The sequence below is a fragment of the Lampetra planeri genome, chromosome 1 (genome assembly GCF_965212315.1).
Source record: "Lampetra planeri chromosome 1, kcLamPlan1.2.h2, whole genome shotgun sequence".
Lineage (NCBI taxonomy): Eukaryota > Metazoa > Chordata > Hyperoartia > Petromyzontiformes > Petromyzontidae > Lampetra > Lampetra planeri.
Window position 1 is genome coordinate 3,616,889 of NC_136107.1, and position 120,408 is coordinate 3,737,296.

At 47.7% G+C, this 120,408-nt stretch overlaps 6 protein-coding genes and 1 long non-coding RNA gene across 16 annotated transcripts; 4 read left to right on the plus strand and 3 right to left on the minus strand.

The window, feature by feature from the left end:
* Window positions 1-12,037: 12,037 nt before the first annotated feature.
* On the minus strand, window positions 12,038-21,293 carry LOC144738794 (uncharacterized). The gene is made up of 5 exons (XM_078592448.1): window positions 20,598-21,293; window positions 18,367-18,529; window positions 15,170-15,291; window positions 14,159-14,318; window positions 12,038-12,311 (listed from the first exon to the last, which is right to left on the minus strand). Exons 1-5 carry the CDS (start codon window positions 20,950-20,952, stop codon window positions 12,071-12,073), a joined length of 1,041 nt encoding a protein of 346 aa, XP_078448574.1. The 5' UTR covers window positions 20,953-21,293; the 3' UTR covers window positions 12,038-12,070.
* A 4,288-nt stretch (window positions 21,294-25,581) lies between these two features.
* LOC144728975 (dynein regulatory complex protein 11-like) lies at window positions 25,582-43,920 on the minus strand. 2 transcript variants are annotated; one of them, XM_078608821.1, is made up of 19 exons: window positions 42,256-43,919; window positions 40,516-40,843; window positions 39,469-39,588; window positions 38,554-38,751; window positions 38,262-38,333; window positions 37,599-37,804; window positions 37,105-37,189; window positions 36,754-36,903; window positions 36,122-36,197; window positions 35,745-35,851; window positions 35,134-35,229; window positions 33,914-33,972; window positions 32,840-32,922; window positions 31,656-31,763; window positions 29,804-30,003; window positions 29,211-29,297; window positions 28,905-29,082; window positions 27,937-28,175; window positions 25,582-26,359 (listed from the first exon to the last, which is right to left on the minus strand). In XM_078608821.1, the coding sequence occupies exons 1-19, from the start codon at window positions 42,360-42,362 to the stop codon at window positions 26,207-26,209; spliced, it is 2,652 nt and encodes an 883-aa protein (XP_078464947.1). In that variant the 5' UTR covers window positions 42,363-43,919; the 3' UTR covers window positions 25,582-26,206. The 2 variants fall into 2 exon arrangements, with proteins under 2 accessions (XP_078464947.1, XP_078465018.1); XM_078608892.1 differs by having other exon boundaries at window positions 26,269-26,359; window positions 29,222-29,297; window positions 42,256-43,920.
* LOC144729087 (atypical chemokine receptor 3-like) lies at window positions 29,120-54,396 on the plus strand. 4 transcript variants are annotated; one of them, XM_078609109.1, is made up of 3 exons: window positions 29,124-29,350; window positions 47,302-47,364; window positions 52,669-54,396. In XM_078609109.1, the coding sequence occupies exon 3, from the start codon at window positions 52,697-52,699 to the stop codon at window positions 53,825-53,827; it is 1,131 nt and encodes a 376-aa protein (XP_078465235.1). In that variant the 5' UTR covers window positions 29,124-29,350; window positions 47,302-47,364; window positions 52,669-52,696; the 3' UTR covers window positions 53,828-54,396. The 4 variants fall into 4 exon arrangements, 3 of the variants coding, with proteins under 3 accessions (XP_078465235.1, XP_078465330.1, XP_078465152.1); XR_013587653.1 differs by lacking the exons at window positions 47,302-47,364; window positions 52,669-54,396 and adding an exon at window positions 30,115-31,089 and having other exon boundaries at window positions 29,120-29,350; XM_078609204.1 differs by lacking the exon at window positions 47,302-47,364 and having other exon boundaries at window positions 29,201-29,350.
* Window positions 54,397-55,035: 639 nt separating this feature from the next.
* On the plus strand, window positions 55,036-57,388 carry LOC144729233 (atypical chemokine receptor 3-like). 2 transcript variants are annotated; one of them, XM_078609449.1, is made up of 2 exons: window positions 55,036-55,178; window positions 55,540-57,388. In XM_078609449.1, exon 2 carries the CDS (start codon window positions 55,578-55,580, stop codon window positions 56,556-56,558), a length of 981 nt encoding a protein of 326 aa, XP_078465575.1. In that variant the 5' UTR covers window positions 55,036-55,178; window positions 55,540-55,577; the 3' UTR covers window positions 56,559-57,388. The 2 variants fall into 2 exon arrangements, with proteins under 2 accessions (XP_078465575.1, XP_078465492.1); XM_078609366.1 differs by having other exon boundaries at window positions 55,044-55,151.
* A 624-nt stretch (window positions 57,389-58,012) lies between these two features.
* On the minus strand, window positions 58,013-90,333 carry ACAD11 (acyl-CoA dehydrogenase family member 11). 2 transcript variants are annotated; one of them, XM_078609665.1, is made up of 20 exons: window positions 90,051-90,333; window positions 88,311-88,413; window positions 87,209-87,334; window positions 85,140-85,301; window positions 84,142-84,306; window positions 83,402-83,549; window positions 81,103-81,227; window positions 80,466-80,572; window positions 80,021-80,144; window positions 78,136-78,213; window positions 76,368-76,506; window positions 70,806-70,913; window positions 68,461-68,559; window positions 66,316-66,382; window positions 65,644-65,729; window positions 65,416-65,487; window positions 63,975-64,129; window positions 60,938-61,054; window positions 59,463-59,572; window positions 58,013-58,893 (listed from the first exon to the last, which is right to left on the minus strand). In XM_078609665.1, the coding sequence occupies exons 1-20, from the start codon at window positions 90,317-90,319 to the stop codon at window positions 58,788-58,790; spliced, it is 2,466 nt and encodes an 821-aa protein (XP_078465791.1). In that variant the 5' UTR covers window positions 90,320-90,333; the 3' UTR covers window positions 58,013-58,787. The 2 variants fall into 2 exon arrangements, with proteins under 2 accessions (XP_078465791.1, XP_078465702.1); XM_078609576.1 differs by having other exon boundaries at window positions 80,021-80,147; window positions 90,051-90,332.
* On the plus strand, window positions 61,135-93,319 carry LOC144729540 (uncharacterized). Of its 4 annotated transcripts, none has more exons than XR_013587737.1 (4): window positions 61,135-61,410; window positions 72,800-72,925; window positions 78,128-78,268; window positions 90,262-93,319. It is a non-coding gene; the product is annotated as an uncharacterized LOC144729540 (long non-coding RNA). The 4 variants fall into 4 exon arrangements; XR_013587734.1 differs by lacking the exon at window positions 90,262-93,319 and adding an exon at window positions 81,440-82,227; XR_013587725.1 differs by lacking the exon at window positions 90,262-93,319 and having other exon boundaries at window positions 78,128-78,842.
* A 2,759-nt stretch (window positions 93,320-96,078) lies between these two features.
* On the plus strand, window positions 96,079-98,686 carry LOC144729452 (neurexophilin-1-like). Its single transcript, XM_078609794.1, has one exon. It carries the CDS (start codon window positions 97,263-97,265, stop codon window positions 98,010-98,012), a length of 750 nt encoding a protein of 249 aa, XP_078465920.1. The 5' UTR covers window positions 96,079-97,262; the 3' UTR covers window positions 98,013-98,686.
* The last annotated feature ends 21,722 nt before the right edge of the window (window positions 98,687-120,408 follow it).

Below are 120,408 nucleotides of genomic sequence, written 5' to 3' on the forward strand. Positions count from 1 at the left end.
TGAATTGGCACAGAGTTGTGCATCAATCAACCCCGGCTTAGGGAATGGGTCGTGGAAGGCAACAACACCAAATAGATCGCTTCTAAAAGCCCCTTCCTAAAAACCTCTTAACCACAACGGAGTGCTCGTAATTTCCCCACATGTCCAGTTGTAGTAGCGTTTAAAATATAACATCCCTGATTATTGTTGTTTTTTTTTGTTGGTATTCTCAGAGCAGGAATTTTGTCCCAATAAAATACAAATATAATTTAACGAGATGGGGATTTTGTGTGTCTGTGTTTGAAGTTACTAGTGGGTAGCGGTCGTGTAGCGGTTGGCACGCTGCGCTACGAACCCGGCGACCCGAGTTCGATTCCCGCTCACGGTCAAGAACGGTGACGATTAACTTGAACTGGTCCTCAGCCTGCCCTAGGTCCACCCAGCCTCAAATTAGTACCTGGTGTGGTGAGTAAAAACATCGCCACTGGGGAGACAAAGGCGGTCGGGCGTGGTGTTGGCCACCCACCCGCTCGTGTACAGTGCCGGCCTGCGTAGGTGCTCGCTAACAACACTTGCCCCAAAAGTCTGTTAAGGCTATACTCGGGGATCTTTGTGACTGAAAAGAGACCATGAACTCATGCCTACACTTGAGAACCCAGTTTAATCGCAGTGGAGCTGATATCTGGATTTGAACCCCGGATTTTAGTGATGCTGGCTCAGTGCGCTGATCCCATTAATCACCCGGATTGCTCAACAAGATAGTTTAAACAATGGTTGTACTCAGGACGTTCTCGTCTCCACCACGAGAATGCAACATTTTCCACTGCCAACTCGGGACCACCAAGAGAGCTGAGCACTTTCAAAGACTTGTTTAAGTGTGATGGATAATTACTGTTTTATCATCACCATCAAATATTTCCTTCGACGTCAGGTTTAACGCGGTTGCAGGAGTTTGCAATTCACGTAAAGAATTGCCTTAAACTACCTTCGTCAAGTTTCTCATCCGGCGGGAGTCTTGGAACCTGTGTTATACGACCAACATGTGCCTTTTTCACGCGTTGCGCCTGCAACAGGAACATACTGAGCAGAAATGTAACGCGATCTGAGTTTTCCTGCCATTTGGAGACGTGGCCAGGCACAGCCGGTAGCCATCTGCGAAGTTCGGTGCCTCCAGCCGCCAACCATGAAGCCGCGCGCAATGGAAAAAGTCAGCAAAGCGATCGGAAATAATTGCGCGTGAAAAAACGCGAGGTGAGTACTCCATCTGAACAAACTGCAGTAATTACGGTTTTTTTTGTTGTTGCTGTGGTTTTCCTATCTCGAGATGCGCCTCAGTGTGTTTATTTTTGTCGCTTTATTATATTGCTTGAAGAAGAAGAAGAAGAAAATTAATAATGATTACGATTTGAATGAGTGAATATGATACTGTGATCAGTTGTGGCCTGTGGATATATTGAGCTCTTTATTACAAAGAAGGTCTATTGCCCTTGTTTGCTTGAAATGTCACCGATCTATCTATATAAAAGTCAAAAATTATTTGTGTGTGGTTTTGTGGCGAGGTTTGTGGGTTTGTTTGTGTGTGTTCACGCGCTTGCGAAGGATTTGGCTCTCCAACGGTGGGGTTTAAGAGAAATAACAAATTGCCAAGTACCACGCCGTAAGCCCCGCCGTGAGCAAGCGCTATTCCTTTTTCACATCCGTCAACTTTAAATTAGTTTAATTAGCGATTTTGTGCGATTATGTGCGCTTCCTTTTTATTTATTTACTTATTGATGACGCGTACACGACCATACCAACTCACGCGCCTTTGGTGGCGGGGACGGCCCATGCCAAGTCGCACGCCTTCGGTGGGAGTGAGGGGGACATTTTCTTTCGCGTTAAAAATGCTATAAAAAAAATACACTAAACGTTCAGGTAAATTCTTCACTGTGTGGTGTCCCCTCCACCCCGATGCGTGCAGTTACTACTATACAGTCGTATAGGCCGTAGATATTACTGCAGAGCAGCTGGGGAGATCGTGGCTGGGGGGGGGGGGGGTCAGGGGTAGCAGCCCAGCCCCAGCCTGCCAAGGTGCTACCTCGGACGGCTGGACAATCTAGGCGAGGCTGGAGGCTCTGCACGGGACTAGGCCTCACCACGCCACTGTCAGGTGAGTACTTTGTGCTATAGAGTCGATATATACTGCTATAGAGTCAGCATGTACTACTGTAGTGATAGCAGGTACCACCACAGTCGGTTTGCACTGCTGTAATCATAGCAGCAACCACTACAGTCAGTATGCACTGCTGTTATATTTTTAAGAGTAGTTTAAAAAAAAAAAATTGGCCCAGGCAACGCCGAGTATATAAGCTAGTTATATATAAAATACATTTCTTATTTTAGGACAATGTTATTGATGAGTGAGTTTTTTAACGCAATAACACACATGTTATATTCTTGGTTCTGTCAGTAAAGTCACGTAGATAGAAAATAAAATGAAAATGAAAATAAAAAAGGAAATTTCGTTTTATATTTTTATTTTATTTTTATTTTTTATCTACGTGACTTTACCGAAAGAACCAAGAATATGAATTCCTGCAGTCACGAAAGTTTTAAGTCTAAATATTTTATTTATCTTCAGACATTTGCTAATGAATACGGTGCACAGCAAGCTTACAAAGTCGAGGGTGAATGTGATTAAACTTGACCTTGGAAGCGCTCACAATGTTTTTTCGTAGAATAACCATTGCTCTAGTTCCACTCCAAACTGGTTCCTTTTTAACTACGGCTCTCTTGTAGAAAATGATGTGTTGCTGAAGCGTCGCCGGGCGGATGCACGACACCCAAGGGGGTGTAACTTTTTAATGTTAAAGTAACACCGCAAACGATTGTAATGGATCTACATCATGGGACCTCCTTTGCCAGTACCAAAATATGAGAATAAGTTTTTCCTCTTTTTTCTGGCAATAAAACCGGTGTTAAGTTGTTAAAGCACCAAACTGAAACCTTTTACAAGGAATCATGTCTGCATTAACCACAATCCTTGTGGTCAAAATGCAAACAAAATACATACTCTGCTAATATATGCATTGTCTTTGAAACTGATTGGTCCACACCAGAGACAGCTTTCTTTTGCTCAGACTGGACATCTGAAAACATATTTTATAGCTCGTCGGATTCCTCCAGTATGAAAAAAATATTATGATTCTGATAAACACAAAGCAGCTTTTTGTGCTTTCAATTCTTATTTATATATTTTGTTATTGTTGTCAAGCACAGGCCCCTAAGGCCCAACATGCCAAAACGTTGCTAACAAACAGCACGACTCCAAGTTTGAATATTTGTTCTCATTCACTTTATTATTATGTTTTCTATCTACGTGACTTTACAGAAAGAACCAAAGAATATTGGAATCGAGGAGGAGGAGGAGGAGTTCGTGCGTTTATTGAATTGAGCAAAGTTACGGGAAGTCGCGAGAGACAGACTCCAGCAGCAGAGCAGTGCGTGGGAAGAGCTTGTGTGATCATTACATGTGTTGAGTAGTTCCGACGGACGTACTCGGAGACGGAGGTAAGTTAAGGGCTTTCACCGAGAGTTTATTAAGGCTGTTACAATATTACACAGCAGGGTACACAACTCCCAGGGGCTGGGGGTCCTACTCTGAGTCTGGGTCCCTGCCGGCTGGCTCCGGTCTCTCTCTCTCTCTCTCGTGTCGGATCGTGGACTCTGCCGACTCCACCGAGCGGAGAGAGAAGCACCTCTACGGCTACTACCACCGGCTTCTCCCCAGACTCACCACTCGATCGCTCTCTCTACCCACTGGTTCCCTATTCACCCTGCTTACTCTACCCGTTCCCACAGTGACCCCGCTTACGTCACGGGGTATCCCTTAAGTACCCTAGGAGACGTGACGTCATGTGCACTGTCCAGCGCGCGTGACCCCACGTCCCATGACGTCATCGCACTGGACAGCGCACACGACGCCACTACTCTCCTCTACTCCTCTACACATGTATGTGTCTCTCTCCATGTGTCTCTGTGATATCTGTCTGCTTATATGTCTGTCTATATGTCTCTGGTTCTGTGTTTTATCTCCCTCTCAAATTTAGCATTCTCAGGAAGAAAGTAATCAACCAGGTAGGGTGTTTACACTATGAGATCTCTTTTACCAGTGGCAAAATATAATGGTAGGTTTTTACCCTTTAAACTGGTACAAAACTGACACCTTTATTCAAGGCATCATGTTTGCAATGGCCACAACACAAGTAGTCAATAAAGCAAACAAAAAGAAGCAACTCTGATAAGGATAATAATATGCACTGTCATTGAAGTTGATTGGCCCACACCCGAGACGGCTTTCTTTAGAGCCTAGTCCCCATTGGTGTAGGGCCAGATGACACCAGAAGGCGTACAACTCAAAAACAGTGCAATATCAGAGTATTGAGAGTTCGGGGTAAACATTTACACTATGAGATCTCTTTTACCAGTGGCAAAATATAATGGTAGGTTTTTACCCTTTTAACTGGTACAAAACTGACACCTTTATTCAAGGCATCATGTTTGCAATGGCCACAACACAAGTAGTCAATAAAGCAAACAAATGATTATCCTTATCAGAGTTGCTTCTTTTTGTTTGCTTTATTGACTACTTGTGTTGTGGCCATTGCAAACATGATGCCTTGAATAAAGGTGTCAGTTTTGTACCAGTTAAAAGGGTAAAAACCTACCATTATATTTTGCCACTGGTAAAAGAGATCTCATAGTGTAAATGTTTACCCCGAACTCTCAATACTCTGATATTGCACTGTTTTTGAGTTGTACGCCTTCTGGTGTCATCTGGCCCTACACCAATGGGGACTAGGCTCTAAAGAAAGCCGTCTCGGGTGTGGGCCAATCAACTTCAATGACAGTGCATATTATTATCCTTATCAGAGTTGCTTCTTTTTGTTTGCTTTATTGACTACTTGTGTTGTGGCCATTGCAAACATGATGCCTTGAATAAAGGTGTCAGTTTTGTACCAGTTAAAAGGGTAAAAACCTACCATTAGGTAGGGTGTTGACTGTTATGTTATCCGACTCTCTGTGTTGTATTACATTACATGTCTAAGTATACTAGATTTGTGTTTTTATTTCATTTATACCTGATGATGATTGCTTGTGTTACAATCGAAACGTCGTATGCTAGTATTTAATTTATTATTTTCTCTTTATACGTGACTTTATCGAAAGAACCAAAGAGTAATTCCTGCAGCCACGAAAGCTCCAAATTAAGTGTGATCATTGCATCTCAAGATTGGTAAGCCACTGGGGTCACAGGGAATTTCTCGAGGTCATGGTAGTCCTCTGCTTCACGAGAAGAGCCTCGATGAGGTTAAAGACTTGCAGCAGAATCCCACCACCACCACCACCCCCCCCTGCAATGGGACAATTGTCCCGCTCACAACGCGCGCGTGTGTTGTTGTTGTTATTGTTGTTATTGTTGTTATTGTTCTTTGTTGTTGCACGTGCTATACGTCTGGGACGTTCAGAGGAAAGCGGCTCGCGCCCGCCACAGGGCTTCACGACGCAGAGACATTTCACGCAGATTCCAGGAGTCGTTCGCCTACTTTCTGTGCCGCCGCTGCCGACGCCACCCACAAACAAAGCATACGGACCAACTTTGAAAAAAAAATGTTAAAAAAATATATATGAAAAAAATCCACGTCCTGTTGATACGGTTACAGCATTTATTTATTTTTTCTTCTGGAGAAGCGATTTCTATTTTACGAGCGCGGAACAACGGACAACCGAAGGCGTTCGTTCTTTGCACGTTTCCAGATGGAGCGGCCACCACCCCCCCCCCTCGTTCAAGACGCCAATAAATAATGAAATGCTAATTAACCTTGCAGATGGAAACAATACAAACATTATGCGCTCAAGATGACAAGATGGATTCGTGCTCAGAACACGACCCTTCGTCGGATGTCCGCTGCTGTATACCGCAGGGGGTGCGCCGCGCGTCTGCCATCCGAGTGTGTTTTAATTGCATCTTGAATTGTTGACCCCCCCCCCTCTCTGTCGTGTGCGGTGCCTCGATTCGCCGCGCCTCTCTGTAAGTTCCCCTTCCGTCGACCGCGAGAGATGATGGGGCCGAATGAGATCTTTCCATTTCCCTCTGTCCGAGCACCTTCTGATTAGCACGGTTGGGCTACGTACGGTGTGAAGGAAGTTCAACATGTATGTTGAATATCCTAGTTTCTTGAGTTGTGACCCAGGTAAACTTCTTTCGCACAGGACGTAGGCAATCGTGCTAATTTTATGTATATATGTTGAACTTCTTTCGCAAGTGCATAGCTCCCAGTGGCTTCCGAATATCGGAAGGAAGAGCGTTCCAGACGGCCGCAGAAGCACATCCGACAGCGCGCGATGCAGAGATCTTTGTTCGATAGCCAGCCAAAAAACGCTGCGAGGTTGACCGGTGTTCGTGTGATGGTTTATGTTCCTTGGCGAGATCAGCAAGGTATTGTGGTTCATTCGTGGCAAGTACTTTGTGTGCAATGAGTGTGACCGGAAGCCCATGCAGCTCAACGAGCACTGCACGGACACAGTGAGATCTCGCAGTACTCGTCAAGACCACGTGCCAACTCATTTTGTACGCGCTGCAACTTAAACTTGAAACGAAGAATACATGTTGCACTGCACTCACAGTTCCCTGCCCAATCGACTTGGGGTGGAATGCTCCATACAGTCATTGATTGATGTTGGTTATTCAGCTTGCAATACCGTGTACGCATTGAATCGCGTGCACAAGAACTGATGCTTTTAGATCTGTATACGCGTGTTGTATTTTAAAACTACATTTGATGACTGAATTCATTCATGACCCCGATTGACATTTTTCACGGAGGGATTGCATTTATCTACCCAATATTCCCGATCAAAGTAAAGCACAGCGCTCGTTATATATCTCCTGAATACGATTAGTAGGGTCATTCGAATAGTTAAACTAATACGGTATTACGTCACCACACCAATGTTTCTCCATTTTCAAATAAGCAATGCTACACCGCTCATCTCTGCCCTGAGCCACTGATGTAAATTTACACTTTCCTGTGGATCATCACGTCGTGGTACTCATTTCCGCTTGGCCAGAGTCGATGGCTCGAGTCGATATATCTGACTGGGAGTTGAGCTCACGGCCTTCCGATTGCGAGTTGCGTAAACCGATCGCATCTCCACAGTGCGCGACCGGCCTCTCGCTGATGAATGATTATATAACCACCACTTCCTTTACCCAACAGCAGCCGCCGCCGCTGCTGCTGCTCCTCGGGCGATAACAACAGAACCACGTGTGCACTCACACCACGTGCGGGTTGCACGAGGTGAGAGGCCATTAGCCAGTCGTGCGTAATACCTCGGTGGCCGAGCTATCGAGCGTGCATGCAGTGCACCTGCACCTCGTTAATTTCTTCATCTATAAAAAAAAAAGTTATTGTCGCTGCAAACAATGGCACTGCGTCATACTCGTTGGTTCTTTCGGTAAAGTCACGGAGGTGAAAATAATAAAGTGAAAACAACTAAATTTAACAACTAAATTAAATCTAGAATCATGGCACTGCCGTTCTCGGCTCGCACACGAAGATTTTTCTCCTGCACGGTAGCCATGCCGCAGAACTGCGCGCTGCGCTCGTGGGTGACGTTTGCCGTTCGCGGCGAGAAGGGGATCCTGCCTGAGCGCGACTCACAACTTGGGCGCGCCCTTTCTATGTGCTCCCACCCCCCCCCCTGTTCCACGTGGGGGAGTTTTCCTCCCCGGGCTCTTCAATTCCCTCTCGTCACCAAAATCGGGCGATGTCATTCGGTGACAAAGCCTCGGGCGCTCCGTCGTTCACACGAAACGAGAGCGGTGCGCTGGAAACGTTTTTGGAGCTATTCAATTGACGCAGTAATGTGCGTTCTTCTCCTTTATAATAGATCACAAAAAACAGTCTAAAGATATTCTAGATTTGAAGCTTTCGTGACTGCAAGGATTCATACTCTTAGTTCTTTCGGTAAAGTCACGTAGGTAAAATTAATCAAAATAAAACAATAAAAATCACGACGTTTCGGAGGCAACACAAGCTTCCGTCTTCGAAACGTCGTGATTTTTATTGTTTTATTTTTATTAATTTTACCTACGTGACTTTACCGAAATAACTAAGAGTATAGTCTAAAGATATCTCACTGTTGTTTTCGTTCGTTGGAATTCCACGCTATTTTTTCCACTCAGGAGAGGAAAGGGGCACGTTTAATGCAATGACTCTGCAATAACACGTTTTTCATGGAATACCGGCGACTTATTCCCGGCAGAGCGAGGCGGAGGAAATGAAATAATCACAACGTCAACAAAGCTGATCGGACATCATAACCAGGAATAGAATTCCCCGCGGGATATATGTGTTCGACGATGCACGGAAATCGTTGCTATTTACGCGATGTTGCGTGGGATTGTGGGTAAATAGGTAAATAATAAACACTCCCGGTGGTGAGATGTTGACTGCCTCGCGTGGTATGCAGAGGAGACCGTGGGTTTTTATCCGAGCCCTAACGCCTGTATTGTTGGTACTCTTAGGTTTTTTCGGTAAAGTCACGTAGGTACAAAATAAAATTAATAAAAGTAATAGAAATAAAATTAAATTAAAATTAATAAAAGTAATAGAAATTAAATAATCATTTTATTTCTATTACTTTTATTAATTATTTTATTTATATTATTTTACTTAATATTAATTTTATTTTTTATCAACGTGACTTTACCGAAAAAACCTAAGAGTATGAATCCTTGCAGTCACGAAAGCTTCAAATCTAGAATGTATTGTTGGTGTTTGTGTAGTGGTGATACGCGCTGGCGGTAAGGGATCGTGTGGCAGCGCGTGGTGATTGGTCAACTAGAATGGGTGCTCACATCGCGGTCCGCATAGGCTCCGCCCCCTCGGGAGCGGAGGGCTATATAAGGCGGTGCGCGCGGGCGCTCGGGGAGTTGGTAACCAGTGAAGACGGAAGACGGAGGAGGAAGAGATAGGGCCCTGAGACCCCTAGCCCCGCTGTCCTTGTAAGGGCCGGGACCCTGTGTGGCTCAGAGGCGGCACCTTGGGACCCGCGGCCGGACGTCCCTGTGAGGGCCGGGCTGCGGGACCCAGTGGTCGTGATCCATACCCTGGCTGGGGTGGGTCTGTGAGTTCCCCTGGAAGCTACGGGGCTGGAGAGCCCGTGTGTGTGTAGCCGGGTGGAACGTGTAGCGTGAGCTGTAGTTGACCACACGTGTTATTGTGGCTACGGAAAGTGTTAATAAAGTGTGCTACCCGTCAAGTGGTCTCCCGCCGTAATTTACAATATTACATTTGCATGTTTTCTCTCCCCGTGGTCACATGGATTTTTTTCCGGCTCCTCCGATTGTGTTCCGGCTGCTTTAAGGGGCCGTCCATAAATGACGTCACGCGGTTTTGGACGATTTTTGACCCCCCCCCCCCTCGTCACACGGCGTCACAAAAAGTCAGACCCCCCCTCAAATATGACGTCACAAAGCTCTGCCCCCGCCCCCCCCCATATAAAACATGCTTCAAATCGCTTGAAACTATTGTCATTGTAGTGCGTATTTAATGTGGCGCTGCATTCTGATGTAGGAGAAAACACTTATAAAAAATCTACTTAATTAAGTAGAACGTGTTGTCTATATTTATTTAAATTTGCGCATTTTGATGTGAAGTCACATTTCTCCCCCCCTCCTCATCACACATCGTCACAAATGTCTGACTCCCCCCTAGGTGCGTGACGTCATTGATGAACGGCCACTAAATTCCCACGTGACAAGCCACTTCGTTGAACTGTCATTTGAGGCCAGGTCGCTTCCGAAAAAAGAGCTCTGCAGCTCAGTGGGCCTTAGCTGGTAAAATAGAAATAAAACAAACCCGGGAGGTCGGATAGACACTCGTGCTTTCCAGCAGAATTTCTTTAAGCAGGCGAACTCTAGATCAGTTCCATCCTGCCGTCTCACCAGCAGTCGGGCTTTCAGAATAAATGCAGCCTTTTTCCCTTACGATGCAAATAACACAACTCCACAGCAAATCCACCGCTGGATGAAGGCCTCTCCACGCTGTATCAGTCACGGTGGTCGTTTGACCTCACTTCACCATGGCAGTCAGCGCGAATTGCATGAAGGGAGAGTCCAGGACCGGTTGAGATATCATTCAAGAGCCGAATGGCTCACAGGGCTATACCTAATAAATGAACTTTGAACTTTAAACTTCTCCACCGATGAGCTAAGAAATCACAACTGTAATCGAAGCTCAGTGCACAAACCACTGTGACACTTGCTCCACCCTTTCGAAACCTTACAATGGAGTGAAATGAGATAATGCTTTCCTTTGGCAGGAAGTTTCCACTGAGTCTGATTAATCTGTTTTTTGCTTATCCGATATCTGGTTAGGACAATTGCTCTTTGTGTTTTGTTCCCATTTTGTCGATCCAAGGCTATAACGCAGAGGAAATCACTGCAAAATGCAAAACGTAATAGCAACAGGAATTTATTTGACATTATACAAATGGGTAAATGTTTAAACCTAGCAGTTCAGCAATGCCTTTTAATATTAGTCTTACAACAACATCAATGTTAATTTATATAGCGTTTACATTTAACTGCATTTTAACAATTGTGGACGAATTAGAAACACATACGCACTTCACTCAACTGCTACAAAAGCATTTACAAACTCCTGCGTTAATTTCCACAACGTTACAACTGCACACATAATCTGCCACTGCTGTGACATCGTTCAGCAACAAAAGAAAATATCGCTACGAAGTGGCCCCTAAACCAAGAATCATCAACCCACGTGAATGCGTTACGTGAACATGAAATTTTAAAAAAGTACAAATTTCTCTCGAAATTAACACATATCATGATGATGCACTGCTGCATCGCTTCACCAATATATCACCCAAAGAGCCGGTGAATAACCGGTATAAACTTATCCAAGTTGCGTGGCTAAAGACCACTCAAACCAGCGATCCCTCCCTGCAGAGGTACCCTGGGACAAAATAAACTTCTTGAAGTGTCTGTAGTCCATCCAGGAAAGCCAGGAGACGTGTTTACAATCGCGCCAATTCGAAATGGCACTCCGAAGGATACTGCGCGTGGCGAAATCAGAGAAGGGAAATTGTGCGTGGCTTGTAAAATGTCACAATGTGTCTTTTGTCAGAGGGCCCACACGCACACGCGCACGCAAAGGGAATGAAAGTGGATACGAAATTAAGATTTGTGTTCTGCCGACAGTGTGCCCCAGCGCGCCCGCATCACGACGTGTGTGTCGGTGGGAGAAGCGCTGTTGAGGATTTGCTTTGTGGCGGTTTGCTACGATCGCCGTCCGTTTCAGGGTTTGATCCCTGCCCCTGATGAGCAACACGTGTCGCGTAAACAATAAAAAAAAACTGAACTTGATCTCGGACTCTCTTAGATCAACTCGGCATGACATGCATGCTCCTGTGCAGTGTGTCAACGTCAGCAAAGAAGAGGCGGCGTGAGCTCGTGTGGTGTCAGCCAGCAGTCACCTCTGGACGCCAAACCTGGCTCTAGCCGGTGCCCATTCACTGCGCTTGCTCCCTACGTCCTGTACCTCTGTAGGTAGTATATGTATCTTTCAACGGTACCACGTAACCATCGTAAATATATTCCCTAACGGCGGAAAGCATTACGAACCTGCCTTGGCTCTTGGTGGAAAACGACCAACCCACTCGCTTCAGACATCATCGGCAGCAAGCTTCGGGGAGACAGATTCCTAACGCTGGGTTGGCAGTGGCGTAGCGTGGATGCCATGGGCTTCGTGGCAAGGAATAAAAACGGGGGAGCCCTCCTGTCCAATCCCTCCTTCCCCCTCCCCGACTCACCGCAATACGGCCACGCCGGCTCCTCCGGGCTCGCGGTGCAGTTGCGCCGGCCGCACTCTCGACGGCTTACTCAGCTGCCGGTCACCGCCCAAGCACGTGGTGTCTATGCTACCCAGGTCACGGTGGTCCGGCCGCAGCCCCCCCCCCCCGCCCCGCACCTCCCCCCCCCCCCCGGCCAGAACTGTGGACCGTCGCACGGGGGGGGGGCCCTCTAGTACTGGCAGATGAATGGCAGCATAACACGACAGTCGAGGTCGTTCCAGCGGTGCTTGTATTTCGAGGTGGTGATGTGCACGCAGTCCTCGTTGGGAGTCTCGCCCGCGGGCTCGCCGGCGTAGAAGTTGCGCCAGGCGCCCCGCAGCGGAGAACCGTCGACCCACGCGAAGGCGCCCTCCGCCGCCTTGTCGCTGAGCCCGATCCAGTAGGACGTGTCCTGCGTTTGCTTGATGTACCTGCAGCAGCGAAAGCCATCGGCGTAATTTTGTAATAATCTAAACTCGAAAGTTTTTTTTTATTTTACCAGGTAAGGCCCACTGCGCTAGACAGGAGCGACGTGGCTGTCACTAACGGCAGCTCGACGAAGTGGCTTATCGCGTGGAAATTTACGGCAGCCAAACACTGTGAACGCGCGTTGATTTTAAAAGTGGAGGGTAAACCAGAGGACCCGGAGAAAAATCCACGGGAGAGAGACGCGCAAACTCCAAATATACAGGCGTCAGGGTCGGGATCGAACCCACGACCCCCTGTATACCAGGCGAGGTAGTTAACATATCGCTACCCTGATGCACATCATCATCATCATCGTCAACGCGATTGGCCGTGGTGCGGATCGCAGTCATTGTCATCATCAGCAGCGTCGTCGTTGTCATCGTAATCATCAACAGTCATCGTTATCGCGGGTGGCGATAGAATCAGCATTCACATTGCACTCCTTGAAAGTGCACCCTCTGAAGCCTTGAAAATTGGCGTCCATTTACTTTCAATTCGGAGCCTTAACGACACACGAAACGTGTGAGTGGTGGGTATCTGGTGAGGAGTGTCTGGTGAGTGTTTCAGGTTTAGCAAGTGAGCGTCATCCCGAGGTTCGTAGCGAGTCGAGAAAATCTCAACGTGAATTCCGGCTTGACTGCCAGCGCCCAGCGTGAAGCTAATTATTTAGCGTCACTGCGTTGACAGTGGGCAAACAAAAACTCCACACTGTTGTAACTTTCTGACCCCGTGCTCCTACTGGACATGTGTTAAAAAAAAAAAAGACCTTAAAAATTCGTCGGATTTTTACAGTCGAAATTAACCCGTTCCCGTTCCGATGACGTGTGTGCATGTTATCAGTTTTTTTTTCTTCCGATGTCGTTCCGATTACATCATCGGAACGTAGGCGGTGGAAAAACTAAAATCAAATGACTTTATCGGTGGCGAGGCTCCCACAAGGTCATGCGGGACACCGTGTGGCACAGTTTGGAGCCAGCTGTAGTGGAGTTACAGTCGTGCCGCTACAGTTCTCCGTGGTGAGTAACAATGTCTTTAAAATGGAAATAATAAAATAATAAAAATAAAACATAATAAAAAAAATGACAATTTTTTTATTATGTTTTATTTTTATTATTGTATTATTTCCATTCTACGTGATTTTACCGAAAGAACCAAGAAGATGAATCCCTGCAGTCCCGAAAGCTTTAAATCGAAATTTAATGTCTTTAAAAACCAACGGTGCTGCGCCTCCCTAAACAAAAAATTAACGCCGGACCGCTTGCGCGTTCCGAGATTCAGCGGTGAACGCGACGCCCACCCACACCCGGGCAGCTTGCAGTCGTCTCGGAACGGGAAAGGGGTTAAGATTCTGAATCTGTAATCGGTGAAGTTCTGAGTCGCCGCCCTGTGGGGCCGTCCATAAATGACGTCACGCGATTTTGGACGATTTTTGACCCCCCCCCTCCCTCGTCACACGGCGTCGCAAAAAGTCAGACCCCCCCCCCCCCTCAAATATGACGTCACGAAGCTCTGCCCCCCCCCCCACCATATTTCCATTTTGAAAACAAACCATGATTCAAATCGCTTTAAACTATTGTCATTGTAGTGCGTTTTTAACGCGATGTTGTCGGAGTATTGTTATAACAATTAGTGTTGTTACAACAATTTTATATTTATTTCAAGTTGCGCATTTTGACGTGACGTCACATTTCTCAAACCCCCCCCCCCTGCCCTCGTCACACATCGTCACAAAAACCTGCCCCCCTCCACCCCCCTCCCTAGGTGCGTGACGTCATTTACGGACGGCCCCTGTGCTCGCCCCCCTCCTCACCCGCTCAGGAATCGTTGCGTCGCGGGGTCCTTGACCATGGCAAGGGCGCCGCGCCGGTTGGCGCAGAACTGCGCCGCGTCCGCGAAGCTCCTCCGCTGCTTGAGAAGCTCGAAGCAGTACATGCCGAACTTGCGCCCCCACTGGCAGCGCAGGGGCAGCGCTGGCGGCCGCCACCGGTCACGAAAAAAAAAAGAAAACCAGACACAATTTACGCCAGAGAACACCGCAGATGTTTCGAGTAAATCCTCAGCACGTTACCTCCCGGCGCGCACGAACTGCGCATTCCAGAAATAAAAACAATAATATCATTGTTGTTTGTTTTTATTATCGTACCGCTTGTTTACCCAAGGAAGCCTCACTGAATCTCATGACTCTTTTTCTCAGGAGGGTCCTGCCAAGTTTTTGCTAGGGGGGGTGTGTGTGTGATTAATGCTACGCGCGATCCCAATGGCCTGGACTTGTGCGTAACACCCCGGACCTTCACGGTCAACACAACCCGCAGCATTATCCAGGGCAGCCGCTGATTTCGAACCGTGAATTTCTGCAACAAAGCTGTCAACCACATCGTGGTCTTTGTCATCTCCAAATAGGAGCAATGGTCAAGCCCAGATAATATACATTTACAGCCCTTTGTCAACCCAAAATGAATACTCACTCTTTACCCCATCACAAAGGGGGCCTGCCCACCTACGAACTACCCATTCACACCGCTGAGCGGACAGAAACGTCACGTTGAACTTCTTTCGCACCGTACGCAGCCAACCGTGCTTATCGGAGATGCGGCGGGCGGGGACAGCGGTACCACAAACCGAACACAAAAATCGATTCTAAACAAAATGAGTCTTCAATCGAGATTTTAAAAAGCGCACGGCCCCAGCGGCTTCCTTCTCGCCGTCGTTTTAAAAAAAAAAACTGCCGCGTCGCGCAGATCGAACCGGCGTCGAATCCCCCTGGGCCGCCAGGCCCGGCGGGCCCGCTGATGCGCCGCGCAAGGTAACGGCCCCGTCGCACCTTCGAGTCTGTGCGCAATCGCGGACAGCTGCTGGGCCCCCTCGTCCGGAGTCGAGACGTTCCCTTTGTTTTCTGCGCCCGTCATTGTCTTGAGCCTCAGCTCCAGAGCTTGCATGTGCTTCCTGCAGAACGTGACAGCGATTACTTTTGCCACAGACTTCTTGAGCGTGGGGAGGGAAAAGAAGGGGTGGGGGGGGGACCACAGCAGATGCAAAGCACAGATGTGACACGGCTATAAAATAGCCATTCCATTACGCAGCACATAGCGGAGAGTCTGTGCTCGGCCAAGGTGAGCCGTTTGTTTTGTGCACGCGAGGAGAGACAGCCCAAAACGTCAACAACGCTTGAGTACATTTTGGGCGGCGCTCGCCTCTCTCACGGTCCCCTTGGCAAAGGGCCCACGTTTGGCCGACGGCCGACCATTGTTAACTTGTTTATGCATGCACGTTGAAATTCTTTCGCACCGTACGTAGCCAACCTTGCTGATCGGAGGTGCGGGGAAGTGGGGGAAGGACGACAAACTGAACACAAAAAGCAGTTTAATTTTTTTGGTTGTGATATTCATTTTGTCAGCGCCTAAGGGATAGTGCTCTCAATCTATCGGCCTTTGTCATGCACTGCTGGATGAGAGGCTCCGCATGCCGTGGGGGTGCGTGGGGGTTGTTGGCCAGCGTGGTTTGGTGACGGTGGGGAGCACGTCACTCGAAATCTGCTTAGGACACCAAGGTCTCCAACTGTTACAGCCTAACGTCACGATACACTACACTATACACGACACTACTATACACTGCCCTACGATACACTACACCATACACTCCACTACTATACACACCGCTATACACTACACTATGCACTACTATACACTACACTATACACTTTTACACACTACACTATACACGACACTACTATACACTGCCCTACGATACACTACACCATACACTCCACTACTATACACACCGCTATACACTACACTATGCACTACTATACACTACACTATACACTTTTACACACTACACTATACACGACACTACTATGCACTACACTATACACTACACTACAATACACACCACTATACACTACACTATGCACTACTATACACTACACTATACACTTTTATACACTACACTATACACGACACTACTATGCACTACACTATACACTACACTACTATACACTATACACTACACTACTATACACTACATTATACACTACACTTCTATATACTACACTATACACTACACTACTATACACGACACTATACACGACACTACTATACACGACACTATACACTACACTACTACACACTACACTATACACTACACTACTATACACTACACTATACACTACACTTCTATACACTACACTATACACGACACTACAATTAACTTCACTATACACTACACTACTATACACTACACTATACACTACACTACTATACACTACACTATACACTACACTACTATACACTATACACTACTATACACTACACTACTATACACTACACTACTATACACTACACTATACACTACACTACTATACACTATACACTACTATACACTACACTACTATACACTACACTACTATACACTACACTACTATACACTACACTACTATACACTACACTATACACTACACTACTATACACTACACTATACACTACACTACTATACACTATACACTACTATACACTACACTACTATACACTACACTACTATACACTACACTATACACTACACTACTATACACTATACACTACTATACACTACACTACTATACACTACACTACTATACACTACACTACTATACACTACACTACTATACACTACACTATACACTACACTACTATATACTACACTATGCTGTGACAGCCTCACGTCAGTATCTCTGCTATCGCCCCCCCCCACCACCTCGGTGTGAAATTATCTATCCCTTTGCAAATCCACAACATCAAATGCACTCGTGACTTTCAAGAAACATCGAAGGCCCTCTCTCGATCTGTGTTGGGTCTTCGGACTCTCAAGCAGCCCTGAGCTTGGTTCCGTCCCTCTGAGTTGTTGACTTGTCCGCAAAAATCCGGCGACTTACAAATATCATCATGATCATTGTCATTTTCCAGCAAGGCCTCAGAGGCACTCATTTGAGGCTGAGTCGACCTAGGGGAGGCCCAGGACCGGTTCGGATAATCGCCACCGGTGTCGTTGGCCGCGCGAGCGGCAATCGAACTCGGGTCGCCGGGTTCGTAGCGCACGGTCACAAGCAGTCCTTTGATAAGTGATTTTTTTTACCCTTTTATCTGGAAACAAAACTGACACCTTTTTGTTTGCATTATGACTGCAGGTATTGTGGTCTATGCAAACATGACTCCTTGTAAAAAAAAAAGGTGTCAGTTTTGTTGCCAGATAAAAGGGTAAAAAAAAACAATTATCATATTTTCTACTGGCAAATGAGGTTCCAATGGTGTAAAAGCAGTCCCTTCTTTCCCGTCGGCAGAGCACCGACGGATCGTTCACTCCTCGTGACGAGCACACACACACAGAGACAGAGAGAGCAGACGACGCGTAGCTCCCCGACGATGCAACACAGCCGGAGCCGGCGAGCCAGTCCATCGACGGAGTCGACGGGGCCACGTCACCTGGTCGGTCCGCAATAAAGGTTTTATCAATGTAAATGCGTCGTTAAACCCGCCACCACCCGACACGGACAATTGGCCAATTGGCTGTTGGCCAATTGGCTGTGTCGGGTGGTGGCGGGTTTAACGACTCGTTTATATATTTAAGCGATTTAACCCAAAACAAATCCGTACTACAGCCAATGATTACGGTTTGTCACGTAAACAAAACGTGCCAACAATCAGTGACGACTTCAGCGCACCGCCTGGGTGCTGCAGAGTTAAACCGGCAAACATTTACTAATTTGAGTACCCGTGACGTTTACGCTGGCGATTACCGCCACCTTCGCCGGGCGATCAGCCAGCATTGTGAAGAAGTCCCTTTTGAAAAATGTTATTGTGGGTTTTTTTGCTTTTATTATTAGCAATTAATTATTTATACTTGTTATTTTATTTTTATTATTTTAAATTTATTTTATTATTTGCTTTATTTATTTTTTACCCACGTGACTTTACCGAAAGAACCAAGCTCCTCCTCGTTTCGGCCTCAAATTCGAGGTGACGGCGACGCCGCCACCGCGAGCCTGACCTCGTGTCGGCGATGGTCGCCAGCTGCTTGTCGGAGGCCTCGCGCAGCCGCAGCAGCGCCGCCGTGTTCCTGCGCTGCTCCTGTCCCATTCGCAGGTTCTCCTGGGCCAGAGAAGCCACGAGCACCCGCAGATTTCCCAGCTCCGTCCGCCCGGCCTCCGGACCTAGTTGATTCGCATGGGGTCCGACAGCCGCGTGAGTCGAGGGTTGGCGGGGGTGGTGGAGGTGGGGGGGGTTGCTTTCCAGAGAGGTGACTAGGCAGGGACTAGGTGTGTGTGTGTGTTGAAGTCCTTTCGCACCGCACGTAGCCGGCGGTGCTCATCGGAGGTGCGGAGAGTTTGACGGGAGCCCCGAGGAAGGGTTGCAAGCCGTGCCAGAAAATTGGCACCTCCGACTGAGTGGCAGGAATTGACCTTTTCTGGGATCTGGTGGTACTGCATTGAACTTTCATTACGGTAGAGCGCAGCGCAGTCTGTCAAGGTTCATAAACCATCATCACGCAAAACTCCGGTCACCCTTGCAGCAAGGCCTTTTGGCTAACCATCGCGCGCTCTCAGATGCGCTTCTGCAGCCGTCTGGAAAGTTCTCTCTTTACGATATTAGGAAGCCACTGGAGCTATGCACTTTAAATCTAAATTGAAAATAATTTCTTTAAAACTGCTTTTTGTATTTAGTTTGTTGTCCTTCCCTCGCACCTCCGATTGGCACGGTTGGCTACGTACGGTACGAAAGAAGTTCAACACACATACAGACATACGAATCACCATGACGAAGAAAAATGTCCGGTTTGGTCTGTGGATTAGGTGGCAACCCTGGGGCTGTTATAGTTTTGAGGCCCTTTTCTGGGTATTGAGTTATCTCCCTGACTTTTTACCACCACCAATGCCCGATGCCACAAACTCCATTGTTATTCACCTTGGTTATTTCAGCATCTAGTTTGTATACGATTTATAGTGCCAAATCAAAGTTAAAACCATCCAAAGTATTACATTTGATCTGCACACAACTGTATGAATACACGTAGGGATGCCATGACTTTAAATGGCCAAATCACCCAAAGGATTTTTCAGAGTGTAATAGTATTCCACTTCAAGCGTTACATATGAAAACCCGTGTGTTGATCTAACCCTGTTCCCAGGCAGGGCTTAATTTGAGCTGGCTCGGCCCGGTCTGACATCCAAACACTATCCAGACTCAGCCTTGCTTCGCTTCCAAGATCTGATGAGACCGGCTGCGTTCCAAGAGAATTAGCCGCAGGCTATATTCATCGCGAAGTAGGTGAATTATTATATTAGAAGCGGCATATTTAAATTCCATGGAAGCTCGAACTACAGGAGTGTAAAACAAACACGCTACGTTTTTTTTTTGTTAGATCGCGTAAATATGAATGCTTCGCTAAACACGCCACCACACGACACAGACAATGATTAAGGTCTTGTCACTTAAATATAACCTGCCAATTTGTTACGAGTTCAGCACACCGGTGTGTTGGAGAGTAAACCCACACCATTAACTATGTGGGAGTACTCTCCAATACACCGGTGTGCTGTACTAATAACGAATTGGCATGTTTTGTTTACGTGACAAACCTTACTAATTGGCTGTGTCGGGTGGTGGCGAGTTTAACGACACATTCATATTTACGCGAACTAACCCAAAAAACCCACCTCTGTTATGGATAATATTGGTCGAGACAGCCTACCACGTGTGTAACTGAGAATTCCCGTTATCTCGCTCTCCTCGTGGGCATGAAGGCCGATTAAACACTTTCATCCAGATGCCAGCCCCCTCCCACCCACCCCACCGCCAAAAGGAATAACGCCAAACCCTGCCTCCTGCGAGAAGTCCCAGACGCACAACGTGAACGCAACCGTGTGCAAGTAACAGCAACAAAAACCCCCGTCAAATCTGTCGATGATCTACATTGTCACATGAACTCGTCAAATTTCGATTTAAAGCTTTCGTGACTGCAGGGATTCATCTTCTTGGTTCTTTCGGTACAGTCACGTAGAATTGAAATAATAAAATAATAAAAATAAAACATAATAAAATAATTCTCACCATTATTTTATAATGTTTTATTTTTATTATTTTATTATTTCAATTCTACGTGACTTTACCGAAAGAACCAAGAAAATGAACTCGTCGTTAACGTTATCTGCGCGGGCAGAGCCACCGCTGCCGATTGAATGTTCACGCAGACCCAGCTCCCTCCCTCGCTCCCTCGCCCACCTGCTCCCGCAAGCTCCATCGCCCTCCTCCAGCGCCGTATAGACCCGACACGCAGCTCCTTCGCCTCCCCGCCGCTGCGATCGGCACCTCCACGCAAGGTGCTGCTGCCGATATCGCTGCTGCTGCTGCTGATGCTGGTGCCGATGGTGGTCCTGGTGCCGATGGTGGTGGCGTTCGAGGTGACCGCGTGGCTCACCCTGGAGAGGTGGCTCACAAGAGACTCGTCGTGGCTCAGGCGTTGCTGCTGATCGAGGGACGTCGTCGCCGCACCGTCAGCCGCTCTCCAGCCCGGCTGGGAAGCGCAGCTGCAGAGGCTCGCGATGAAGAAGACCACGGGGCTGTACCGGGACACCATCGCTCTCTGTCTGAACCGTGTGCGCAAAAAAACTCTCCGTGCTGAGGCTCCCTTAGAGCGACCGTATTGTCGGCGTGTTTATTTACTCTCGCGGTGTGCGCTCGTGTGTTCGTGTCCTGGCTTTCGAACTGCACGACACTTGCCTCCAGCAAACCCGAGAAAGCCGACGCGGGGACTATGCCTCTGTCTGGACGAGCGAGCGAGCGAGTGGCGGTCCGCTGCCAACCCACCTCCACTTGTGACGCCGAGATTATTGCTTTTGCTTTTTTGATTCGGTGGGGGGGGGGGGGTGTCTTGAGCGACCCTTGATGTTGCTCCTTAAATACGCCCGCTTGCCTCTGTGTGTCTTGAGTGTGCGGGAGGTGGTAGGGTGGGTGGGTGGTTCGGGAGGGGGGGGGGATCACAGGCGCGGGTCGCAGGGAGGAAAATCCTGGCACGGCGGTGCGAATTAAATCGGCGTTCAGCCCTCGGCAGGCAACACTTTACACGAGCCCGGCACACGCGCGCGTACGATAAGCACACGCGACAGCTCCCTCGCCTCCGTGGCGTGGTATATAGAGATTCGATTGGATGTTCCATGCGCATGTTGGCAGCACTGTGGTGCAGGAGAGCCAGATCAAGGGTCGACAAACCCGCGGCTACAACAGAGAATCGGATAACATAACAGTCAACACCCTACCTGGTTGATTACGTTCTTCCTGAGAATGCTAAATTTGAGAGAGAGATCAAACACAGAGCCAGAGACATATAGACAGACATATAAGCAGATGAACCTGGCGACGCGGGTACGATTCTCGCTCACGGCCAACACCAGTGGCGATTATCTGAACCGGTCCTGGGCCTCCCTTAGGTCGACTCAGCCTGAAATGAGTACCTGGTGCGGTGTGTAAACATCGTCACTGGAGAGACAAAGGCGGTCTGGCGTGGTGCTGGCCACCCACCCACTCGTGTACCGTTTCGGCCTTCATAGGTGCTCGCTAACAGCACTTGCCCCTACAGTTTGTTAAGGCTATATGGGGGATCTTTGTCCTTGTGTCGTCACGTTGCGTTGCGGCTCTTAAAATATTGAGTTTTGTACCCAATTCTACAATGAAACAAAAACGGCCCTTCTTGTTATTTTGGTGGCCGACCTTTGAGCGAGACGCTCATGTCGAGGGCTGCTGGACACGACGAAGAGGGCTTCAGGAGAGAAAAGAGGAGGTCGTGTAAAATAAGAATTGGTTTTACCCTGTTATGGCAATAAAACAGGAGGTTTTATTTTTTTATTTTAAGCTTTTTTTTATTCTTCAAATTTTCTTGCTGAGGATTTCACACCCGATGATGATTGCTTGTGTTGCAGTCGAAACGTCGTGAGAATTTTTATTGTTTTATATTTGTATTATTTTATTATTTCCCTTCTACGTGACTTTACCGAAAGAACCAAGAATATGAAAACAGGAGGTGTTAAGATGTTCAAAAACCATTTTCAAGGGATCAAGTAGTGCATTAACCACACGTACTTGTGGTGAACATGCAAACAAACGTGATCTGATAATATATGATGCTTTGTCTTTGAAACTGATTGGCAGAGGTGGGACAAAGTCATTGTTATGCAAGTCCAAGTCGAGTCGCAAGTCATCAAATTCATGACTCGAGTCTGACTCGAGTCCAAGTCACATGACTCGAGTCCACATCTCATAGGTGGGACAAAGTCATTGTTATGCAAGTCCAAGTCGAGTCGCAAGTCATCAAATTCATGACTCGAGTCTGACTCGAGTCCAAGTCACATGACTCGAGTCCACATCTCATAGGTGGGACAAAGTCATTGTTATGCAAGTCCAAGTCGAGTCGCAAGTCATCAAATTCATGACTCGAGTCTGACTCGAGTCCAAGTCACATGACTCGAGTCCACACCTCTGCTGATTGGCAGCTACATCACGAGAGAGTTCGTGTGTCGTCCCTCCTCCTTCGTTGGGGGTCAGTTTTGTTTTACCATGTTTAGCTTTCTACCAGGTTTAGCTTTCTTTTTTCACACTTTTGTTATGTAGGCCAGGCGTAGTCACAAACCGAACCTCTCCATAATAAAGGCTCAGTCTTTTGTTATGCAATCTATTCATATTCTCAAGCCGCACCTTTAATCATTGGAAAGATGTGATTAACCATGCAAAAAAAGATTTAACTACACTTATTTGGACCATCTTATTTGACAGAAAACTATTGCAGGTTACTGATGGACAGCCAGTTTTGTTTTACCAGGTTTAGCTTTCTACCAGGTTTAGCTTTCTTTTTTCACACGTTTGTTATGTAGGCCAGGCGTAGTCACAACCCGAACCTCTCCATAATAAAGGCTCAGTCTTTTGTTATGCAGTCTATTCATAGTCTCAAGCCGCACCTTACCATAATAATAAAAAGTGGGCCATTCCTGGCACTTCCCCCCCCTCAACCATTATATATACGGAGTGTTATCTCCTGTAATCTCTCATTTACTTGATACAGCTGTCGGGCTGTGACGGTTCCACCTGAAGACGGAAGCTTGTGTTGCCTCCGAAACGTCGTGATTTTTATTTTATTTTACTTTTATTAATTTTAATTTTTTACCTAGTGACTTTACCGAAAAAACCTAAGAATATGAATCCTTGCAGTTACGAAAGCTTCAAATCTAGATATACATTTATAGTTGCACGCGTTTGCTTGTGTAGCGTCGGAAATACAGAGCACATACCGTCCTATCTATACTTACATGTAGTTGCGGGCACGGGTCTGTGGGGGGGTGCCACCCTGAGCTAGAGAAAGAGACGGACCGTTCAGAGGCCCAGTCCCCCCCCACCGACCCCAGATGAGGGGCTGGGGGGTTATTCCAGAGCCCCCTGGAAGGTTCGGTCCGGAGGCCAAACCTCCCCAGGTAGTGCGAGTAAAGGGGCTTTCTGTTATGAGATTCAAATAAACCGTGTTGCCTCTAAAGCTACGTCTCCGGTCTCCGTGGGAACCCACTCCACTTGCAAACGACGAATTCTATAACACACGGCGGCAGCAGCAGCGACGAACGTTCCACGCGTCATTTCACTTTATACCACCGTCTAAAGCGATGCGTTATATATATTTTCCCGGTGGAATAGGTGCTCGCAAATAATAAAACATGCGCGTGCCACTCTTCGTGGACAACATTCAAAATGACCTCGTTTGTGAATTGGCAACCCACCCCGCCTCCGGCTCCCCCCAGCACTCTGCCTGGCGTTGAGCTCCATCTGCCGTCCGTGTGTGCGTGGTGTCGCGATCCACTCGGCTGCGAGGAGGAACGAGGGACTCACGCTGCCACCGCGGTTAGGGCGGCTGCACTGGCTGGGGAATGGTAAGCGCGCCCACAAGGGGGGTCGGGCAACCTTGCTTCTCCGCAGCAGCGTTTCGTGACTTTTTTTTTTTTACGAAGGACCATCACCGTCTGCTATTCACGTCGCATTGCGGGTTCTTGAAATATTGATGTGTTTTTTTTTCTGAATTCGAGAAAAAAGACTGGGTGTTTAAGGTTAGCGATTTGTCGTATTATCTGGCTGTATAGCAAATGGAAAAATACAATTACTTTACAACGCAAGTTAAATTTGCGTTTTATTTTTTTATATTTAGGGCCCCTTTATAACATATGCTACAGGCCCGTACTTAGCTTAATCCGCCACTGCTCAAGAACGATGTTGATTACCCTTTGAATAACCCATCCGGTAAATATGTACCAATTGTCATTTATGTGCAGACATTAACCCCCATCTCTTCCCTCTGGGCCCCAAAGTGAGAGGGCCAGGAGGTATGCAGTCAACAATGCTTGACTCAGGGAGGAGGACGCCCCTGCCATGCATAGTCCCATGGGATGTTGGCTATCAACAACAAGGCAACTCCTATGACTAATTGGGAATGGGACCCAAGCGTAGGATTGATCACCCTGTCGCTGGCCGCCTTTGGGGAGGGTGTATAGTATGAAAGGCCGCCAAATTTCACCAGGCTCACTGTTCATGAACTCTTGGAAGTGCTTGCACAAAGGATAGTAACATCTCATCCTGTGTTCTTTGGAACCTCTGCCTTCTAACCTGATTGGCTCGCAAGTGACGACGTCAAATGTACCCCTCTAAGACCGAAGGAGGATTTCTCCACAACTCTGTCCGTCCGCCTACTGACGCGAGTTATAATTACTGGCGAAACGTCGGACTCGGATTATACATTTTGTTTGGTTTACTCTCCACCACACCGGTGTGCTGAACTAGTAACAAAAACCGGCACGCTTTGTTGACGTGACAAACCTTACCAATTGGCTGTGTCGGGTGGTGGCGGGTTTAACGAAACATTTATATTTACGCGATCTGACTCGAAAACCTCAGTTATGGATCAAGGGCGATGGCACGCCGAACGATCCATCCCGTACTGCTCGGCAAAGAGGGGACGGGATGCGTACGGATGACGCATTTACAGTCAAGAAGATGTCGGGATGCAGAGCAATGCTAGATTTGCGATTACTAAAACCAACTCCGGTGGAAAATAACGTGCGACATTCGAGCCTTGCATAAGAGCCACCGGCTTTGTGTTGTTTGTGCAGCAGCTGCTGCTGCTGCAGGGGACCTTTGGAACGCCTACCCCATGCAAATATAACGACGTGCATTCTGCTCATTTTTTTTATTCAATAGTTTATTGACTCAACAACATAATCAATATGTACGGTGGGGGGCGGAGAGGGAGGGGAACGAAAGGGGAGGTAGGGAGCGGTGACTATGTGGGTGTCCATATATTATCATGCTCGTTGACACAGGAAAGCGGAAAACCTAGCCGAGTCTTCACTCTGTTTCAGAGTCGTGCCAAGTTGCGCAACAGGGGGCGGTGTTGCGACGTTTAAACACGAACGAATACTTTTGCTGATCGGTTTTCACAATTTGGAATGTTTGACCAAATATTGTACAACTTACATTGCATGGGGTTTCTATGTTATGGAAGGAAATCGCAGAACCCGGAGGAACCCCCAAGAAGAATAGTGGCCGAGCATAGCGAACTCCGCACAGAGAGGCACCCAAGTCATGGATTTAATCCAGAAACGTTTTTGCGATGAGGCACAACGGTGACCATTGCACCACCCCTTGGAGGGGGCGTTGGGGACGCAGGTGGAGGGGGTGTTGGAGACGCACGTGGAGGGGGTGTTATGGGAGTGTAGGTAGATCACGTGTTGGGAGTCGAAATGGAGGTGTGAGCTACTCGCGAGAATCTCTGCTTTGCTAATTCATTCCGATACATTCTGCAGATGTTACTTCTTCTTCTTCTCACCCTTTCCCTTTTTGCCTTTTTTCCCCTTGCCCTTCGCCTTGCCCTTCGCCTTGCCCTTACCACCCGCCTCCTCCTCGTCCCCCCTGGCGAGCTTCGCTCTCTTCTTGCCGAGCGGCGTCTTCGCGTACCACGACTGTGGATGACAGGGGCACAACGCGGCAACGTGACGGCGTGTGTATCAGTCAGACGCCACCTTTACTTTCGCTCCAGCGCATGTTGGGCCTTTCGCTCGGAACTGCGGGCAAAAGCGTCCAACTGGCAACTCAGAAGGTCGTGCGCGTCGGTGCGTTCACGTGGGTGCCTCGTGCGACGTGTCAACATCGGCAGTCGGGAAAGAAGAAGTAGAAGACACACGGGGAGACAAAGGTGGCCGAGCATAGTGTTTGGCCACCCACTCCGTCGTGTGCCATAGCCGGGCTTCACACGTGAGCGCAAACAGCGCTTGTCCCAAAAGGATATTTCTCTTTGTACTGGTAGGAACCGCCAGGTTACACCAGCCCACAAGGGATTATTGTGTCGGTCCGTCGTGCAGGGAGGGGCTGGGTGGGGAGGTGCTGGGTGGGGAGGGTGGGGCTGGGTGGGGAGGGGAGGGTGAGGGTGGGGAGGGGCTGGGTGGGGAGGGTGGGGCTGGGTGGGGAGGGGCTGGTCACCCCGTGGTGCCCTTATAAAACTCAACGTTTAACCTACTCACGCCGGCTTGTGCCCGCCCTCACAGTCGGGCATATTTGCGGAATACACCACGCCGCCGTTGACCCTGGCCATTGACCGAGCAACCCAACGTTCCTACCAGCTCCCTCCGCAGGAATGTATATACACACACGTGGGGAGTGGTAGTATCGTGGTTCGCGAGCTGCGCTACGAACCCGGCGACCCATGTTCGATTCTTAATCATGGCCAACGCTGGTGACGATTATCTGAACCGGTCCCGGGCCTCTCCTACGTCGACTCAGCCTCAGATGAGTACCTGGTGCGCCGTGTAAACATCGCCACTGGGGAAAAACAAAGGCGGGCGGGCGTGGTGCTGGAAACCCACCCCCTCGTGTACCGTGCCGGCCTTCATTGGTGCTACTCGCTAACAGCACTTGCCCCTACAGTCTGTTAAGGATAGACCGGGAATCACTTCTTTCAAGGGCATTCCTGCCAATCTGCCACTGCCGAAGCAAGTAGATGATCTACAAATCGTTTTTTTATTTTATTCTGTATATGAGTCCTGTGCTGTTGTAATGTGTGCAATGGCATGGTGATTGTTATGGTTCCTAGTGTTACTTCGAATTTGTTGTTTGCACAGGAAAACTATTTTACCAAAGGCGTTTCTAGTCCTCGTTTTGCAATATTCTATCGAATCTTATTCCTCACTCTAGATGCACTATTTTGCAATATGTTTCTCTAATTTTAATGTTCAGTTTAGTTAAATAAATAAAAAATAAGTAATATATTGTAAAAAAAAATACTTGACTTTTTTATTGCTGTATTTATTCTATTCATCGTTTTAATGCGACCTGTTGCAAACGTGGTGTTTTTAATCTTAAATTTTCTGTTTTGTTGATGAAACCCGATTCAAGATGCTGCTTCTTAGCTCACAGGGCAATTCTAAATAAACGGTTCAACCTCCTCCTCCGTCTCCTAATGCAGGTCGGTAGGGGGGGGAGGGGGTGGGTGGGGGGCAGTGTTGAGTGCAAAGGGGTGGCGGTCAAACGGAGATGTCATCACCTTGAAGGCTTCTTCCTCCTCCAGGAAGACGGGGTCAATGCGCGACAGCGACCCGATGAATTCGCCCGCCGTCAGGGGCCGCTTGGCCAACTGCTGCACGCGCCGTTCGCTCAACACAGCCTGCGCCGCCTGCACCATCTGCCCCTGCGTGTAGCCGTCGGTCACCTTGGCCAGAGAACTGAGGTCGAGGGACGGTGTCACCGCACCCCAGCTCGTCACGAGCAGATGGCGCCAGAGCACTGCGATGCAAACACGCGAGCGGGGCACGAGGCTTATGTGGGGCTGTTGTTATTTTTTTTTTCAACTGCATGATGACAAATGCAGTTTTCCATCTGCTGAGTATGTTGCGTGTGTGCTGGGGGCGCTGCGAAGCCCGGGTTCGATTCCCGCTCACGGCCAACACCGGTCCTGGGCCTCCCCTAGGTCGACTCAGCCTCAGATGAGTACCTGGTGTAGTGTGTAAACATTGGCACTGGGGAGACAAAGGTGGTCGGGTGTGGTGATGGCCACCCACCCTCCCTTGTACCGTACCGCCTTTATTGGTGCTCCGTTTACAGCACTTGCCCCAACAGTCTAAGGCGGCTATACGGGGGATCTTTGTCTTTGTACTCAAATAAAAAAGCCCCTTCCGTTGTGGTGCAGTGCTGATTGGTGTTGGTGGCTCTGAGCCAGTGGTGAAAATTCCGCAGTTCTATGCCTGGGTCCAGTACTTCAAACAATAAATACACTACTAAGCATTACTATATACCGTGAATGTGTTCCGAGTTCGTGTCTTTAAAAAAATAAAACATACAAAGCGACTTCTGTGCATGCATATTTGTTTCAAGCCACGTGATAAAACATTTTCGTTGGCTACACGTTCAAAAAGGGGGCTTCCTACTAAGTTTGGGAATTGTTTTAGGGTTAAACTAATATTATCACCGGGATTATTATTTTATTTTTACGATCATCCAGCTTGCGTTTGATACCGAAGCGAGAGGCGTAATCTGGGCGTGGGATGAGCACGATCTTCTGGTAAAGCTTGCAGAAGGACTTCTGGTCGGCCAGGAAGGGCTGACGGGACGTGCCCACCAGCATCACACGGTCCTCGGCTGTCAAGAGCTTCAGCATCTTGGGCAGATCTTTCTTGAGTCGCTTGGGTTCCAGCTGTCGGACAAAGATGAGAAGCTGTTGCGGTAAACAACAACAACAAAACAGGCACGAAAAACTGCGCAAATGTCGTGAATCTTGAAGCCCCCTTAGGAATCGAAACAGGATAGGGTGGCGACACTCACTTTCTTGTCACCTTTGGGAACTTTCTTGTAGAAAGTCTTCTCGGCATCTTCAATCAACACCACGGACGGTTGAAGCAAGCGTGCTACCTGCAAGAAGAAGAAGAATTGAGTGCGGCGGGGTTGGAAAGGGCACTTGCAAGGTAACCAACCTGAACCGAGGGCATTTGCTCATGCGTGATTGTATATGTTTTAAAATGCACAACCGGTGATAAACAGATCAAATGTATTGTTTAAATGTTCTACTCTCAGGCTAAATTCTAGGAATTCCAGGAATTTAGCCTGAGAGACTTGCATTGAGGGCCACTCAACCACTCATCACCGCTCATCGTTCAGCCAGCAAACTCTAACAGTATCCAATGTGAAACCTATTTACATTCTCAGTTTCTAACAGCACGTTTTGTAATGTATGCATGTTGGACTTCTTTCGCACGGTACGTAAACAACCGTGCTAACTCAGAATACACCAAAGCAACTTGTAACTTGCTGACCCACCCATCCTGGGCATCTGTGGGAAAAAAGAGCTTCATAGCTCATCGGATTCCTCCAGTCGAAATAAATATTCTGATCATGAACTCATCACTATAGGTACGCACCTTTAAGACCATGTGCATCAGCATTTGGAGGCCGCTCTTGCTGGGGTACTTGTCCACAATGGTCTTGGCAGAAAGGTCAAACAAGTTGGCTCCAGTTTCGGTACAAATCGCATTTACCAGCGTGCGTTTGCCAACCCCGTTTGGACCCGTCAAGAGCATTGACTTCACAAGTGGCGCCTTTTCATGGACGGCCTGGGAGCCTGCACACAACAAACCACCAAGCACAAGTTTCAGTACATCAGAATCAGAATATTTATACGGGAGGGGACCGAACGGTCAAAGACAACAGATCTCCCTTATCGCCTTAACAGACTTTTAGGGCAAGTGCTGTAAGCGGAGCACCAATAAAGGCCGGCACGGTACAAGAGAGAGTGGCCGGCCATCACCACACCCGACTGTCTTTGTCTCCCCAGTGGCGATGTTCACACACCGCACCAGGTACTCATCTGAGGCTGAGTCGACCTAGGCGAGGCCCAGGACCGGTTCAGATAATCGCCACCGGCGTTGGCCGTGATTAAGAATCTAACATGGGTTGCCGGGTTCATAGCGCAGCTCATTTGAGGATGAGTTGATGCCCAGGACAGGTCCAGATAATCGCCACCGGCGTTGGCCGTGATTAAGAATCTAACATGGGTTGCCGGGTTCATAGCGCAGCTCATTTGAGGATGAGTTGATGCCCAGGACAGGTCCAGATAATCGCCACCGGCGTTGGCCGTGATTAAGAATCTAACATGGGTTGCCGGGTTCATAGCGCAGCTCATTTGAGGATGAGTTGATGCCCAGGACAGGTCCAGATAATCGTCACCGATGTTGGTCGTGAGTGGAAATGGAACTCAGGTCGCCGGGTTCGTAACGCAGTGCGCTAACCGCTACACCGCCGCTCCCCAAGTGCAGCAGTGGAGCTTCCCGAATGGAAATGTATAGACAGATGAAGATCCCTCACTCAGGCTTATACTGCAGACTGCATTGACACATGGCCGTTAGCACTTGCTAAGACCGGCATGGTGTTTAGCAAATGTCACGGCTGTCTTTGTCTCCTCAGTGGCAATGTATTTTAGAATCTACATCGATCGTTGATCCTGAAGCGATTTGTAACAATGACCAGAAAATGTAAACTACAATGCAGCAGCAGTCAACTTAAATCTTTCTTAATTGTTTTGGCCTTCTCCACCCTGGGAGATGGGAATCAGAATGAAGTCAAAGTTTTTTCATTTGTCCAAGTGTAGGCGTTTTTTTTTTTATCCCAGCCCAGTTTGTGATGTGGAAATAAAAGAGTCCAAGGAAAACATCCTCTACGTTTCATATTTGGGCAGATTTTGAACAAATCCAGCCAAAACTTTAACTCACTTAGTGAAGAATACGTCACATTCGGAAAGTATACGTGCTAAATCTACCAAACTGTAAAAAAACTAAATAATTTAAACTTTAGTATTTGAGCCAATAACTACAACATTTATATATTAACATAAATCATGTTTTTTCCCTACCCATAAACACCTCAGGACCGTTTTCACAGATTTCACGCTAAAATATTAAAATAAAAAAATTTACATGACAAAAGTATGACATGTGATGAAAAGTGAATACGTATAACATTTCATTCTTTCATAAAAAAAATAATCACCATTTTCCACAAAAGCGGCCAAAAAACTCTTTAACTTTTTATGAATAAACATTTTTTATTGACCCTGGAGGGCTGGTGGACTGAAAGATTTAAAGTAATTTATCAATGGATTTAACTCCTTGGCCATAGTGAAAAAAAAGACACATTTTCAGTCAGAAAAAAAAGTGCAATTATAGTTGCTGCTCTGCATCTACATCAGCAATACGAAAGAAGACTAGTTTAGGAAACCTAGCGGCAGGATGGCGTAGAGTGCTACAAGCTGTCGGACGTCAGACAAGGAGGGCATGGGTTCGATGTCCGCCTGCCGCAGAGTGGTTCCCAGGTAGCTGTATTCTCCTGCAGAGAGAGAGAGATCAACAGTCGTGTTAAGCCGAGCTTACCCCGGTGAACTTAGACACGCGGCTATGAGAAACAATTTTAACGCGTAGGCTTTCGGGACGAATGTTAAGTTTCTTAATTGATTTCTGGTTAAGATCGCGTGAGTGCAATTGCCGATGTGTGTCGTATACCCTCATCCACCTGGCACAGCCGAATGAATAAAGTTGTAATTGCCACGAACAAATGTGCCAAGTTTGATTGCGTCAGCACACCGGTGTGTTGAAGAGCAATCGACGACACTGAAACAATTTGGTACGATGTTTCATTGGTGATTACAACCAGCATATATCAGAATTCAATCCCCGTAGAATTGAACACTGCAAGAGTTCAATCCTGTTTGATTCTTTCGGTAAAGTCACGTAAATTTACCGAATGAACCAAAGAGTATGGATTCCTGCAGTCACGAAAGCTTCAAATCAAGATTGAGTTCAATCCTGCTCGTCGTCTGATGATGCTGGTTGTAATTACCAGCGACACGTCGTACCCAATTGTTAAATGTTGTGGATTGCTCTTAAGCATACTGGTGTACTGAAGCCATCAAAATGTGCGTGTTTGTTCACATGACATGTATTGTTGTGTATGATACACATGGGCATTGTACTCATGAGATTTGACCCAAACATCAATTATGAATGTTTAAATATTGCAGATGTTGTTGGTCTCTCAGACAAATCTAATTGTTGCGAGTGAAAATTGAGTTAGATTAGAGTGCGGTTGGGGACTAAGACAACACACTCAACCACATGATAATTTGAGAAGAGAATTACCAAAGCAAATCATGCGACGGAAAGTAAATGTTAAAGACCCTTCATCATCCACAACACAGGTCTTTTGGGTTAGATCACGTCAGTTTGGACATCGTAAGCCAAACAGGATCAAATATCAATCTTGAATTTACTCATACATGAACCAGAAGTGAATATCTCCACATAAATAACGTGGCAGGTATGTTAGAAACATATAGAAAATACCATTGGGCTAGTGCCTGGATTTTCTGGCTTCTTCTTCTTGCGTTCATTGTTAACAGTTCTTACCCAAAAAGTCAGACAGCTGCACTTTGGGTGGGCGGATCAGAATTCCCTGCAAGACCAGCTCCTCAAACAACGACTCTATGGTCCTGCGACACACACACACACAGACGAGATGTTAACACGTGGGTGTTTTGGTTAAAAAGTTAAACAATGGAGACATGTTGTGAACATAAGGGCACGCACAGTCTGCGTGTGTTAGAACAAACATGTGACCTGCAGGAAAAGTGGGCAAATTGATGAGAGTGGCATCCTCTTAATTGCTCGGGCCCACCCAATGCCATGACATTAGCAGAGGCGTTACACTAACCCGGATCACAACACATTCTTTATGCCCAATGAAGGCCCCGGTTGAAAGCGCTCTGAGACGCTCCGATGTATGGAGTGTTGTATGAGAAAAACTAATCATTACTATCGTTATTTATTATTACAGACTTTCCAGCTTGTCAAGTTTCCACATGCATACTGCAGTGGCGCGCGGTGAGGTCAATGGCTGGGGAGGCACTGGCTAGTGTCAGAGCCAGATTCACACACTGAGGGGGCGTGGCCTCACGGAGGGGGGCGTGTTAGACACGTCCCCCTCAGTGAGGCATATGTGATAGCTGCCTCCCCTGGTGCTTTTTCATTGCAGTTTCATGACGAGACCAGCGAGCCTAAATATCTTTATACACATACGTGAAATAAGTTACCTGGAGTATGGAAGGCGAGGACATGAAACGAAGGGGTCTACAAACATTACGTTGGTGACATACTGAGATGGTAACAGGCACGCGCTTATTGCCCGCGCTCCATCCAGTTACTGAGGGGTTGCGCAATCAGAGGGGAGGCTGAGCTCGTCGCTGCCTCACCCCTCGTCTCTCCCTGTATTTGCAGCGGAGCTCCGCAAATTTGGCGATTTTGACTATAAAAATGTTGGAATCGTACAGAAATAACAATTATAACACAGATCAGTGGAAAAATCTTCATATTTATTTTATTTGATTATTCTTTTTTTTACTTTTCGTAACAGCTATTTGAGTATGACAGGTGAGGCTCTGCTTCCCCTGCCTCCCCTGACCGCACGACCCTGGTATACTGCACCTGTCAGGTGTCAGGTCCTTTTCTTTCTTCTTCTTCTTACCGCCCTTTTTATTCTTTTTCTAAAAAAAGAAAAAATATTTATCTAGACGATGATTCCCAAGTCGATATTTACGTGTTTTGTTTCTCTTTTCCAAGAGGCATTTGGTGTCTGAATTTTGAACCTAGCACTTTTGCGATTGACATTCATTAATCCGTGTACACTTAAAAGAAGGGCCATTTGCCCTAAATGTCATAGTATTTATTTGACAAATATGTGAATTTAAGAATAGGGTTTTTCCCCTTTTTTCTGGCAACAAAACTGAAACCTTTTTACAAGGATTCATGTCTGCATTGACCACAATACTTGCAGTCAAAATGCAAACAAAAAACACACTATGATAATATATGCATTGTCCTTGAAACTGATTGGTCCACACCAAGGACGGCTTTCTTTTGAGCCTCGACCCAATTGGTGCTAGACCAAACGACGTCAAAAGGCGTACAGCTCAAAGACAATGCACTATCAGAGCAATGATAAAAATGTGTGAATTGTTTTTATAATATAGGTTTTTGGGTCAGATCGCGTTATTTATAAATGTGTCGTAACCCTCCACCACCCGACACGGCCAAACAGTAAAAAATGTGTCACGTTTGTCAAAGGACAAAATAATTCACTTCTTTAGCCCACCGGTGTGCTGAAGAGAGAATCAACAGCATTTTAAAATTTGAGTAGTACGACGTTTCGCTGATAATTACAATCAGCTTCATCGGACAAGAATGGTGAAGCTCTCCTGTTGCTTCCGGTCTTAAATAGAGCAGCATCAGGGTGACGTCATCAATTAATTCAATTCAATCTGGTGCAGTGATTCGAGGCAAAGAGGGGGAGGGTTTTGTAATTATATAGATTTGACACTTTGGTTGTCTGGCCACATGGTAAAGATGCACTTAATGATTTTCTAAATCATCTCAATGCACAAAACCCGGCTATCCAGTTCACCATGGAAATGGAGGTAAATAACAGACTCCCGTTCCTAGGTATTTTGCCGGGACATGGCCTTAATGGCAAAATAACACACAGCGTTTGGCCGTGTCGGGTGGTGGAGGGTTACGACACATTTATAAATAACGCGATCTGACCCAAAAACCTATATTATGAATAATATTGGTCGCGAAAGCCTGCTACGTGTTACATTGAATTGTTTTTAGTTGCGATAATTGATCCGCTTTGTTTGTAAGGTTACCTTCGTTCCACCTTTCTTCTTCTTTCCTTTTTTGCCACGGTCTTTTTCCACAACGAGTTTCAGGTTCCTGAGTTCTTCTCGCATCAACTCATCCACCTTGGGGACAACAAAAGTAAAAAATCATCATCGCTTGCTGAGAAAGGTGGCTCCAGAAGAGCTTGTCTTACTTCGTACGGCGATAGATGTTTTAAAAACTTGGGGGGGGGGAGGGAGGATATAAATAGGATGCAAAATATTGTTACTGTTGTCATTCTGACCTAAAAAAGGGTCTTGCCATATTATACACATGTTATTTGCAAGAAACCTTACCGTGTAATTAGGATACTGAATTTAACCTTTGATTTTAAGGTAATAATTGGATTCTCAGGTTATATGTCTGATTCCAAATATAGTATATATTTATGAAGGTTAGGAATTTAAAATGCAAATTAGTGGTTAACTCAGCAGGTCATCCCTCCGGGGACAATAAATGTCACTTTGAGCGAAGTTTAACATCAGCTGTCTGATGGAGAGATTAATCACCAAAACCACCACCACTACCACAGAAATGTGGTATATTAACCATTGATTGAGTACCGTCAAGAGTGAAATATCAACAAGAATCTAAGTACCTGTTTTCTGATCTCGTTTTCAACCTTCTTCCTCATTTCCTCCTTTACCAGCTCTGCATTGAATTTTTGGCTGAAATTGTTGGATTCGTCGCGGTTCTGCCAGACATCTGTGAACAAAACACAACTGATCGGACACCCTCCCACAACGCGCGCATTCAAACAACATGTTTGAGTAAAGTCCTGTTGTGATTTAAAGCTCAGTTCCCAGGGAATGCCTCCAGCCTGAAAGGCTGACACAGAGGGCTAGGAAATGTCTTCGCAAACAGTCACGTTGTAGACATATTGCAGGAAGTGCTTCCCTCCCATTTTTTGTCCTGCTAAAAAAAAACACACCCTCGGTGCTTTGCAATTGAAAGCATATGCACGCACGTACTTACCCGTGTAGGTTTTGTGACCTTCAGAAATAGTCGGAAGGAAATTGGAGGGGGCCATTTTCCACCCTTCTTCCTCCTCCTTTATGAAGAAAAGAAAGATTTACGGGCCGTTATGTCTAGCTCAAGCTGTTGTTGTTGTTGTTCAACAAATGGCATGTCAAAGAACAATACGAGGACTGCATGCAGCTGTCGTTGCCACGTGCACACAGAATTGCATACTTCGTAAAACGGCTTTTGTCCAAGGCGATGTATCATTTCTTAAGTAAATGTAATAATGGCAGTTTTTTTTTTTACAAATTTGACGCTGTATGTGATTATAAAATGAAATCTTACTCCTAAATACAATGCTCATTTTACGATGCTCACACCCACGTCCCTGTAATCTTAATCTGATAGTGATAGTCACCGATATTGCAATGCCATCAGTGCTGATAAAATAAGGTACACGAGAAGACATTTACAATCCGACCTACACATTGCAAAAGAGTTAATGATTGTAAAGAAAAAATGGAATCGGTCGTATTACATTTGTACTAAAAACATGCAACTTTCCCCAAACAAAGTGTACATTATTCACTTAATTAACATCTATTGAGAAAATGTAAAAGCGTTAATATATTACTGAAGTATCTTACCTCGTCTCCTGCTTTAGATTTCTTTCCTTTCCCTTTATTCTTCCCTTTTTCCTTTTTCTCATTTTTCCCCTTTTTCCCTTTCTTCCCAGACTTCTTCTTATCCTTTGGATTCTGTTGCTCTGCTTCTTTGGCAGCAAGTTCTGCTGCTACCTGTGAAGCGGATGAAACATGAATAATATGACCGATGTTTTTCTCTTTGCAAGCGTGACAAAGAAGTCTCAATCGGCGCATATATCCCTGTACGGTTGGCTACGTACGGTGCGAAAGAAGTTCAACATTACGTACGCAATTAAATGTTTGTAACATTATGGGAATATAAAGTAAGAAAAACAATTACGATATACACTGTACCTCTTCTGGTGTCTTTTCAGCAAAAATTAATGCAGATCCTCCATCCTCTTCATCGGGATACTCGGGAAACTTTCCAGTTGCATCCCTGCAAACAACGAGTGTAAATGGATTTGAATCCCAAAAACATTGAAGTATTTATGCTGAAAAATCTTTAAAATGCTGCCGACTTACAAGGCTGCTGACTTTAAAGTCTTCTGTAAACGTTCATCCCATATTAATATTTGTATCCGAAATTCACAACCCAGATCTCAATCTACAACCTTCAAAACATGTTTGCAGACATATACTTTGAACACGTGAAAAAAATCATAACAAATCGCATTAATTTAAAACCACTGGGAGTAGTTAAAAACTATTTGAAGAATAATTATAAATTATAGCTATCAAAAGCAGTGCAATGAAATGCAACACTTCCCCTTGCATGTGAGACGTAGAATCATTGACGGCTTGTTGAATTGAAGGCCCTCGGCGTGCCACGCATTGCGTGAACGTACCTACACTCGATGAACCACTGCCGAATCTGCTCCTGCATGGCTTCCTTCATATCGGGCCCCTCCACCTCCAGGAGCTTCTGCTTGATGGACACAATGCCCTGCTGGTATTCCGTCTCGTGTTCATCCTGAGTCAGCCGCCGCAGTGACTCCACTTTCTCGGCATTCACTTGGGCCAGGCTTTTCTTCGGCAGATTTGAAGGGAATGTCTGACGGTCAAAGCACACCGGCGTACTCGTATCATGCCCCACGTCTTTTGCGTACATAATTGCACGGAATGTTGTGGAGCGCACAGGGAGTTTTGAGGGTTAGTTAACTAAAAGAAATTCATGTTCTTGGTTCTTTCGGTAAAGTCACGTAGTAGGGAAGTAATACAATAATAAAAATGAAACATAATAAAACAATTCTCACGACGTGGCCGAAACGTCGTGAGAATTGTTTTATTATGTTTTATTTTTATTATTTTATTACTTCCCTACTACGTGACTTTACCGAAAGAACCAAGAAGATGAATCCCTGCAGTCACGAAAGCTTTAAATCGAAATTTAAAATAAATTCGTTGTGTTAGTTGCCTCATCCTAGATCTCGCATTTTCTATTTGAGTATCGAACGATAATAAATAGATGATTGTCTTAAATTGATATTCATATCAAACGGGGAGCTCACCATTCCAAGAAAAATCAGTTCTTCCTCCCTTTCTCGCTTTGTTCGTCTCCTCTGCATGAAACCTTTCCACATCTGTACAGCAACACAAATCATAAGCATTCATATTTTAATAAAACAATCACCTTTACATGACAACATGTTGATGTAAAGCCATCGTGTCTAAAACTAAAATGAATTTCCAGAAGCTTTACGACTAATGGAAATAAGTAATTTGTGTCGTGGGTGCTCTAAAAAAAAAAACTATGATAATAATAGGTATTCGATAAAAAACCGCAGCAAAAAAAATCCTTACCTTCTGGATGATGACAGCTGCTACAGTGATATCCATGGTAACAGCTCCACGCTCCTTGGCCTTGCGTTCCCGCTCCTCCTCCATCCTGATTTCCTGCATGAACTTGGCACGCAGCCTCCCCTGGCGGGCTCTCTCCGTCACCTGGACAATCCTCACCGCCTCCTCCAGGGACATCGGCTTCTCATCCTTAACTTGCTTCTGTTCACAAAATAAACAATACGGCAAGTCTGGCTCTCTCGTTCGAAGAGTTGACTCACAGATTAAGAAAACTTCTGAGTTGAAATCTATCGGTGGTCGATTCAACTGATCATCGCTGTGTGGTTGATATAATTCAAACCGCTTCGTAGGATGCCAACATTTCTTGCACTGTGGAAAGATTAGTAACTGCGTAAGAATTCTTACAAATATTGCAGTTTATCATTTGACTTGGACGATGATTTTTGTTCATACTCTCACTGTGTAGCAAGGATCTTGACATTGTGCCCAACACGATCAAGATCGTGTTTTATATTTTGCTTGCTGTTATAAATTAGATATAAAAATCAATTTTACAGTACTCTATTTCAATACACAGGTTGTTCCTCAGAGGTCAGGTTGCTACGAAGTATGCTATATTATCCACCTCTGTGTGGCCCTTAAAATTAATAAAAGTTTTTTTCTCGTGACCACGTGATAATGTGAGATGTCTTCGCTAAATTTGCCAAAAGGCTGTTTCAGTAAAGCTCTACATTCCTCACTAAAATGGAAAAAGTATACAGTGCCTTAAAAATATACAATGTACCCAATTGACACAATCAACATGAACACAAACAATGGAATAAACATTTATTGCTATATTTGATATGCGTGAATTAGGGTTTATACTTCAGCTAAAAAAAACTAAGGATATTTATCTGAAGTTGGGACTGGAGGTACCTTTTCTACATCTTCCATTCCCATCTTTTCCAGCACCGTTTCAAGAAGCTTTTCCCGCTCCTTGATGATTTTTAAACGATCATTGATAAAATACTTGGGAACAGGAATCTCCAGGTCTTGCTGCAAAACAAAAATACAAATATTAATGTATTCGATTAAAACTTTCCAAAAGTGTATCTGCAACTAGCTAAGTAAACCTACAAAAGATGTGGCGTTTAATCAGTATGGTAAATTAAGAATGGGGCGTCATTTGGAGTAAGTTGAGTCCACACCGGCCAATGTGGCTACAATCCTTCTGACGGCTACCATTACATTCTTGCATATGGCATAATGTTCAGGAGCTGAGCGCCAATGTCGTGGTTTGTTCAGGTCTGCTAGCCACGAGAGTGCTTCAGGTGAGAGTGTGTGCAGTATTGCCATTCCTCCATCTGGAGAAGACACCCGCAGATGGATTCATAGCACACTATCTATTCCTTCTAGATTTGAAGCTTTCGTGAGTGCAAGGATTCATATTCTTAGGTTTTTTCGGTAAAGTCACGTAGGTAAAAAAATTTAATTAATAAAAGTAAAATAAAATAAAAATCACGACGGACGCTTGTGTTGCCTCCGAAACGTCGTGATTTTTATTTTATTTTACTTTTATGAATTTTAATTTTTTACCTACGTAACTTTACCTAAAAAACCCAATAATACTATCTATTCCGATGGAGCTGTGAACTTTCAAATTTGGATTGAAAACTAATTTCTTCAGAACCGCTTATTGTGTTTTGTGTTGTTCGCCTTCACCCCTCACCTCCCATTAGCACGGTCGGCTACGTACGGCGCGAAAGAAGCTCAACATACATACCCACATACTCATGCACGCCCTTTTACTTTACCGCATCCGCTTGCTCCATAGAATATGTTTCTTTGCACGTGGCCTCATGTCAGCAGTGTGCAAAGAGCACCGAGTCCGATGTCTCCTTCGTGCAACGGGGGCGGCAGGCTTTTGGGTGAACGTGTGCTTCGGATGGGTTTTTTGTTTGTTGTTGTTGTTGGTGTACTCACAGGCGTGAGCTTGAAGTCCTGTAGCACGTCGTCCACGTAGTGAAACTCGGAGCACTCGAGGACCACCATCTCCTGCTTGAGCTCCAGCAGTCGGCCCATGACGCCGTCCAGTAGGTGACGCAGGATGCGCCGCTTCTGAGGCTGCACCACCTGGTCGTGAGCTGCCTCCAGGCCCCGGGTGATGCCCAGGTAGCGCAGGTAGAGCGTGGCCAGCACCTGGAAGGCGGCCAGGCGGTCCTTCTCAGGCCGTGGAGGCTCTGGTGGCAGCTCCTGGCCAAAGAGGTGAGCTATCCCGGCATTGGCCTCTGCCCACAGCGCGTTGTATGTGCTGCATGCAAGAACATAGTTGATTTACATTGTTCATTTCAGCAATAAGTCTTCACGAGTCGCCTTCACGCTCACCTGTGTGGCACTGACTCACCTGTGAGCCTCTGTAGAACACTCTCACATCTGTGAGATTCCCGCTCTCATCTGTGAGCCCCTCTCACCTGTGAGATTCCCTCTCACCTGTGAGTCTCTCTCACCTGAGTCTCTCTCGCCTGTGTGAGTCTCCCTCACCTGTGAGTTGGTCTCTCACCTGTGAGTCTTTCTCACCTGTGAGTTGGTCTCTAATCTGTGAGTTGGTCTCTCACCTGTGAGTCTTTCTCACCTGTGAGTTGGTCTCTAATCTGTGATTTGGTCTCTCACCTGTGAGTCTCTCTCACCTGTGAGTCTTTCTAGCCTGTGAGTCTTTCTCACCTGTGAATTGGTCTCTCACCTGTGAGCCCCTCTCGTCTGATTCCCACTCACCTGTGAGTCTCTCGCCTGTGTGAGTTTCTCTAACCTGTGAATTGGTCTCTCACCTGTGAGTCTTTCTAACCTGTGAGTTGGTCTCTAACCTGTGAGTTGGTCTCTAACCTGTGAGTTGGTCTCTAACCTGTGAGTTGGTCTCTAACCTGTGAGTTGGTCTCTAACATGTGAATTGGTCTCTAACCTGTGAGTTGGTCTCTAACATGTGAATTGGTCTCTCACCTGTGAGTTGGTCTCTAACCTGTGAATTGGTCTCTCACCTGTGAGTTGGTCTCTAACCTGTGAATTGGTCTCTCACCTGTGAGTTGGTCTCTAACCTGTGAATTGGTCTCTCACCTGCGAGTTGGTCTCTAACCTGTGAATTGGTCTCTAACCTGTGAGTTGGTCTCTAACCTGTGAATTGGTCTCTCACCTGTGAGTTGGTCTCTAACCTGTGAATTGGTCTCTCACCTGTGAGTTGGTCTCTAACCTGTGAATTGGTCTCTCACCTGTGAGTTGGTCTCTAACCTGTGAGTTGGTCTCTAACCTGTGAGTTGGTCTCTAACCTGTGAATTGGTCTCTCACCTGTGAGTTGGTCTCTAACCTGTGAATTCGTCTCTAACCTGTGAGTTGGTCTCTAACCTGTGAGTCTCTCACCTGCGAGTCCCTCTCACCTGTGAGTTGGTCTCTAACCTGTGAATTGGTCTCTAATATGTGAATTGGTCTCTCACCTGTGAGTTGGTCTCTAACCTGTGAATTGGTCTCTCACCTGTGAGTTGGTCTCTAACCTGTGAATTGGTCTCTAACCTGTGAGTTGGTCTCTAACATGTGAATTGGTCTCTCACCTGTGAGTTGGTCTCTAACCTGTGAGTTGGTCTCTAACCTGTGAGTTGGTCTCTAACCTGTGAGTCTCTCACCTGCGAGTCCCTCTCACCTGTGAGTTGGTCTCTAACCTGTGAATTGGTCTCTCACCTGTGAGCCATCGCTGGCTGCAGAGGCCCTCTGGCCCAGCGGAGTGGACGGCGCTCTGGGTTTGTTGTGGCCGCTGTCATGGCAACGCCTCCTTGCAACGCCTCCATGGCAACGCGAGGGACCGCGGTGAACTCGCAGCAGCAGCCACAGCCTCAGCGATAACAGTAACAGCGCATTTTAAAATACAACTTCAACCTTTAATACATCGTTTATAGAAATATCTTGCGCACAAAAACAATATTATTACCCTCTGATATCTATATAAAGACCTTAATCTGTATGTCTTTTAAACAAAACTCTAGGGTTCTTCCCGACATGGTAGACTTTTTGACATTTAAACAACTTTTATTGCCGCCAGCAGCAGCAACAACAGCACTGGAGGCGATTTCGATATGAAACACACAAAGTCACCAGCAAACAAATAGAAACAAACGCTACAAATCCACGCGCTGTGGCGCTAAAAGCAACGCGCACAACACGAAAGAAAAGCCACGTGGTGGTGGTGGTCATCGCGCACGCCACGGAGACGAGGAAGCGCTTCAGAAGGTGAACACCACGAGTAGGGTGCCGTCCACGCTGGTACAGAGAGGGGCTTGTCCGGCTCCCCAGCGTTCGAAGAAGACGTGCACATCACCGACACGTGTGTGGTACGCGTGCTCCAGCCGGAGCCGTGCCTTAAGCAGGCCTCTGAACACTGGAAGCTCCACAGAGCAGCCGTCATGGTAGAAAGCTGACATTTGATACATAAGGCAGCCTTTGGGACACAGACAACAGGAATAAATCTGAAAATCCAAGATTTTTTTAAATTTTAAAGCCCCCAATTCTCGATTTTTAAGAGCCCCATAAACATGTTTGTGCGTAGTGTCATTCAGACTGCGTTCAAAATATAGGATTGCGTTTTTTGTTTGTTTGATAGAACATCAAATTAAAGTAAAGCGAGAATCATGGTTATATCTTATTGTTTTTGAGATATTTCCGATTCAAGCGGTTTTGAACGACAAAATACGCATTTTATTATGTTAAAATCTTAATAATTCGAAAAAGGTAAAAGGCGTTTCTCCTCATAGACTATTAAGTTAATTCATTGGTATTCTTTCTAATAAAACAAAAAGAACGGAATCTTTAAATTGAGCGGTTTCCAATGGGTACGTATTTAAATATAATAAGTTGAATGAAGTCGTCAACAATTTTTTGGAGTAGTTGTTCGTGTCTGATCGTAGATAAAAAAAAGAATTGTCAAAGAATCACATCAAGTTAATTATTATATTCATTGAAAACTTTTGCCTGGCATAGACAGGCTTGATGAACTGGTATAAAATAACCACGGTATTTAATTGCACCTTTATTGCTTTTCCAGTTGCATATTGTATAATGTATTGTCCTCCCTCCCAGCTATAACTGTACTAACTCATCATTGGGAGCCATGGTCAATCCACTGCTGGATGAACACGCATTGCTCTCGTTTAAACAAGCATGCTGATATGCACGGATCTTGAGCCTTTATCGATACTAATTCGCATGATACTAAGTGTTCAAAGTTATGTCTTTGTAAAAAAAATTAGTGTTTTCCTCCGGTGCAGTGCATTACATACTACGGAACACATTCCTGCGGAGGGAGCTGGTAGGAACGTTGGGTTGCTCGGTCAATGGCCAGGGTCAACGGCGGCGTGGTGTATTCCGCAAATATGCCCGACTGTGAGGGCGGGCACAAGCCGGCGTGAGTAGGTTAAACGTTGAGTTTTATAAGGGCACCACGGGGTGACCAGCCCCTCCCCACCTAGCCCCACCCCTCCTATCCCCCATCCCCTCCCCACCCTCCCCACCCAGCCCCTCCACACCCTCCCCTGCCGACCCAGCCCCACCCTCCCCACCCAGCCCCTCCCCACCCTCCCCACCAAGCCCCTCCCTCCCCACCCAGCCCCTCCCTGCACGACGGATGGACGGACACAATAATCCCCTGTGGGCTGGTGTTACCAGAGGTTCCTACCAGTATAACTGCCCATTGTAGTTTAATACAAATGGCCACATTTCATATGTCCCTTGATGATGCCGCTTTAACGACAATGGTTACACAAGCACAATTAACAAACTGAACACAGTCTTCAACAAAACTGTGGCCTTAAAAGGAAATATATATTCGGAAACGTTTCGGGCAATAGCCCTTCTTCGTACGAATATAACTGTGCTAGTGATATATATATTTACACGTTCTTATGTTGTTCCAATTTAGAACGCAGTTAATAAGGAAACGTGAATACGGAACTTCAGTTGACGTTGCCATGAGCTAATTAAAACTCACTCTGGCACATTGTGTTGGTTAATTAAACAAATACGCATGACCTCCCTTATCTCCACGTCAAAATTGTCTTGGTCGGTTAACCTACGGCCGTTCCACAGCAACGTTATTCAGTTCTAGATTTGAAGCTTTCGTGACTGCAAGGATTCATATTCTTAGGTTTTTTCGGTAAAGTCACGTAGGTAAAAAATTTAAATTAATAAAAGTAAAATAAAAATTAAATAAAAATCACGACGTTTCGGAAGCAACACAAACTTCCGTCTTCAGGTGGAACCGTCACAGCACGATAGCTGTATACACCTGAAGACCTGAAGACGGAAACTTGTGCTGCCTCCGAAACGTCGTGATGTTTATCTTATTTTTATTTTACTTTTATTAATTTTAATTTTTTACCTACGTGACTTTACCGAAAAAACCTAAGAATATGAACGTTATTCAGCATCAACGAGTGTTTAAGCAAGAAACCACCCGTGGATCGGTTTCGAAATGATGAGTCTCATCATCAACCAAGTGGTGTTTAGCTACCGAATTGTTCATTATTAACGGAACTGCCCTGCAAATATTCAAGAGCAGAGTGGGTGTTTTCCGTATGGAAGAAATGTATGTTATTACTCTTCTGTGTCATGCATTTTTTTTTTAATATATATTTTTACATCCGCAAAATAACGGCTCCCATAACAACGCAGAAGGCCAAACACTGACATCTGGAAAGAATTATCTCTGCGAAGACATACTTAAATCTATATGTTTCCGAAACGTAAAATTATTAAAATCATGATATATACGAGCAGACGAGCTCAACGCTGCAATTATGGTATTTTACAATCATGACCAGGTTTCAATGACTGCCACCATCACGCAATGAACGAACCCCCCTCCCCTCCCCCTTCTCATTCATCACGTTTGTGATACTTGAATGACCAACGCACCCGATGTGCACCCGATCTCACTGGATCTCGGGTAAGCTCATACTTGTCAACCCCTTACCAGTGCCCTACCTTATTACAGACCAATTCAGACTACCATACACTATACACGACACTATACACTACACTATACACTGCACTACTATACACTACACTACTACATACCTGTCAACCCCTTACCAGTGCCCTACCTTATTACAGACCAATTCAGACTACCATACACTATACACGACACTATACACTACACTATACACTGCACTACTATACACTACACTACTACATACCTGTCAACCCCTTATCAGTGCCCTACCTTATTACAGACCAATTCAGACCTTATTGGTCAACCCGTGCCCATTATAATTCTCAGCGTTCATCCTCCAAAGTCCAATCACAAGGGAGAAACACAAACAAATAGACGGAAATAATTTTGCCCGTACTGAAACGGCTGTACGCCGTGTGGACCTGAAAACTCAATTTCCCTGTAGAAGAATAGGGGTGGGTTGACATCTATGGTAGCTGGTAAGGTACTAGAGTTCAGTTTTTATTGTTAAAGTTTTTTATGGGGTAATCGGGGATGAACTTGCTGTAATGAAAGCATTACAAGGTTGTGAGTTAACTTGACTTCCACTCCACTTTTTTTGGTTGACTTTGAATCAATATGCGCTTGAACAAGTTAGTTTCCAATCCATCTTAACGAAAACCCCAATGTGTTAAAAAGTCGAACCGAAGATCTGAACTAACTGCAAATTTCCACGAACATAAGCCAGAAGCATGACCGAAACGAAATTACTTATCTCGAAACAAAAGGATTTTAACCGGATCAGTAGTTGTTGAGTCTTTCGATACGAGGCCCTTATTGTTGGGGCAGGTATTGTCATATAATGAGATGGGCATGGGAAACCACCACGACGTTTACAAACGTCACAGACTAATTTTGACCTCGTGGAGCTCCCTACCCGGTTTTAGACGTCACTCACGATAACCGTGGCCGGGGAATCGAACCGAGAGGGCCAGGTTCGTATCGCATTGCGCGCTCTGCCGCTCCACCACAGCGGCTGAACACTCTTCACGAGGTGACGTGTGGAAGCCTCCCTGATGGCAGCAGGTCACGGGACAAAGATGTTGTGTGTCGACTGCCCGAGATGTCACGCGCAAAAGACAAAGATCCCCCGTCTAGTCTCGTCCAGGTTCCCGAGGCAAGTGCTGTTAGCGAGCACCTATGAAGGTCGGCACGGCGCACCACACCCGGCCGCCTTCGCCTCCCCAGCGGCGATGTTTATACGCGGCACCAGGTGCTCATTTGAGGCCGAGTCGACCTAGGGGTGGGCCCAGGACCGGTTCAGATAATCGTCACTGGTGTTGGCCACGATCAACAATCGAACACGGGTCGCCGGGTTCGTAGCGCAGCTCGCTAACCACGACACGACCGCTCCCCGGGACCGGTTCAGATAATCGTCACTGGCGTTGGCCGCGAGTTGGAATCGAACTCGGGTGGCCGGGTTGTTCGGGAGCTGTAAGCGCGCTAACCGCGGCGCCACCGCTCCCCGGCGCTCCACGTATCGCACGTCAAAGACAGCACGCGAGGTCCCCCCTCACTCCCTCCCTCTGTTGACTCATCCAAGCGCCCCCTTGCACCCCCCCCTACCCGCCTCCGCCAATAATGACGTCTTTGGATGGAGGTTTCCTCCTCCTGCCTTTCGCGTGAGTAACCCAGAGCAGAGAGAGACCCACGCACACAGAGAGAGGCACCTTGTATATATACCCCGAGCCGAGTCGAGGGAGGGTCGCCGTGGATCGATCGAGTACTCGTGTATTTATTGACAGGGGGCTCTCTCACCTGGTGAAGTTGGGTTCACCTGGACACCCTTGGAGCCAGCACCAGTAAAGGTATGTTCTGTGCAACAGAGCCCGAGCCACAAAATACGAAATCACAGCGATTCCACTCTGCTACTCCTGACGCCGTGATTTGGGCTTGACCACCCGAATGTGAAAATCGCAGTCGTTGCTCTTCATCTTCATCAGCCGCACGAAAGAAGAAGATACAAAAAGCGTGTTTTTTGTTGTTGTATATATATACGCGCACACACACACAGTTATGGTTATGCAGACGTAGTTGTCCATGCGTAGATCCCGTGATGGTTGATGGTCGGCACACTGGAACTGCATTTCAATTCATAGGACACCGGAACGATTGCAGTTGAAGCAATGGTACCCATTTATACCCAATGGTATAACTACCCAGTGGCGTTAATGGGTACACCGGAGTCGATGGGCAGGCAAGGTCATGGCGTGCGGTGTGATGGGGTAAAGCGTGGGTGACTCCCGCCTCTTGAAACGCGTGTGGCCCAGCGACAGCATGGGAAAACGTCGACCATACTTCACCGCGCTGGTCAATGAGGGTCGGGTTCCGATGGTCACACAACGGTCAACATCCCGACACGACGTGGTGAGACTTACAGCCAACAGTGTCACCTGCAAGGGGCTGTAAGTTACACTTATACTGTGTGATAATTAGTGTGTTGTTATGTGAAGCCCTTTGACACATTGTTTTATATCAGCGCTGCAGTGGCCGTGTTTGTGTCTATGGATACCGGTTAGATGGGCCATAGCACATGAAGAAGGGTCATTGCCCGAAACGTCGCCGATTATATATTTCTATTTATTTTAAGACTGGTATTAACGATTGCGTCTTTCCGCACTTACTACAGATCGACTTTTTTAAATATATATACCGCATTGGATATAGCGTGATTGATAATTCGACGAAGTCACGGTATACTGTATATCGTATCAAAGGCGAAAGTCGAAACCGGGTCTATATCTGGGGGTAGGCGAATGCTCTTTTGAAGGGGGACCTTTGTTCATCAGAACACAGATTGGCAGTCTGTGGTGGGGGAGAGGACACACTGTTTTTGATGTGTTCGTGTGATTATTCACTTCGAGTTCGATTTAATTGGGGTGTTTGGAGCAAAAGCAGTGAACTAAAGATGTGTTATGTCATTGGTTTTTACGTTTTCTGTAGGCGAAGAATGTTAATGACTCGCTTAACAGAAACAGTATTTGTACTACTCCAAAAGCAATTTGGCCAGGAAATTACGGTATTATCATTAGGTTGACAACGTTTGCTATGTCGTAATTATATGTTAACAACAACTAAAAAGGCTAAACGTATTTGTCAATAACACTGTTGGCCTTTAAAGGAAACACTTCAATCGGTGGCGTGTTGGGCAATAGATCTTCTTGGCAGCAAGCAGAGAGGCCAGAGAAGACGGTGGATAAGAGTTGGAGTCTGCACTTTACACCTTGGGACCTGATAAAAATTAAACAATATTTACTTTCCCTGAAGAATTGGCATATGAAGTCACCTATTACTAGCTATTGAGTAACAGACAAGCCCTGCAATTTGTACTCAAAGTAAAATGACAGCATGCTTTTGGAAACGTGATTATTATTACTATTTTCACATGTTGGTGGTGGTGAGTGGTGGCACGTAGTTCCAGTACGCCTCGAGTCGATTCCAGGCCACGGCTACCAACATTAGTGGCGACGTGTGGTATGTGAACCGGCACCGAGATCATGGCCCTTTAAATTTCGATTTAAAGCTTTCGTGACTGCAGAGATTCATCTTCTTGGTTCTTTCGGTTAAGTCACGTAGAAGGGAAATAAAAAAATAAAAAAATTACACATAATATAATACAATTATTTCCCTTCTACATGACTTTACCGAAAGAACCAAGAAGATCAGACTCTGTCTCCTCGACAGACCTGTTCTCCACCTGAGGACGGCTACTTGCGTTGTGGCCGAAACGTCGTGAGAATTATTTTATTATGTTTTATTTTTATTATTTTATATTTCCATTCTACGTGACTTTACCGAAAGAACCAAGAAGAAGATCATGGCCCTTTGTTTTACAGCGTCATTTAACAACGTGCGGTGAAATCATAGTCACTGCTGGCTTACCCCCCCCCCCCACCGGCATAAACGTACCCCTTGTAAGACAACCAAAGCCTACCGAATGATGTCACATCTCCGGCGTGCACTCACTCGTGTGTAGCTGGTTTCTTTTTGCGCGGGGTATCATAGGATTTGCATGCGGTTCAGTGATGCTCTTATTTGTTGTTGTTGCTGAGTGGGAAAAGGAAACCGCTTGGGGGGGGGAATAACCTACGATTGAAGCTTTCATGACTGCAGAAATTATACTCATTGGGGTTTTTTTAACCGAAAAAACGCTTGAGGCGGGGGGGGGGGTAAGAAGCCAAAACGTCCAGATCTTTTCCTCTCTGGAATGGATTTTGTTTTTTTTAAGAGGTATTTATCGTTAGGTCGTTTAAAGGAGAACCACTGCAGCTTGCCACACGAGAGCAAGTAGACCCTTTTAGAGATGTGGCCTGAAGAAGGGCCATTGCCTGAAACGTCAAAAATGATATATACATTAGAGATGATATATATTAGTTGTAATTACTGGCGAAACGTCGTACTCACATTGTAAATGTTGTGGCTTTGCTCTCCAACACACCGGTGTGCTGTACTAGTGACGAATTGGCACGTTCTGTTTACGTGACAACCCTTACTAATTTGCTGTGTCGGATAGTGGCGGGTTTAACGGCACTTTTATATATTTACGCGATCTAACCCAACAAAAACCTGTATTATATACATTCGAGATATTTACAATAATGCAGTGTAGTTGACAACTGTGTTGAATTTTAGGTGTTTGAAAGTACACAGTTATTTTATTTTTAAATTCTCAGGGCCATTTACATGAGTGAAGCGCAGTGGTTTGTACATCGCACTCAGAACCCAGATTCCTGACTTCCAAGAATCCCAGCCACAGCTATCGGTCCTGCTCGCCCGCCGGCGTGGAAAGCATTGGTGTACGGGAGTGCACACTGAGTGTGCTGCAGAGTTTTACATCAATTGCACCCATTGCGATCTTGTGTTGGGGAAATCCTTTCTTTCAAATGCATTCCTCAAACCCCATTGTGGCCACGCCCTGTACAATGTTCCACGCTATTCACGACGATAATGTATAGCCCTTGCCGCGTAATGTATACAATCTAATGTCCACTGCGCAGTGTCGTTGTCACAAGCCATGGTTGGTTGGTTCACTGCCTGAGTGTGTGTACGCGTAACAATACTAACAACACCACTCACAGCAGTGAAGAGAGGCGCTTTTCCAAAGCATCACCTTAATTCACCGAAGCACGTGACGGATACGTCCGTTGTCTGTTTAAATATTCGCAAAGAAGTCACCGTACATCTGTTTATTGTTTCTGCACATCAATATAATAATTTTACTATGATCGGTGAAAAAAATACAATCAACCCGAGCCGAATTACGCTCGCAGGGGATGTATGATCTCACGCTAATTTATGCCCGTGCAGTAGCCTGGTCACTCGACACGTGGATAAATAAAACAACCCAGACACTTGAAGGTGGACAATACATTTCAATCGAATAAAGCAGTTTACTAGATGCAATGGTCGTTAGGCAACAACAACAACAAAATCACGCATTAGTAAACAACACTGCCTGTAAAGGAACATGTAAACTGGACACTGGACAGTAAAAAAAAACGGGTGACGTTTTGGAGCTAATGGCCAATATTCGTGGGTACGAAGAAGGGTCATTCCGCGAAACGTCGTTTATTTCATACAATTGTTTTCCTTTTAAGGCAGTGCTATTGACGACTTGTGTTGCGTTTGCTGTTAGGTGCGCTTGAGCACCACTGCCCACGCAATTCTCTCTCCACTGGCAGAAGTGGAATTAAATGAGTTTGGTTGTCTCGTTTTGCCATCAGCAATTTCAGTTCCGTGGGCGAAACAAAAACTTTAAGTCGTGATGGATTGGGGTTTTTCCTTGTGCTTATGACTGATGACTTTTTGACACTTCCCGTGTGAACAATTCCCCCTCGATTTTTAAGATCCCATTTGTCACGGTGATTTAAAGAGACGTCATCGAAGCTGGAACAAAAACATTACATGCAAATAAGGGAGTCCCCACTGTTAAGGGTGTAATTACAAGCTACGCGTGTTCAAAAAAGTGGGGATTTGACTCATGATGTAAAGATCTCACAGCTGCCAGCAAGCAGGTCTCTGACGAACACTGTCATGTGATATGTGACCTTGACTCTGCATAATAAACAGCCCATCGACACGCATTACCTTTTGTTGCACTATAGTCCTGGCGATAAACTGCTTTAATGTATTTCTGTGATTGCATATAGCTATGCACTGAAGATGACTCGGCTAACGTTAATGCGCGGAGTGTGACTGTCGAATGGGGAGTGGTGGTGCAGTGGTTAGCGCGCTGCACTGCCACAAACCCCTGCGATCCAAGTTCGCGTCCCGCTCACGGCCAACACCAGTGACGATTATCTGAGCTGGTCCTGGGCCTCCCCAAGGTCGACTCAGCCTCAAATGAGTACCTAGTGCGGTGTGTACACATCGCCATTGGGAAGACAAAGGTGATCGGGCGTAGTGCTGGCCACCCACCCCATCGTCTGCCGTGTCGCCATTCATAGGTGCTCGCTGACAGCACTTGTCCCAACAGTCTATACGGGGAATCTTTGTCTTTGTTGTCAAATTGGGAGTAGTGGTGCAGTGGTTAGCGCGCTCCGCTGCCACAAACCCACCCCCCGCGACCCGGGTTTTGATTCCTGCCCAACAACCAACATGAGTGACGAATATCGGAACCGGTCATGCGCCTCCCCTAAGTCGACTCAGCCTTAAATGAGTACCTAGTGTGTAAACATCACCACTTGGGGAAACAAAGGCGGCCGGGCGCGGTGCTGGCCACCCACTTCCCACGATGGCGTGTTGGGCCTTCATAGGTGCTCGCTAACAGCACTTTCCCCAACAGTCTGTGAAGGCTATACGGGGATCTTTGTCTTTGTGTAGTCAGATGCACTATATGTAGTCTATCCTACATCTGGTATTTATACTGGTAGGAACCTCCTGGGTATACCAGCGCACAGGGGATTATTGTGTCCGTCCGTCGTGCATCCAAAAATGGGAGGGGTGGGGCTGGGTGGAGAGGGGAGGGTGGGGAGGGGCTGGGTGGGGGCTGGGTGGGGAGGGGCTGGGTGGGGAGGGGAGATTGTACCCCAAAAAACAACCTCTATTATGGATCATGTTGGCCGCGAAAGCCTGCCACGTGTTAATGTGCCGTGCGTGTATTCTCTTTGCAGGCTGCGAACACACAGAGACAACTCCAACATGGACCTCACTCTTGACTTTGACTCGGAAGCCTTCTTGAACTTCACCGACTACTGGGATCTGGAGCCGATGTGCAACGAGTCTACGGACGCAAACTGCAGCTCTTCCTACAAGCACTTCGAATGCCCACAGGTCCTCAACAAGGGCGCCATTCTCATCGGCATATCCATCGTTTACCTCTTCATCTTCGTCGTCGGAGTCGCAGGCAACGTGGCCGTGTTCTGCTTCAACGTGTTCTTTCACAAACACAGGTTCGAGACTCATCTGTACGTCGTCAACCTCGCCATTTCCAACATCTGCATCGTACTCGTCATGCCCGTGATGGTGGCCTCGTTTTTGCACGACGACCAGTGGCTCTATGGCAACTTCCTGTGCAAGCTCACCAACGTCACCTTCAGCGTCAACCTGTTCGCCGGCGTGTTCTTCGTGACCGCCATGAGCGTCGACAGGTACATCACCTTCGTGCACTTCCACGAGGCGTCCAGTCGGCGGAAAGAACGCGCGCGCCTCCTGATATGCGCCATCGCCTGGCTGCTGGCCGTGGTGGCGTCGCTGCCCGAGATCATCTACATCCGAGCCGTGACGACTCCCAGCGGCGAGACCCACTGCCGCGCGGACCTGCCCCCGGACCACTTTTTCAAGTGGATGGCCGGCATCACCCTGCTGTACAACACGCTGGGCTTCCTCGTGCCCTTCCCAATGATCGTCGTCAGCTCGGTGCTCCTCTACCGGGCCATCGCGTGGCACGGCCTCTCGGAGAGGAACAACGGCCGCACGATCGTGCTGGCGTACGCGACGGTCTTCGCGGTCTGCTGGACGCCCTACCACGTGCTCTTGCTTGCGGACGCGCTGGCGCTGCTGCGCGTGCTGCGGTTGGGCTGCGCGCTGGACGAAGCGCTGTACGTGGGGCTGCACGTGACGCAGTGCCTCGCCGTGGGCCAGTGCTGCGTCAACCCCGTGCTCTACTGCTTCGTGGACAAGCGGCGCCGGCAGGAGTTCATCCGCTCCGTCGTGGTCAAGTTCAAGGCGAGCACCGCCTCGCACGACCTGCTCGCGGAGGACTGCACCTACGTCACTCAGGACACGGAATGCGCGGTCATACTGCCGAACCGATCCGAAGCGGACCGCTGACTTTGAAGCCAGTTTGTCTGGAAAAATTCAAGACCCCCCCCGCACGGTGCACGCGATTACCCAGTCATAGATACGGCTTGTACCCAAATGTAAAACTTTGCTGCTTAAATTGTCAACTGTATTCTATGATGTGTAAAGAATGACCAAGTAAGAGTTTGCTCGCCGTGAGAAAAATCTGTAGATGCTAAAATACTTTTTATACATGTATAAAATGTCGCATTTATACAGAGTGCTTGTATGTAATACTGGATAATATTGGTAAGTAAAATATATTTTACATGTATTTTCTAGGTATGAGACAAACAGTACAAAAAATTCAATGGTATAAATTTCTCAAGCTGAAATGTAAACGTTTTTTATGGTATAGAATTATCAATTCCATAATGAAGACGTATTTACAAAAGAAAGACTGGAACGCCAATGTTTAATAACTACAATTTAAAATACTCGAGAGAGACGATGAATGTTGTAACGGATCTACTGTTACAAATCATTCAACATTTCAACTATTGGATCGTAAAGATACTGCACGGTTTTCGAATAAAAAAATAAACCCCTTTGGAATCGCACGAATGGAGTACTGTATTCAAGATATAAACAATATACAACAATATTGAGATTGCTTACTCATAACGAGCTGTAAGTTGTAACAACATGTGCTGTAGAGCCATTCATATTCTTACCCATTAATGCTATTTCAGATTATCAGTTCAATACCTTAACTGGATAAAGTGATATAGTTGTTTGGGGGGGGAGAGGGGGAAATGTCTCTGCCTCTGCTCCCACATGTGCCGCTGGACGGGAGGTGATGGGTGGGGGCTTGGTGATGTCATCATCACAATGGGCGTGGCTTGTAGGGGGTTTCCCACCTTCAGGAGGCACGATGCCGTCGGGGCGAGCACAATTTTTAAAGGGACCCAAGAAATCGACCGCAACAAAAAAAATGCGGATTACTCAATTCACTCGATTGATCGACTTCATTGTCGCAGCTCCATTTTTGTTTTACCATCTTCCATCAAATGCAGAAGGATGTCCGTTTCTGTCTCAATACAGAAATTGCAAACACAACGTGTGTGGGATGCGGGGGGTGGTTACTCTTCAGACACAAGCAAAGTTGTCATTCGGGCTGCACTACCAAGGGGGGTGCAGCAGGGTACGGCTGGATGACGCTAACGTCTCACCAAGGCCACGGGGGGGTGGGGGACGGGCGGAGGGGCTTGCTTCATCACACATCTGACGAAAGCGACTCACGCAACATGCTGCTTCCTCGACTCCCCCCCCGCCAAACCACCACGTCATTACGCAGTGGGGCTGCATGACCAAGGTACGCGCACATTTGGTGGAAACAAAGGTATCCATTTAAATGCCAGCGTAGGATTTCTGTGCGTGACCGTCGTTGAATGTTTGGAATTTTGCCATCGTCGTCGTCGTTATCGTCGTCGGGGAAATGTTGCCAGAACTTCTTCGAATCCGCAAAGCTCAACAACGCGTTCGTCAATAACACTGCGGCCTTAGGAGGGGAAGGAAAAAATAAATCAAAGTTTTGGGCAATGGCCCTCCTGCCTGCATATGGAGAAGAATCACATGGGGCAATTGCCCAAAACGTCGCCTAATATCTACGTTTTAATTTTAAGGGCAGGACCGCCAAATAATGTTTGATTTGGTCCGAACTTAGGTAATCCAGATATTAATTTCGCATCGTTCCTTTACAGGCCAGTGTTGAAGCGCTACCGCTAGCGCACACAAAACCATGGATGAAAACGAGCCGTGGGACACGACCTCGAATTACTCATACTTGGACCCACCGCTGCCGGACGTGTCCGACAGAGTGTGCGACTTCCTCGACTGCCTGCCGTGCAAGACGGTGGACAACGACGCCTTCAACGCTGGAATCTCCGTCCTCTACGCCGCGGCGTTCGTCCTCGGCCTCGTGCCAAACCTCGCCGTCCTGTGGCTGCTGGCCACCGACCACCCGCCGGGCGCCCGCGTGTCGAACACGCTGCTGCCTCTGAGCCACACCGCCGCGTGCCTCTGCGGCATCTCCACGCTGCCGGCGCTCGTCGTGGTCACGCGACACGGCGTCGGCCACTGGCCGTCGGGCGCCGGGGCCCTGTGCAAGCTGCTGTTCTTCACGTTCGAGCTCTACCAGTATGGCACTGCCCTCTCCGTGGCCTCCATGGGAGTGGAACAGTTCTCCACTTTCGGGAGCGGGACGGTCGCGAGGGCGTCGATGTGCGCCGCGTCGTGGCTCCTTGCCGTCGGCGCTTCGCTGCCCAGCCTCGTCGTCGTGACGGCGGCGGGCGGCCAGAGGTGCGAGCCGGACCTCGACTTCGAGAGCGCGCGCACGTGGGAGGCGGCCGTCGGGGTCCTCGGCGTCTCCTTGGGTTGCGCGACGGCCGTCGTGGTTTTCGCGTCGTTTTACATCGCCGCCCGCAGGGACCCGGCGTTCGACTGCAGCGGGCGGCGAGAGCTTGCGCGCGTTTACTTTTGCTTGTTCTTGGTCTGCTGGCTGCCGTACCACACGCTGCTCTTGGCGGAGGTGCTGAAGTCGGCGGATTTCTTGACGTTTAACTGCGTCGCGGCCGAGGGGGTCTTCTACGGGAAACAAGCAGCGCAGTGCCTGGCGTTCCTGTACAGCGGCGCGACAGCGTGGGCATTCGTCGTTTTGAAATACGCGAGGCCCGCGCGACAAGCAGATGGCACGGCGCAAACCGCCCTTGCCCTATCTTAGGCGTGGATGTACGTACGTTGAACTTAAATCACAATGTATACGTAGCCAGCCCGTGTTGATCGGATGAGGTGCAGAGTCAACGATATGATCGGCGCGACTTCCTCCCGCGTTTGTAACCTCCGCTTGCGGTGCAGTGGTTAAAAGCCGCTGAGCGACAATTTCCGGCGACCCGAGTTTGATTCCCGACCACGGCTAACATCGGCGGCGGGCGATATCCCAAGCGGTCCTGGACCACCCTCCACCCGGGTCGCTTCGCCAACCGGCGTGGTGAAGTATGGTCGTACGACACGGGGCAGAGAGGAATCCATCAAGTTGTGGACTGGCAAACGGCCGGTACAGTTCTTATGTCATGACCGTGGTTAGGATGCAAAGCAAAAAAAGATGCGGCGAATGGTTCCACGAAAACTGAAAACAAATATTACGAAAAGGCTGACATCATATTCAGAGGCTCCCCAAGGCCTTTTCTAATTCAGCCGCATGCAGCCTGGGAGTGTCGGGGTGCAACTCTTTACATCTTCATGTACGTTACAAAAGCATTTAAATAGATACATTGTCACGACTGCACGTGTCCCATGTGTGCCGACCGCAAGACAAACGAGCGAATGCGTTCGGAGGGGGAGTATGTACGGTAATAACGAACGAGGCTTGGTATAACGCGACCGTAAATCAACAGTGTTCCTTGGGTTGGGAAATCAACAGAGTTTTATTGGGATTAAGCAAGCAGCCTTCTTCCGCGAATTAAAGATCTGCGGGAAGATAATGCCTCGGGCTCACGTGGCGTGAAGCCACGTGAGGGGTCATGGCGATAATCTTCAGCCCGCCAGCAAGAACTGCGGCTCTATGCATCTCGTTACTTTCACTGATCCTGAGTTCATTTTCTACGGCTCATTCATATTTATTTATTTTTAAATTCAGCGTGTGTGTGCAACAAAATATATATATGCTCAACCATTAATACTGGTAGGAACCTCCTGGTTACACCAGCCCACAGGGGATTATTGTGTCCGTCCGTCGTGGAGGGAGGGGCTGGGTGGGGAGGGAGGGGCTGGGTGGGGAGGGGAGGTTGGGGAGGGGCTGGGTGGGTGTGGCTGGGTGGGGAGGGGAGGGTGGGGAGGGGCTGGGTGGGGAGGGGCTGGGTGGGGAGGGGCTGGGTGGGGAGGGTGGGGCTGGGTGGGGGGTGGGGCTGGGTGGGGAGGGGCTGCTCACCCCGTGGTGCCCTTATAAAACTCAACGTTTAACCTACTCACGCCGGCTTGTGCCCGCCCTCACAGTCGACCATATTTGCGGAATACACCACGCCGCCGTTGACCCTGGCCATTGACCGAGCAACCCAACGTTCCTACCAGCTCCCTCCGCAGGAATGTTTTGCAGCTACTTGGCTCATCGGTGCATTTTGATGTACAGGCACTTTGTGTTATAGAGTTGTTTGGGTATTCTTTAGCTATGACATTAACCTCTGATACTTTTTTTTTATTAGAGGGACAATGCACCCGCGAATTGTCAGAGTTCCACCGTCTGTTGCTGAGATGCCATTCCATCCGAAATATAAGTCTCTAAACATCGTGATACTGTATGTAGCATAAGGCTAAACAGGTTTCCTTCGCTTTGTGCGGGAGGAGATGCGTTACATAAAGGGGGAGCACACAAAGTGAAACCGCGCAAATTAACCCATCGACTATCTAAAAATCGATGTCTTTGTGTGTTTTTGAATAGGCATCATTTTTTACATTGTAGTATCAATTAAAATAATATATTCATACTACATATTAACAAGGCCCCTGTGAGTGTAAGAATGCGTTCCATTTCCATCAGGTTATGAAATGTGCGAGTTTGTTTTTCTCTGATTAAAATTAATGTTCGAAATAATATTCGTAATTATATGTACATTTGCTTCAATGATTACACGTGCTCTGTCGTATACCTTTGTACTGCACTCAAAAAAAATAAACACTGTGAAATAATTACATATTTATAAACCCTCTCATCACATTCCACGTGACACTTTTGTAAATCCCTTATTCTTAACTGTAAATCACAAACCTTTACAGCACATCGCCAAAAAGGTACTTGCATGTGCCGGATAAACGTCACACGAAGCCCGATCAGAAGAACAAATTCCCCTTGAGTCTCCCTACGATAGCAAACATCAGTCACAATCACCACGACCGAAATTGCGCAGCGCAGTCCTCTGCCCGATATGCCTGGGCAGCTCACGTGGTGGTCACATGATCACAGCCTCGCCTTCAGCTGCTCCCCGAGTTCTTGCTTGCCAATGGCCGAGAGGTGAACCTCATCCGGCCCGTCTGCCAACCGCAGGGTGCGCGCCAACGCGAGCCTGCAAACGCAGACGCACGCGCCGCCGGGCGACGACCAAGTCGGCGGATCTTCGCGAAAAGGGATGCCCGCGAGGGAAAGATAGGGCACACGACCGGCAGTTGCCCTCCCTGCCCCCCACCCGCGACCCCCCTTTGGAGTACACGCAGAGAGCAGAGAGAACAATAAAAAGATAAAAAGGTGCACAGGTTGGGAGTGGTTGCATTTACTTCTTGCTCGACTGAATTTGAAAGGAGATGAGGAGGTTGAGATGGGTCGGGGATGTAAGCAGAAAGGAGAAAGGCAGGTTACCTATACAGGCACTAGAGTGGCATTCTGGAGTTGGAAAGCGAGCGGATGACCTAAAGTCAAACGGTGATGAGATGCAAAGAGGAGACTTTGCAGATATGGTATCAACTGTGCAAGAGTTGCATTGTCTGGCAGAAAGAAATCATTGTCGAGGTGTGGTTAACAGCTCGGGCAATGGCTGCGTTCAATTATCGGCCTTGATCTCAGGACTGGAAGAAAAAAAAAACCCGAACTATCTGTAAAGGACCGCTCTGTAAACCCTGAAGACGGCAAAGTGCTTACATGTGAGCGAGAGGGAAGTCTTCCGAGACCCCTGCACCCCCGTGCACCTGAATGGCGCGGTCCAACACTTTGCAGGCCATGCGGGGGGCGGCCACTTTGATCATGGAAATCTGCGGCGGCGACGACGACAGGAAAAAGACCACACAGAGTCCACGGAGGCGTCATCGTATCATCGTCGCATGCTGCAAACAAAGTCCGTTAGCAAAGACAAAGATCCCTCGTGTAGCCCGAACAGACTGTTGGGGCAAGCGCTGCTAACGAGTTGCACCTATGAAGGCCGGCAAGGCACACGGAGGGGTGGGTGGTAGGCACCGCGCCCGGCCGCAACGTTTACACACCGCACCAGGTCATCATTCTAGTCTAAGCCGACCTAGTGGAGGCCCAGGACCGGTTCAAATAATCATCACTGGTGTTGGCCGTGAGCGGGAATCGAACTCGGATCGCCGGGTTCGCAGTGTGGCGTGCTAACATTCTACGCTACTGCTGCCCCATAGTCCCTTACACATACACTATACAGTATAACATACACATGCAGAATTGAAGCCTAAACTTGAAATAGTTTAGTCATGCATACCGATCGTCATTGTAGAGCGAGCGCTTGTAACACATGCCAAATGCGGGGAGGCCCAGGACTGGTTCAGATAATCGTCACAGGTGTTGGCCGAGAGAAGCGTACTGCACGTCCACCGTGCCACACTCTGCAACTGTGCGATTGCGATCGACCATCGTGCCAAGCGAGTCGAGACTCGCCATAATTCATCATCACCGCTGCCCAACGACGGGAAAAATACAACAGCCGTGCGACGGTGTATTGGGAAATGGCCCCTAGCGGAGGGAGGGGCAGGGAGACTGACTGACTTGGAGTTGAAAAAGAATGCCCCTACCCCGTGTGGTGCTGAGAAAACTGGAAGCCCTCTTAGAGAAAGTTGACAAAAATAACCATTTTTGAATTGCGCGTGAGCAGTTCCCCGGCGGACGACGTTGATTATCCAAACTCTTAGGAAATCAAAACGTTGCACGCGTCTATTACATTTTAAACAGTAAAATGTGCGCGTTGAAATGCATAAAGGGAAGATTGGGCGTGGACAGAAAGACTGCAAGTCAGCTGAATTTATGAAGAAGACAATTCACATTTTCTCCCTGCACCAATGAACAATAGCGCAGCACTCATCCCCGCTGATGACCATTAGCCAGTGGTGGAAATTCCACGTTTCCATGGAAGGGGCCAGTCTATCAGCGCGATGCACCGCTGTTGACCGCTGTCGACTTCCCATGGAGCGGTTACTCATCGGCCGCGGATGGACGACAGACCGAGTCCTACTGGACATCTGTGAAAAATAGCTCCGTAGAGCTCATGGGGGATTCCTCCAGGACAAATAAACATTCTGATTCTGACCCCCGACCCGGATTTGAGCCCGCTGGCTACAACGCCACCTCGGGCCGGATGACAAGACGGGAAAGCAGAGTCGCCACACCTCCTTGCGGGCACGGGCGGCGCCCACGGCGTCGATGGCGTGCGCAGCTTTCAGCGTCAGCAGCCGCGACTGCTCGATCTCCAGCCGGCACTCGGCCACCTGGTGAAGGACGACCTCCTGGGGGGGGGCAGGAATGGGGGGGGTGGGGGGGTATGCAGGGGGGGGGGTGGGGGGGTATGTAGGGGGGGGGTGGGGGGGTATGCAGGCCCACACGAGGTCACGGTGCGAGAACACTCCAGGGTCAGAAAGGGACTCTGGTGCTCGCAAACGACCTCTGCGCGATGTCGAAAACAAGTTTCAAAACAACACACGGAGATGTGTAAAGAGCACAAAGACAAAGACCACGGTATAGCTTTGACAGGCTGTTGGGACAAGTGCTGTTGGGGCAGCACCGATGAAGGCCGGCACGGCACACGAGGGGAGGTGGGTGACCAGCACCACACCCGACCGCGATTTGTCCCAGATCGCACCAGGTACTCATTTGAGGCTGAGTCGACCTAGAGGAGCTGCCACTGCTATCCAGTGGCCTGAAATCAAATATATAGCTATAGATGACCAATGCGAGAAATTATCATGCATTTTGATTATAGTGTGCTGCTACTACTATTGTTACTCCTGCTATTATGGATTGACTCATGCAGCAAGCGAAGGATGCTAGGATTAGTAATATATGTTGTGTATGTTGATATTGTAAACTTTCAATCACATTTTTTACGATCACTATTACATTGTTTTTATAGCATTATTTCAGTAATTTCTAGAGAGGTTTAGTTTAGCCCGATTTTTTCATGTAGTATAGAGTTATACCTACATTTTTTATCTATATTGTATTATGATTGTTATTGTGATCTAACAGCAAAATTAGATTTTTTTTTTTTGCATATTTTTGTACGCAGCATAAACAAACGGTGCTTTTTCTGGAAGATGTTATTGTTTTTGTAGGGGATGTTTAAAATTGCGTACAAGAAATTTTAAACGCATCTTGTAATTTAATTGTTTGTTGCGGTTGCACCCGAATCAAGAGCCGCATGGCTCACAGGGTTATTCCAAATAAATGAAACTGAAACTGAAGGCCAAGGACCGGTTCAGTTGGCCGGGTTCGTAGCACAACACGCTAACCGCTGCACCACTGTTCCCCACCTGTGCACACAGCCTCTGTGCACGTGCAAATAATGTGGGCATTTGCTGAAGAAGTGCATTTTTTTTTTTGCAATTGCACAAAAGGTTGCGTGCTTTTTAAAAAATGTTGAGTGTTTTTTTTTTACTTGTGGATTTTCCGGCCTGCACTGTTATTCTGTTACAATGGGGGTTTTCGCGTCATTTACAGATGTGATTACTGTTGGCATTAGCCGAGCTAATGGGGCCCATAGCGTGCATGTGGGGGCTCCGCACACGTAGTTTTCAGAGGAAAGCCTTTGCAGCAATAGACTCTGATGACTGACTCTACTGTACTGATGACATCTAATGATGATGTAACCGGTCCACAGTTGTCTATTACTGTGTCACCACTGTCGGCCACGTTCGTTCAAATTACTTTTGATGTTGACCTAAGTAAGACAAGGAGGACCACAATGCAGTTTCAAGAACTGACGATATTTGTTTTCCCAAAATGCACATACAGTGCAAAGAGGAGTGGGACAAAATCCCTCCTGAGATGTGTACAAACCTGGTGGCCGACTACAAGAAACGTTTGACCTCTGTGATTGCCAACAAGGGTTTTGCCACCAAGTACTAAGTCATGTTTTGCAGAGGGGTCAAATACTTATTTCCCTCATTAAAATGCAAATCAATTTATAACATTTTTGACATGCGTTTTTCTGGATTTTGTTGTTGTTATTCTGTCTCTCACTGTTCAAATAAACCTACCATTAAAATTATAGACTGATCATTTCTTTGTCAGTGGGCAAACGTACACAATCAGCAGGGGATCAAATACTTTTTTCCCTCACTGTAGGCTGTGATGTTTTTTGCACGTTACATGTGTTGTTGTTGTTTGAAATGTATGGTTTCTCCGGCCAGCGCTATTATTCTGTTATGACGATTGGGTTATTCTCCTCATGTACAGATTTGACTTACAAAAATTTTAATAAAGTCAACGTGCCTCATTTGTCATTTACTGCTTCATATTTACGACTTAAGCATGAGATTCGAGCCAAAAAATAAAGAATAAAGTGATCACGCGTCTCCATAATCAATTGAACTCATGAGGAATGAGCGGCCGAGTCGACTTGACCTTAGATTTGACCTTTGACACGAGTCCCAGTGCGAGTGGCACGCTCTAACTCGGCTTGGGTTCGCCGCAGGTGCGCAGGCAAACAGCAACATTACTTGGCAGGCACGGCAACTGGAAATTTGAAAGAGTGTTATGAGATTATTTACTCTATCTGATATCCGTTACGGCTTTGCGCGGACGATGAATCAATAAGAAATAAAAACGCGTTAGCCGGCGGGCCAGGGAATGCAGCGGAGACGCACATGTGCGGAATTGCGTTTGAGAACCCCAGTGGAATGTTGTGGCAGGCTCGAAAATACTTTATTTATTCCCAGGAAATTTTACCGTTCGTACGGAACTCTTGAGAACACCTCTCGTGCCAAAAGAATGCCGTGCGGAATTACTCATTTGGGGATTACACATAGCAGCATCGATCACCCCCCACCCCCCGAGCCTCCTGACAAGCGCAGTACATAATAACAATAAATAAGCATCCTTAAAGCACTTGTGAGAAATGGGAGGCGCTGTCATTTTCCCAATTAACCCTTTCCCCTTCCGGTGAATTTTATCGGTACCGAGGCTCCCAGCTATCGTAGAGTGCGGTTGTGTCACTACAGTTTTCTGCGGTGAGTACAATGTCTTTAAAAACAGCTGTGCTACGCCTCTCTCAATGATGTTAACCCCTGAGCCCCTTGCGTGTTCTGACACTGAGGTGAATGGGACCCACTCTGCAACTTGCAGATGTTTCGGAACGGTACGAATACAAAAAACCTGTCAAAACCTCTCCGCGCACGAAACCGCGAGGAGGTGCGGGGCAGCGCTTACGTGCTCGTAGAGCTTGCGGCCGAACGCCTGCCTGGTGGCCGCTCGCTGGCACAGCAGCTCAAGCGCCCTCTCGGCCAGTCCCACCGTTCGCATGCAGTGGTGGATGCGGCCGGGCCCCAGCCTGCCCTGGGCGATCTCAAACCCCCGGCCGTCGCCTGAGACAAACGGAGAACGTACGTGCGGAATGCTCTCCTATTAACGCCGCGTGTTTTCATCACGCGGATTGGACGCAACGCGATTAATGTATTCGGGGACGTATTTTTGCTATAACGCGGATGCGAATTGGATCAAACGCGATTGAGTGAACAGAACTACGTAGCGCGAGTAGGAATAAGCGGCTGTACGGCTGCCTCGGCCTAGCATCACACAAGAAGCTGGATGCTTCTAGATGCTACCCACTTGCCTCAGTCTTTGTTTTCCCTGCGTACGCATCTCACGTGGTATCGCGGACTGCGCTTAACCCTATATTAATAATTATTTATTAGAACGCAATTTTTCCAAAACGCGGTATTCTTCAGGGACGCAACTACCGCAGCGTTGTAGGAGAACGGACCGTACACGCACGTTGGAACTAATTTCCCACCGTACGTAGCACAACCGCGCGCTTATAACCGGACGTGCGGGGAGAATGCCACTCGGCAATCGGTCGGCGTGGGTTTGTTGCGAGCGAGGACTCGTCAAGCTCCCTTGTTTGTCCATGGCGACCGGGCCAGAGCGTCGGGAAGGCACGACTGTTTGCAAGGGTTCATCTTCTTGATTCTTTCGGTAAAGTCACGTAGAATGGAAATAATAATAAAAGAATAATAAAAAATATTTTAACATAATAAAAGAATTCTCACGACGTTTCGGCCACAACGCAAGCAGCCGTCCTCAGGTGGAGAACAGGTCTGTCGAGAAGACAGAGTCTCCACCTTAGGACGGCTGCTTACGTTGTGGCCGAAACGTCGTGAGAATTATTTTATTATGTTTTAATTTTTTTATTATTATTATTATTTTTTTCCCATTCTACGTGACTTTACCGAAAGAACCAAGAAGATAAATCCCTGCAGTCACGAAAGCTTTAAATCGAAATGTTTGCAAGGGCCTGGACACAAGAGTCCGCGGGCCCAGACCAGATATTTCACTTGTCGGTACCGCCGGAGGTGTGTGTACGCTGAACTTCTTTCGCACTGCACGTAGCCAACGGTGCTAATTGGGAGTGGCCATCGCTTCAGCTGTGTGTGGCCAACGACGGCGACTCACGTGATAACGATTTAACGTAAGTGGGGCTGTCAAATTATACACATTAGTAACCGCCATTTTATGTGCAGTGAAATTATTACGTATATTTTATGCAAAAAACGTGCAAATTATGTAATGTCAGATTTAGGCAAATTTGGAGGAAAGGAAACTGTACGAATGAGGCAGTCACCCTGGGCAGTCACCCTGGGGAGTCACTCACCCAGCAGTATGTTGGAGGCAGGAACTCGCACGTTCTCAAAGTGGATTTCAAAGTGCCCTCCATGAATGGCATCTGCACAGCACAGACACCACCGCCACCACACCGTTACCACACCACCACCACACCACCACCACCACCACCGCCACACCACCGTCGCTCGGAACGCTCGGGCAATGCCGTTCGTGATCGTTAAGTGAGCATTCGACAAGGCCGGACAAAACAGCTCACCGTCATAGCCGAACACCATCAGGGGCCTGATGATCTTGACTCCCGGTGTGTCCATGGCAACCAGGATCATGCTGTGCTGCTTGTGTCTGGAGATGACAGCCAACCACAAGTGGCATTAGGCTCACTCGACAATGACGACAGGTACTCATGATCAAACTATTCCAAGTTTAGGCTTCAATTCTGCATGTGTGTGTATTGTATAGAGTATGCGTAATGGACTATGGGGCAGCATCAGTGTAGCGGTTAGCGCACCGCACTGCGAACCTGGTGACCCGAGTTCGATTCCCGTTCACGGCCAACACCATTGACGATTATCTGAAACGGTCCTAGGCCTCCACCAAGTCTCCTTAGCCTAGAATACCTGGTGTGGTGTGTAGAAACATCGCCGCTGGGGAGACAAAGGCGGTCGGGCCTGGTGCTGGCCACCCACCCCTTTAGTGTGCCGTGCCGGCCGTCATAAGTGCTCGCTAACAGCACTTGCCCCCACAGTCTAAGGCTACATGGGGGAATCTTTATCTTTGTGTAGGAACTATGGGGCAACGGTAGTGTAGCGGATAGCGCACTGCACAACGAACCCAGCGACCCGAGTTTGATTCCCACTCACGACCAATAACGGTGGACAATATTTGAACGTGACACCTAACCCCCCCCCCCCCCACACCCACCACCGACCTGGCCAGGGAATCATCTCCAGTCCTTCCCATCACCACCGCCAACGTGCAGTTTGGGTTACCAGCTCCTGAGCAACAGAGACAAGGGGAGCGTGGGTACAAACGGAGAGGAGATCGTGCGGCGAGCTCAAAATATCCTGTACCTCGCTGGAGATGTACGTGCTATGAAGAAGGGCCATCGCCCAAAAACGTTGCCGATTTCAGATATGTTTTGTAAGGCAGTGTCATTGATGGACGTCTCGTGTTGCGTCTTTAGTTGTTGTTGTTAATTGTGCTTGTGCACAACTGCCAATGCAGCAGCAACAGCATCTGCCTCTTTGACGAGTGCTAGCTTCAAGGGTTTTGGAGGCGGCGGTGGCTACTCTGCACCTCACTGCCTGCGATCCAGCGCTGCGGAGGCAGCAGCGAGGGTAGGTGCATCACACCCAGATCATTGTTGTGAAACTCCCTTCACGTGGGTGACGAGGAGGAGCCCACACCCTTGCTCTCTGGGAGAAGGCAGTACAGCCATTGGACTCATCGCCATCTGTTTCAAACTGTACGGGGATAGCGTGTTGCCCCCTCGCGCAAAGCATGGGTTTTTCGGCGGATGCTCTGGTTTCCTCCACAACGTGTAACAATAAACACAACTCATCATGAGTTGGGCTGAAAACATCTTCAAATACAAACCCCAAATGTAGCAGCAGGAGCCACCTTAAGAAGAGTCCTACGACTCAGTGTGGCTCTCCTGGGTAAATAAGTAGTTTATTATAAACATCGAACCCCTAACACTATTGAAGGTGACAGACTGGCTCCCACAGCTTTGAGCAATAATAACCTGAACCCCTGGGAAATCCCAAGGGCATCTTGGCTTGGATCTGTGAACATTATCACTCGCCGACACAGATGCGGTATTCGAGATGACAATCAAAACCATCCACATTAACTTGTATCTTGCCTTGGGCCCTCTAATTGTACTTCCTTTCATAGCCTCGCAGTTTACAGCTGCATAGCGCAGTAATGATAACAAAACACGCGACAACGGTTACGTAAATTACAAACGCAGGGGAACGCAAAACGAGTTCAGATAACCATCGCAAGCAAGGAGTAACATCGCAGAAAAAGCCCTGATCAGCTGAGAGTCAGGGTTGCTGCTGTCTGTCCGCACCAAGCTGTAACAGCCAGTATCACCACCTCGTGTTGTGGACTAGAGGTGGTACCAGCCAGTACCACCACCTCGTGTGGTGGGCTAGAGGTGGTACCAGCCAGTACCACCATCCCGTGTTGTGGGCTAGGGGTGGTACCAGCCAGTACCACCCCGTGTTGTGGGCTAGAGGTGGTACCAGCCAGTACCACCCCGTGTTGTGGGCTAGAGGTGGTACCAGCCAGGACCACCACCTCGTGTTGTGGGCTAGAGGTGGTACCAGCCAGGACCACCACCTCGTGTTGTGGGCTAGAATTGGTACCAGCCAGTACCACCACCCCGTGTTGTGGTCTAGAGGTGGTACCAGGCAGTACCACCCCATGCTAGGCCATGACTGCCGATGCCAGACTGCTGGGTGGTGCTAGAACCGGTGCCACTTCAAGGGCAATCGGGGTCCCAAGTGAAAAGCAGTCCTGGGTCATTGGAAAGAGGCCTAAGTTAGGGACGGACCTTGGCGGGATCCGCGAGGATAGAGGGTTGCGAGTGGCACCGCCCCGAGCGATTCAATTAATTATCAACATTCGGTTCGTACGATTCAAATCCAGGTGTCGATTCATTGTTGCCTCGTTCATACGGTCTCATGTTGTATCCTCCGCCTCGTATCGTGTGCTGTTTGTTCCCTCGGGTTTGTTTCGTTAGCCCAAAGATAAAGTACGTCGAGTATTTAGTTCACATCCGAGGCTAAAGGTGCAGCCCTGAAAATACTTGCACGCGAAACTGCTGGCGGAAGAGCCTCCATTGGAGGAAGCTCAAGAAAGCCCCTGTCAATGGTGTTTGGCCTTCTCTTACGTGCAAATTTCAACATTCCGTGCACGTAAAAATCGATTGCGGATTCGCCTAAATCGGTGAATCGCTACTGTTCTGATGCAAGTCTGCGGGTGTTTGCCGCCCTTGCAGCCGTGAGCCCTCGGCACAAACACCAGCCGCCCCGTCGCCCATCCGGCCGGGCCTGGCATCGCTCACCGCTGCTCCACCACTTGCGCCCATTCACCACGTAGTGGTTGCCGTCCCTCCGGATGCTGCACATGATGTTGGTGGCGTCGCTGGATGCCACGTCGGGTTCTGTATGGGGGGGGGGGGGGAATGTATGAATGTAAATATGTCTAGATGTCGAACTTCTTTCGCACACCGTACGTAGCCAACCATGCAAATTGGACGTGCGGTCTATATTACCATGGACTGTATACAATGATGCGAACAATATTATGTCCGCTATATAACTCAGCTCAAGCCTCCCGTAAATAATGTGACTGCTGTGTGGCCACCCCCACGCTGAATCCCTCCGCTCCTCCTCGCTGACCCCGGTCAAAACACAAAACACGCTGCACCGTGCAGCTCACCTCTCCTTGCTCCTTCCTTGTCTCCATCTCTTTCCTCCCCTCTCAACGTCGCCCTCTCATCGTCGCCCTCTCAACGGCGCCCTCTCAACGTCGCCCTCTCAACGTCACCCTCTCATCGTCGCCCTCTCAACGGCGCCCTCTCAACGTCACCCTCTCAACGTCACCCTCTCATCGCCGCCCCTCCCAACGTCACCCTCTCAACGTCGCCCTCTCAACGTCACCCTCTCAACGTCGCCCTCTCAACGTCGCCCTCTCATCGTCGCCCTCTCAACGTCACCCTTTCAAAGTCACCCTCTCAACGTCACCCTCTCATCGCCGCCCCTCCCAACGTCACCCTCTCAACGTCGCCCTCTCAATGTCACCCTCTCATCATCGCCCTCTCAACGTCACCCTCTCAACGTCACCCTCTCAACGTCGCCCTCTCAACGTCGCCCTCTCAACGTCGCCCTCTCAACGTCGCCCTCTCATCGTCGCCCTCTCAACGTCACCCTCTCAACGTCACCCTCTCAACGTCGCCCTCTCATCATCGCCCTCTCAACGTCACCCTCTCAACGTCACCCTCTCAACGTCGCCCTCTCAACGTCGCCCTCTCAACGTCGCCCTCTCAACGTCGCCCTCTCATCATCGCCCTCTCAACGTCACCCTCTCAACGTCACCCTCTCAACGTCGCCCTCTCATCGTCGCCCTCTCAACGTCACCCTCTCAACGTCACCCTCTCAACGTCGCCCTCTCAACGTCGCCCTCTCAACGTCGCCCTCTCAACGTCGCCCTCTCATCGTCGCCCTCTCAACGTCGCCCTCTCAACGTCGCCCTCTCAACGTCACCCTCTCAACGTCACCCTCTCAACGTCGCCCTCTCAATGTCGCCCTCTCAATGTCGCCCTCTCAACGTCGCCCTCTCAACGTCGCCCTCTCAACGTCGCCCTCTCAACGTCGCCCTCTCAATGTCGCCCTCTCAACGTCGCCCTCTCAACGTCGCCCTCTCAACGTCGCCCTCTCAATGTCGCCCTCTCAACGTCACCCTCTCAACCTCGCCCTTTCAACGTCACCCTCTCAACCTCGCCCTTTCAACGTCGCCCTCTCAACGTCGCCCTCTCAGCGTCACCCTCTCAACGTCACCCTCTCAACGTCACCCTCTCAACGTCACCCTCTCAACGTCACCCTCTCAACGTCACCCTCTCAACGTCACCCTCTCAACGTCATCCTCTCATCGTCATCCTCTCAACGTCACCCTCTCAACGTCACCCTCTCAACGTCACCCTCTCAACGTCACCCCTCTCAACGTCGCCCCTCTCAACGTCACCCTCTCAACGTAACTCCTCTCAACGTGACCCTCTCAACGTCACCCTCTCAAAGTCGCTCCTCTCAACGTCGCCCTCTCAACATCACCCTCTCAACGTCACCCTCTCATCGTCGCCCTCTCAACATCGCCCTCTCATCCCCGACAGCTGGGCCTGGTCATTTCCTTCTCCCCTTCCTCCTCCTCCCCTTCCTCCCTGATGCTCATCTCAAGCCGTTCCCTCTTTGTCTGCCTTGGGGACTTTCCGTCCTGGCATCTCTTCCCTTTGCCGACGCAACAGATTTTTACTTCCGTGGCGTGGCCCCCAAAAAAACAACAAAAAAATCACAGCACTTGGTCGCTGGAAGGCTACGCGCGTTAAATCCCCCGCTTACATAAATCATAACCCCGGCGCGAACACAGAGCCAAAGTTTAAACACCCGGCGCCCGCAAGGGCCCGACAACACGGCGCGTTACGCAAGCGCGCGCGACTCGTGACGCTCTACCGGCGCCCCGTTACGAAAGTAACTCGGAGCAGGTGGAGGTGGTGGCGGTGGTGGGGGGGGGAGGCTCTCGTCTGCCAGGTTGGCGGCAAAAGCGTTCGCGTCTGGCCAGACATTCGACGCCTTCATCTGTCCACCGGATTATCTATTGCGGCTTGGAGTGCAGCCCTCGCGGCGTGCCGATGACCTGTCATGCAAAAGCAGGAGTGGATCTCCCCGCGCAGCAGGGGCTCCAGCCAATCCCTCTTCTGTTGCTCCGTCCCATACAGATGAAGAACCTCCATGTTGCCCGTGTCTGCAATGATAATAATTACGATGTAAATATACGTGCCATGCAGAAGGGCCACTGCCCGAAACGTCGCCTGCTATACACCTTCCCTATTAAGGGCGCAGTATTGTTGAGATAAGCATCGAGTCTTATTGTCAATTATAACAACGATGATGACGATGAAGACACGTTGCTGTTAAAGGTGGAAATGAAGTCCACACGTATCCACGACATGCGATGCTTGTGCATAGCCCCGGTGGCTTCCTAATATTGGAAGGAAGAGCGTTCCAGATGGCCGCAGATGCACATCTGAAAGCGCGCGACGAGGTGACCATCTTTGTTCGATGGCCAGCCAAAAGCTGCTGCTGCTGCTGCTGCTGCGTGGATGACCAGAGTTTGCAATAACCACCGCCGCCCCTCTATAATGGTCTGTATGTATGTGTAACTTCGTTTTGCACCGTACGTAAGCCAACCGTGCGAATCAGAGGACAACACGCTAAACGCGCGCTGTCTCTCGCTGCGTCTCCCAAGTGGAGGTGCTGGTATACTGGCCCCGGTGCTCGTCGCAGATAAAATCAACTCAGGGGAGGCTCAAAGAAAACAAAAGAGGGTCTCTCGCTACGACGGAGCGCCGACGGACACGGCCAGGAAGGAGGACGCCAGCGAGCGCAGCGCGGGATACAAACAAACGGCGCCATCGCGTAAACACAGCACAAGCGCGACCACAGTCACGCACGCGTGGAAGGGGCACCTTGTGTAGAGCGGACAAAGTGTCCGACGTTACCTTCGTGCTCACAAGTTTGGGAGACGAGACCCTTAGCAGTTGTTTGGCGGTGATGCTGCTACTGCTGCCGCATTAGCAGTGGTCCACAAGCATGCATAACGACAAAACCGCGCAACACATCCGTCAATGCAACTGTGTGGCCCTTAAAAGGAAATGTATATGGTAGGCAATATCTATGGGACCCTTTTGCCATTATCATTATCTTGATACTGGCCAAAGAGTCCCCACAGATATAACTGCTTTACACAAACTGTTAATGCTTTGATGGATTGCCCTTGTACTGGTCGCCTTTTAGCGGAATTTGGTCTTTCACTGGTGAGACAGAGCTGTCTCTGGCGTAGGCCAATCCGTTTCAATGACATCATCAAAGCATGTTTGTTTAGATTATGTTCTTGTTCCACACGTATGTGTGGTTAATGCAGACTCGTTGCCTTGTCATAGGTGACTATTTTAAGTCTGAGCATCTTAACACCGGTATTTATGGCAGACAGGCTAAATCATTAAATAAGCAATGTTTCAGGCAATGGGCCTCCTTCGTAACACATACATTATATATAGATTTTAAGGCAGTGTTGTTGACGAATGTGTTGGGATCGTGTTTACCACTGTTAGTTCTAAACTAGCTTCAAATAAAACATCGGAGTGCTCACGTCACTCCGGTTACACACCGCGCGTCAGGACGTTTTTTTGCCAGAGGATGTTTCTGATTTTCCCAACAAACGCGTCACAAACGCACGCACAAGTTCAATTCGAGTACAACGTTCGATGACGGATACTTGAGACTGCTGCTAAAACGTGACCACTTCATCTCCATAAGGTCAAACATATCCAGCCAAATGTTTCTTCCATAATAGAGGTTTTTGGGTTAGTGACGAATTGTCATCACTTGTGACGAATTGGCCACGTTCTGTTTACGTGACAACCCTTACTAGTTGGCTGTGTCGGGCGGTGGCGGGTTTTAACGACACATTTATATATTTACGCGATCTAACCCCAAAAACCACTATTATGAATGATATCGGTCGCGAAAGCCTACGTGTTAAACCAAATGTTGCTTCGTAATAATAATTTCTAAATGTAATAATAATAATCTTTATCATCTTCTTCTTCTTTCGTATGGCCGATGTAGATGCAGAGCAGGGAGTTTCACAACGTCCGTGCGCGTGGTGATCAACCAACCCTTGCTGCTACCTCTGGTGCTGGTTGACAGGCAGCCACGTGCATAGTCAGCCACAACCGCCCGACTAAACTTCTGGTTCGTGACGTAAACCAAAATAACCCTCTACTCGATATCCAAAACTGCTAAAACCCATGAGACCCGTGAAGACCATTAAACCCGACCTATTGAGAGTTTGCACAGCGGGAGAGTGAGAGATGGCGGACGGGTTCGGGAAGGAAGGCTTTCATCCGGCAGTGGATTGAGCGTGGCCGATAATGATGAGGATGATGATGCATGAAAAATGGCGACCCGTCTGCCTAAACAACAGAGGCTCGCGTGAGCCGCATTTCACTAGCACAGAGGGTCGGCAAACCAAAATGACAAGAAGAGGCATTTTTTGTTCGAATTTGGTACGAAAAACTATTTCATAACGTGGCGAAGCAGTCCGTTAAGACCCCGAGTGCGGCTACGGAGCCGACAAAAAATGTTTACGTATAAATTTGCTTGATTTATTCACAATTTCCCGTGGAATTTTTCTATTAAAATATCGACGTCAGCCCGGCATCATTTCGAAGGTAACCAAAAGTCATTTCCTGCCATCAATGAGTCACACTTTGTACAAATCTCACGTTGACCACAAGAACAACGAAGGATGCCGTGATACGGTATGTGACGACGAAGCAGTCCGTATCCGTTGTTGTTGCGGCGTATACCTCGCTGATCTTGTCAAGAAACATAAACCATCATCGCGCAAACTCCAGTCATCCTTGCATCAGCAGCTGTTTTTTGGCTGGCCATCGGACAAAGACGGTCCAACGCATCGCGCGGCGCTTTCAGATACTACTTCTGCTACTGTCTGGAACGCTCTTTGGATATCAGGAAGCCACTGGAGCTGTGCACTTTTAAAACACATTCTTGCTGCGGAGGGAGCTGGTAGGAACGTTGGGTTGCTCGGTCAATGGCCAGGGTGAACGGCCAGGGCGTGGTGTATTTCGCAAATATGCCCGACTGTGAGGGCGGGCACAAGCCGGCATGAGTAGGTTAAACGTTGAGTTTTATAAGGGCACCACGGGGTGACCAGCCCCTCCACACCCAGTCCCACCCAGCCCCACCCTCCCCACCCAGCCCCACCCTCCCCACCCAGCCCCACCCTCCCCACCCAGCCCCTCCCCACCCAGCCCCACCCTCCCCACCCAGCCCCTCCCCATCCTCCCCTCCCTACCCAGCCCCTCCCTCCCCACCCAGCCCCTCCCTTCACGACGGACGGACGGACACAATAATCCCCTGTGGGCTGGTGTAACCAGGAGGTTCCTACCAGTATAATCGAGATTGAAAACTCATTTCTTTAGAACTACTTTTTTGTGTTTAGGTTGTTGCTCTTCCCCCCGCATCTCCGAATAGGCACAATTGGCTACGTACGGAGAGAAAGAATTTCCACATACATACATAAATATTTTGCCACCAACTAAGCCGTGGGTGTGTGACCTTTCGCCCTATACAATTAACCAACAAACATTCCCGCGCACCTCAAAAGGAAATTGCATGCCAATGGTCAAAAGGAAAAAAACTTTTTTAACTCGACACCGAAGGAAGCAGTTGTACGTTTTAAGAAAGTGCCACCATATGAACCCTTTTCCACCTTCCAAGGGAAACCATCAATGTGGAAAGGCTACCAATGCGAGCATATGGAACACTATGCTCATCCTCATACTGCTGCATATTCCCGTGTAAACATTTCCAAGTATTCGAGAGAAAAACACAGAGATTTACAGCATTGAAACTGAGGCAATTCAGACATATATCAACGTTTGCTTTATACGGAAAACGTTGGCTCTAAGTCTGTTGAAATCATTTGTATTTCCTCCCCCCCCTCCTCCTCCCCCCCTTCTCACCTCCACATGCTCGGGATCTCCCTCCTCAAGTTGGTCTTACCGCCCCCCATCACCTCCCCTTCCCCTATTAATCCCCCGCCCCCCAACCAACCAACCCATTTAAGAGCCCACTTCCCGCCCACCACCGGCCAGACGCCCCCACGTGATTTGGGCAGTGGTCCAGCTTGTCCCCATCCTTTATCCCCCACCACCCCTTCCCTTAAATGGCTTTGTCGTTTTGGGATTGTTTTTCCCGAGAACTAAATCACCCGGCTGCGCACGCTACGCAGCAACGTGCTGTGTGACGGGCCTGCGTTCTTGTTCCAAAAACAAATATAGTAATTCCGTAAGACAGGTTTTTGTTGGGTTAGATCGCGTAAATATATAAATGTGTCGTTAAACCCGCCACCACCCGGCACAGCCAATTAGTCAATAAAATAAATACATTTATTTTATTTTATACCTACGTGACTTTACCGAAAGAACCAAAGAGTATGGATCCCTGCAGTCACGAAAACTTCAAATCTAGATCCAATTAGTCAAGTTTGTCACGTAAACAGAACGTGCAAATTCGCTACTAGTACAGCACACCGGTGTGTTGGAGAGCAAAGCCACAGCATTTACAATCTGAGTACGACGTTTCGCCAGTAATTACAACAGCCAGATTTGTGGAGAAGTCCTCCTGTTTCGTTCCTTACATAATAAGTCGTACTTCTATCAAGGCTTCCCCTTTTGATGCAAAGGGTTTATCAGGGGCAATGCAATCTCTGCCGCAGAAACCTGAATCCTTCGGAGGCTGAAGGAGGAATCCGATGAGCTATGAAGCTCTTTTTCACAGATGTCCAGCAGGGGCGGTTCAGAAAGTTACAACAACAAACTAAACCAAAACAGATAGGAGTGCAAAGTATAGGAATGGTAAGCAGGTCATAAAAAATAAGTGAATAAACAGACCAAAAAATAAATAAAGTTTAAGTACAAACTGCAGAAGTACATCGATTTTTCAACAACAAATGCAAGCTTGGGCGAGGCAACAAAACAACAAAAACAATCCCAGACCAAAGAAAGACAACACACAGTAGTCCTCAAAAACAACTGCACATTCAAGTGGAACTGTCGATACAACACGGCTAAAAGGAACCAAGTTGGGAGGCCGCAGTGCGAGTCATTAGCCAAGCGTGCAAACGGCCTGAAACACATGTTTACCACGTGTGTGTGTGTTTATGTGTATGTGTGTGTTGGGGGTATGTGTGCAATTTTAGTGTTTCTGGGGCCAATAGGGTTACCCTAACGAGATTCTCCGTCTTTGAACTAAGCATGAAACGAGAGACTAATTTTTTAAGCGTGAAGATTAAAGCCTCGGGGGGGTTGGGCAGGAAGTGTCCCCCCTTGCAGGCAGGATGGCGAACGCCGTTTCTTTGTACGTTAAACTTCTTTCGCACCGCACGTAGCCAACCGCGCTAATCGGAGTTGCGGGGGAAGGACAACAAACTAAACACAAAAGCAGTTGTGTAGAAAGAAACGAGTTTTCAATGTAGATTTAAAAGAGCGCAGCTCCAGCGGCTTCCTACCATCGGAAGAGCGTTCCAGACGGCCGCAGAAGCGCATCGGAAAGCGCCGCGCGATGCGGTGACCCTCTTTGCTCGGACGGCCAGCCGAAAGCCGCTTACCCGGCGCCTGGCAGTTGAAGATTTCGGGAGCGAAGACGCAGCGCCCCGTCTCCTCCGCCACGAAGGCATAGTCCAGTTGGCCAAGGCCGCTCACCGCCGGCAGGAACAGGTTCCACAGGCCCGCCGCCTTAGCCCTGTCCTGAAGCGGGCCGCCGTACAATACACCAGGGCGGCAGTTTAAACAACAAAAACATCTTAAACGTATCTTCTTGGTTCTTTCGGTAAAGTCACGTAGAATGGAAACGATAAAAATAATAAAATAAAATGTAATAAAATAATTCTCACGACGTTTCGGCCACAACGCAAGCAGCCGTCATCAGGTGAAGACCAGGTCTATTTTTATTGTTTCCAATCTACGTGACTTTACCGGAAAAAACAAGACGATGAATCCCTGCAGTCACGAAAGCTTTAAATCGAAATCTTAAACGTAATTTAACGTGAAGATAATTGATTCAATATGGCAGGGAATGGGGTGATGATGGAATGTCTCGGTGAGAACAAACTGTACAAGAGTCAAACTGTGTTGTTTAAGAATAACTAAGGGGGGGGAAAAAAACTAAATAGATGCAAATTTCGATTTAAAGCTTTCGTGACTGCAGGGATTCATCTTCTTGGTTCTTTCGGTAAAGTCACGTAGAATGGAAATAATAAAATAATAAAAATAAAACATAATAAAATAATTATCACGACGTTTCGGCCACAACGCAAGCATCCGTCCTCAGGTGAAGACCAGGTCTGTCGAGAACTGTCGATACAACAGACCTGGTCTCCACCTGAGGACGGCTGCTTGCGTTGTGGCCGAAACGTCGTGATAATTATTTTATTATGTTTTATTTTTATCATTTTATTATTTCCATTCTACGTAACTTTACCGAATAAACCAAGAAGATAAATAGATGCAGTTTATTCCATCACCTATTTTGTTTATTAAGTCAGAATGCGTTTTTGCCATCTGATGTATACCTGCTGCTGTGTTCGTGTATGTGTACAAGCAGCTCTGCGTGTGATGCAGCTCTGGAACTATTTTGGTCAAAGACAAAAACAAATGAAAATGTCTCTTCTTCTTCTAGCCGACCTCAGCAATACACGGTGTTCATGAAATCACCTTTCCCATTTTAAATGTAAATTGAAAAAAAACACCCAAAACTAATAAGACAATCAAAAGAGCGGTTAGCGCAATCTTTGTAGCCCAACGCCAAGAATTTTTATTGACACTGCCAGCCGACTTGCACGTGTGAACCGTCAGTAGTTCTTGGCACGTCCGACGTTCAATTTAACGGTCGCCGGTTTGCAGGTTCGCTCCGCGCACAGAAGTACGAACCGTAAGTAAACGGTGTCAAGGAAAAAAAACTATCTTGAGTCAGGCTACAAGATGATGCCAATTGCTCTTTTTGAATGTCTTATCACTTAGTTTTAAATGAACAGTCAACCACGCAGCAGCGGCGTTTGGCTGGCCATCGAACAAAGACGGTCAAGTCAATGCATCGTGCGCTTTCAGATGCGCTTCTGCGGCCGTCTGGAATGCTCTTCCTTCCGATATTAGGAAGCCACTGGAGCTATGCATTTTTAAATCATATACATTGAAAACTCGTTTCTTTAGAACTGCTTTTTGTTTCTAATTGTTGTCCTTCCCCCGCACCTCCGATTAGCGCGGCCGGCCACGTACCGTGCGAGAGAAGTTCAACATACATGCAAACACCCAACCACGGAACCTTCGCCCGTCCGTATTCATAGAGAGGTTCCTCTCTCTCCCTCTCCAGGGTGGCACCTTGAGCTGCTGGATGATGGGAGGGCGTTTCCACCGCAGTGGGGACGAGGCGTGCTGCTGGTAGTACTGCAGCACCTCCTGCGGGACGCAGAGGGGCAGCGCACGTCACCGTCCGTGCCCAGCTCTCCTCTGGGTACCGTAGTCCAAACAATATCACCGTGTCCGCGTCCTCAAACAGGCTTTCCCAGGCTAAGAAAATGTATAAGTAATGCCACTTATTTACTTACTTGAGTTTTACGCCTTGTGAAGAATGGCAATTACCCGAAACTTTTCCTTTCAGAAATTTCTTCTTTTAGCACCACAGTGTTTTTGATTATTGTGCCGAGTTTAGTTTTTTAGTAAAGTCTTATGGAGTCTCAAGTCTTTTTTTTAGCAGGGTCCAACATTGGGATGTTTGGCCAATCCTGGTTAATGAGAGTGTGGCTTGTTGGTCACACCTCAGGGGCCACACAAGTAGCTTCAATGGTCCATTTGATTCAATTACCTCTCCTGGCCACCTCGCATCCCGTGCCTCCAAAGCACCCGGTATTCTTAACCATTTCCCATTCCGATTAAGTACTAAAATAACGGGGGAGGGCGTGTGGCACAGTTTTGGCGCCAGCTATCGTAGAGTGCGGTCGTATCGCTACGGTTATCTGCGGTGAGTACGATGTCTTAAAAAAATGTTTTTTGCGCGATGCGTCTCTAAATAAAAATGTACGCCAATCGCTTGCGCGTTCCCAGATTCAGCGGTGAACGGGGCAACCCACCATGCGACTTGCAGACGTCTCGGAACAGGAAAGGGTTAAGTTAAGCTGGCTCCAGACCTGGGATCACAATTTAGAAATTGTAACGGACTGCATATTGTTGTTGTATTTTCAGCAAACAGAACGGCCAAAGATCTACCGTATTTATAATTGAGCCCATGTCTGTCCTGAGTATTATGAAAGTCTAAGTCTAAGAAGGGACTACGAGACTGTTGTTGATATTCCACAATCTAGTACCTATATTATCGACCCTGTAAGCATGATGGCCTCGGCTGTCCCCCACCATCTGGAGATCTGATGTCACCACGTCCCCAGTACGAGATGTACACTCGGCCAGGGTACGACTGCACCGTCCGGATTACAAAAAAAATCAACAGGACAAATTAATTCCTGTCCCATTGTCTGCATACCCCCGAATGTGTTTCCATGCTCTCCTGTCAGGCGTGGCCAGTAGATTGATGGGGAAAGTTTCATCTGCAACCATAAATTTTGTACCAGCTGTTACGGGCACACCCCAAGCGGGTGAGCGCTTGGATAACAGAGAACAACATGGTGACGCATTTGCTCACTCGGAGGAAGTGTGGTTGAGATCATTCCGAGAACTAATGGCGCTTATGTCCAAGAGAAAAAAACATGAAAAACGGGGGCGACAGGGTGGGTGGTGCACTGGGAACACATGCGCATCGCAGCAAGGGCCTGGGTTCGATTCCCCACTTGGGTGACTTTCTGCTCTAGTTTCCTCCAGTTTCTGCGGTTTACTCCATAGCTAAAAAAAAACATCCCATCTAAGTGGTATCACAGCAACAAGCGCCTGAGTTCGAATCCCGATCCGGGTGGCTTTCTGTGTTCCGCTCGAGTTTCCTCCGGTGTGCTTCGGTTAACTCCAAAGCTAAAATAAAACGGTAAAATGTAACCGATATTAGCCCAAAACATCCCAGTGCTGAGGGATTATCTGCAAATCACTCACTTGCGATTATACAAAGCAGCAACACCACCCTCCCCCCCCCACTCCTCTTGCCAAAACTTGAGAGGACCCTCCTGAAAAAGCCTTCTGAGAGTCAGCGGAGCTTTCCCGGGTAAAGAAGCATAAACGATTTGAGAAAATGAAAATGACAGCTTCTCAAAAGCCTGAGGCTCACCGGCTCTGCAGGGTAGATATACTCGCGGAGGAAGGCCCGGACCTTGTCGAGCATCAGCTGGCCCACTGGGGAAGGCCTGAAGAGCTCAGGGGAACTGAACTTCCCTTCGACCTTGGCAGGCACCCTGCTGTAGAGAGAAACAGGCTGTGTGCTTTACGGCATCAAGTGCAGATGTATGAATGTACGTTGAACCCCTCTCGCGCCGAACGTAGCCAACCGTGCTAATCGGAAGTGCGGGGGAAGGAGGATAAACTTAAACGCAGCTGCGGTAAAAGCGCAACTTTTTTTGCAGTGTCGGCGATCAAAAAATCACGGAGCGTGTCAATTTGATTCGTCTTTGCACAACGATGAAATTAACGCCATGACAAGTTAGCGGGAATTTTTATTTTATTTTCACGACGACTTAAATGTACTTTAGAGTCGAAAGGTTGGCGAGGAGACTCACGCTGTCGCTAAAGCGAGCGCCGTCTCGGCCAGAGGCTGCACGGCGCCGCAGAACTGGGAGGCGTTCTCCGCGCTGGCGTTGCCCAGCAGGTGGCGGGCGTACACTCCCTGTGCACCACACCGCACCGTGCCACACCACGCCGCATCACACGGATTAACCCGATCAAGCAGGCATTATGGAGTTCTTCATTGGCACTCGTAAAAGTCAGTGGTGAAACCCACGCACAAAAGCGACGGGTCTCCTGGCAGGTTGAGTCAACACCTGAACGCGATTTTTAACTCGACAAAAAAAACCCCTGACAAATATCAGTCAACTGGTATGTCCACACATGCACTGAACTGTATCAAAGCGAACAGAGCGTCACCGTGATTTTATTTGATCGAGTTTCAAAAGGACAGTGGCGTTGATTCGATTTCTGTTATATGAAGGGGATTACGGAGAGCCGTAAATAAACTCGTTAAAAGAATTTCGCTCTTAAACATTGGTCCGAAAATACCGCTAGGCAGGTGGACTAAAATACAATATTAACAATGTCAAGGGTGAGAGCAATGCCACCCTTAACCAGAGTCAACAATGCGTTGTTTTTCGGGGCGACGCGCCGTTCGTTTGATGCGCTTGGCCAGCTGTGTCCGCGTACTTGGGCAATGGAAGCGATCTTGAACAGAGCCAAGGCCATGAAGAAATTCCAGTGGGGCAGGGGGGCGCTGGGCGTTTCCCGACAGCGACAGTACACGGACAGGAGCTCGGCCTCCGTGGGAACTCCTGACACGCGGGGCGGGCGTGGAGGGGCATGACAAAGAAAACAGCTCACGCCACTGGACTTCGATCCGTGTCGCGCAACTTTTGAAACGGTTAACAATTTGCGCGTAACATTTTTTTTTTCTAGAATACACCATGATCTCCATTCTGCGATCGCATGATGGCGTAACCTGCTCGGATATTTATCGTAGAATATTGTTCGTTTTTCAATGCAGGGTACGGTGATGAGTGGATGCATTGGGTGAAAGGCGGTGTTGCATCCTTCTCAGCTGAAAGTCCACAACAACGTCGGCAGGATGATAAAATCAACAAAACGCCACGGCGAAATGACATACAAACCTTTGCTCTTCTCCCTGCCAAGCTGAACTCAAATACCCCGAGACTCCAGGCACGGCACTGCGATAAGAGCTGAAACTCGCAGTCAACTCCTCCCCTTCACCTCCTTCTTCTTGTTCTCCCCACCATGTTTCCCCACTCACACAGGGCCAGCCGTTTCTGCCCCTCTATCGCCGCATATATTTTGGCCAAACAAAATTTCCGATCGTGAATTGTACTTGAGGACCCGAAGCCGGAACATCACAAAGGAGAAAAAAAAACCAACAAAGACTGCGATGGCTGGAGTGGCCACGCCCTACGAATAGAACAGAACCGCAACCCTAAAATTGCCCTGAGATAGACGCCTCCGAGCAAAGCAAAACCGAGAAGGCCAAAAACCACCTGGCGAGGAACCATCACGGAAGAGCTTGGTCGGATGAACCTCTGGTGGGGAGAGGCACAGCATGCAGCCAACGACAGGAAAAGATGGAGAGAGCTCATTTATGGCCTAATATCCCATAGGGGATGAAGAGGAGTTAAGCAAGGATCGCCACTTAGTCCTCGCCTGGGCCCAGGTGTGAGCACCCGACTGTGGAGGTATCTTTCGATTTAAAGCTTTCGTGACTGCAGGGATTCATCTTCTTGGTTCTTTCGGAAAAGTCACGTAGAATGGAAATAATAAAATAATAAAAATAAAACAAAACATTCAGACGCTGTCTCCTCGACAGACCTGTTCTCCACCTGAGGACGGCTGCTTGCGTTGTGGCCGAAACGTTGTGAGAATTATTTTATTATGTTTTATTTTTATTATTTTATTATTTCCATTCTACGTGACTTTACCTAAAGAACCAAGAAGATGTGGAGGTATCGCCGGGCTCCTCTCTCCTGCGGGACAACCGCGGACCTCGCTGAACCACGGCTCGAACGCAACGCGGGAGACGCGCGTCCACCTTTACGCAAATGGAAGACGAAAAAGTGCTCGCCGCAAATGAACCACAACGTCTCGCTGACCACGTCGAGGAGCGCAATAAACCATCGCGCGAGCTCCGGTCATCCTCGCAGTAGCAGCGGCTTTTGGCCGGCCATCGAACAAAAGACGGTCACCGCATTGCACGCTTTCAGATGCGCTTCTGCGGCCGTCTGGAACGCTCTTCCTTCCAATATAAGGAAGCCACTGAAGCTATGCACTTTTAAATCATCTAGATTGAAAATAATAAAATATTAAAAATCACAGTGCCTGCTGTATTTTTTCACCTTAAGACGATTGCTTGTGTTGCGATCGAAACGTCGTAATTTTTTTTTCTATCTATGTGACTTTACCGAAAGACCCAAAGAGTATGAATTCCTGCAGTTACGAAAGCTTTAAGTCAAGATTCATTCGCTTAGAATTGCTTTTTGTGTTTAGTTTGTTGTCCTGCCCCCGCACCTCCAATTAGCACGGTTTCCTACATACGGGCGAAGAAGTTCAACAAACATATATCAAAGAATCGCTGAACTGCGACTGGGGTGATGTCCAAACCAACAAATGTAATCACCGGCGAACACGCCATCCTTGCAACGTCCTGGCGGTACGGTGACGCTGCGATCCGCACAGCGTCTCTGCCGCTGTCTCCTTGGACCGGTTGAACAAACATAGCATTCAACCATAACGTGTTTCAACACTGTTCCTTTTCCCTCCTGCCATACGAAACATAAAAAAAATCTGCACGTCCTTCGTACCCTGGTTCACCACCTCGCACCGTCGCCCCTCGCCTCTCGGTCCCCACCCTGCTGTTTCTTCCCAGTTCCGTCACCTTTGTTCTTTGGATGTAAATTTTTCCTCCCCTCCATATGGCTTTGTTAAACATGAAGACACAACTCACCGGGCACGGTTGGGATGGGGACGCTGCCCAGTACCGAGGTCATGGCACCAGTTGGGAGCTGGTGGTACGGCAGGAAATTGTAGGCCAAGTCCGCCAGCGGGTGCCCTATCGTCGCCAGCTCCCAGTCCAATACCGCGATCACACGAGCCTGGGGATGCAAGCGTGTTGACGCGCACGAGACAAGCCACCGGTCACCAACTGCCACCGACTTTCGTCAGCGATGGTCGTCGCTTTCCACGCGGGCGTTCATTGCCTGGCCCGAAGGTGCCGTGGCAAGGGAGCCAAAGACACAGTCGGAAAGGTCCGTGTTAAAATCACGGCTGCGGGTCGATTCACGCATTCATCCCTCTAGGGTCAATACATTTAGCACGACTCGGTGAACGGCTGGCCTGTTGAGACTGGCCCTGACCACAGCGATGTATGCCGCTGATGGAGATGAGCACACCGCTCTCCACCTAAGTTTTATTTATATATGGCCATGGGAGTTAAACTTCAGTCTTTAATTGGGCATACGGTGTCAAATAAAGTGGAGTTCTGAATTCATTGTAAGCGTAACTCTACAGTACATTATGGGATGGCCACACTTTTTAAACTCTTTTTAACTCGATGGTCTAAACGACAATACATCCACGCATTCAGTGCTCTTGAGCTCGTGGTGTGGGCAAGGCCGAGGGAGCTTCCCCCCACCCCCCCCCCCCCAGCGCTGCGCATGATACGTGTGTTGTTGGGTCTATGCGTACCTCTGTGGGGTGATAAATCAGATTGTCGATCCTGAAGTCTCCGTGCACAAGCTTCGCTTCGCTGTCGTCGCCCGGAAGGTTTTTCTGCAGCCAATCGGACAGCTTGTTCATGCTGTCGATGTCCGTGTGTGCCGCGGCGTTGTATTGCTTGGTCCAGGTGAGCACCTACGGACACGCGTTCCAAGGTTGCTTCACTTTATGACGTTAAAAAACTAAACAAAAAAAACAAACATACGCCGCCGAAATTGTGCACTCCCAGAAATGTGGTGCGGCTGATATGGGTTGTGTGAGAAATAATTTGATATTTTTACGTAGCGAGATGAATATTAAAAGGAGAGACGGATTTTCTTCTCATCATATTATTTTTAACTGAGTTTATTTTTCAATTCGTTTTGGCTTATTGCGGCTGTGAAAATTAAAAATGTGGTTTAATTGTTACGTGACGAACACCCTTTTATATATGGCCATAGGAGTCAAACTCCAGTTTTTAAATGGGTATATACTGGGCAATCTATCTACGTCACTTTACCGAAGACCCAAATAATTTAATGGACAACCGGTGACGATGATGACGATGATGTCGCATGGAGGCACAGGAACATTTTGCCGTATGATCTTAGGTTTTGATATCCAGGCAAGAGGAAGGTACACAGTGAATCTTCAGAGACGTTGCTGGGGAGTGAGCACCTTGGCACTGCCAAGTAAGTGATCGTAGCTCACACGCTCACGAAGACCACGATCCGCCGCAGACACTGTTGGGGCAAGTGCCGTTAGCGAGCACCGCCTGGTGTTTGGTGACTGTGATCGAAAATAGAACTTGGGCCCCCGGGTTCAGTAGCGCAGCGCGCCAACTGCTACGCTACACCCCACGAGCACACAACAACAACAACCGCCATTCGCCACTAAGTGGCGGTGACGTCACCATGACGCTTGTGCCAGGCCATGTTGCACCTTGAGGCCACGAGCACACACGTACGTACACGCACGTACACACGCACCTGTCGTTTGCAGTATCCTCCTTTCTTGCCAAAGCCACCGAGGCCGAGGCCCTCCCAGTCCAGCGAGTGGAGCCTGGCCAGGGTCTCGATCATGGCCACGTAGAGCGCCGCACGCTCGGCCGGGCTGTGCCCCGGCAAGGCCGGATCTCGGAATATGCGGCCCTAGGGCGCAGACACGGGCGGTGAGGCTGTGGAACCATCGGTGGCGTGTTCTCGCTGCCTTTGACTTTATGACTTTGAAAACCACCCGCCCACCTCCTACGCATTTCACAAGTAGTGACTAATCCCATATCTGCATTTCCCATAAATATGCTAAATTCGTCTTGATATGCGAATTCCTTTGTCAAGGCGCTCTTCCCCCTCCAACCCAGCTTAAATATACGCTTCCAAGCCTGGTGGTGTTCATTCAGACGCTGTCTTTCCGACAGACCTGTGCTTCACCTGAGAACGACTGCTTGCGTTGTGGCCGAAACGTCGTGAGAATTATTTAATGTTTTATTTTTATTATTTTATTATTTCCCTTCTACGGGACTTTACCGAAAGAACCAAGAAGATGAATCCCTGCAAGTCACGAAAGCTTTAAATCGAAATCTCTCTGCCTTGTTGCAGGGGTTCGCGGTTCGTATGTACGTATGTTGAATTTATTTCGCACCGTACGTAGGCAGCCATGCTAATCTGAGGTTCGGGGGAAGAACAATTCATCGCAAAAAGCAGCTCTAAAGAAATGAGTTAGTAATCTAGATTTCAAAGTCATTGCTCCCAGTAGCTTCCTGATATCGGAAGGAAGAGCGTTCCAGACGACCGCGGAAGTGCATCTAAATGCGCGCGATGCGGTGGCCATCTTTGTTCGATGGCCAGCTAAAAGCTGCTGCTGCGAGGATGACCAGAGATCGCGTCATGGTGGTTTACGCTCCGTTGACAAGATCAGCAGCAAGGTAATTGTGGTTCATTTGTGGCGAGCAATTTGTGTGTTAATGAGTGCGACCTAATAACGTGTCATGAGTGCGACCGTATTACTGTGCCGCCCCCCCAGTAAATAATTATTAGTGTGGTTGTGTGGTTTAACCGTAAAAATACTACCCGCCGCGTGCTTCATCACAAGCGGATGCTAAGGAGCCAGTGACGGCCGTTCAGACGAGTGGACCGTTGCGTGCTGGGGGGGGTGTCACGGTCCAAATTTGTACAAGTGACAAGAAAGTTACTCAATTTGATCATGGAATACGTGGGTAATGGTCGCCCCCTACTGCGTAAAGTTAGTATGGCCCTTCTGATACAAAACATTTATAAAAACATGGGCCACAAGGCTAATAATCACCGTGAACTTGTAACTAATGAACAAGCAATACACGCAAACGTCGTTACTGCGTGGTGCGTCACCGGCTAGCGTGCCACACCGTGAACCCAGTGACCCGCGTATTGATTTCCGGCGACGGTTAACATCAGTGGCGAGCGATGTCGGAATGAGTCCTGCCCTGCACCCCACCCCCCCACGCCACCCCCCTTTCAAACACCCGCGCTGACGAGCGCGGTGAAGTATGGTTAAAAAAAAACCCCATGCCTGTCATGGCGTGGGCGTTCTTCCGTTTGTGGATTCAGGAGAATGGCTGCAATAAATTGCCATTTATTTATTGCAGGGCAGTTCCTAAGGAGGCCACTGGGTCAAACTAATTATGGACTAAGCAATATTTGAGATTAGATGTAGGTGGTTGACAGTGCAGAAGGTGCGTGGAACGATGCACCGGTTCATCGACATCGATGCTCGAGCTCACGACACATGAGATGAATCGCATATAAAGTGCCGTATATGCAAGAATGTTTTCTTTTCGATTCACGTGCGTTGTATGTAAAGGGTTAACTTCTATCACCGGTGCAGCCCCCGAGAGACGACGCCAGCGCTCGCTTAAAAATGAATACAAGAACCAATTCTTGACTTGAATGAACGCCCGGAAGTGATAATTCAATCGAATGGCCACGGGTGGAGGTGGAAAGGGTGGTACATGGTTGCAACCCCGGGCGCAGCAGTCTGACCGGCACGTGCCCTTGCTCCAACGAGCAATCAGGAGACATACCTCGACGTGCTCCATCACGTAAAATGGAGTTCCGATGATGGACTTGTCTTGGCAGTACAGAAGTGGCCGGGGCACAGGAAACCCCACGGAGCTCAGGGCTTGCTGCACCCGAAACTCCCTGTCCACCTGCATGATGACACGCAACTCATGGGCACCGCGGTGTACAAGGACAGACTCGAAGCCTTGCCCCATTGCTCTGCCTACAAATGAATGTGCCCACGTCTTTGGTCAGTACAGAAAGTCACCTTGCGCCAGTTTCTTCCTCTCCCTACCTTGTCCCTTCATTCACCAAAAAAAAAAAAACACCTGCCCCCATGATCCTCTTCCCCATAACCTACTTTCCATTTCCTTCTTGTACATCACCCTGAGATGCAACTGCATGATTCCGCCTTATACAGTCTAAATGCACAGTTGTTGACCACGTGCAGTTGTTTTTGAATTGCATTGTTTTTTGTTTTTGTTGTTGTTGTTGTTGTTGCTGTAACCGGGTTTCTCTTGTGCAAGCGGGTCCCCGTGGAAAATCCCGAGTGGCCGAGACGCCCCTTGACGCATGGGGCGAACGAGGGCCACGTTGGCAGCATGCTGGAGGGGCTAATGGCAAGAACGTTGCCACACAAACTACCACTGCACGTGGCCGAACCCTCAAAAGCAAATGTGGGCCAGCAGGTTTCAAGTGCGTTTGTTTGGAGATGAGGGCCACCGAATGCCTGACTGATGGGTGAAAATAAAGATCCCCCCCCCCCGTGTAGCCTTAACAGACTTTTGGGCCAAGTGCAGTTAGCGAGCATCTATCAATGTCGGCACGGCGCACGAGGGGGCGGTTGGCCAGCATCACGCCTGGCCACCTATCTCGCCAGTGGCGATGTTTACACGTCGCACCAGGTACTCATTTGATGCTGAGTCGACCTAGGCGAGGCCCAGGACCGATTCACATATTCGCCACTGATGTTCACCTTGAGCAGCAATGGAATTCGGGTTTTTTAGTGCAGCGCACTGACCACCTACACTGACCGCTACCCGCGCACACAGACACACACACACACACGCCGACTTTGCTCTCTGCAAATCGAGAGGGCACGCGACCACCCCCTTGCTCACACACCTGGTGAGCTCCAGGCAGGAGGGCACCGGGAGGACTCTTGCGCAGTACCAGCTCCTGTCCCGCGGCCGTGCGGAGGTAATACGTGGGGTTGGACTGACCCGCGCTGACGAGACAGGGTCACGTGGGTGGGTGGGTGGGGGGAGACAATCAGGTTAGAGCCGTTAGCGGAGCTTCTTCGTCTGCGCACAAACGCTCCCTACACATCACAGAATATTGGTTGTTTTTTGGCAATTGCAGTACAATTGGATCTCCCCACCGCCCCCTCCCCAATGCCTCTTGAGTCTATCTTGCTGAACCAGGCCAGGTGGCATCGTTGGTGAAGAATGCAACTACACAATGAGGTGAGCTGTCAGTTCAAATCGGGAGTTTTACTGACAATAATAGTTTCAACTTGGAACGCGCCACGCAATCTTCTCTTTCTCTCTCTCTAGAGAGAGAGACTCACAAGGCGCGAGGAACTGCAAGCAGGCAAGCAGCCAGGGGGCGAGGCGGCGCCAACAATTGCCCAAGCTCTGCGGTCCTCTCTATATGAAGGAAACCCGAGCATCTGCGAGGAGGAAACACTCTACACCATAGAGACGGAAGGGGTAGAGTCCACATTTTTTGCTCAACGGTGGAGTACTGTGTCCTGCCGTCGCAACAAATGTGCAATCCACCAACCCTCGCATCCACAGCGCTGGATTACCGACGCGGGCCATCATGACGCGAGTGGTCCGCCAAATGGGAAAGTCCATAAATGACGTCACGCGATTTTGGACAATTTTGACCCCCCCCCCCGCCTCGTCACACGGCGTCACAAAAAGTCAGAGCCCCCCCCCCAAAATTAAACATGCTTCCAATCACTTTAAACTATTGTCAGACGCTGTCTTTCCGACAGACCTGTTCTTCACCTGAGGACGGCTGCTTGCGTTGTGGCCGAAACGTCGTGAGAATTGTATTTTATTATGTTTTATTTTTTATTATTGTATTATTTCCCTTCTACGTGACTTTACCGAAAGAACCAAGAAGATGAATCCCTGCAGTCACGAAAGCTTTAAATCGAAATTTATTCTCGTAGTGCGTATTTAATGTGGCGCTGCACTCTGATGTTGTAGGAGAAAACATTTATTAAAAAGTCTATTTAATTAAGTAGAACGTGTTGTCTAATTTATTTAAAGTTGCGCATTTTGATGTGACGTCACATTTCTCACCCCCCCCCCCTCGTCACACATCGTCACAAATGTCTGACCCCCCCCCCCTCCTAGGTGCGTGACGTCATTTATGGACGGCCCCAAATGCGTATCGCGGTTTTTTTGATAGGTCAACAGTGCGGAGAGTGCACTTTTACCCGGAATTCTCAGACGTTGGTTTAACACTTGGCCGTGTTGCAGTTCGTGTGTGTGAGTGACAAAGACAAAGATCCCCCGCATAGCCTTTAACAGCCTGTCGAGGCAAGTGCTGTTAGCGGTAAGCGCGCTGCGCTACGAACCCAGCGACCCGAGTTCGATTCACACCGGGTGACGATTACCTGAACAGATCCTGGGCCTCCCCTAGGTCGGCTCAGCCTCAAATGAGTACCTTTGCCCGGCGTGTTAACATCACCACTGGGGGAGACAAAGGCGGCCGGGCGTGGTGTTGGCCACCCACCCCCCCCTCGCTTGTCGCGACCAGCCTTCACAGGTGCTGCTCGCTTACAGCACTTGCCCCAACAGTCTACTGCAGGCTACACGGTGGACCTTTGTCTTTGTGTGCGAGTGGCACCTGTACTGACGCACGGAGAGAGGCCCCCAGGGCCCAGGGCGAGCCGGGAGATTGCGTTGCAGGAATTCCTGGAGGGCTCTCACGTCCAGAGCGATGCGCACCTCTGTACTGTCTGCCATCTCTGCGTGGACAGAGCTTTTGCCCTCTGCGTCTCTGAAATGTATCCCCCTTGCTCGCTCGCTCTCTCTCGCTCTCTCGATCTCGTCCGCAGTCCACAGTCCACGGGTACTGTATCGGAGTCTCCTCCCTCTGCATGGATCTGGGGTCATTCCGCCCCACGGTGACCCCACGCGGTCGAGCCGCGTCTCTTCCGCAAGCCGTGCCGGGAGAGGTGGTGGGTGGGTGGGTGGTTGTGGTGTGGATTCCACTCCCCTCCTCCGTCGAATTTGCAACAGAGGGGACGGGACACGGCGAGTTTGCGCCACTAGAGTGCGCTACTAAGACAAAGATCCACCGGGTAGCCTTCAGCAGACTGTTGGGGCAAGTGCTGTGAGCGAGCAGCACCTGTGAAAGCCGGCACGGCACACCACGCCCGGCCGTCTTTGTCTCGCCCAGTAGCGAAGTTTACACACCGCACCGGGTCCTCGTTTGAGGCTGAGTCGACCTAGGGGAGGCCCAAGACCAGTGACAGATAATCGTCACTGGGTCTTGACCGTGAGCGGGAATCGAACCCGGGTAGCCAGTTTCAGTAGTGCAGCGCGCTAAGGGGCCGTCCATAAATGACGTCACGCAACGAGAGGGGGGAGGGGGATCAGACATTTGTGACGATGTGTGACGAGGGGAGGGGTTGAGAAATGAGACGTCACATCAAAATGCGCAACTTTAAATAAATATTAATGAAATAAAATTGTTATAACAACACAAATTTTGATAAATTTTCATTATTAACTATTTGATTATTTAAATTTACTAAGGTCAAGTTTAATGTATTCCATGGGAGAATGGAGAAGCATACATTTTGTAAATTTGTTGAATGATTGTTATTTTTAAAAAATATTCTAATGATTCTACCAGGGCTTTTCATTCTGTGGAATTACTGTAATATGTGATTGTTATAATTGTACTCTCCATTTTGCTTAGTTCTACTACAAAGTTTAAAGTCTTTTTTAATAGTTATAATTACTTTAAATATTATATAATTATAAGAGAATTTCAATATCATATTCTGAACATCTGCAGTTTTAGTTAGACGGTCAATATTTTAAAGTGAATTGCATACTAAATTTCAGCTTTCCAACGCCTCCTTTTAAATACGTGTTTTCTCCTGCAACATCAGAGTGCAGCGCCACACTAAATACGCACTACAATGACAATAGTTTAAAGTGATTTGAAGCATGTTTTATTTTCAAAATGGGAATTTTTTTTTTTGGGGGAGGGGGCAGAGCTTTGTGACGTCATATTTGAGGGGGGTCTGACTTTTTGTCACGGTCAAAATTGCGTCTAGTCATTTATGGACGGCCCCTAACCGCTACACTGCCGTTTAACACGTAGGCTTTCGCGACCAATATCATCCATAATACAGGTTTTTTTTTTGGGGGGGGGGGGGGGTTAAATCGCATAAATACGTGGTGTAGTAACATCGGCGATGTCACTGTACGGTGCCGGCCCGGGAGGGTTGTGGCGTGCGATGTTTCTACGTCGCGGACCGCACGGGGTGGGTTCCTGTTTGATGCCGGCTTCACTATCGCGTGCGTGATGTCACCACACACGTATTGTGAGCATAATGATCATGTCGTGCCTCCTAACCAATGTACGGTACAGTGCTTGTAACATTTCACATGTTAGTGGATAATTTATTTCAATGAAACGAATTTCGCAGATACATTGACAATGAAGACCAGACATTGATGAAAATGCTGATTTATTCCGGTGTAAGTCAGAGTTATAATGACAGTCGATACACAGCTGATCGTTTCCCCTCGGTGTCATTTTGATTTCGATGAAAAGTGATTTTGTTTCTTTAACCAGCTGTCAATAATGGAACAAAACTTTTAAATAAGAATTATGAATGGTGATTTTGTTTTTACTTGATGAGTCCAACACCATTGGAATGTGGAATAAGTTTTAAAAAAGACTCTGTCTTCCCGACAGACCTGTCCTTCACCTGAGGACGGCTGCTTGCGTTGTGGCCGAAACGTCGTGAGAATTACTTTATTATGTTTTATTTTTATTATTTTATTATTTCCATTCTACGTGACTTTACCGAAAGAACCAAGAAGACGTAGCCATACTCTTTGGTTTTTTCGGTAAAGTCACGTAGGTAAAAACATTTAATAAATTAAACCACGACGTTTCGGCCACAACGCAAGCAGCCGTCCTCAGGTGAAGAAACAGAGCTGTCGGAAAGACAGCGCCCTAATGAACTTTTTTTTTACCTACGTGACTTTACCGAAAAAAAGTGTATGAATCATTGCGGTCACGAAAACTTCAAATCTAGAATTAATGCGTAGCCAACCGTCATAATTGGAGGTGTGGGGAATAGTGACTGGGCTGACACCATAACATCACCCAGGAGGTTGGGGTTTCGATCCAGACTCCGAAGCCTGTATATTTGGAGTTTGCGTGTCTCTCTCTTCCCGTGGTCGCGTGGATTTTTCTTCGTCCACATTTAGAAACGTGCGTCTAGGCTACGATACATTTCCGCGTGATAAGCCACTTCGTTGAGCTTTCATTTGTGGCCGGGTCGCTTCTGAGAAACGCTGTCTAGCTCAGTGGGCCTTACCTGGTAAAATGAAAACAGTTTACAGTTTCATTCCACTTGAAAACCCAATTTAATCACACGCAGTTGAAATCTGGATTTGAACCCAGATCCCAATGGTGACAGCCCAGTGAGAATCCCTCTCTCTCCCCAGCCACTTCATCTTAATTACACTTTTCATTGGGTGTGTGTGCATGTGTCGAGTAAATGTGTTAAAGGTATACTTTACCATTTGGAATGTATGATTAAGAATATTTTTTAAACTAGTTTGTAAGTGCTTCAAAAGTTATGATTGCAGAACATACATCTATTGGGGAACAACTTATTCTCGGGAGAGAGGCCTGCGACCATACAATGATCAATCACCCAATTCCGTTGTGCCAGAGATTACAATCTCGGCATTAAGGCACCGATGAAGCTCGCTATTGTCTAAATATAGCTAACTCGCCCTTTTCCCACCCAAGAACGGGTGTATTGAAGTAAATCTGAAACTTGCAAGCGAAAAGCAGACCGCGACGTGATATTCATTGCATCCATTCGTGTGCAATTTGTAAGGCTGCGGTGACACAGACTTATTTCATTCAAAGGTTATAACCCCTTGTTCGTCACGACGTCCTTTTTATTTCGAGGTCTCAACAGCGTCACGGATATCGCGTGACGTGAGGGTTCTGCCTTTGTAGTGAGGGTTGTCAGTCGACGCCGAGGAGGGGGGAGGAGGCGCCCCGCCCCCCCCCCCATGTGGAGTGACGTCACCCGCTAATTATTATTAATGAGGGGGGGGGGGTCCGTGTGGAGGACGTCACCTGTTCATGATTATTAATGAGGGGGGCTGGTCGACGTGGAGTGACGTCACGCGCGGGACACACAGATATTCATCCTCTTCATGGAAGATGACATTCTTTAATTATATTCTGCATGTCTGGTTGAGGTGGGATGTTAATTTACATGCCACGTTTGATACTTACGTGAGTAAAATGTACTCTCAACAGGTATAATGCAATTGTATTGAAGTCACGAGTCATTTTGATAAATGCCCGACAATCTTTAATGATAACCTACGGGGAGATGCATAAACTAGAGCCTTGCACTATTTTACTGCAATGTTGTAATGAACTACCGTACAAAAACTTGGTCTTAAAATAAAATCTTCGAAAATGATGCAAGAACAAAAAAACCTGAGGTTTATTAATGAAAATATTTTTTAAAACCTTGCACTCAAAATAAACGAAAACCACACACTGTGGCACACCTTATGAACGTACCTGAACAGGCCCCAAGGATCACGTGACCTCTCCTTAACCGCACGTGCGTGATCGTTTTTTTTCTCATGCAAACTCAACCTTTGCAGAGTAAAAAATTAACCCGTAAAACAAAGTTTTTCACTCTAAATCCTTTATATGCGTGGCGGCTAGAGTCCTCTCGTCCTCTGGCTTGAGATGGCTGCCACCTATGGGTCAGATGATTGCCTGCCACCATTAAGCAATTGGTAATTAAATATAATATTTTTGTCCTAAAAAGTGTAAAATTTTTGAAAACAATTTTCACGAACATTAATTGTCACGCACAACAAGTCTGTATGCAAAATGTCAGCTCGATTGGATCACGGGAAGTGGGTTAAAAAACGACCAAAAGATTTGCACGGTCCTAAGCAAGCAAGCGAACTTAATATAAAGGATTTAATTATTGTTCTGTGCAAGTAAAACCCTCATCAACTGGCTCGTGTAAACAGCCTCTATTCCGCTATCAATCCACGCAGGCTTCTGTTTGTAGACGAAAGGTTGTTATTGTTTTTATCCCGTAAGTGATAAAAAAAACTGAAGCTTACAACAAATTAATTCGAATATTAACACAGCATGTACTTTTTTGGAAAAAAAAATAACTTTCATCTGAAAATGTTCAAAACATTATTTCACAGATGCGTGGCCTTTTCTTCTGGCCAGCCCATCATCCTTCGCCATGGTGTAGAAGATGCCCCTCTTCTTCAGGAGAGCAGCCGTCGAGCACCATGACTCTGAAAGCGACACACAGAGATTCCCCCTGGCCATGCCCACATCAGCACCTGTGCCAGTAACTAATGGACACCAGTTATTCCCGGCCAGATGCCAATCTCGAGGGTTGTAGTGCCTTGTGTGAATTGCCAGCAAAAGTGGCTATTGGCCACGCGTTCTTGCCAAAAAAAGCGGCTGTAAATGGTGCTACCTGCAAAGGTGGGAATATAATCCAATTTAAGCAAATTGCCAATCCACTTCTGGATGAAGACGTCCCCGAGGCTCCGATATGGAACAATATTTAAGCATCAGTAAAAGTATTCTTGAAGTTATGTCTATGTTTGTATAACATAGACATAATTTCAACCGAGAGGATGGATTCAAATTGAGCAATCATTGGAAGGATGTAATTAACCAAGTTAAACTTTAGCTACCGTGCAGTTTACTGCTAGACAGCCAGTTTAGATTTATTTTCATAATCATATCCATATTTCCAGTCTGTTACCCCCAGCTTCACACACTACCATCAGCATTACCACACGTTGTTTTTCATCTTGCGCATTTCTAATTTACCCACCCCGGCAGTATAACAAAAGGCTGCTTAATTTTAGCTTTCTTATCTACTTCCGCCCCCTGCATCACAAAGCTTCAGTTTGAACTCCATGCGTTGCCTCCCAGCGTCCGTTGCTTCACAACGTTGCCTCCCAATCCACAGCCCGCCCACACACTCACCATGGCCCCTCCCCTCCCTCCATCCCCCGCGACTATATCATTCCTCGTCGCAGCCATCTCTTAGACACACTTAAGCGGTTGTGCTTTCGCTACGTTGTCCCCGCCTGAAGAAGGACGCTTGTGTTGCGCCCGAAACGTCGTGATTTAATTTAGTTGTTTTCATTTATTTAATTTTTTACCTACGTGACTTTACCGAAAAAAAAAATAACAGACTGTTGGGCCAAGTGCTGTTAGCGAGCACCTATGAAGGCCGGTACGGCACACGAGAGGGTGGGTAGTCATGACCACGGCCGGTCGCCTTTGTCTCCCCAGTGGCTATGTTTTTACACACCGCACCAGGTACTCATTTGGGGCTGAGTCGACCTAGGGGAGGAGGTTTAGAGAATCATCACCGATGTTGGCCGTGAGCGGGCATCGATCCCAGGTCTCGTCGGGTCTGTAGCGCGCAGCGCGCTAGCCGCTGTCCCACCACTCCACCCACCCATTGACGCTCATGCATGCCCGTTCACATCGAAACGCAGTCGCTCACGCGCGCATCTCCGCACCAATTTGTTACGCGACGCCCCGGAGAGCGGCCAATTAATTGTGAAGACGAGCTGGGGGAGGGGGAGGGGGTGCTGGGCACGTGTTGTTTCGGGAGGTGGTGGTGAGAGTGGTGGTGGGGTGTGTCGTGAGTGAGCACACGGGAGCAGACGGAGACGTTGCTAGAGAGACGTTGGAGGCTTCAGCGCTGGACGAAGCGACCCCATCCCATCGCTGCCCTCACCCCGAGAGAAGCTCCGTGGTGGAGGGGAGGAGGCGGAGGCGGCACGAGAGTTAACGCTCTAACCTGAAGACGGTCGTTTGTTGTTGCGATCGAAACGTCGTGATCCATTATTGTTTTTCGACCTACGTGACTTTTACCGAAAGAACCAAAGAGTGATGTGTGGGTGGGCAGCGCGTAAACCCCTCTAACCCCCACCGGGCTTCCCCCGCTCGTGACCTCGACCTCTGTCCACGTGTGATCGATCCTCTCTGCCGTCAACTCGTATCGGAAGGGGGGCACAGTTCGATGACCATGTGCACCCGGAGTCGGCGTCTTTGGCGTCTCGCTGTGCCGCTCCCCATCTTTTTCCTGCTGCAGCTGCTGCCCGTAAGTGCCCGAGGGGGCGCGGTGACCCCTTTGCCACACACCTCGAGCCACCCCCTTGCTATACAGCAGATGTCTCCCCGTGTTGTCGCGATGTTTGATGTATCCATATCTCTCGTAATTGGTGAATAATGACAACGATTGCTGAATAATGCGAATGACAATTATTGTTGTTTTATGATGGTGGCGGTGATTCGTATTGTTTGAGGATAATGGTTAATGATGATTGACTGATGATACTCATATGTGGTTTATGATGATGATGACGGTGACGACCGCGTTTGCTGTAATCTGCACAGACGAGGACCCTCGTGAGCTCGAGTCACAAGTCCTCTCAGTCCCGCGGGGTCCCTGGCTGGGTCTCCCAGCCCTGCGTCGGGACGCACGGAGGGGACGCCAGCGCCTCCTGCGTGGGACACGTGCCCTTGTTACTGATATCAGCATCATCAGGTGTAGTAGCAGCAGCAGCAGCAACAGCAGATGAGTCACCATCATCAGCAACCCTATCGGTAGCAGGAGATACAATAACATCTGCGGGGGCAGCAATAGTAACACAATCGTCATCTACAGAGCTCGTAGCAGCAGCAGCGCCAACAGAATCATCACCATCATCATCAGCAGCATCAATTTCATCAACAGCATCATCGTCGTCAAGTGTCACCTCGATGCATCTACGGCGGCTCCGATCGGTGTACGTGCACGGATACAATCAGGTTGCAGGTACCAGTACCAGTCCTGGTCCAGGTGGCAGACCCCGAAAGCTGTTCAGCTGGGGGGACTTCAGCGCCAGCATCCGTACGTCCCGACTCCAGCTGCTCATCACGGCGAAGATGGTGGACCACGGCAACGGCTCAGTGAGCGTGCACTTTCGGCACAACGCCACGGGCAGAGGCAGCGTGTCGGTGAGTCTCGGGCCGCCCGCAGTGCCGCTGTGCCTCACCCCTCACAGACCCCTCACAAGCCAGCAGCAGCAGCAGGAGCGGCAGAATCATCATCAGCAGCAGCAGCAGCAACAGCAGTGTAATGACAACCAGCAGTGGGATCATAACCAGCAGAACCAACAGCAGCAGCAGCAGGCTGAGTCAAAGGCGCCCAGGGACACGGAGCCTTTCCGTTGCCGTGTCGAGTACGAAAAAGTGGATCGAGCGCTCAAGAGCGTGCCCTGCACCCAGCCACGCAGGTCGGGCACTGCCAGTTTGAGTCCTGGCCCTGGCATAGGTCCCGGTCAAAGTGCTGGTTCGGTGCCCGGCGCGGGCAGCTCTTGCTACCGCGAGCAGGTTCAGAGTCACGTGTCGTGGATCTGTTCGAAGCCGATCAGCGCATTTTGTATCTACGTCGCATTTCAGGGCACCAACTACCGCCTGGCACACAAAGTCTGCCCGGACCTCCACATGGTGCGTACGCCCAGCGGATGAGCAGTGTGGGACGGTTGGTGGATACAGAAGGTGGACGGACGGGCAGCAAAGGTGACGAACAGACCATGCTGGATATTTATAATTGTCAGAATATAGCCCAATTCATTGAAAATTTCGTATTTCAACCGTATTCAGCGTAACGTATATGTGTTAACTTATTACCCATGTCGCAAAAAATAACTGGACTATGAATATACGAGAAAGAGAGTTGAATAGTTTCAGTGTTATTCGAGATTTTGAGATACATTTAGTTTAATTATATGCATTATATTTATAAGTTTGTTGTGAATATTAGATTGGTACTTTCTTTCTGTTTCAGCAGAAACCTCATTTTCTGATATAGTTACAATTCCGCCCATTCACCCGACTTGATGCCTTTAGATCTTTTTTTAATCTCTTTCTTCTTTAAAGTAAGGTCTACAACTAGCAAACCAAGAGACCTTGCATTATTGATGATGCTGTGTCATCATCCATCCCTACAGCGGTCTTGGAAAATGTGTTCTCAGAGTGTGAACGCCGAATTAGATTGATGGCAGTGAATGATGAACCACATGTAGAAGTTTATTCAAAATTTGAGAGTATCTAATCAATACCAGTATTTCGAATTACATTTAATATGTACTCGTATTAAATTCATGTCAGTATTTCGAATTACAATAAAGCTATTCAATGTTCTTTTTGGTATATACATTTTAGAACACCCTGTATATTCTTCATTTACTGTCTCTCCATTTCAATCATAATTTTATCAGCAGTGATCCAAAACAAGTAACATTTTCAGATAACATCTGACAGTTCACCAACATTAATTCAAGCAAGCGTGACTCTGCTTGCCACTGTTTGTCAACACCGGTTCAGGATTGAATTTGCTTTTACAGAATCAATGCTGCCGAAAGTATATGCACGCCCAAAAGGTCGTGGAGCCGACGGGTTGTGTAGGAAAAACGTTTTATTGTTCATGTGGAGAGACACATATATGCAGAATAAATTTGGTTTAATGGAGCTACAGTAATACCCCGATTTACGCCCTCCGCAATTTCGCTATAATGTACTCAACTCATTGATACCCAGTGCCATTAAGCATATTGTGGTACCTCGCCAAAACGTATTCGAGATTTACGAACTTTACTGCAAAGACTCATTGTTGTCCTTCCCCAGCACCTCCAATTAGCACAGTAGTGTCAGTGAGTCGGAGACGAGGTTTGTAGAGGCACCTTCTTTATTGAACACACACGATCTCGCCTGCACACTCGACAGTCGCTAGCCTATACACAACACTAGCCATCTAACCAGTGGCGGCTCCTGCAAAATCTCTCAGGGGGGCAAATGTCTGGATGATTGATAAGGATAAGGTCCACCCATGCAATGGATAAATTAACAGCTTAAGCATGTGTAGTATTCTTGAATGAGACGGAGACTTCTTTTAGAGGCCACACGCTAAATTTCCAATAACCACTCTATTCTACTCACTCACTCACTGGGGGAACAACCCAACCACACAACCTAGGGAGGTATGGCCTCCACTCTATGCCCTACCACTCTATCTCCCTAGTCTGTAGCTACTTCGCCAAGGACGCTTTAACGGGGCCCTCGGCCTTTCAGTCCCGGCGGGGCGGCATCCTCGAGGCTTGGGGTCCCGGAGCTCCGGCGGCACCTCCTTCAGCTCCAGATGAGACGGACTGGCTCCCGCTCTCCGGGAGCCGTCTTATATATCCCCTCCCTGAGGGGTGGGGGTGTCTCGGGCCCTGGCTCTCGCCAGCCCCCTCCCCTCAGAGCGGTTCCAACCGCCTCTCGTCCCTGCCGGTACGAACCGGTTCAACCCGGTACGTACCCCTCCCCTAGGTTGTGTGACCTGTGTCATTCTTGACCACCACACATGTAAAGGCAACTTCACTTCTTTAATATTAATGAAAAATAAAGTGACTCTTACAATACATCTTGTTTGTTTCTATACTCATTATTAATACAATCCACTCAAGTTTCTTTTATTAAAGATTCCACTAGGTGGCGACAAATTATATTGTTGGATGAAACGTGCTTACGTATGATGACGTAAGCACGTTAGTACGAGCCCTCCCGGAAGCCACAGAGAATGCATTACAGCGCCCCCCGTTCGAAAAAAAACATCTTTGAATGTAAGTCTATGGGACCACTCGGGGCGATTCTCAGCCGGAGTGAAATCGCCCAAAAAGAGGCGGTACTCCACAGAACGTGACATGACGCTGATTGGACTATATCCAGAGGCACAGTGACGGCTAGCGTGACTCTGTGGTTGAATGACATTGGTGGTGCGTCGCCCAATCGCCCTAATGAAGAAACCGCCCCTGCATCTAACATCGATGGCGCTGACCGAGACAGCCAACAGGCTATCTAGCAGCGCAATATCGAACGACGATGGCGATGAGACGACAGCAACGAGACGATCCTATCCCCAAAACCAGCAGCCTCGAACTCCTCCTCTTGGCCCCTTTTATGCTACCAGCGCGGCCTGGCTCCGACCTGGCCACGCCTCCCTTCTCGAACTCACTAGCAGCTTCCAGGAGCTTCCAGATAGGGTCCTCCATGACCCTTGCCCCAGTTCATCCGCCCTGCCGACACACCCGTGTATATGCTCACCGGCGTGTGCACTGTTTGTCCACTGCAGTTTCCGTTGCTGGATACTAGCCAGCGCTATTACACTACACATACATACTCAGAGATCCAACATTGTTTACGCTACAAGGTGACATTCACGTGCCATACGTTGCCCTAACATTAGCGTCCCTGACTACAGGAGTCTCTTTCTGGCGATTATTTTTATACAAGTGTAAACATCTTTTTTATATGATGAACAACTAATGTTATCTATAAACGCCATTTTTGTCTGTCTGCCTGTGTCTCTGTCTGTGTGTCTCTGTCTGTCTGTCTGCGCACGCCTTACAAAGCTTTTAACTGACAGGCTGTTGGGTTTACGTTTCAACAAAGTACACAGATACAACACACTAAGCCCCCGGACGAAAATTTGCTATTTATTTTGCCCTCAGTCAAATGTAAACTAATAAAATCACTCTTTATAATAATTTATTATTACACAAAGCATTCATCTGCGCATGGGCAGAAATGCTGATTCGCGGTTGCCCCGAGCAATGCACACCACCTCACTGAGCGGCGACTGGAGAGAGAAGCACAACACTGAAATAAATCCTGAACAGTGTGATGTTCTCTTCTCCCCCACCCAATGTGTGCAGTTACTACTGTATAGTCGGTAGATACCACTGCTGTACGGTCGGTTGATACTACTGTGGATTCGGTAGATACTACTATAGAGTCAGTAGATACTACTGTAGGGTCGGTAGATACTACTCTACAGTCGGTAGATACTACAATAGAGTCGGTAGATACTACTGTACAGTCGGTAGATACTACTACTATAGATGAATAGATACTATTAATTCGGAAGATACTAATATTGTTCTGCCTCACGGCAGGTGTGGGGGTGTGCGTACACAGGAATTTCCTGTATTGATGTTGTTTGGTCACGTGACCAGGAAGTTATGATTTGACATTCTCCAAGCCACGTGGCAGGGTGTCATCCATTACACAAAGTACAAAATGGAGGCACAAATAGCGTCTCAGTGAAGACAGGTGCATCTGTTCATTGTGGGACTTTAAGAATCATTGTTTGTAAGCAGGGGCGGTTTCTTCATTAGGGCGATTGGGCGACGCACCACCAATGTCATTCAACCACAGAGTCACGCTAGCCGTCACTGTGCCGCTGGATATAGTCCAATCAGCGTCATGCTACGTTCTGTGGAGTACCGCCTCTTTTTGGGCGATTTCCCTCCAGCTGAGAATCGCCCCGAGTGGTCCCATAGACTTACATTCAAAGATGTTTTTTTTCGAACGGGGGCGCTGCAATGCATTCTCTATGGCTTCCGGGAGGGCTCGCACTAACGTGCTTACGTCATCATACGTAAGCACGTTTCATCCAACAATATAATTTATCGCCACCTAGTGGAATCTTTAATAAAATAAACTTGAGTAGTTTGTATTAATAGTGAGTATAGAAACAAACAAGATGTATTGTAAGAGTCACTTTATTTTTCATTAATATTAAAGAAGTGAAGTTGCCTTTACATGCTTAAGCTGTTAATTTATCCATTGCATGGGTGGACCTTATCCTTATCAATCATCCAGACATTTGCCCCCCCTGAGAGATTTTGCAGGAGCCGCCACTGTTTGTAAGTTCGTTTATGTTTTTATAATACTGGTGATGCTGTTATAATGTTAGAATGGCCGTTATAATGCTGTAAATGCCTTTATAATTCTGTTAAATTGTTATGATACATATGAGGCCTAGTTGCCAACGAAGCCTGCCACTTGCATTATTGTGAATGTTACTTGTAATTGAATAAGTCGAGTCAGACTTGTACCCATGTAACTCTATTGCGATCTTGAGAGCAAGGATGACGAAATATCTCACCCACAGTTCAGTGTTATGTCCAGTGCTGTACATTTAGGCTGCAGTATGGTGATTACACGATGTGCCCTTATTTAACAAAGTATATTATTCTCTTGTATAGCTATTCAGTACTAATGCAGGTGCCTAGTCCATCCAGGATCTATTGTTGAGTTTCATGTCATCTAAGACAATGTTATGATGCTGTAGTGTTCATTCATTGTATTGATATTTCCAAGTATTAACAGATGCTGTATTTGTACTGTGTTTTTCCATCAGTTTTACCTCATTCAATCATTAAATACGTTTGGAGTCAGATGTTCACCCTGGCTCTGAAGGTTTATTGAATGCGAGGTTATCTACTTGGATAGTGGTGCAACGCAGCGCACAGCGAGGCCGAGATAGTAAAAAGACATTCTTCTTGGAGCTCCCAACCAGCCAGCTCCTCGCACTTGGAGCTCTCAAGCAGCCAGCTCTGCAGCGAGTCTACATTAACTTGTGTTGCAAGCATCGCAGCATGGAAAGCCACAGTTCAGCAGGGAGAGATGCTGAAGCAAGTTATTTGAGCAATCCAGGACTTCCCATCGTGCCTCAAGAGGACCAAGGGAGTTCAAGGCCCCAAAGAGAGGTGGAGCTGACACAACGGGCCTTGGAAAGCTATGACGCTGAGAAGCGAGATTTTGATGCCAGGATACAAAGGGCATGGGACCGGGTTGAAGCAGATATATCTGAAGCTCAAAACGCCTCGGACACAGTGGCCTCAATTCAGCGCGCCATACATCGAGTGAAGGTGAGCAGTTCAAGCTACAAGCTGCTGGCGAATAAATACATTTCCCTCCTGATGAAGGTGAAAACAGACGAGGGCATCGAGGGAGTGCACATTCAAGAGCACTTCCTTGAACTGCTCGTTGATAATGTGAAGGCAGTGATACAAGACGCAATGGACCGTGCGTAAGTCTTAACAGAGACACGATCTCAGCACTCTGTCTCCTCCAAGTCCACCACAGGATCTAAAGGCGCAGCACTCACAGATATCATCTACCAGGATGGCAGCAGCTCAAGAACGTGCAGCAGCAGAAGCAGCACCCGGTGCGGTGGGCAAAGATTCATACTGGGGAGACGAAAGTCGGCCGGGCATGTACTGGCCACCCACCCCCACGTTTGCCGTGTCGGCGTTAGTAGGTGCTCGCTAAAAGCACTTGTCCCAACGGTCTGTTAAAGGTTATATGGGGGGGCGGGGGGGTCTTTGCGTACGTTGTGAGTGAGTGGGCAACAATTGACGATTTACATTGGGTATTTTCATATTCAATCTTCACAAATTTGCCACTTTGTACAATCTGACCTGCTCGTTAGCCAACACCTGGCACCGTCGCTGATTTTGTGTGAGCACAATCCCCATAACACAGACAACGATATTACATGCAACTGTCATATGTGACTAATTAATCACCCAGAAATGTCTGTCCGTCCCGGGTGTGACGTCACTCCCCATGAGGTCCCCCCCCCCCCCCATTACCTTACTCCACAAGAGACCCAACCCACCTCATTAATATTCATGAGTGGGTGGATATTTATTTGCGCAAAGTCGCTTCAAATATGACGTTTCTTACAGAAAGTGACGGGAAAAATCTATATGCAGCACAGTGCTACATCTGTGCGTGACGACACTGCTAAAGAGCCCCCCCCCCCCCCTTAATTAATATTCATGCCCGTCTGAAAATGTACACTGATGCACTCGGTCGTGCACTCCACATGCCGCACCCCTCCCCTCATTAATAACCATGAGCGGGTGACGTCACTCCACGTGGGGCAACCCCCCCCCCCCCCCTCATTAATAATCATGAGCTGAACAATTTTTCTATTTAATATTTCAGATTTACTGCAATATACACCCGTCCTTGGATGGACAAAAAGCGTGTGTATCCATTAAAAGCTCAGTTGATGAAATCATAAAAAATCGCCATCAGCAGCATCAATATCAGTAGTATCAGTTTAAACAACACGCAGAAAAGTGTACAAAATGCACTCAGTCTTGTATTGTGGTCATATACCTTAGGTTGCCATCAAATACATTTTAGCAAATGTGACCAACTGAAAGGCAGCAGTGACACAGACAACTCTGCCCTGGATGTGTTCTTAAGACGATGGTACTTTGCAACCGTCAGCAGTGTGGGTGTGCGGAGCAAGGAGCAATGATTGCCTGGCGGCCCTTTGATTGGTGTAGACCCACTGCAGGTGTAGTTGTTTTCGCCTACATTAACATTAGCTGCCCTGCCCATGCTGCTGACACACTTGGGCTACGCCCATCTCTAAACCTTTAAAAACAGTTTCCCTTTAGAGGCTAACCCCCCTTTTCCTGATGACGACCGCTTGTGTTGCGATCGAAACGTGGTTTTTGTTTTCATTTTTTTTGTATTACTGAAAGAACCAAGAATAGGTCGACATGAGACTGCCAGTATGCTCACTCAGGTTAAGAACCAGGCTACGATCTACAGTATAGACTGCCAGTACTCACCCAGATTAATAACCATTGCTACAGGCTACATTATAGACTGCCAGTACACTCACTCCGATTAAGAACCAGGCTACAGTCTACATTAGTGTTTTTTTTTACTTTATTTTTTTTCAAATCTACGCGACTTTACCGAAAGAATCAAAGAACATAGGGTTATATTTACTTTAACAAATCACATAGGGTTGCAGAATTTATTTTAACAAATGTTCAAACTGACTGCCATTAACATTAATCCATGCATGAATTCGCCTTTGAAATGAATTCAGGACTTTTTCAAAGATTACAGGTGTGTAATCTTTAAACATTCATAAATTCAGTTTTGTCTCAATTCATTCCAGAGTCTTGGTCGAGTTTTGTAAACGTCGGATTTAAGTAACCCCACAGAAAAAAATACAATATTACCTTAACGAATAATTAATGCGTGCATGAACGTTAATCAAAGTCAGTTTGAACATGTGTTAAAATCAATGCTAAAAAACCCTTGTGATGTGATACAATTAAATAACCCTGTGTCCTGACTTTTGGGCCACTCTGTGTAAAAACTATATAATCGAATTCCTAAATGTAATGACATTGAGCGATCATTGGGTCGGGGTGAAAAATCAAATGTAAAGTTACGGGGGGGGGGGGGGTTATTGTTTAAAAGCTATTAATCAGAATATTTATACTGGACGAATCCGATGAGCTATGAAGCTCTTTTTGCACAGATGTGGGGGGAGGGGGGTAAGAACGCTACAACAAACAATATAAGAACACAACGGCAGTACAAATAGTAGTACTGCTATTTGTACAAATATTTGTACAAATAGTCCTGTATTCATTTCAAAGGAGAATTCATGCATGGAGTGCTGCTATTTGTACAAATAGCAGTACAAAGAACTGCTATTAGTGGACTGGGTTGACACCACCAACTAACTCCACTTGAGAACCTGGTTCAACTGTGGGGGGGTATTGCGGCTGAAACCCGGATTCGGATCCAGAGTCTCGGGGCGATGTTGGCTTCAACGTCTCCGACCTCCGGGCCCCCGATCTGCCTCTCCTCACCAACTGCGTGAAGTCCTCGCCTGGCCTTGAGACTCATTCGTATTTATGCAGTTTCACCCCCCCCCGCCCCCCCATTATGATTCCTCACTGCGTTGTAATGAATTCCCACGGGAGCGGTGTTTTTAATTAAAAGCGATGTCTGCCGTTAAGTGGATGTTTAAAAAAAAAAAATCTGACGTCGCCGGCAGATGAGGCCCCCCCCCCTCCCCCACCGTGCATGGCTGAAGGCATCCAACATCTCAACGAAAGAGGTTTTTAGGGTTAGATCGTGTAGACGTGGCCTTAAACCTGCCCCCACCCGACACAGCCGATTAGTAAGGGAGGGTTACTCCAACGCACCGGGGTGCTGAACTAGTAACGAATTGGCACATTTTGCTTATGTGACAAACCTTACCAATTGGCCGTGCCGGGTGGGGGCGGGTTTGACGACATTAAATTACTGAGCGGCTTTGTTACCGGTGTTGTCCCCGGTCCCCATGGCCGAGTCTCCTTGGCGTTTAGAGACTGCCCAACAGGAGGCGGCAGGGTCTGTTCCAAAGGTTCGCTACTCTACGAGGTCTCAACAATGAGATACAGTACTCCAAAATATAACATTGTACGACGATCATTACGATATCAGTTCCCATGCATGTTGTAATAGCGTCCTGTTTTTTTTTACATTAATGCAATTCAAATGCGAATACAAAATATTTCAAATCTGTTCAACACAAATGACATTCTCTCAGGGCAGCCATCAACTTAATAAGCCTCGCCGAGTCTTCTAACCAAGGGCTTCGTAACTTCTGTGCCATGCTGTGGGAAACCCCCAGGTGTGCCCTGTGGTATTTTCAGGGTAATAGGAAAGGCGAGAACTTCAAGGCCACCATCGTCGCTCTGTCGTGTCCCAACCGAGTCGTTAGCCCCCCCAGCCACGGTCCTTGAAACTCCACGTCGGTCACGCATGCCCAGTTGGGCAGACACGGAGACACGCAGAGACATGCTGTAATGGTGCGTTCTTTTGGGACATGCTTTGGCAGGTTTCGGTTTATATCCACAACTCTAGCTAGCATCACTGTTGTTTAAATTATGGTGGGGGCCCCTATTTCACGCGACGCCCCAAATTACCGTGTGCGGAATTTAACCAAGACCACTGCCGGTATATTACAAATGTATCGGGTTTACTCCTACACAAATCTTACATTTCGATTTAAAGCGGTCTCATTCAGACGCTGTCTTTCCGACAGACCTGTTCTTCACCTGAGGACGGCTGCTTGCGTTGTGGCCGAAACGTCGTGAGAATTGTATTTTCTTAAGTTTTATTTTTATCATTTTATTATTTCTCTTCTACGTGACTTACCGAAAGAACCAAGACGAGAAATCGTACATTGCCAAAGGGCAACAGGCACACTACTTCCCCGGGAGGAGTGCACGCATCACAAGCCACGATACCAACCCAAATGACCCTCGCAACAATACAACCAACACCGTCATACAACAACCCGACGACCACGGCTTCACAGACGAGCAGGATCAGCATGCCACTTTCAGCAGGATCAGTAGTGGAATACAATCCCACCCGCCTCAGTCTCCATCTCCAGCACAGCAGCCGCCTCGAACGAGCCGAGGCGCAAAATTAAATCCCACGCCCTCTTCCCTTGGTTCCCCACGACGGGGCCTTTTATTCAATCACATCCGAGGGCTCTTCCCCCATTCGATTATCACGGCGTGCCCACGAGTCAGAACCCCCGTGCCCACGAGGCAATCCAATCCCACACACCTGCAACCACTTTCACACAAAGCCTCACCCCCCTGCCCCCGCAAGTCCCCTGCTTCTCCCCAAATCAAAGAAACACCCCGTCCCCAAAACCATCAATCCGACTGCCACGCATGTGTAGTAGCATGGTTGGGTACTGTGTACATTTCCCATTCATCCTTACCTGTAGTAGAAGGCATGTGTCAATAGCGGGTGGTATACTGAATGGGTAAGATGAGTCGGCCCGTTGGGCAAATAGGGCTCCCCAGACCCCAAGAGAGGGGTTGGGGGGATATTCCAGAGCCCCCTAGAGAGTTCCAGAAACAAGGCGTGGCTAGGAGACACTGGAACGGGTATAAAAGCCGCGCTAACCTCTACGCTACCGCACCCCACAACACACAGAGACAGACACACAGGCATGGAGACACGCACACAGACACGCACACAGACAACAACCGCCATTCGCCACCAAGTGGCGGTGACATCACCAAGAGGCTTGTGCCAGGCTATGTGCACCTTGAGGCCACGTGAAGTGTCGAACACCCGCTGGCAGGAGGTCACGGGGCAGACCCAGATGTCACAGGTCGACTGACTGAGATGACTGGCTGACGCACAGACACACACTGAGACACGCACAGACGCGAATATACTCGCGCAGTGGGAGATATTATTGTTAAGGATTCTGACAGCGACACTTGATGTCCATATTCTCGATGAGATGAGTTTAAGCGAGGGATTGTTAACGCATTCCCACCTACCAAGCCGGTCGTTCGGTGTGCCGGGGCGATTGAGCAATATCGAGAGTGAGTGCCATGGAATGAAAACAATTGATAAGCCCTGGGCTAAACCAATGCGACTGTACAATCTATAACGCTTATGATGCACATGCAATAATAAAACATTTAAGACGTCATATAACAACAATGCCATCAATGTATTCTGAAAAGCTGAAGCCAGGTGGTATATTGATTTAAAACAATGCAGCCTCTGTCCATTGTGCAACAACAACAAAAAACCCATCAGAGATTCCTGAAGAAGTGCATTGTGTCTTGACTTAAAGCTTTCGTGACTGCAGGAATTCATATTCTTGTGTCTTTCGGTAAAGTCACGTAGATAGGTTCAAAGAAAATAACTTGTTATTTTTGTTATTTGTGGTTTTCGTCTGACAGCAGCAGTGATGGACACGTGGTTTCATTCTCATTAGGACTCATCAGTACAGGATAGTCACTCGTGCTCACTGCTGCGAAGCCTGCCTCAAGGGAACCAAGCTTATGGAGTCCCCGCTTCCACCCCTTAGGGTCCCATTTGTGTCTAATATGATGGGGTTTCCTCGTCATCTTAAGATGTCATTATTGAGCCAGAGAATAGAACGGTCTTTAAATTGACCTTGTCCACTTTGTGGGGTGCGTAGGCCCAAACGGGGCTTTAAAATTACTGAATCTGTCGCTGGAAACAAAAAAGTCGATTAATCAACAAATATATGTCAGAAGCGACAAATGGGCTCCCCCTCCTCCAACCCAACAAAAACATGTTTCGTGTTATCTGAGCAATCGTGCAATCAAACCGATAATGGATAAGAGCAATTGCTCAAATTTCGATTTAAAGCTTTCGTGACTGCAGGGATTCATCTTCTTGGTTCTTTCGGTAAAGTCACGTAGAATGGAAATAATAAAAATAAAACATGAAGTAATTCTCACGACGTTTCGGCCACAACGCAAGTAGCCGTCCTCAGGTGGAGACATACCTGTTCTCCACCTGAGGACGGCTACTTGCGTTGTGTTCTCCACCTGAGGACGGCTACTTGCGTTGTGGCCGAAACGTCGTGAGACAGACTCTGTCTTCTCGACAGACCTGCTCTCCACCTGAGGACGGCTACTTGCGTTGTGGCCGAAACGTCGTGATAATTATTTCATTATGTTTTATTTTTATTATTTTATTATTTCCATTCTACGTGACTTTACCGAAAGAACCAAGAAGAGCAATTGATCACTTAAGTAATAATAACAGCCCCGATGGCATTGAGACCGCAAGAGTGGTCCTTAAGGGATCAGAGGGACAATGCGGGCAGCACTGGCCTTCGGGCACGGCAGCCGCTCTCAAAACATTCCAGCGTTATCGGGGTGAGTATGTGAGGCAGCCACGCTGCTGGTGCTTAACAAAGAAAAGAACAGGATTTAAAAACACGAAACAAAAACACATTAATGCGGAGGATGCTGGGAATTGCAGAGCAGGATCCGGTAAGCAACTTGAATGCTGGGAACAGATCGTGACGAGAGGGGGTTTTGGACGCAATAAGGGGCCGTCCATAAATGACGTCACGCACCTAGGGTGGGGGGGGGGGGTCAGACATTTGTGACGATGTGTGACGAGGAGGGGGGGGGGATTTGAGAAATGTGACGTCACGTAAAAATGCGCAACTTTAAATAAATATAGAATTGTTATAACAACACTCCTACAACATCAGAGTGCAGCGCCACATTAAATACGCACTACAATGACAATAGTTTAAAGCGATTTGAAGCATGTTTTATTTTAAAAATGGAAATATGGTGTTGGGGGGGGGGGAGGGGACAGAGCTTTGTGACGTCATATTTGAGGGGGGGTCTGACTTTTTGTGACGCCGTGTGACGAGGCGGGGGGGGGGTCAAAAATCGTCCAAAATAGCGTGACGTCATTTATGGACGGCCCCTAAGTGGAATCCGTGGTGAGGACGGAGGACAGTTTACGGAGTATGGCAGTGGAGACCTCGAACTCTGAAGCCAGATGCTAAACGAGACGGACTTGAAGAGCAACAATTAAGAGCGTGTCCGCTTTTGTGACAATGGGAAGACCTTTGCTGTGGTCACGACTTCACAACCGTTGTGGAATCTCTCAGAAAAGGGGAGCCGCTGGCGAGGTGCGGAAGCGTTCAGGGCATAGGTGTGACCACGATGACCTCTGGACCTTGACCTTACAGAATCACCAAACAGGGAGGGTTTCTCGATTCATCATGAATAATGCTCCCGGGACCGCATTGTCGCTTAAATCGCGTCTAAAGGCGACGCCAGGAGCATCCCCAGGAGTCACGTGACATCTCGAGCATGCGAAAGGGGCACCCCCGAGTGACAGATGCCCCCTTCTGGGACAACACAAGCGACTCGCGGTACATGGCCTGCAAAAAAAACAGGCATTCGTTTGCCAGTATGAGCGGTGATGAATCTCCAAGGGATACGTCGAATGCCAATTTATTAACATCGAGGTGGCGAAACGCACCGCGAAATTAGCCGGGCATGCTGGAGAGAAGGAAATGTCATGTAGAAGCTGATTGTAGGATTAAGAGCTGTGGGGGGTGGGGGATTGTGGGGGTGGGTGCGGGGGGGGGGGCTAGCGCGGTGCGCTACGAACCTGACCACCCGGGTTCGATTCCTACTCACGGCCAGCAACACCAGTGACGATTATCTGAACCTGTCCTGGGCCTCGCCTATGTCGACTCAGCCTCAAATGAGTACCTGGTGCGGTGGTGTGTAAACATCGCCACGAGGAAAATAAAGGCGACCGGGCGTGGTGCTGGCCACCCCCCCCCCCCCTCGTGTGCCGTTCTGGCCTCCACAGGTGCTCGCAAACAGCACTTGCCCCTACAGTCTGTTAAGGCTATGCGGAGGGTCTTTGTCTTTGTTTTGCAGGGGGGGGGGGGGGTGTTGCCGCTGGTTATTGAACGATCTCGCGGCCACCGAAGCGGCTCCGACTCCGCTGCGCGCTTAATTCTTCGCAGACGCGAAGGGCATTAACGGCGCCCATAACGGAGAAATATACGCGACGAGATGAGCGGGCACCCCGCGAGGGGCCGGCGTTGGGAGGAGGAGGAGGGGCAAGGCTGTACTCTATATATATATAAAAATTAACCCGTAAAAACAAAGTTTTTCACTATAAATCCTTTATATGCGTGGCGGCTAGAGTCTTCTCGTCCTCTGGCTTGAGATGGCTGCCACCTATGGGTCAGATGATTGCCTGCCACCATTAAGCAATTGGTAATTAAATAAATAAGTCGAAATTCCTAAACAGTGTAAAGTTATGGAAAAAGAATTTCACGAAAATAAATTGTCACGCACAACGAGTCTGTGTGCAAAATATCAGCTCGATTGGATCACGGGAAGTGGGTGAAAAAACGACCGAAAGATTTGCACGGTCGTAAGCGCGCAAGCAAGTGAACTTAATATAAAGGATTTAAAAAGGGACATTTGTGGTTATGTGTGTCTGTTCAAAATGTTTAGCGTACTTCCCGACATGCAACAAACTTGAAAATTGGCATGTGGGTACTTTCCAGACTGTACACAATGCAAAAATTATAAAAAATTGACTTTTGTAATTGTTTTGGGGGGGGGGGAGCGCAATAATGGATATATTTTGCACGGCAAGTGAGCGGTGACGTCACATCTGTCATGTCACCCGCATGCGGCAGCGTCACGCAGTGTGCCTGCTGACGTCACGCATCCCCCCCCCGACCCTCCGCGTAGGCCGTGTGTTAATCCAAGACAAGAATCTAAGTCTCGGGCGAAGCTGGGTAGTAAAGCTTGTTATAATATACATGGGGGGGAGGGGGGCACATCCCCCCCCCAATAATCAACTATGCTTAAAATGTCCCCCCCAATATATTGCTATTTTCAAAATAATAATTGCGATGATATGTAAATAAATAAAAACTATTTGCTAAACCTTGGCCACAATATCTGGACTTGTCTTCATATAACAATGGATGGATTTCTGTTAATATTATTGTCGTTATGGTTGTACTTTATAAATCCCTAATCTTTGCCATTACATACAATGAAATAAGAAAAGGTAAAACATAAAAAACAGCAATGTAATACATAATCAACGTTTTTGGGTTTAGATCGCGTTATTTATAAATGTGTCGTAACCCTCCACCACCCGACACGGCCAATCAGTAAAAATGTGTCACGTTGACAAAAGACAAATAGTTCACTGCTTTAGCCCACCGGTGTGTTGAAGCCACAACATTTACAATTTGAGTACGATGTTTCGCTGGTAATTGCATCCAGCATCATCGGGCAGTGAACTATTTGTCTTTTGTCAACGTGACACATTTTTACTGATTGGCCGTGTCGGGTCGTGAAGGGTTACGACACATTTATAAATAACGCGATCTAAACCCAAAGACGTTGATTATGAATAACATTGGTCGCGAAAGCCTACGTGTTAAACTGAGCAATGTAATACATGACACTATTAGACATTGTTGTAAAAAAAAAAGGTCCATCCCATGTGCTAGTGAATGCTTTAAATATTTTAGGCAGGAAATTATTTTTAAATTTAGTTTTTTTTCTGGGGGTGGGTCTGGGGGACCCCAGACCCCCTGAAAGATTTGGTCCCCCCCCCCAATGTTGACTCCATGGCTACGACCTTGAGGAGAGGGTTGCGACGGTGGTCAGAGTCGGAGACGTCGCGGTTGTCAAGTTTTCTTGCGTGCTCGAGTAGGAATGAGTTGTTGATGATGGCGAGTGGCAGGGCAGGAGGGAAAGGGGTTGGCAGAGATCGGGGGGTTACGGTGCGGATTGAAAGGTGGAGAACTGGGGACTGGGGAGGGAGGGATTTGGAGTGGTCTGTGGTCGGCAAGGACAGGCGGAGAGGTTTTCCCCGGCCGCTTACATATTTAATTAGGAGTGCTGCAACGCGGCTCCTTAATGGCCCACGCGCTCCAGTTAAACGACTTTTTTGTTCCAATTAAGAAGAGGCGAGCGCCATGACTCACGTGGTACCTATTATGGGGCAGCGGGGTAATTATCGGTGAAGGAATGAGCGTGGAGGTTCCGTCCGTATGTCTGCGAGGTGGTGGCGCTAAGAGGCTTCAGGAATTCATATGTTTGGTTCTTTCGGTAAAGTCACGTAGAATGGAAATAATAAAATAATAAAAATAATAAAAATAAAACAAAATAAAATAATTCTCACGACGTTTCGGCCACAACGCAAGCAGCCGTCCTCAGGTGGAGAACAGGTCTGAAGCGTCAAAACCTTTGTAAACGTCCACAAAACATTCGTGGTATTTGGATATGGGGCCGTCCATAAATGACGTCACGCGATTTTGACGATTTTTGACCCCCCCCCCACCCCCCTCGTCACACGACGTCACAAAAAGCCAGACCCCCCCCCCTCAAATATGACGTCACAAAACTCTGCCCCCCTCCCCCCCAAAAAAAATAAAACATGCTTCAAATCGCTTTAAACTATTGTCATTGTAGTGCGTATTTAATGTGGCGCTGCACTCTGATGTTGTAGGAGAAAACATTTCTTAAAAAGTATATTTAATTAAGTAGAACGTGTTGTCTATATTTATTTAAAGTTGCGCATTTTGATGTGACGTCACATTTCTCAACCCCTCCCCCCCCCCCTCGTCACACATCGTCACAATTGTCTGACCCCCCCCCTCTAGGTGCGTGACGTCATTTATGGCCGGCCCCTTAGTATAGTTCAAAGGCAATTAGATGGACACCTTAGGTGTCTTGGGTTTGAGAGTTTGGTTAATGAATTAGCTCAGTATAACGCAGATTTGCCAATAAGGATTTTATGGATGAACTGGGCCCAATGCAAAATTCTCCTTGCATCAAGTGATGCGAGATTGTATTTTAAGCAGAGGTAGGTCCTGTATGGTACATCCAGTGCAAATCGAAGAGCAGAACGATCGTTGGGGTTTAGCGTCTCATTAGTATATGATCTGTAAGCAGTGCCACAGTAGTCAAAATGTGGTAGAATGATAGCTTCAACAATTTGCAGGTGCACTGAGTGAAAAACTAATGTTTGTTTCTGTCTAAAAAAAACCTAATTTTGTATTTGGTTTTCTTTGAGATGTGATCAATATGGGGCTGGAATGTAACTTTTGAATCATACAGTGAACCCAAGTATTTGAAGCACTCTGTTTGTTCAATGATGTTGTTTCCGAGATCTGTAATCGGAGAAGGGGAAGAAACTGGATTTTAGTTTTTTGGGGATTCGGGAGCAATTCTAGTGATGACACCTGATATTGAATTAAGTTGAAATCGTGTTGGATATTCTATTTGACTTCGTTTAGAGGTGTACCCGAAAGTATGTATGTTGAACCTAATTCCTACCGTGCATAGCCAACCATGCTTATTGGAGGTGGGGAGGAAGGACAACACACTAAACATAAAAAGCAGTTCTAAAGAAATCAGTGTTATGACTTTTATACATTCGTTCTTATATTTAATGTCCAAGCATTTTCAAAAACTGTAATTTTGATCGCCACCTCCACGTAAAAATGGTGAGTGTCATATAAATGCTCGAAGATTCTATTTTTAAAAATACATTTTAACATCACTTGTTTTTTTGTGTGCCAGCCATTAATGACCAGGCTGAGACCAGCAACGCGCTGCATTCGATGAGATCCCGGTTCAGTCACGGGCGATGGAAACCCTGCGTCCTCATAGTCATGTTTTAGGGTTGTTCCGTAAGGAGGAGGACGAAGTGAGTGATGCGAACGGTGGTGTATTTGTCTACATTTGACCCTGGTGTGTTTTATTTTGTCAAGGCGCCCCTTCCCCCCCTCCAACCCAGCTTAAATATACGCTGCCAAGCCTGGTGGTGCCCATTCAGACGCTGTCTTTCCGACAGACCTGTTCTTCACCTTAGGACGGCTGCTTGCGTTGTGGCCGAAACGTCGTGAGAATTATTTTTTTATGTTTTATTTTTATTATTTTATTACTTCCCTTCTACGTGACTTTACCGAAAGAACCAAGAAGCTGGTGTGTTTTGTTAAAGATATGCCCTGCTGATCCTAAACGAGGATACAATGCGTTGACAATGTCTTGTTTTGTGGACAGTCCTTTGCCATCCAGGAATATGAACTCACTGCACTCGATGAGAACCCGGCTTAATCACGGGCGATTGAAGCCCTGCGTCACCACAGCAATGCTGTAGTGGGGCTGGCTTCGTGTCTCTGAACACGGCTATTATGAGGTCACACCTCGAGGCTCGGCTATCGCGTGGAGATGTTACAGCGCAGAGTCGCCTTTTATGAAAATTACCCTCGACTAATTATAATAAAAACGTCACGAAGCAAGGATTTACTGATTTGGCTCCAACCGCAGCTTCACTTGCGCGTGACATGACACACTATTTGGTGGTGGTTTGATGTGGTGCAGTGTAATGGTGGTAGTCGTGGCGAGGGTCGTCGTGTGTTGGAGTGATTGTGGTGTTGGTGGGATGAAGGATTCAGTGTGTTGTTGCTGTTTTGGAAAATGAGCTGTGTGTGGTGATAGCGAGGCATTGTTGGCCAGGATGGATGATTCGAAGGGAGATTGCCGGTGAGGTGGAGGGAGGGTGTGGTGGTGGTGGTTATTGGTTGTGATGGATAGTTACGAGTGATGTTGATGGTGGCGATGGTGAAGGAGGCTGTGGTGGAGGGGGTGGACGTTTTGGTTGTGGTGTCGCTGTAGGGGAGGAGGGGTGGGTGGCGTGTTGCGTGAGTTTCCAGGGGGAACCGCGGTAGTGGGAGTTAAACGGGGACTCGGTGACCTCCGGGGATAAACAACAACGCGTGCAAACGTGACGGATGCCAATTAATTAAGCTACCAGCCTCATCCGCTTAATGACAGAGCACGTAACGAGGCAATTAGGCGCAGATGGGGAGTAAGGGATATTTATAGTCGACATGAAACGGGGAACAGCGGAAGCGAGACGAGGATCAAAAGGGATCGCGGCTCTCTCGTGGAAGGCAGAGCGTGGGCACAACGACTGGCCCAGATCCGATATCCCTTTGTAAGAGAACCGCTTTCTCAATGGAATCAATGGATAAGCGTTCGCGGCCGTTGCCCCCACCTCCACCCAGGGAAACTCACGATCCAAACAAGCACTGAGCGAAATTCTGCGAGCTCCAACTCGAATACGAACCCTGATGACAGACTTGCAGATGGCATCGTCGCGTAACCCTCCGGTTCCCATGCCTTGGAGCCCGCATTGCGAATTCGAAAAGTCAACGTCGAGGGTTTGTCTGCAGCCTAGCGCAGCAGCCCTGGGTTATACTATTATTAAACTATATTTAGTTTTACCAGGTAAGCCCCACTGAGATTATATCACTCTTTTTCAGAAGCGACCCGGCTCAACAAAGTGGCGTATTACTTGGGACATTTATACCAGCGAAATACTCTAAAAAGCATATTTATAAATGTGGAGGGAAAACCAGAGGACCTAGATAAAAATCCACGCGACCACGGGGAGAACATGCAAACTCCACATATACAGGCGTCAGGGTCAGGATCGAACCCACGTCCTTCCTGTATACCAGGTGAGGGAGTTAACATCTCGCCACCGTGGCGCCCCACAACCACTCCGACCTAAATGCATTTACTGTAAACAATTAAAGGACACGTACATATTAGAATGTTTTTTACGTGATACATTTTAAGGACGTATACTTTGATAACCGTCAAATTTTTTTTTTAGTCTGCAGCGTGTACTCGGTTAAAAGCCAACTGGGTACAATCACTGCGGAGATGGAGCGACTGACATACATCAGTTTCTTTTGTTTAACACGTAGGCTTTCGCGACCAATATTATTCAAGAGCATAGCCTCACCATTCTGGCGAATTGCCCGATGATGCTGGATGCAATTACCAGCGAAACGTCACAGTACTCAAAAATTGTAAATGTTGTGGCTTCACGCTTCAACACACCGGTGGGCTAAAGCGGTGAACTATTTGTCTTTTGTCAACGTGACACTTTTGTTGCTGATTGGCCGTGTCGGGTGGTGGAGGGTTACGACACATTTATAAATAACGCGATCTAACCCAAAAACGTTGATTATGAATACATCAGTTTGTGTGCAGGCCTGAGATGGATTGTTACATCGAAGGACCGTGAGTTTTGGCGACATCTTGGGTAGGCCTTCATCCAGCGGTAGAATAATCGTGGCTTCCACTGCTAATAATGATGATGCAGTAGGTGGGTGTGAGAGAGATCGTGTAGGTTAGGTGTCGGGAGCCACGGCTGAGTAACGGTGCCCGGATCGATTTTACTTCAGCGTGAAGATGAACAGGGCCACGCAGAGGGCATGGGGACACTTTGGGAGTCACCGCCACTGCCGCCGCCACCACCACCAGCACCAACATTTACATCGCCACCATCACGACTACCCACCACCAACATCACCAGCTGTTGCAGCAGGTACACAATTTTAATCAGACTTTAGTAGCGACTATCGGAACCTGTCATGGGCCTCTCCCGAGCGCGACTCCACCTTAAATGAATGCCTGGTGCAGTGTGTACAAGTACTGGAAGGACAAAGGCGGCCAGGCGTGGTTCTGGCAACACCACCCCATCCTGCGCCATGCCAGTCTTAATGGTGCTCGCGAACAGCATTGTCTGTTTATATGGGGGATATGTATTTGTTCCATGATACGTAGTGAACGTTGATTAAAACCAGTTACATGTTATGTGTTGAACTGTCATTGGGCTTGTGTAGCATATAACCACCTACAATCATTTGCATTTAAAAGAAGATGACATTTTCAAATCGGAGACATTAAATTTATATTTTTTGTTTACCCAGGAAAGCGTCATTACGTCCCATGGGTCTCTTGAAGGAACGTCCTGCCAGGTTTTCCTTGTTAACGGGTGACGATTGCGATGCATATTTAAATAGTTTCATTTGTAGGGAACTTTTAAAATGTGGCAATTTTGGATCATGACGCCAACACACAACGGCCTAATCATGTGCATGGCATCAGGGGATCTTTAATGTCCACTTTAAAGCAGACGACGCAGACATTTTTTACGGTAAATACAACCCGCAGCATTAATCAGGACGGCTGCTGAATTCGAACCGTAAACATCTGCCACAAGCGGTGAACGGGCTCCCACTTAGCCATGTCACCGAGCGTACTGTGATACATGGAGTTTATGACACTTTTGAGCCGTAGGATTGATCGAATAAATGAAAATGAAGTAAAGTCGTCTAGCATCACTGCAGGAACGACTTGCGCTTCACACAAATAACACGGAGTGGCCAGATCTGGGAAGTGAGCGCGCCCTGCCGACAATCTACACCCAGGGCCACGCGGGGCTCTGAACTGCGTCCGTGGTCCCAACATTGGGCCGAGATCTCAATTAATCTTCGCCGCGCACCGAGGGGAGGGGAGGGGGGGTCCTGCATGCATTCCTGTCTGATTATAATTACATCCAATTTCATTTAATCTATTTAACTGCGTGAGGGCCCATCGAGATCCCTCGTCTTCTGGGAGGGAGGCTTGAGTGCGCGCGTGGTTGCATGCATACAGATATTCAATATTTCACACAGCTGGGAATGGCGTTCACAACGGGCACCCACCTGGGATGTGCCATTGTACGTCGTGTGAAAGCCCCTCTTCACGCTCAACGCACCCAATCTCAATAGATCTCAGAAACGAAGCAGGTTTAAACCTGGCTAATGTTCGGGTGTCTGGGGACTGGCTGCGGGAGCAGTGCTCACATTGTCACTAGACGCTGCACCAATACCGCCAAATATTAGTTTGCGAAGTCATGCCACACTTCGTAGATTCACTTGAAGAGTCTGAGAGGGTTCATAATGAAAACATTACTCAACTTTTAACGATTAGATTTAACATGCAAAGCTATCCAGCATTGCATGAACAATATCGTTCAGCCTTATCTATACCACAAGCTCCAAATAACTGAATGTGGACAATTGATAGTTTAGACTAGAAACTTAAAGAGTTGAGAAAATGGACACGTGCAGCAGCGATAGAAAGCCACAACCCCAGTGTAGATCGAGGCCCTCTCCATACACGGGGCTCCCAGAAGTATTTGGCAACAGCGAACATCAATAAATGTACTCTACGAATTAGTCGTGATGAAGACAAACACCGGCCGAACAGTAGCGTCTTTGTTTTACTCCTGTCTGTAAATATTGCCACCTTTTCCCAAAATGAAAAAAAAAACAATTAATTCAGTTATTTTGAGCTGGCGGTCTGAAAAAAGGAGTGAGCTTTTGCACGTAGGATGCCACACCTTTGTGTGTTGTGAAATTAGTTTCCAGACTGCATTAACTTTTCTGTTTTGAAAGGGTCACTCATCATTTAGACGTTAACATTTTAATTGGCTTAATTTGTGTTTCCAATATCATTATTATTCCAGCTGTCCAAAATATAATAGGCTCATGACCAGGCGAGAGAACAATAAACACAAGCACTGATTTGTTTAAAAATAAACAGTATATACAAACGCGAGCGCGCACAGCTAAATATTGAGCAAGAATGAGGTGGCATATTCTTAGGTTTTTTTTCGGTAAAGTCACGTAGGTAAAACATCAAAATTAATGAAAATAAAATAAAACAAAAATCACGACGTTTCGGAGGCAACACAAGTCTCCGTCATCAGGTGGGACCGTCAACAGCCGAATTAGCTGATGGTCCCACCTGATGACGGAGACTTGTGTTGCCTCCGAAACGTCGTGATTTTTGTTTTATTTTATTTTATTTTCATTAATTTTGATGTTTTACCTACGTGACTTTACCGAAAAAACCTAAGAATATGATTCCTTGCAGTCACGAAAGCTTCAAATCTAGAATGAATGAGGTGGCAGAATATGGGGGAACAGCCCCTCCACCCCTTCCCGCACCACCCGACGCCGCCGTTAACCCCTGAAGGAGACACGGGGGCG

What these genes read in the sequence shown, in the direction of transcription:
- LOC144738794 (XM_078592448.1), bottom strand. Translation starts at nt 20,952, where the DNA reads ATGGTGTCCCGGTACAGCCCCGTGGTCTTCTTCATCGCGAGCCTCTGC. An exon ending in GCGACCATCGCCGACACGAG is followed by an intron (nt 15,292 to 18,366) that starts GTCAGGCTCGCG and finishes CACGTTCTGCAG; the next exon opens with GAAGCACATGCAAGCTCTGG. An exon ending in ACGCAACGATTCCTGAGCGG is followed by an intron (nt 12,312 to 14,158) that starts GTGAGGAGGGGG and finishes TCGCTGCTGCAG; the next exon opens with GTACATCAAGCAAACGCAGG.
- LOC144728975 (XM_078608821.1), bottom strand. Translation starts at nt 42,362, where the DNA reads ATGGAGGCGTTGCAAGGAGGCGTTGCCATGACAGCGGCCACAACAAAC. An exon ending in CTACGCCATCCTGCCGCTAG is followed by an intron (nt 30,004 to 31,655) that starts GTTTCCTAAACT and finishes TGTTGTGTGCAG; the next exon opens with GCTCCCAGGCCGTCCATGAA. An exon ending in AGGAGGAAGAAGCCTTCAAG is followed by an intron (nt 26,360 to 27,936) that starts GTGATGACATCT and finishes TGTCATCCACAG; the next exon opens with TCGTGGTACGCGAAGACGCC.
- LOC144729087 (XM_078609109.1), top strand. Translation starts at nt 52,697, where the DNA reads ATGGACCTCACTCTTGACTTTGACTCGGAAGCCTTCTTGAACTTCACC.
- LOC144729233 (XM_078609449.1), top strand. Translation starts at nt 55,578, where the DNA reads ATGGATGAAAACGAGCCGTGGGACACGACCTCGAATTACTCATACTTG.
- ACAD11 (XM_078609576.1), bottom strand. Translation starts at nt 90,319, where the DNA reads ATGACCCCAGATCCATGCAGAGGGAGGAGACTCCGATACAGTACCCGT. An exon ending in ACGTGATGGAGCACGTCGAG is followed by an intron (nt 85,302 to 87,208) that starts GTATGTCTCCTG and finishes TCTGCGCCCTAG; the next exon opens with GGCCGCATATTCCGAGATCC. An exon ending in CTTCAACTGCCAGGCGCCGG is followed by an intron (nt 70,914 to 76,367) that starts GTAAGCGGCTTT and finishes TTATCATTGCAG; the next exon opens with ACACGGGCAACATGGAGGTT.
- LOC144729452 (XM_078609794.1), top strand. Translation starts at nt 97,263, where the DNA reads ATGCATCTACGGCGGCTCCGATCGGTGTACGTGCACGGATACAATCAG.